Source organism: Lipophrys pholis (genome assembly GCF_963383615.2).
Source record: "Lipophrys pholis genome assembly, chromosome: 8".
NCBI classification, from domain to species: domain Eukaryota; kingdom Metazoa; phylum Chordata; class Actinopteri; order Blenniiformes; family Blenniidae; genus Lipophrys; species Lipophrys pholis.
In genome coordinates, this window is record NC_137630.1 from 27305461 (window position 1) to 27448647 (window position 143187).

The 143187-nt window shown below is 42.5% G+C and overlaps 10 protein-coding genes across 15 annotated transcripts in view; 2 read left to right on the plus strand and 8 right to left on the minus strand.

Annotated features, from left to right (window-relative positions):
• Positions 1-2057: 2057 nt before the first annotated feature.
• On the minus strand, positions 2058-11691 carry mfsd2al2 (major facilitator superfamily domain containing 2a-like 2; the record flags this gene model as incomplete). The annotated part of the gene is made up of 13 exons (XM_080468563.1): positions 2058-2244; positions 3932-4099; positions 4330-4473; positions 5657-5769; positions 5853-5936; positions 6040-6123; positions 6557-6678; positions 7238-7328; positions 8681-8844; positions 9596-9674; positions 10223-10355; positions 10711-10835; positions 11584-11691. The coding sequence occupies 13 exons, from the start codon at positions 11689-11691 to the stop codon at positions 2058-2060; spliced, it is 1602 nt and encodes a 533-aa protein (XP_080324689.1).
• A 1952-nt stretch (positions 11692-13643) lies between these two features.
• Positions 13644-17640, minus strand: LOC308112740 (protein FAM110A-like). 5 transcript variants are annotated; one of them, XM_080468474.1, is made up of 2 exons: positions 17467-17640; positions 13644-16282 (listed from the first exon to the last, which is right to left on the minus strand). In XM_080468474.1, the coding sequence occupies exon 2, from the start codon at positions 16106-16108 to the stop codon at positions 14828-14830; it is 1281 nt and encodes a 426-aa protein (XP_080324600.1). In that variant the 5' UTR covers positions 16109-16282; positions 17467-17640; the 3' UTR covers positions 13644-14827. The 5 variants fall into 5 exon arrangements, with proteins under 5 accessions (XP_080324600.1, XP_080324604.1, XP_080324601.1 ...); XM_080468478.1 differs by having other exon boundaries at positions 14105-16282; positions 17591-17640; XM_080468475.1 differs by having other exon boundaries at positions 14105-16282; positions 17503-17630.
• A 1692-nt stretch (positions 17641-19332) lies between these two features.
• On the minus strand, positions 19333-47809 carry prickle3 (prickle homolog 3). 2 transcript variants are annotated; one of them, XM_080469346.1, is made up of 11 exons: positions 47558-47809; positions 39295-39377; positions 28275-28458; positions 27910-28023; positions 26675-26812; positions 26153-26356; positions 23396-23582; positions 22288-22632; positions 21899-22177; positions 21411-21782; positions 19333-20898 (listed from the first exon to the last, which is right to left on the minus strand). In XM_080469346.1, the coding sequence occupies exons 1-11, from the start codon at positions 47597-47599 to the stop codon at positions 20444-20446; spliced, it is 2403 nt and encodes an 800-aa protein (XP_080325472.1). In that variant the 5' UTR covers positions 47600-47809; the 3' UTR covers positions 19333-20443. The 2 variants fall into 2 exon arrangements, with proteins under 2 accessions (XP_080325472.1, XP_080325473.1); XM_080469347.1 differs by lacking the exons at positions 39295-39377; positions 47558-47809 and adding an exon at positions 33237-33409.
• Positions 47810-49884: 2075 nt separating this feature from the next.
• Positions 49885-58540, minus strand: plp2b (proteolipid protein 2b). Its single transcript, XM_080469895.1, has 5 exons — positions 58062-58540; positions 53001-53156; positions 52558-52656; positions 51095-51191; positions 49885-51006 (listed from the first exon to the last, which is right to left on the minus strand). Exons 1-5 carry the CDS (start codon positions 58158-58160, stop codon positions 50993-50995), a joined length of 465 nt encoding a protein of 154 aa, XP_080326021.1. The 5' UTR covers positions 58161-58540; the 3' UTR covers positions 49885-50992.
• Positions 58541-60842: 2302 nt separating this feature from the next.
• On the minus strand, positions 60843-77250 carry sypb (synaptophysin b). The gene is made up of 7 exons (XM_080470510.1): positions 77202-77250; positions 75675-75740; positions 66761-66885; positions 66377-66575; positions 66058-66249; positions 65668-65980; positions 60843-62687 (listed from the first exon to the last, which is right to left on the minus strand). The coding sequence occupies exons 1-6, from the start codon at positions 77217-77219 to the stop codon at positions 65699-65701; spliced, it is 882 nt and encodes a 293-aa protein (XP_080326636.1). The 5' UTR covers positions 77220-77250; the 3' UTR covers positions 60843-62687; positions 65668-65698.
• A 2212-nt stretch (positions 77251-79462) lies between these two features.
• On the minus strand, positions 79463-100617 carry LOC308113940 (voltage-dependent L-type calcium channel subunit alpha-1D-like). The gene is given in 47 exon segments (XM_080470512.1): positions 79463-80230; positions 81227-81559; positions 81662-81774; positions 81929-82329; positions 82406-82582; positions 82681-83027; positions 83996-84120; positions 84274-84375; positions 84497-84599; positions 84689-84785; positions 84906-85033; positions 86461-86620; positions 87477-87568; positions 87664-87729; positions 87813-87947; positions 88939-88959; positions 89212-89295; positions 89368-89478; positions 89576-89734; positions 89870-90071; positions 90452-90598; positions 90715-90767; positions 91044-91151; positions 91291-91378; positions 91773-91879; positions 91978-92037; positions 92803-92932; positions 93026-93122; positions 93210-93267; positions 93508-93571; positions 93959-94031; positions 94190-94310; positions 94942-95149; positions 95231-95456; positions 95545-95705; positions 96097-96123; positions 96219-96282; positions 96356-96424; positions 96518-96660; positions 96808-96911; positions 96994-97190; positions 97355-97370; positions 97373-97533; positions 97690-97835; positions 97917-98056; positions 100250-100354; positions 100501-100617. Coding segments are annotated over 47 exon segments (6138 nt in total). The 5' UTR covers positions 100603-100617; the 3' UTR covers positions 79463-80023.
• A 4267-nt stretch (positions 100618-104884) lies between these two features.
• On the minus strand, positions 104885-108111 carry LOC308113377 (mitochondrial import inner membrane translocase subunit Tim17-B-like). The gene is made up of 6 exons (XM_080469634.1): positions 108077-108111; positions 106922-107021; positions 106761-106824; positions 106485-106613; positions 106278-106388; positions 104885-105407 (listed from the first exon to the last, which is right to left on the minus strand). The coding sequence occupies exons 1-6, from the start codon at positions 108100-108102 to the stop codon at positions 105325-105327; spliced, it is 513 nt and encodes a 170-aa protein (XP_080325760.1). The 5' UTR covers positions 108103-108111; the 3' UTR covers positions 104885-105324.
• A 35-nt stretch (positions 108112-108146) lies between these two features.
• pqbp1 (polyglutamine binding protein 1) lies at positions 108147-112770 on the plus strand. The gene is made up of 7 exons (XM_080469723.1): positions 108147-108236; positions 110041-110108; positions 110203-110314; positions 110769-110869; positions 111036-111242; positions 111336-111393; positions 112446-112770. The coding sequence occupies exons 2-7, from the start codon at positions 110042-110044 to the stop codon at positions 112594-112596; spliced, it is 696 nt and encodes a 231-aa protein (XP_080325849.1). The 5' UTR covers positions 108147-108236; position 110041; the 3' UTR covers positions 112597-112770.
• Positions 112771-112822: 52 nt separating this feature from the next.
• gpkow (G patch domain and KOW motifs) lies at positions 112823-118086 on the minus strand. The gene is made up of 11 exons (XM_080469722.1): positions 117888-118086; positions 117546-117718; positions 117323-117462; positions 115725-115831; positions 115223-115427; positions 115007-115139; positions 114721-114901; positions 114507-114627; positions 113393-113462; positions 113191-113276; positions 112823-113089 (listed from the first exon to the last, which is right to left on the minus strand). The coding sequence occupies exons 1-11, from the start codon at positions 118079-118081 to the stop codon at positions 112961-112963; spliced, it is 1539 nt and encodes a 512-aa protein (XP_080325848.1). The 5' UTR covers positions 118082-118086; the 3' UTR covers positions 112823-112960.
• A 1687-nt stretch (positions 118087-119773) lies between these two features.
• Positions 119774-143187, plus strand: part of magixb (MAGI family member, X-linked b) — a gene marked incomplete at its 3' end in the record, with an annotated part of 43941 nt that continues 20527 nt past the window's right edge. The window contains exons 1-4 of the mRNA XM_080468564.1: positions 119774-120051; positions 132107-132396; positions 136390-136506; positions 141802-141921. Of these exons, the coding sequence (XP_080324690.1) occupies positions 119969-120051; positions 132107-132396; positions 136390-136506; positions 141802-141921 (610 nt within the window). The 5' untranslated portion in view covers positions 119774-119968. The remainder of the gene's footprint in view (positions 120052-132106; positions 132397-136389; positions 136507-141801; positions 141922-143187) is intronic.

The window sequence follows — 143187 nt, forward strand, 5'->3', positions numbered from 1 at the left end:
AAGGCAGGAAGGAAGAGGCAGGAAAAAGAAGACAGGAAGCAAGAGGGAGGAGGCAGGAAGCAAGGAGACATGAAGTAGGAGTCAAAGAGAAAGGAGGCAAGGAGGGAGGAAGTAAGGAAGCAGGAAGCAAGAAGGCAGGAGGAGGTAAGAAGGCAGGAGAAAGAGACATGAGGCAAGTTGTGTTTTCAGGGTGCTCTAAAAGTACATTTGCCTTGCCTTGCCTTGCAAGAGGAGTCTGGAGGCCGAGCAGGAGGAGACATGAGGCAAGGAGGCAGGATGCAGGATACAGGATGCAGGGGTGGAAGAAAATCCACCAATAGACCTGCACCGCATCGCACATATTATTTTCAGGTAAAAAATATTCACTTCAACACTGAAAATCAAGAAACAAGTAATACATTTTCCACAATTTCCATTTGCGAGGAAAAATAAAAACTTGAAAACAACTAAGAACATTCTGGATCAGAGGCTTGATAGATGACTTGGCCCCTCGTCTATACAAAAGTCCCACATATATGATACATCGATAAATCCATAAATCCATAAATCAGTCTGCAGGTTAGTGACTTGTGATCTAAATCTCTGAGGTTTGAACCGATAAACAATCATAACTTGTTTTCTTAAGAAACCAGGAAGGTTCTGAGTAAAACTGACAAAAGTCATGAAAACATACATCATAGAAGTGAATGTCGTGTAAATGTAATAAAGACTAATTGAAATTTAAACATTCCAAATTACTCTTTTACCAAATCCACAACTACAGTTTCCCCGGGACACAGTAATCCTCCATGTGAATATAATCATAACTGTGTTATGTAACAGGTATTGTGTAAATACGGGGACATGATTTTTACGATCAAATATCTCAGATCCGTGAAATTCAAGATCGCGCCGCTGTATTTTTAATTTTTCTTTAACATATCTTAAACTGAGCGTTACTGAAGTTCAACTTTATAGTCAATAATATACTGAAGGTATCAGTAAAGTAAAATTTGAAGTTCAAAGCTCTGTGAGCAAGTTTTCATAATCTGAAACGCTGCAGTGATTATATTCCGTTTCACTTCCTCCATCAATACATCTAGTCTACATTATTCAAAAACGCCGAATAACATCTTGTTTCTCACCCCGTCTGACTTCTTATTCGTTTTGTTCCCATAGTATCTTATATAATCACAACGTGGCGATATGTGGGTGTTTGCTGAGCTGAAACCTCAAAAATAAAGCTTATGTGAACCTTTTGATGGAAAAAAACAACAAAAAAACACACGAACAAACCAAACCTGCTCACCATCAAAGTCTGAATGGAGCCAGAAACAGCAACATAATAAAAACACTTAACTTATTCATAAACCCACAGAGCTGCAGGCACACAGCAGGCAATATATTCACACATGAATCCAGAGGAATATACTTTGAATATTCAGAATATTTATTACAGCCATAGAAAGCATAATAAAACTTTCATGTAGTCAAAAAAATTCTAGTATAGAATTACATGACTTTTTATCTGCTGCGTATTTCCACTCAATTACAAGTAAAAGTAAAAAAAAACAAAAAACACTCAAGCTCTTTTCTATAAAACTACTGAATGTATTAGTTACTTATGAGCCTCATTTAATTATCAATAGCAGGCAGAGAATCAATATTCAGTTCCCATGAATGAAATATCTACGATTGAAGGTCATTTTCTCATGAAAACAATTAAAAATTACACTAATAAATTTATCAGCTGCAGCAACGCAGATCAAAGTCTGAATAATAATTCAAAGTGTGGGTGTACTCAGTATCAACATATGATTTTAAAAAAAGAGCGGTAGTTTACTTGACTAAAATGACCTACTGGTGAAAAAAGAAATACTCATAAAAGCAGAAGTTCCTTAAAAACAAAAAAAAACAAATGAGAGTTGTTGGTTCTAAATTTTAACCCATCAAAATGAGAAAGTTTGATAATTTTAAGTGTTTTTATGACATGAATATAAAAATACTGTAAAAGCAGATTTCTGTGTTAAACCTGTTTGTGAAATAGTTTATTTTATTCTTCATTTCTGAACTGCTCTTTAAACCCACGACACTTTGGAGTTCAGGTGTGCCCCTCCCGATGAGAGGCCTCCTCCAGCTCCTCCCGGTCGGTGCCGGCGGCCGAGGATTTCCTCGTCGCAGTCGGACCGGCCGCTCGTTCCCACGGAGCTTCTTAATGCCTCAGAGCAAACGAACCCCGAGGAGCACGTCTCATCCTGATCGCACCTCGGAGAGGAATCGGAAACACGTTGGGAAGTGACGCCAGCATGGGGACGCAGCTGGACGGTTGGAAGCTCCACGCTTTCTATTGGGTTTGATGATGATGATGATGATGATGAAGGAGATGTTGCAGTTTCTGAGCTGAAAGAAAATGCAATTAGAATTACAAATTGTCTCCACTTTACTAATGATGAATTATTTTTGTTATCGGGGTTTTTTTATTCTCCAGCTTTTGCACCACCTGTAAATACGATCTCTGTACGAGGCTCTTTTACCATTTTTAATTAATTGAAAAAAAATTAAATAAATCAATGATTAATTCTAAAAGCAGAAATAGCCTACATAGCTAATAGACAAGGGAAATAATTCTATTTATTAAATTTAATGAGGTATAAACCAGAACAAAACAGACGCTTGTCAGGTGCTACTGGTTATGATTGTAGATACAAACAAGTCAAGATAGCCGTTTCCTCGGTTCAGGTCTTTATTCGGAGCTAACCTGAGATAAGTTCCGCTATCTTAGACTGAGTTAAAAATTAGCTCGGGTGGGACAAAATAAAAATGATCAAACAGGCCAGCCAAGATTAGATAAGATATGAAAAGATGGATTTACCTTGACATAAACAGAGGCGGGTTCAAATAAAGCCGGCAATGTCAAAATAAAAGAGGAACATGTAATGTCAAACTGGAATAAGATAAGAGGGGAAATATGTAGACTAAAACTACTAACTATCATGTTTGGTATCACGAGGCTCAAATCAGAAAGTGGCCGTATAACATTCTGCACTGTGGGACTATATTTCAGCTGCTCGGCCTCCACAGAGCGTCCGACGGCACAAAGTCGCTCTGCACTGAATCAGAGACGATCATCCGGCACACAGCTGCTGCCTTCTGCAGAGAGACGGACGAAGACAACCGATAACCACTTCACCTTTACGCGTTCTCGCAGGCAGGATGCGACTTAAACTGGACTTGGTTATTTTGTCCACGAAGACATTTTCAAGCCAACTGACCTTCCAAGACATACAACCAAGACCAGTTGAACCGACTCATCTGCTTTCAGGCTCCATTTTTTACTGGTGGTCGGTGGCAGTTTTCACAATTTTCGGACAAGTTTCTTCGGTTGCAGGACGGTGACACACTTCGAAATAGGTCCACAGCTTTTAAGCAAGTACAACAAAACCAAAATATCAGGATTGCTCATCTATTGTCTGGAAGCCATTATAGGACTTAAAGGATTTACTGATAACATCTTGGTACCAGAAACCACAGCACACCTTCAGAGTTCAAGATTAGGCAAGTGGTCTTAACGTTACCGCTGATCATCGCATGACAAGGATTTAAAATATCCTCACTGTTTTTTGGCGCCAGAATGCAAGGAGCTTTGCTTCGACATGATCTGCGTACAAATGGCACACGGCCTTTATAAAGGACAGTTGTGATGGGAATTGGACTGGAAGCGTTGGCATGTGTTGCCTTCAGGTGGCAGAAACACTGTCAAGGTTAGCGTCACATTTGTTTTGGTTGCTATGATCTCAGCAGGCGTAGAGGAGTGAATATATCACACACCCCACGTCAGAATCTGTGTGTAGGGGTGCACGTTGCTCTGGATGTTTATGAGTTGAAGAAGTTTGGAAACACTCGTGACTGGATCTGTCGAAGAGGACGAGCCACTCAAAATAAAGCTTCTTACTGGAGTCGTTCCCGTAGCTGCAAGCGTTGCCTCTCGTTGATCGGATAGGAGTGAAAAAACACCATCCCTACCAGCAGAAGAGCGATGGGAACTGGCGAGAACAGCACAATCAGAGCCAGGACCGCTCTGTCGTCATGGTTACACGCACCTGCTTTGTAGCCCACGAACCTGCCGACGAGGAGGACGACACAAAATGTGACAGGCCGAGTGATTCACACACACACACACACACACGCACGCACAAACACACACACACACACACGCACGCACGCACGCACAAACACACACACACACACACACACACACACACACACACACACACACACACACACACACACACACACACACACACACACACACACACACACTAACCACAGACTGAACTCAGTGTGACTCACTGTAAGGTCACGGTTGAGAGTCCGGCAGCGAGGCCTCCCGCCAGCTTATTGCAGAAGGCGTAGCAGGAGAAAAACAGAGGCTCCAGGTCTTTACAGGACGGGTGTCGCTCCGCAAAGTCATCCACCACATCCGGGAGCATTGACCTGCACCACACACACACACACACACACACACACACACACACACACACACACACACACACACACACACACACACACACACACACACACACACACACACACACACACACACACACACACACACACACACAGTTCACTCTGACATATCGTACGTCCAAACCGCATGTCAGCTTTAATGAGGACGTCTCATGAGTCAACAAGATGCCGGAATATTCTTCAGCGGCCGCAGTCGGACGGAGGCGATGTGAATGTTTAATGTGCAGCACATTCACTTGTGACACTGATCACATGTGACAGCAGGAAGGCCTCTGAAAGGACTGAGAACGCTGTGTTATGCCAAGTTCTGCATGACCCCCCCACCCCCACCACCACCACCACCACCACCATGGGAGTGTTTGCAGTTAAGGACACTGGGTTTTAATGATGGATGACACAGTTACAGGGAATGCTGGGCTTCAAATGAAAATCTTTAACATCCTCAAAGAAAAATGCAATTTGGAAAAATATTTCTCTAACTTTTTTAAAAATAGACCTGCACTCTCTAAACTAGACTCTGACTCTTTAAAGTTGATTCAATCTGGACACTGGACATGTGACCTGGACTGAAACGTCTACAACTGTACTATAAATCTCTAAAGTACAGCAAGATTCTTTTAAATATCTTTACAAACCATACCTGGCTCTTCACAGACACATTCTTTAAGAAGTCTTTATTCCAGAAAGTAGACCTTTTACACTTTTAAATGACTTTCAGACCTGACCAAACTAGAACAACAGCAGCTGTAAACACGTTTATTAGTCTTTGACTCTTTAATTCAGACTGAGGCTCTTTAAACTAAACACTTTCAATCGCAGGCAAAGTGTAAAAGTGCCAAAAAAATACAAAAAAGGTAGTATTTCCATACAAAAACAATCATTTGAGGTTAGTTGACTTTTTGGATTTTTGTCTGTAGCTGTGAATGTGAGTGAGCTGTGACTGGCTCCAGCCCAATGCAGCCCTGAACCGAACAAAACGGTACAGAAGTTGGATGGCCAGTCTGTTTTCAGGTCTTTCTAAATATATCACTGCACATTTTATTGACCACAAGACCGTGGGAAATCAATACCCGGTATCTTCCACTGCACGAGGCGCTGCAAGGAGGGTGCAATTCTCTGCAGCCACGCAGAGAACCGGGGAGTGACTCACCAGGGCAACAAGAAAATTGTCGCCACGCTGAATCCCATCAGAGTGCACATGCTCATGAAGACTGGCAGGTTACTGGGAAAGCAGGCCACTATAATCACTGCGGGAATGAAGAGCTGAGATGGACACAGACGCAGAGAATTCACTCACACTCTGGAATTGTATTTCGATGAAATAACACGAATCCCTGCTTTCTTACTGAGAGTCCGATGAAAACTGTGGCCTTTTTCCCGATTCTCAGAAGCACTATCTGCCACAGGGGAACGGCTACTGAGGCAGAAAGCTGTGGAAAGGTAATAGTCGCGTCGTTTATAACCGAAAACGAAGCTGCTGAATTGCTGTGAAGATAAGAAAAAAACGTTCAGTTTGCTGGTTGCAGTTTTTACCAGTAAAACCAGCAGGAGCTGTTGAAAGTGTTCTCCAAGCCCGGCTGCATGGCTGCAAAACAGCGCGAAATTACCCAAGGACATCTGAGACAAAGCAGATGGGGAAAGAAAACATCTGTTATTAGATGCGCTCATGACTCTGTAAAGTGTAAAAACCTATTAAGAATAGATGTAAACCGAATGCAGAGATGTTCAGTATGAAAGTGTTTTGCAGTTCCTGCGTGTTGGATTCGGGAGTTGTGGAGCGATCGTGCAGGGCAGAGGGCCCTTCAGTATTATATAATAAATCTCTTTGAGCTTTGCCGAGAATGGCATCTAATTCTGATCCTGAAGAGGCACAGGCACTGCGTTAATCCGTTAACCTGCAGGAAGGTACCTGAATCCAATAGCTGTCATCACACACCTCTGCACGGAGCCTGATGATTAAACGTTATTGCATTTAAAACATGGTGAAGTGAGCCCTGAGCTCTGTGGTTGGACACGGCTGGTGAGAGGACTGAAGAACTGTAACTCTGACCTGAAACGCCAACGCACTGAACACAAAGCCGAGGACCAGCCTCTGATAGGGAACGTGGCGGATCAGCATCTTCAGCGAGGTCAGATAGGATGGTCGATCGGTGTCATCAGGGCAGAGAAGACCTGAAACAGAACCCGCACACTTAACAATAACGAGTAACTACGTTCCTCTTCAGATGAGCCTGAACCACCTGCAGTGCTTGAAGTGAATCTTTGATTCTTTTGGCTGATTTTAAAGCTTCATGGGAGATTTCTGCTGATATGACCTCTGGTCCGGCTGATTAAAACCAGACTAGAAGTTGATTTAGTTTCTACAAATGGACAAACAATGTTGAGGATTTTGGTACCGTTTGGTGCTTTAAAGGTATTTTGTGTTCTGTTGTTGAAAATGACCTTGTTTTTGGAACGTTCTGGATGCAGTTTTTTGGGATTGTAATATATGTATATATATAATCTCATTTTTTAAATGTATTTATTCATTTAGTTTTCTTCTTCTTCTTCTTCTTCTTCTTCTTCTTCTTCTTCTTCTTCTTCTTCTTCTTCTTCTTCTCTACATAAGTCCAGAATCAAACCGAGGCTATCACACGATGATCGAGCGTCCCTTCCAGCAGCTCCAAGCAGCAAAACAACAAACGGCATGTTTTATTTAAAGTTTTTCACTGAGTATCTCTGGATAACTCACCTCGCTGCTCCTTCACCCCGAGGAACAAAACCAGGCTGCAGAGGAAAAACATGGCGCCCACGACCAGACCAGAGGTCAGGAACGCCTTGTGCTGCAGGGGGAAAGACAGGAAACTGTAGCTGATAAATAAAGCATGTACGGCTGTGTATACCCCCCCAAAAAAAGAAGGAAAAAAACTAAAAACTCTCACTTCAGATTTATCTTTTTAAAGTTAAATGTTACAAATTCATAATCAACATTTCTTTTTTAAATTTAAAATTTTTATGTTTGTTTGTTTGTTTTAATGAAGATTTCCAGGAATGTATTTCTGTACCTCATATGTCAGTATATGAAGCTTGATTTGCATGAAAACAAAGAGAGAGAATCATAAAAACAAACACTTGGCTGCTTCAAACAGATAAAAAAAAACATATCGTATTTTAATTAGTGTGCAAAGTGATGCCAGCATTTTCAACAAGCACTTCTCACTATTTAAGCAGAGTAACTCCAGTTCGTCTGTGAAAGATTTTCCTCAAATATAATTAAGCATATTAGGTATTAAATAAGCTTCAATTACATGGTTTTGAATGTACGTTTAAAGGTGAATGAAATTTAATTTATAACTGGCAACGCAGCAGTTTGTCTCTTTATACTCTTTCTATAAATAGTTTGTCCTTCGAATACTTCCAACATGGATCTTACAGTTTTACATATTCATGAGATGTTGACCAATGAAACATCATCTACACGCTACATGTTCATCACACCAAGAACAAACTTGAAAACAGGTTTTCTTGTTCTTATCGGTCCTTTATTAAGAGAACTAAAAAGGGCTGTCAGTGTTTTAAAAACGGTTGGAACTGAACTCACAGTACAGAAAGACTGTATTCAGTGAGAGAAAAATATTGTCTTAATTCACAAAATTTCTCAGCTTTGAGACGTACTCATTAAAAAAGGATTCCCTTGCAATACTTCAGGTTTGTTGTGTTCATTTTTAAGCTCCTTCCAAAGTAACAACAGCTGAATGGATGGATGGTAATTATGCAACAGTAAAAATATAACTGAACACGCATTTCGTCTCGGCCAACAGATCCCTGTAAATCCCACACACTGCACCTTTAGCTGCATTAAATCAATCAACACGGTATTATGTAACCACAACGGAGGCCCGATAACAGACACTTGGTTTCAGTCACTTCAAAGGACTACAGGTCATAATTTCTTCAGCAACCACAAACTCCTGACTGAGTCATTCGATCATCACTAAACTGCATCATGTGGAAACTGAACACCAAAAGGGCAGCCGGGTCCCTCCATAGTGACTGTGTGTGTAAAACAGACTGGTGTCGCCACAACAGGCGTGATGCAGGCCCACTCGTCACCCAGGAAAGCGCACAACAATGCCTCCGTCCAAGAACGGTAAATTACAGGGTAAGAGTATATCCCTGAGACTGTCGTGACTACCGTTCCCTGAAGCCAAGCGGACTGCGGTGGAGACGCGCCGTGAGGTGTCTGGTGGGAAGCGTCCAGCTCCTCGCAGGCCTCCCGCTTCTCCGCGTTGTAAACAGACACAACTTGTCCCTGAATCACCGACGCCAGCAGCATCGCCGCCACCTCCACACTCATTCCTGGACAAAACAGGGAAGCGGGGACAGAAACTGCTCATCATTCAGCTCTGACAGCTCTGCTCTGTGTGTGTGTGTGTGTGTGTGTGTGTGTGTGTGTGTGTGTGTGTGTGTGTGTGTGTGTGTGTGTGTGTGTGTGTGTGTGTGTGTGGAGGTTTGATTCTGGTTTTACACAAAAACTTACAATTAGGAAGTGCATTGTGGGGTGTAGGTTTGTGTGTGTGTGTAGGGGGGTCTCTGGGTACTCTAGGTTAGGGTTCAGTCCCCTCTGACCTTAAATTGGAGTGAGCAGAAGTAGACGGACAGATAAGTGGTTATAATTAAGTTAAAGTTTAGGCTAGAATCAGTTTTAGTGAAATTAGTACAAATGATGGCTGCTACATAACTGCTCTGTTTTCATTTTATAGGTGGGAACTTGATTTTTGTCAGTGCATGCACTTCTTGCTCTTTCTTCAGCTTTATTAATTTGGGTAGCTCTCACAATACGAACGCCACAAAAAAGTTAGCTACTAGTGAAAGAAAAAGCAAAAAGAGGAGTTGGAAATCTGAATATTTATGGACTGAAGTCAAAGTTTAAGTTGTGTGATCCGTTCATTGAGTAGCTATAATTTAAAATTTGCCAACGAGCAAAACATGCAAGGAAAACATCAATCTGTGTGTGTGTGCGTGTGTGTGTGTGTGTGTGTGTGCGTGTGTGTGTGTGTGTGTGTGTGTGTGTGTGTGTGTGTGTGTGTGTGTGTGTGGTTGTTCTCACTGTAGGCGGTTGCAGAGTCTCGGCCTCTCTGATCGCCCCCCAGGAACATGTTCAGCGAGAGGTACGGGACATTATAACACTGTTCACAGGAGGCAGGAGGGAAACATGACGCCGACTGGCAGCGGGCGGTGTGAAAACTCTGTCGCCATGGTGACGCAGCTCAGAGCAAAATGACATGGGAGTAGTATCGGGCTCTGTCACCATGGCGACGCGAGACACATATGAGCGAAAAGGATATAATGAAGCAGATTAAAGCACAAGATGGCTGACGAAGACCAACCTCAAAACTTGGAAAAGCGGAAATATGTTTTAAAATTCCATAAATAAACTTACCTGACTTACTTTTGAAATATCAGAAACAAAACTGATGACTCTGTTTATCATTCCATTGCTTTGAAAGTGTAAGGTTATTTTGTTTAAAACGTCACGTCTTTATGACCGATCTTATTGCCTGGTGCCAGGCAGTATTTCATTTTTCAGGATTTTACACTAAATTGATACACAGGTAGTGTTTCACCTCTGAAATAAACCCAAAGACTAAAGTGAAATAAAATGGTAATATCAAACGAATGATATGCAAATGATATATGGAGGTTTAATATGAGTAAACAGTGTAGATTGGCTTACACTCATGAGGGTTTCAAACATGCAGGCCACTGCCAGGAACCAGAGCACCCTGGTGCCTTCAGCCATGGAGGCTCGAGGTACGAACCACAGCAGCAGGTAGGAAGAGACGGCGAGAGGAGAGGAAACAATCAGCCTGCGAGATAAACAGTGATGGTTCTGCTGAATGGACCAACGATGAAGAGCTGCTGAACTCAAAATAGAGTTAAATAGTGGCACCAACCAACTAACCAACTAACCAACTAACCCAGCAAGCAAGCAAGCAACTAAGCAACAAACCATGCAACCAACCGAGCAACCATTCCACCAAGCAAGTAAGCAAGTAAGCGAGAAAGCAACTAACCAACCATGCAACTAACCAATCCACCAACCAACCCAGCAAGCAAGTAACTAAGCAACCAAACATGCAACCAACCAACTGACCAAGTAATTTACCAAGCAACCAATTCACCAAGCAAGCAACAAAGTAACCAATCAACCAACCAACCGACCATGGAGTGAGTTTTCCAACCGGTGTCCATCGACTGCGGCTCACCAGATACCCGATCAGAGGGTCAGTCACAGCGTCCCAGGCCCGACTCACAAACAGAATCATGGAAACATAGAAGGCCTCCATCTGTGAATAAATGCAAGTTATTCAGGGGAGATTAGGTTCTGTAGTAGATCTTCTAGGTCTGAAGACACAAACACTGTTACAGTCAAAATGTCCACAAGGAGACACGAAGCTGCTGTACAGACAGACACAACATGATGCATTCAAACAACCGCGTGAAGCTCCGGAACAACCACAAGAAGATGAAATACCCACAAAGAGACAAAATAGACCAATGAAATGACTTAACTAGAAATAAGCATAAACTACTACAAGAACGCTCTTAATGACAAAGAAACTAAATTAAAGTGATTATAGAGGCACATCATTTCAAAGACGCACCTACAACAAAAAGGTGCAAAGCCGCCAGCAAGACACAGAATAAGAATAAGAATAATTCAATGAGATCACGAAGAGATTAAAAAAAATCTGAAAAAAATTCCAAAGACACACAAGTGACCACAAAAAGATGCAAAATTACCACGAAAGTGAAAGACACTACTACAAAAATATGAAAGACTTACTAGAAATCAAGGCCTTTGATGGTAAAATTAGGCAAAATCACCACAAAGCAGGACAAAAAGGTCTGAAATCATTCAAAAGATGATGCAGAAAATGACTAAAAAGTTTATTTTCCTGAGGAGTGAAGGGACACAACTGATTCCTGTTTGGTTTCTCCTGCACATAGAAATGCTTCCCAATTGACAGATTCTTCCTATTCTACAGAAAATCTTCATGAAGTCCTGGATCTTCTTCTGTAGTCACTTTTTACCTGCACGACATCCAGGAGGAAAATCTGCAGCGAAATACTGATGGCTGCTGAGGTGATGGCATAGGGCACGCCTCCCACAGCATAGCACAACTTGGTGGTCAGGCGCATCTCCCTGGACGTCTGAGAAAAGCAGAGAGAAAAGATCTGCTGAGTGTCGTCGTCCATAAAACATCGGCTCAGACATCTGGTGTCTAAACAGGTTGGAGGCAACTGTCTTCATGTGAATGTGGGCAGTGGGTGGGTTTCTCTTATTTTAACTCAATTAACGACATTAAAATCTGTTAAATATTCATGGTATTTTATCTATATCTTAGTTTTGGTTCGTCAGAAGATGATCAAAAGTTATTTTTTTTGACTAAATAGATACTTTTTTTCATGTGTGAAAGTGTCATGGTGATGTGAGAGTTAAGAAAAATCCATAACATCAAAAAATATTTCTTTCAGAAAAATATAAAAAACACAATAAAAGACCTAAAAAAAAAAAAAGTCATTTTTCTCCTAAATAAGAGGCATACCTGAACACTTAATGTGACTCACACTGTTGCAAAAACGTTTTACTGTGTATGTTTTCAGACAAACGATGTTCTACTAGAAGTCGTCCCTAAAATTAACAGTGTGGATTCTGTAAATGTATGTAAGATGCATGTTCTCACATACAAATGCAGTCACAGACGTGTGCAAATATTTCTCCTTTTCTTAGATGTTTTGGTGAAACACTTACAGATTGATTAAAGACTGATTTGTTGTACTTCAATATATTGAAGGTGAGTATTTGTTGTCTGGAAGGATCATTTGACAAGCTACTTGCATATATTTTAAGTGAATAAAACATGTCTTACCCTCTGCTGATGACGGCTGAATGACTTCATCAACCAACTTCTTAATATTCGGGGCAGATTTGTGAAGTTTTTAATACGACTCATCCTGCACACGTGCACCGCCGAGAGTTTCAGAGATTCACCGGCTCTCTGTGCTCATGCAGTCCTGTGCTGAAATCACAGCTTGTGTGAAACTGGAATCTGGTTGAGCAACTTCTTTGTGTTCAACACTGAGGGTTTTTTTTTCTTCTATTCAGTTAATGAAGTGGCTCAACAACAGAAAACTTACTTTATTAATAACTGCTCTTCGTTTAAAGTGACATAATCTGATTTAAACAAATCTAAATAAAGTGAAATATTGAAGAACTTTGATTTGTGCCCAACAGAAATAGGAAAATTTTGAATTAAATATCAAAGTGCTTCTAATTTAAGTGCAAACAATTTCAATATCCTAAAAGATTATTAGGGTTTAATTAGATTGTGAATTGAAAATTGCAGATACTTGTGTGAGTCAGTGTCGGTGTGAGAAGCTCTGACCTCTTGTGGATCAACAGAGAAAATGTTTCTGGGTCTAATAATGAGTCTTTTAGTGGATGATTTCTGTTTGTGGACACAAATTTTTACACATTTATAACCACGCATGAAAGTGGGAGGTGGGGGGGGGGGGGGGGGGGGGGTCCTCAATGAGGTGTGATTGGAAGCTGTTGGTAGTAAAAATAAACTTTTGGAAAAAACAAAAGCTCTTTCATACATGTTTATCAGTTATTGTCATTTCAATTTGAATTTGCACGAAGATGAATCACGTGGCTTCACGTTGTCAATCTTAAATAAATGTGTCATTACATCGTGAGAAATCTGAAGTCAGGACAAAATCCGGAAGAAATGCAGACCATATATTTGTACTGCTTGAATCCTTTTTGAAACAGTATTTCTTAATCAGTGATTAATTCAAAATGTTGTTTTTACAATTTGTACAAACTTATTATGGCTCTTTTATTAGAACCCATGAGACAGAGATACAAATTTATCATATCTGTTCATGAGAACCTGGTTAGATGAACTTATTTCAAGTTGAGTTACACACACACACACACACACACACACACACACACACACGCACACACACACACACACTCTGCTCCAGTTACTTGTCAAGATGACAAAAAGGCATTAACTGTGTTGTTTTTTCTATCTGCTGTTACTTTTCAACTGGAGGAGATTAAGCACAATAGACATGAAACTGCAGAAATCGTGACTGTTTATAGATTTGTATACGATCGTCTTCCTGTCCTGGCACTATTAGGATAAAATGTCAAAGGCAGCTGTGTTTAGATAAACTAAAATGAATCAGCAGTTCGAGAAAACTAAAATCATCCTGATTAAAATTCAGCAAACAACCAAAGACAGTTTTTCATTGAACTGAAAACAGCTTCAGAAACAAGTCACAGACACCGATAAGACATATAAACCTCCCTCAGAAAGGATTCTGACCTGAGATTTCTTTAAACACGTTAAACACTGTTAAACTCTTCTCTGTTTCAAACCACTAAACAGAACTTAAAATCTCAAACTGCCCTCACATCCTTCATTATGGACTCATTTTTCATTAAATCCCAGACTTCTAAACGCTCTTTCACATTATATTTGATTGATAATGACAGTAGGAAGTCAGAAAATGAAGAAAGGAAAACACTTGTGCTTCTTATGTCTTTATATTTAGTCTTCATCTTCTGTAACGGATCTGAGTGCGGTTATGCACTGAAGCAAAGTGAATAATGTTTTATGTAATTTCTTCTGATACAACTGATAAAACTTTTTTAAAGTATTATAGCGAGAAAACCAACAGTGGAGACAAAATTATGCAAAACATGTAAGTGACATGAAGTTATGTCGGCAGAAAAATGTCAAAGTAACCTGGATATAAGGTTTTTTTTAACCTGAATCAGGGCACTTAAACTACTATTCTTTATGCGTCTGTACGCACCATGTGCAAAGACGACGTCTAAATAGGGCTAAAAGAAATATGTACTTTGGTCATGGTATTTATGAATGCATTGATTCAGTTACCAAAAGGGTTTTAAAACTCAGTCAGTAGAACAAACCAGATGTTTGTTTATTCTTTAATGCCATCCACTTACAGCAGAATGAGATTCAGTGTCAGACAGCAGCAAAATCAACATCAATGGCCTCAAAGGAAAAAGTTTCAGAATCACAGAAAAGACGACTTTCTTAACAAAAACATCATCAAATGTTCCAATTTTGAAAAAAACAAAGGAAGTAGGAGTCGGCTCAGAAAAAGTCCCCTGGCAAACAAAAAGCAACCGTCTGCCGGTTCGGTAAAGGAAGCCTGTCGTTTCTTCCACAGCCGCGTTGAGAGAAACAAAATAAACTCAACCTTTTATTTCTCAGGCGTTTTTCACACCACCCTACAAATTGGTGCTCTTGGCGGCGTTGTCCTTGGCCTGCCGGAGGCCGTACAGCCACTTGATCACCCGGGCGTTTCTCTCGATGACCGAGACGCCGTAGGGGACGCGAGCCGCGGCTTTCCCGCCATCGTCCTCCTCCTCTTCTTCCTCCTCCCTGTCAGAGCCGGCACACTCGGACCCGGGGGCGCTCACGCTGCGGAAACGGGCCAGCGAGACGATGTCGGAGCCGGCGCCGGGGGTCAGCTCCTGCAGGTCCGACGGGTCAAGGCCGCACAGGTTGAAGAAGCGCTCCAGGTCGGTGCCAGCCCGGGAGTACCGGTCGCTCATGTCCGATTTGGAGCGGGTCAGTGACGGACGCTTCCGGGAGCTGGAGGAGGACAGCCGGGTTATGGCAGGAGAGGGAGGAGGTAAGGCGAGGAGGGCTGTGGGGGGTGCGGCGGGGGCCGGAGATCCAGCGGGAGGAGACGGGGCGGAGGCGTCAGGCTTCGATGGGGCGACGACCGGTTTGAGAGGGGAAGAAGTGGCCAGGGTTCTGGTTTGGAAGAGGCGCAGGTTGGAGATGGCCGGGCGGAGCGGGAACTGAGAGTGTAGAGGAATGGGCTGAAGGGGCTGTCGGATGAACTGAGGCGGCCTGCAGGCCTTCCTCACGGGGCTGGCCTGAGGCATGACGTCCACCCGGCGCACCGTCCCCGCAGCCAGAGACCCGGACGGGCCTGGACCCTCCGCCCTGGCAGGATCCGAAGATTTCAATCTCACTTTGGCTGGACTGGACCAGCCGGCGCGTGGAGGCGGACACGGCCTCTCCTTTATCTGCTGCGTCCCAGCCGGAGTGGAGACGAGTTCAGTGGCGCCGCCTTCAGGAGCGCCGCCGTCCTCCAGCCTCACGGCGGCTCTGGGTGTCGGGCCGTCATGTACGTCACTGATGAGGTTGCTCAGGTGCTTCAGGTCGAGCTGGACGCCCTCCTGCGTGGCCTTGGCCTTGGCGGGGGTCTTTCTGGTGGGCCGCAGGGTGGCGGCGGGGTTCAGCGGAGGCTTACGCACCTCTGCGGGTCTGACCGGCTGCTGCCTGGACAGAGCCACCTGACTCTTGACGTATTTAGACTTGTCGGCCTCCAGTCGCTCCACGGCGCTCTGCTTCGGCCGGGCGGCCGCTGCAGCTGTCAGGCACTGCCGGTACAAGTCCGGACCCACCGGCCCCTTGGGTCGCAGGCGTGGGGGTGAAGCGACCACGGCGGTCCTCGCCGTCTTCCTCTGCAGATGCTGGAGCGTCTCCACGGGCATCTTGTAAACACCAGCTATATCCTCCACGTTCACCAGCTTGGAATGAAAGTCCTTTGGTCCTCAGTGTTACCTGATGTTGGTGCTTTTGTGCAGCTGCCTCATGATCCTCTCCGGGTCATTGTTCAAGAGGTTGAACCTCAACATCTCAGCTGAACTCTAGTTCCTTGACATTTCCTGCGGAAAACAGGCAGCAGATTGAGAAACATGCGGAATAAAGTCACAACACAAACAACCAGCAACAACATTTACCTCAAAAGAACAACAGCCACGTCCTTATCAGACCCTTTACAACGCTGCAACTCCACAAAGACTTTGCACCCAGAAACCCTCCCATTTATTCAAGACGGCAGCCAATCGGTGTGCTCAAGCCCTGGCCGGCGGACGAGCCCATTGGCCGCCAGCCTGGCCGGATTTGAACAATTACTCACAGTCATCCATCTCCAACCGAACAAACACACAATCAAACTGCCACTTCATTTTCAGTCGGTGGAAGTGGCGTGAAAGGCTGGAGTGTGTGAGTGTGTGTGTGTGTGGCTGAAGACAGAGGGAGAGGGGTGATGATGGGGAGGTGCATCAGGACGGCTGTCAACAAGCTATTGTCTGGAGGCGACACACAGCAGATCACACACACCAACAGCTGCTATGGGAACAATGACTCCTCATCTTTAAATAAAGCAGCCAGTCACCAGGGTTCGCTGCTGATTCAAGAAGTTTCTCAGGGTTAAAACGAAGCCAAAAAAAGAGCAGAATCAACTCATCAGACAGCAATAATCCTTGAGACGGTGAAGGTCGGGGAAACTGTTTCTCCACTGAAAGATCCCGTAAGTGTGTGCTTTGAAATAATGCTGCTTGAAGTGTCTGCATCTGCCAGTCAAATTCTCTACATATTTGCCATTCCAGTCTGAGCCTAGGGCCAAGCTCCTGCTGACAGAGCCGCGAAACCCCCGGACAGTCCACTCTTACCTGCCTTGGAACCTTCAAGGATCTCCCCGAGAAGACACCTGCCTTAAAGGCGAACCAGCACCAGAACATGTACCACTGAGATGGCAGGAGGGCAGAGAGCTACAAAACTCACAGAGGAATGTCAGGAGGTGGGCCTGACTGAACACAAAAATAGAGCCACTAATTTCATGTTTCTGACTCAAGTGCTGGCATGTGCAGATGGCAAACATGAAGCGAAACAGAAAGAGCAAACAGCCACATAGCAAGCAGGCCAGGTAAACAACAGAAAGAGACTCATTGTGGACTCAGGGCCTGGTGTGTGGAGCCCTGCCCCGACAGGCTCCAGCCTGTCTGTATGAAGGTGAAGGTTAGTTAAAGCAGCTTCTCTCCTTGACGTTTCCCTTCAATAATCTCACCTCTGCATGTTCCTGTGGAGCTCCTGAGCCTCTCACCTGTTCCCGGCCGACAGTCAGTGTCGTCCCTCTGAGGAGAAATGACTGTGAATGTGGTTAGAAAGCACTTAAACAGCTCAAGACAAACCTGTCTGACAACTCATGTGTCTGCTGCTGCTGCTGAGTCCGCCCTCCTTCAAGCTGATTGGGCCAATAAATCTCCTGCAAGGCAACACACTGCTGACTTCTGCTGACATGTGACGCTGCCATTGTTTTAAAGCCTGCAGACAAACCTTCAGCACCTTTGCTTCCTAGTATCTATCAGGTGGTGGGGGGAGGTTCAGAGCCTTAACTGAAGGTCTGATGATACACTTTAATAATACTCCACTGCAGGTTAAAGTAGGGCACAAATAAAAAGTAACACCTCAGAATTTCTAATTTCATTGAGGTACATCGAGGGCATCACGGACTTAAATCAACTAGAATTATGAGAAAATGGTATAGAAGATGGATTATTGTCTTGTTTCTTGTGGTTTTTAAAGGGACAGTATGAAGGACGTTAATCATGGATCTGCTGTACACTGGGTGGCGATGTTCAGTCTATCCTCAACCCGAGTTTTGGCTCATCAATTCAAGAGTTCAACAGACAATGGGCGCCGCCATACTTCCACGCCATACTGGATCTTTATATGAGAAGAAGTCTTCTTTGTGTTCCGTGTAGCTCTCCAGGAAGTCACGTCATCTCCACTACGTTTGTGTGTTCATTCAGTGTGAAGTATCCGGTGGATGTAAAAACATAATTTTATATAATAACGTAGATGGTTGACTCTTTGAACAATCTAATATAGAATGTAAAACTGAATCTTCGTCGCCGTGTACCACACCTCCATACAGGAAGTTACGTTACCTCCATTACTTCATGTATTTATTCTGCGTGAAGGAGCTGATATATTCAAACATAATTTTATATACTTGCATTGTCAGTTATTTGACATTTTTAATGAGTTTATACGGTACGTAAAACTGAATCTTTATCGTGTGCCGCAGCTCTACACAGGAAGTCACGGCACCTCGACTGCTTCATGCAAGCTGGCGGATTTGAAAACATAATTGTAAATAGTTACATACTCGATTAATTGGGGTTATTGGTAGTCAGAAGTCCGTATTGGATCCACTCGGTAAATGGTGTGAAGCTGCAGTTCGATACTCCCTCGACTCAGTACACCATCTTGTGGTGCAAACTTGTATTGCAGGATCTCAATTAGCTGGAGCAGTCGGACTTTGATTGCACTTCAGTACTTTCTTAGTTCATTTGGTTGAATGTTTCTTAGACTGATTGATATGGAATAAATTATTTCATATTGTGAGGAAATCTGTGTAGAAAATGCTTGAAACTCTTCCCTGAAAGGTCTCGTGTGATGAGGTTATCGCCAGCGACAACTCATATCTAATTCATATTTATAGAAAGAAAAAAAAACTTGAGACTTTAGTTATTGATTTATCAGTCTTATAATTATTAAAGATTTTTTGATTATGGATCAAACGTGACTAACTTCATATTAACACCTTGGCATGTAGCGTTGTCAAAGTGCACTGGTTTGGTTTCCTGGTGTTACAAGCGATTGTGACTCAGGCGGTAGAGCAGGTTGTCTTTGATTCCTAAGGTTGGTGGTTCAATCCCCATTTCAACCTGTTGAGTTGTGCAAGACACCGCTATTGAGAATAAAAAAAGTGCTGTAAAAATCACAACATGCATGTGCAAAAGAAATAATTATCACAATTAAAATGTGGAAAACCTTTCCCATGAGATCGTAGCTCATTTAGAGGCAGCGGTTTGTGTAAACGTGCAGATATTCTTCCCGCTTGGTGTTTGCGTCAGTCACTCGTGAGGCTCTTTGAGTCGCAGTTTATTGTCTGGAAGGTGCTAAATACAAATGAAGACTGATTGATAAAAAAAAGCACACATTTTAGACGTCACAATCAGAGAAACAGAAAGTCTTATAAAATCTCTTCGACCCCACACAAGATAAGAAAAGAGCAGTGACCTTCACCGTGAATATAAAAATAGATGACATTTAAGTCAAGTGCGATTACAGACTCCAAGAATGTACACAGATCGTTTTTCTCTTTAGTGTTTCTATACGACAGCGATACATCAAAATCTGCAAGACGTACTGTTACAACACTGTGGCCACAAACAATTGCACAGTTTAAGAGCACAGGAAAAACAAAATGGTTACAGCAGAGTTAGAAAATACACAAATGAGCCATAACATTAAAACCACCTGCATATTATTGTAAACAGCCCGGCTGCAGGTTAATATGGACTACGCCACTCTGAAGGTGTTTCATGTGTCACCAGACCTGCCATTTAACCGAGATCATCTAAAATCACTGATAACAACTGATTAGGAAACGTTAATCACCACATCTCTTGTCCTCATACGTTTTTAAAAGGCAAATGTTTCCTGGCTGGTGGAAAATATTGTCATTGTTGTATTGTTCGCTGGGTCTTTGTGGTAATTTAATACCTCCAGGAGGGAAGTAAACACCAGAGAGGTTCTCTTTATCTTGGCTCAGAATCCAGACCGAGTCCAGACATGTCAGTCGAGCTGTGTGCGGCGTGGTGCTGGTGGAGAATCGAGTGTGTTTGCATCTGTGTTTGTAGTGGAAACGTGTTTGAAAATGGCTCCTGGGTCAGATGTAGTTGTTTGACATGAACGTGTCCTCAAAACAAACAGTCAGTCTACGTTCTAATTCATGCACCGAGTAGATCTTCTTTATTTTTTTTTTTACGCTGTAGCACCCCGAAGCGGAACAATGTGCAGTCAACACACAAAGTAGTGACTCCTCTGAGGTTTACTGTGCTTCCCTTTAGATGGAACACTACGTCACCATCGTAAACCCGATGGACGCCAGAGGAACGATGGTCACTCGTTCTTCTTGTGCATCGTTCAATGAAATAACAGGCAGCGCGTTTGTGTTGTGGTCTGTTGAGTCGTTACGATATGGCACAGTTTTTATCTTTATCCTTTGCACCCAGACTGTGAGCTCTCCTCCGCCTGAAGCTTCCTCTCAGCCCCCGCTCTCCTCTCTCCCTCTCCTTGGCCTCCTCCTCCTCCTCCTCCTTCCCGTCGCCCAGCTCCGCCTCCTGCTTCCGCAGGTGGGGTGGGAGAGGGATGGGCTGCCCGAGGAAGAAACCTTCCTCCTCCGAGTCCGAGGATGAGGAGCAGGTGGAGCAGGAGTCCTCGTGTTTGCAGTGGCCCGGCTGGAGGGTCAGCGTGGAGCTGTTGGAGGAGCCCAGGCTCTCTCTCCAGTCCAGAGTGTCCAGCTGAGGCCGCTCGGGCCGCGGGCGCCGGGAGCGTCTCTCCGATCCCGGGTGCAGGGCGGGGTCCGACGGGGAGCGGCAGCGACTCCACCCTCGCCTCGGGTGGCGCTGCTGGTATGAAGAACCGTCTGATTGGAAACAAACAAACATCAGTACAGTTTCTCTCAATTGTTTCACATTATTATTTTTGAGTGGAATGTTACAGCGACATCACAGGAACCAAGAACTCGCCTGAACTAATTATTGCCTCAAGTTACTGTGACAGTTAAGAAAGATCTGTTTCACACTGAAAATGTTAAGCTGAGTGTTTTTTTTAACTAACAATTGTTTCTCATGAATCTTCAGTTTGATCATAGCTGTAGTGACTCTTGATCTTGCATCATAATGAGACGTTTCCCGGTTCCAGTCCGGTTGGGCTTCGGGGGCCTTGCTGTGTGGAGTTTGCATGTTCTCCCTGACCACTCTTGCCTCCTCCAACATTTGAAGGCTACATGTTGACTCTGAGCTTCCAGTAAGTGTGAATCTATCTGTCTCTCTTTGTCCTGTGATGAACTGGTGGTTGCTTTAGCTTCAGCTGGGATCACGTTGACGAATGAAGGAAGCGATTTGTAAACATCACACTGTAAAACTTGTTTCTCACCGAGCAGATCCATCTGCGGCGGGATGCCTTTTTGTAGATGCAACCTGCCTCCGAAGCCCCCCTCCCGCTCATCCTCCTCCTCCTGCTCGTTCTCCTCGCCTTGGTTGGGCTCCTCCTCGTTCCCGTCTTCATCCTCGTCCTCCTCCACGGAGTAGCTGCTGCTGATTGGCTCCCTGAAGCTGACTCTGGCCGTGCTGCTGCGAGTCAGCGGCGGCGGGGAGTCCGGGGGTCTGTCGTCCTGCCGGAGGAGGCCCGGCGGGGGCGACTCCGGGGGCATCAGGTCGCGACTCTTTAGTGGGAGAGGAGGTGGGAGGGGAGGCGAGTCGGGTGAAATCATCTGGTTCATATGCGAGTTTGTCTGAGGAGGAAATGCTGGAAAGAAAAAAAACACACGAGACGCTGCAGTGAGTTTGCTGTGAGATGCGATTATTCAAGATTTATTTTTCGTTGGGTTTTTAGAGCGTCTTAAAGTAACTTATTCCCGATACCTTGCATAACTTGATTCGTCTTTTCCACCCAGTTTCTGCAGTCTTTATTAGTGGAGGTTTTTCTTGAACTCGTCAGTCCGTTCAGCTGAAGAGCTCCAGCAGGAGGTTTGACACTTTTATCCCCCGGGAGTAAAGCGTAATGCGGAACGTCGCTGGGCCACGACGGACCTAAACCATTTCCTAAATGAATGTGGGGCAGAGGTGCGTAGGAGCCTCTGGGATGGGAGGGCCCACCAGGCGAAGTGACTCCATTTTGAACGGGAGCGGTGCAGCGGACACCTGAGAGAAGCAAAGCAAATATACATGTTGGAATAAAGAAAAAGAAAAAAACCATCCTCTGTAGATGAATATTTAAACTCAATGGGACATGTATAATGCATCATCTTCACCTCTGGTCTCCACTGCAGTATGGATGCAGTCTTTTGCAGGCGCGGTTATGGGCTTGATGCCCTCTAGTGGCTGCAGTGGGGAACCACACTGCTGCAGCTGGCGGTGCTTCTCGGACGTCCCACCCCGTCTGCTTTGATGGGGCGCTCGACTGTGCAGCGCCGAGTCGCACGAGTCCGAGTTATTGGGGTCCTCGCCCAGCGAGCACGGCCGGGAGCAGTAGATGAGCCCCGCACGGGGGAGGAAAGGACGCCCCAGCAGAGGGAGCCCACAGCGGGCGCAGCAGAAGCAAGACTCCACGGCGTGCCAGTGCTGACCCTCGTACGTCATCTGGCCCTGGTCAATGCCTGAGTGGAAATAATCACACCATTACAAACATTGTTATACATTTTCTTTTCATCAATGTGATGCCAGGTTATTGATCTACGTATAAATGAAATGATCTAAAAATACATAAATAAATAAATGAATAAAAAGGTTGCTTTGCTTCCGCTCTATGGAGGTTTGATCTCATGCTGCTGTGCAAACGATATTCTGAGAACACAAAGTTCACACGAGGGAACTGAATTAAACTGAACCTCTTCAATCCAACATGAAAGCAGTCAAATCTAATTTGTACTTTATTTGGACAGTCACTTTAAAACAATCTGACACATGAAAAGTTTTAAACTTAAACTAATTTTAAGGCTTTTTAATGTCTTGTCAAGTCATTTTGTCACATGAACTCTGCTTCTACTTTCCACTACTTTATATTTAGAAGCAGGCGTGACAAACTGTTTTACAATGAAACAAAAATGAAGAGAAATTCATTTGGAAATAAAGTAGATGATTTTTAAAGAAGTTAGACTTTGGACACGTTTGGTGAACCGCTTAAAACTTAAATTGCAAACACAACAGTTTACAGGGAGTTTTAATCTATTTATTTTTGTTTACACGTGGCAAATAAATACTCGATAGCTGTTGGTTTTGGACAGTATAATATGAATATGTATACTAATAATGATCGTAAAGCCACTTGTGATTTGTGATATTAGACGCTGAAAAAAATCAAAATAAGAAAGAAAATTGCACAAGTTGATAAATGCTATTAGTGTTACAGTAATCCGGTACCTATGTGTTCTCCGCAGGTATCGCAGTACTCTGCGTACATCGACTGGTAGCAGGAGCAGCAGTACGGCCGACTCTCTCTCATGATGTACCGCTGGCCGCCCAGCGCTGCCTCACACTCAAAACAGCAGAAGTGCTTCATGTGCCAGTATCGCCCTTCGGCCTCCGTGCACTCGTCGGCCAGAATGATCTGGGATTGGGCGGAAAACAGAGACACAGAGATGAATTCACTGGTTTCAGGGGAAACCGTGGTAACAGCGCCCCCCCTGCAGCCTCCGCCGCTTGAACAGGTCAGTGGCTCCATTAGGTAACTAGGTAATCTCCTAAATCCCAGTGAGACGGCGGTCAGATCGAGAGCAAACCAGGAGAAACACAAGCAGAGCGCAGCGACTGGGAGAAACCTTAGGGAGTCTTTATCTACAGGTTGTGATTGTTCCTTACCGTCCTACACTTTGACATGTAGGGGGCACGTTGCAGTTAAAGGGGACATATCATGCTAAATCCACTTTTTTAGCCCTTAAATGCATTTTGTTGTATATTTAGAGTGTTTAGAAGTACAGAAAAGTTCAAAGTAGTCTCTTCAGGTGCTCCGTTGATATCTTTATATTCTGTTTTGGTCATATTTTGCGATCGGTTTCGATTTTTCTATTCTCTATTACGTTTTTTGAACAATGACGTCACAGTATTCTCAGCGGAACTGCCAAATTAGGACATCGACATTTCGAGCAATCCGCCATTTTTGTTTCTCGCTGCGATTTTGTAGTCCAACCGAAGTTACGAGAGGATAAGTCGAAATGTTCGGTTGTTGGATGTAGTAACCCACAAGCTTCGTTACACCGTCTCCCAGCATCAGAACCTTTTCGAAGTGCCTGGTTGAGTTTTATTTTTCACAGAAATGTACCCACATCTGTGGGTAAGGTCATTTTTGTGTGCGCGAATCACTTTAAGGACGACTGCTTCAGCAACCTCCGCCAGTATAAAGAAGGATTTGCCGAAAGACTTCGTCTGATTGAGCGGTCAGTTCCTTCTATCTATGGAGACGACGAACAGAGCACTTCGGTAAGCTGTATATAACGCTAAAAAGTGTGATGATAAGACGTCCCTGTCATTGTTTTGTTAGCATTAGCAGTTGCACCGTCTTCATATGTTAGCGCTGTGTGCTCGTTTTAGATTATAATGTAACTTCTGTGTTAAATAGTCGTTGTAATACAGGCAGTATTGTAGTAGTGGGCATGGATGGAGAAGTTAGTGTAAATATAGTAACACACCATTGCGTTACATCCATATGAAGACGTTGTTCTGTAGGTGCATCATCGTCATTTTCATCTCGCTCCGCCGGGTCCGACTCTGGCTCCAACATGTATGGCTGGATGGACAAATCTTCCGTTGTTGACATTTTGTAAATAATGTGTGAATATAAAGTTTCTGCGCCGCTAGATAATTGTATCTGTTCTATCAAACTACAAAGATGGCCGAACAGGGTGACGTTGAACCGAGTGTCACCTCTGCAACCTGGAGAGGAGGAGGGGTATGAAGTGTCTCATTTGCATTTGAAGAGACCGCCCCAAAACGAGTTGCTCTCAGAAGCACATCAGAAAAGGGGTTGAAAAGGGGCCTGTGGAGCTATAATAATGAGGAATTCAGACCCAAGCATTGCAGTTTCGCGTTGTATAGACCACAACTGTATGATTTATATGTAAAAAGGAAGGATTTAAAAGCATGATATGTCTCCTTTAAGAGCAGAAGTGAAGGAGTGGACTGATTTGAAGCGAGTGTGGTTGTAAAGTAAAGCTTAAACACTTGAGGTCTGAATTTCTGATTAAAGTCCAAAAAAAGTCTGATCTGTTCTAAAAATTTTTTTAAAAGAATCTAAAAGCTGTGGGCAGTGGGTAACGTGACTTTTATAACTTCTACAACTTTGCTGTGTGTTGCGCTTCATGCAGTTGAGGGATTATTGGGGGATTTGAACCAGCCGAAGGGTCACTGGGAGTTTATGAAACATATAAAGGAATCAAAAGAGCAAAGGTTTCCTGCAAGGCAGAGGTGGCAGGAAAGAAGTATTAGTACTTTGTGTAGATTGTTTTCATGTATCTGTTGCTTGTTGAAGTAATTATTTTTCAGATTTTTTTCTAAACTCCCAACATTTGAACACAAATACTTTCCTTTCTTTGCATTCTTCAAACTAACTTCTTTCAACTTCTCAGCAGCTGACAGTAACAGTTATCCATACTGAAGCTGCAGAACTTTAATCTTAATTCAGGACCAATAAACTTATATCAACAATGTGTGAATGCCAGGACTTCCTGTTCACATTTCAAAACTTAAATCCTTCCCAGTGAAATGTTCTAAATAGAAGTATTAGAGATTTATGTTCAGTCCAGCCAGTTTACTACTATTTTGGTTTCTAATTCAAAACTCTGATAGAAGCTGAGTGACATTAGTTAAGTGTGTGCATGTGTGAACATGCACGTACATAAGAACCTTCCTTATCACAGTCAAATCATCGTCTATCGAGAAAGTGCAGCATTTTTAAAAGTTTTCTCTTTTTACTTAAGTGAAGAGGCTGAATTAGCATTTTTCTGTTTGTAGAAATTTATGTGAACATGATTTTTTGTTTTCCCACCTCTGCTGTAAGCAGATGAATCTTCTCATCTCTGTGTCGTCATGAGCAACTGAATCTTTTAAAAAACATCCCTGAACTACGGAACAAAGGTCTATTTTCAAAGTTTCAGTCGGGCGTTGCAGTGGAACACGGATCACCTCGTCACAGGCCTGGCAGCGCGGCTTCAGCCTCTCGGCGTGGTGCCGCCCGCAGTAGATCTGTCCGTCCTGGTAGAAGTAGATGAGGTCCACCAGCAGCTCACTGCAGGAGGCACACTGGAAACACTGAGGGTGCCAACTGCTGCTGTGTCCTGCCCGACTGGCGAACACGGCGATATCTCCACCGCAGATCTGTTTGCCGCACTGGAAAAATAGATGTGGGTGAGCGAGGAGGGGGGTGTGGGGGTTGTTGTGGGGGTGGGGGGGGTGGGGGGGGGCACAGGGGGAGTATATCCTCTCCAACAAATGGCGAATGCTCCAGGGTGTAGAGCGATATGCTCATACAGGCCTGTAATCAGTCGAAGTGACCGATGCCTGCACCTACTTGTACCTCCTGTCTACGTGACTCCAGAGTTTGTTTAATTTTAATATATAATGTTAATTAATGTTATAAAAAGACAGACAATCTGCTGCATTTTTTAAAAAAAAATTTTAAACAGGAAATTCAAAACGCCTCTTCACCTGCTGGCAGATGGCTCCGGTCATGGTTACAGGGAAGAGCCTGACGACTCCTCGGCCCAAGTTCTCTCTTTTCCTCTGTTGGCTGAACAGACGCAGCTCCTTCTTCTCTTCATCATCCAGAGAGTTACAGTACTGAGGCTGCAAGAGAGCACAGACAAATCTGTGCTGGCTGCAGACCAACTGGACTAACGTCGTGTGTGCGGCTGCCACATTAGGACTGCAAAAAGATGATCTACTTTATTGACAAATCTGTCGGTTATCTATTTAAAAATGAAAGGAAACAGTGAGAACAACAAAACTACATTTACAAATGACGTCATGTCTTACGTATCATCATAAGTCCTGAAATATCCCATCATAACAATTCAATCTCAGACTTTTGGGTTCGTTTAGCTTCTAAAAATAAACCTGGAGGCAGAGCTTTCTGCTCTTGTGACCAGCTCCAAGTTTTGGTTTGGGACGCTCACACAGATTCTACCTTCATGATCAGACTTTAAACTTTTTCTATTTGACAAAGCTGATCGTTCGGACTGGCTCAGGACAGCCTCGGCACTTTACGTACAGCTGCTATAGATTTATATTGGGTGAAATCCTTTAATGCTTTCTCCATATATTCCCGTTTCAGTGTCACATGTCAATAACTCTGTTGCTCACCCATGGTCTGAGCTTCTCCTCTCTGTGCCTTCCTGCAGGATCTCTCAACTGTGGAAGTTTAGGATTTGTGCCTCCATCACATCTCCAGCATGTAGATTATCTTGTAATCTGATGTGAACTTTGAATTGTTTGTTCTCTTCGTCCTATCCTTTTCTCTCTTACAAATCAACGACAGCCTGGACACATGTTTCTTCACATGAGATTGTTGTTATTATTCTTAGTATTTTTGTGGATGTAAACATACCAAGGGGATAGCTATGATGTGTTTGTAGATATATAAATGAAACTGACTTGTATTGTATTGAATGCACTTTGTATAAGTATACTGAATAGCATGGACATAGATGAACATATTTGGGCATGCTTTTTTTATTTCAACTAGAAATGACATGTTATTTCTATGCAATAAAGTTAAATACACATGGCACAAATGAAAAAGACTTAAACGGTAATTTCGGACACTGTCTCGATCATATTGAAAAATGTGATTCAAACCATTTAATGTTCAAAAATGACATTAATTCACTGGATTTCTCCTCGCAGTTTAGAGTCCGAAACATTCCAAGTGTCGGTGGCGTTACCTCGCTGTCGTGCGCCGGAAGTTGGTGCAGCAGCTGCTTGATTCGGTATCTTTCACCAGGGCTGTTCACATAAGGCACTCTGTCTTCTGGTAAGCAGCTGAAGTACTGATAAACCTGTGTGAGGAGACGCGCCAGGTCACACAAGCGCAGAAATGAGAAAATACAAAACACAATTTATTCAATTACATTCAGGAGCGTCTCTAATAGGCGCCATAAATCAAAACGGAATATTTCCCCCCTGAACCTCCAACTTATCAGTTTCAGCCTGTGCATGAACACGTCCGGGTGAAAATGAGCATCGGGTGCTCGTGTTAAAGTGAAATTTATGTCTCTACTCGGCGTCTGCTCCGTGCTGCGGTTGCTACCTGCTCGGGCTTGAGCCCGGGCGGGACCCAGGCGTACTCCTCGGAGGCGCAGCCCGAGTCGTCGTCGGAGATGGAGTGTCTCTGAAAGTCTGAAACCAGCTTGGTCATCATCTTCTCCAGCTGCCCCGGCACCGAGCGCACGGCATGCTCCTCTCGCACACACTTGCAGTGCACGCAGATCTTCCTGTGGAAGATGGATGAAGAGTCTGGTTTACGGCACCGGCGAATAATGAAAACATGTAAAAAAAATAAACTAAGAAAGAAACTGCAGTGAGTGCGTTATTAATACATTTGGAATATTTTCTCATTGGGAAGTTGTACTTTCAGTCCCTTATTTAGAAATAAACTAACTTAATGTAGTAATAAGAGGAATCAAGAGACTTCTGACGGGGGTTGACCTGGACTCCCAAAAAAAAAAAAAAGCTTTATGAAGTGAAATCCAGATCTGGATCAGCTCTAACTTTTAAAACGTGTTTTCGCTGCTTTCCTAACATCGATCACTGGTGAAAATCTGCCATGTAGTTTTGACATAATCCTTATAAGCCCTATAAAATGAAATCCGGATCCGGATCACCACTAAAATGTTATGGAGTCTTCCATGGCTTAACATCGATCTGTGGTGAAAATATTGACGTAATCTTGCCAACAGACACACAAACAAATAAATATACGCCAATGATTTTATTACGCCCTTGGTAGACGTACAAATGATACAAAACGTGCAAATAACGGTCAAATTACTTTGGGGTTTTGTGGCTGGACCTGGTGAAAGTCAACTGTAGACTTAAAGAAGTTTGACAACATTTGAAAATGGAACCCAAACAAAAACCAACAGTTTTCTACGGGTCACTCAAACAGCAACGCAGAAAAACAAAGGAATCTAATCGAAGTAGAAATATTCTGCCATGAATCCATGAAGACGTCATCTTAAGATGCGTTACTAAAGTTCCTAGAAACAAACAACAGGAATCCCTCAGCGGGAGGTCCTCCTTGCACTGCACTTATCCGGGCACTGCCACAGATCGTAACTCTACTATTTATGAACAGCCTTTGTGTTGAGACGTCACATCACCAACCTGTCCACACACATTCTTGAGGCTGACTCAACAAGGCTCTCGGCACTCAGAAACTACAGCCGTCACAACCCGATAAGGAGCGATAGGTCACAGGGAGACAATCTCCACGTCATGTAAAACAAAGCCCGAGCCGTCAGAGCCCTCATCACACAGGATCTGCATCGGGGACTGGCGCTGCTCTGGTTTTATTGACCAAACAAGCAGGAAATGAGGTCACTGACATAAGCCAAGCTGTCAATCCGAGGCAGTTTAGCCAGAGAGGTGAAGATGGGAGCAATAATCTCCCCCGGCCTCGTATTACGCCCCGCGTTGTCCTCGGACTCTCCGCAACATTCAGTCTTGCGGTGGGTGTGCCTGCGTGTGTGTGTGGGAACAGTGGAGCCAGAATAAAGCACCCCGAGGCGCCCGCGAGGGAGCGGGCGCCTGTCGGCTCGGGTGCAAACTGACAACGCGGCCATACGCGGCGTGTATTGCGTGTGTGCATCTCTGGTGCGGTTGCATAACAGCGTGCCAGCTGGCACTTGTGGCTCAAGTTCACAAGGCACAAAGCTGATTTATTCCAGCACCCAACCCCCCCAACGCAGCCAAAAAGCTCAAACTTCCCTGCTCGTAAACTGCAGCAGCACTCCTCCTCTAATCAATCGTCTCATAAATAATCGCACCGTGAAGATGTGTGACAGCCAATAACGACTGCATGAATTTCTCACTTGAACCAACGGCGGGTAAATTATTCAGACGTTGACAAAACAGACGAAAAAGATTCCGCTCCGGGAATGGCAATGCTTTTTTATAAGATTCACAACAGCATAAGTTGCATTTCAATTTTTTTTTACATTTGCTCATTTCATGACGTTTGCATGTTCTTCCAGTGCCTGTCCGGGTTCACAAAGCTCTGAATTGTCCTTCCATTTAGTCCCGTAACACCGCCCACCATCCAGCCTTTTCATCTGGCTCAAACTTGCTTCCTGTTTCATGCTGAGTCAGCTTTTATTTTCTTCACGCACCAAAACCTTTGAGTTGCTGCCACCAGCCACTAAGGCTGTAAAGTAAGTATGTATGCCGTCACAGCCAGAGACTTGGCATTTTTGGCACCAGATTTGCAGATGCACCGTGTCTCACCGCAGCCGGACCCATGACATCCCCGCCCACACTCATCAGTATCCCCGATCAAAGCCTTTGGAAACGGGCCGTAATCACCTGCAGGTGCCGACCCTCGCATGCAACTTGCAGTGAGCGAGAGACGAGCCAATTTGGAGGAATTTGGGGGCATGAAAGTATGCAGGGACGTCTCGACGTCTCGCCGCTCTTTGTGCAGATTTCTCTGGAGACGATCCTGCCGGCAGGACCGAAAAATCTCCTTACGTCGTTTCTACAAACAATAAAGGCTGACGACTGCAACCCCAATCAGTAACTGCAAGCAGAAACCCCAATAAAGTGCACAGTGTAGTTATTGTGCAGACACGGAGGAGGCCTCTCCAATGCTCTTTATTTCTTTTTTGCATGTGGTTGTTTAATCATGACTTCAATAAACTTCAAAGCATGACATTTTCTAAAAGGCCATTTCGTCCTCGCAGTTTAAAGGATCCTGCTGGGCAGAGCTTTGTCCTACTCATTTATTAATGCTACACCACTAAGCCAGTTTGTCCTCCTTAGACAAGAACCACATTTAGTGCTCATTTATGAAAAAAACTAAACAAAAAAAGCATTTGGAACGCTCCTTACTGAGGGAGATTTAATGATAAACACATTGATTGTAGTGGTGAACGTTGGCAGAATGAATGCATGTAAGAGGCGAAAGACTATTTCTTAAGGATTTAATTCTAACCACTGTCAACCAGTTCACTGACAGTCAGTCCGACTGTTGGAATAATAAAAGACTCACGGACGACTGGATTACAGTGAAGAGTCTAATTCAAGCTTGAGACGACACAAGACATTCACAACTTCTCTTCGGATGTTTATCAGACAAAATACTGGAAAAATACAAGATTGCCTCATGCAGGTATCACATATCTAGAACTGCAGCAACTAAAGTCCATAGAGTTTGTAAACGTAGAATCGGAGGCAGAACTTCCAACGATCAGACTAGACTGCTAGGAAACATACTTCATAGCTCTGAGCTTCTCTGCTTTCTTCATTCATACGTCCATATGTTACCATTACATGTCATGAAGTTTCTCTTCTCTTCTCTGACAGTGGCACTGGAAGTTTGTGATCTCTGCATCTTTCCTTCATCAAATCTGCATCTGTGGCTCACCCTGCCATCTGATGTCATCTTGGTTGTGCGCTTGCTGCTCTTTGTCTCTGTCCTATTCTGTTTTCCTCTCTTCTACCCCCAAACAGTGCAAAGTACAAACCCGCTACCTTCCATTCTGGTTCTGGAGACTTTTCTGCCTCTCCTTTATTGCAATATTGGGGTTTTCTCTGTGAAGGTACAATGAAATATCTGCGTCTTATTAGTGAAATCTGGAGAAAATAGAAAGTTTTAATGCAGACTGTTTATTTTCTGGTTGCTCGAGTCCTTTCAAACAGACCGAGTATCTTTTGGTTTATGCTTGTCAGGCTTTACAAGATGCTTTTTCACATTTTCATTTTTTTGGATTATTGTTTCACTTTGAGAATAGAATAGAATGCCTTTTATTGTAACATGTACAAGTACAGTGAGATTAAAAGAGCAGTGAGTGTACAGTGAGATTGTTGACCAAACAATAATAAATGGTATAGATTTTTTTAGTTTACTCCAAATATTCCCTTGATTGAAAAGTTAATGCTCACTTTTGAAAAGAAAAGAGCAATAGAAATACTACACAACCTGCCCGTGCTGCGTTTACACATTGGCACGATGTGCTACGAAGAACATTCTCCCGTCATTCATAACGTTCTTAATGTGCCTTAACCCATCTGAATAGGGTTTTTAAATGGCCAATGGGAGCAATGGGATCTGTTCAGCAGCTGATGGTAGAACGACTGGGGTTGTGTGCAGAGCCATATACTGTGTTTATCAAATTCTCCCGATTCGCAACTTTAGAGACGGAAGGTGACGATGTGCAGTGGCGTGCAATGGCGCGGAACAATATTGGTGACCATGCGTAATGATTTGTGATGATTCGCCACCGTTTCGTTCTAATAATTGTAACGCATGATAACAGGCCGCGACTGTTGGCGACGGTGCCTGAAGGCTTTTCCCTAACGCAGCATAAATTTACTCGGCCGCACCAAAACAATGCTAATGAGACGGTTGGTACATCTGATGACGTTAGTGTTTTTAGTTTGCTCTTATTTAACATATATCATACATATGGTCATGATGCGAGTCACTAACTTCGAAAAAAACAACAACAAAAAAACAGATAAGGAAGCATAATTTTTTCCAATGGGATCATTAAATAGAACAGTAAATATTTAGATATGAAGAAGTTCAATTTCACACTACATGAATTTTAATTAGCTTAAACAACAAAAAAGCCACAATTGTTTGTCTTTTGGTGCAACGATAGTATTCACTGCATTCTGTAAAGTTTCTATTTTGATTCTATCATTTCTCTAGATACCATAATTGGTCCTAAATTAAACCGGTGACACACGAGCCAGCGCTCTGGTTTGTTTAGTTTTTGTTTTTATCTGAAATGAAACAGACATTCAACATAATATCACAGTTTGTTCTGAGGTTCTGATATACGACAGCATGCAAACTGTATAAACAAGGAGTTTGACAACAACAGCATCTGTACACTTAACAACTCCACATAAATGCTCAGAGCAACATAATCACCATTCAAACGCACAGAAAGCCAGTCAGTGAACCAACATGATCCCACTTTAATGACCGTTTAAGTCTCTTTCCCCTTCAACCCTCTCAAACCGTAAATTATGGTTTCTTCATTACCTGCTATAATCATGACAAATCACTCCAAGCTGTCCTGCTGACGATGCCCCATCCAAACTTCCGTCCTCTGAAACTCACACACGTCTTCCAAGAGTCTCTGGCTGTCTCGCCGGCCGTCAGTCGGAGCGGTTTATTCTATAGCAGCTCTTCCCCATGTGATAACTTCTCTGTGTGAGTGGCTCTTTTCAATGTCCCCGCCACCCCCGACGACTCCCACCCTCCTACGTCCCGACAGTGCGCTCAAACAAAAGGTTTCACAGCGCCGGCGACATCCACACACACACACACACACACACACACACACACACACACACACACACACACACACTACACTACACTACACTACACAAAACACCCGCTCATCCCCCACAAGTACACTTGAGCTCATGTGTTTCTTATGTTTGCTGACTAAGATAAGGTAGAAACAAAATGTTCTTTTTGCTGGTTCTAATTAAGTCTTTGCAGTCTACTCACGCCGCCATCGAAGACACGAAACGTCACAGTCCGAGTAACAATGACGAAGAGTAAACTCGCTGCGGCCGCCCTCCTCTGACTGAACTGCTGCGACTGACTCACAACAGATGGGACGATTGTAGCTCTGATGCAGTTATTAATCATAGAAAGAAGAGGAGCAGATTTATTTTATTTTTTGAGCCCATGAGCAACGCTCTGCTGTGCAGCATTCGTCATGTTATGTGATCAAGATGGCCATGCATGACAACAGAGTGTCTCTGGTGAAATATCCAACAGACAGCAGGGCTTATTGAAGTCACGACACGGCTTCCAACTCAAACCAGCTCATTTAGCCACTCACTGAAAATATGGCTGCTGGCGGACATGCTCGCATTCTTTATCGTCAACAACATCTCACTAATACTTGAAAAACAGGGGAGTGAACCCGAAGCACGACGGTATTAAACAAAAATGGTTTGTTACAACCGCATTTAATGCTACGACGACATTTGGTTTCGGAGCAGAAGAAAAGATTGAGCTGGAGAAGCTGTGAGCAGAGAATCTTCAGGAACAGCCAACTTGATGACTGATGGGTGAAGAAGAGTAAGATAAAGGTGAGTATACACCACACAAACATGAAAGATGGAACAGTCGTGACGACATCTGGGGGACTAAACACTTTTTGTTGTACAGTTGAAGGTACAGTTGACCTCTGCCTGCCGGCGTCCGACTGAATTACTGTAGAAAATGTTCCAACAATCAACTCAATACTGGCTCAGTTTGCTGATGTCCAGGGAGGCAAAACGCAATGATCAATGCTCAAAAAACACGACCTCATCCTTTGGTTTTATGGTCATTTTCACAACTGAATATTTGCGTTTTGTTCATTTCTGCTTCACTCATAATACTCAATGATTAACCGTCAGTCTGCAGTAATTTTGAAGAAGTACAAAAAAATCTGACTTAATCCTACTTTGTTTTGTATTACATCATATACTATGAGTGAGTATTTTAATTTTGAACTGCAAGTGGTACAAACATGTCACCTTCGCCTACTTTACTGCTTCCGTTTTGTTTATAATCTATTGACAAAACAATAAATCAAGAAGTAATTTGTCAGAATAATCAATAATGAAATGAGCTGATCGTAACAGAACACTTTGTATTGATTAGATAACGTTTAACCAGCCAAATCATAGAGGAATCATCTATGTATCACATATAAGTATGCTTATAGTAAGTCTTTACCTACTAGGACTGCTGGTGTGTATAGTGCAGCAGTCATATGATAACACCCTGCTTCATCAATAAATGAGGTTAACTGCATGGGGGACAGTGAAGGCTCTTTAGATCTTCCTCTAAGAAACAGATGGGCCTCGTCTCATAACTCTCTGCCACTAATTTGTAACTGAGTGATTGCCACATGGCGGGCCAGACTAATAATGATGGCGACTGTGAACACTTTTGAAGCATGGTGGGGACCTGTGGGTCAAAAGTAACTTAATTCACTTGCTGCTGGGCAGCGGAAGCACCATCTGCCTCCCGCCGCAGTTTAAGCTCCGTCTGAAAACGCTCAGGATGAAGATGGATCGCTTCCCTCTCAGCGAGCACCAGCAGCTGAGCCTGTGGTCGCTCGCGGGATCTTCTCCATCGGTGAAGGTGTGACCTCAAATTGGTTTTTAAGGAAGATGTAATTAGCACCAGACTCTGGGGTCTTAAAAAGAAATGACCCCGATAAATCTCAATCAATCAATCAATTTCACGTTCCTCATTCTCTTGGGTGATCGAAGAGACTTCAAACGTCTAAACATGACATTTGTCCTTCAACTCAGCTGAGTCAAAGTCATTCCCGATCGGCCAAATGCACAGACAAAAAACTCAAACAATAAACTGCAGCATTATGGTAATACTCCACAGATTAAACGCAGTGTAAACAGATCAATGTGTACAGTGGCTGGAGGTAGAGCGCAGCACACGTGTTTCAGATTACATCCCAACTTCTAAGCTTTTGTCTTGGCCTGAATAGAAGGAAAAGAACTGGAAAAAAAACCCCAAAACAACCAAAAACTCAAAGATACAATTACAGCCTTTTGGTTACAAAAAGCACAATCTTGTTCCTTTTGTTTTAGTCTCTTGGATTTCAGTCATGCAGCACCCATCTGGTATCGAGAAAGAATTCACATTTTCATGGAATAAATACTTTTGTGCTGAATGTGACGGTCAACTGCAGTTATGAAAGCACAAAAACCTTGTGACACGTTTGGAGACGTTGATCGTGGCGTCCCCTCTAACAGGCAAGCCGTTGTTCAGTGTCCAGAACACAAATGACTTCGAGTAATCTCAAGTTGTTTTTCATTTTATACATGGAGACCGGAATGAAACACAAAAAGTCATCCGAGGAGGAAAGCTGCTTTGAAAAACCAAAAGCATGGCGACAGAAGCGGGCGGGGGGGGGTACGAAGTGGTCGAGAGGTTTATCATCACAGCAGTAAGGCCTAATCTTATTAGCGTGATTGACAGGATTAGACTAACCAAGAGACCCAACCAGCTGGATATACACTGCAGGGATAAGGAGGGAAGAGATGAGGGGGCACAGATAAAGGTGTACAAGACAAACTGGCTTAAACAGTGAAAACCAATCAGGAGAAATGACAAATGGAACATAAGACTAAGACATTTGTGAAAGATGTCAAAGTTTAAAAATCAGGACCCACAGTTATAAAACTTTGTGCAAATGATATGAAAGTCCTAAAAAAAGAAGAAGGAAAAGAATCCTTCTGCCGTGACCAGCCCGTCTCATCTCGTCCAGATGACCACTTAGTTGATTTGCACAGATGAAAATTACTTTTCACCTGACGTGAGAGTTTGCCAGCAAACAAACCAGATGAATCCATTCCCAGTATAACATAGGATAGAAAGAACAATTGCAGAGGGAGAGGTCGTAGGTTTAAACCGCTGCAGCTTGGACACTGCACGTGTCACCAGATGACTATTGGTAATCCTGCTTCTCTGCAGCGCTTCTGTTTTCCCATGAAGATAATGGCGACTCAAAGTAAATGCAGCTGTTGTGCACATCTGGACTTAATGGCACTCATTAGTCTTTAGTCCTGAGTCTTTATGGCGAGGGAGTCAGAAAGGCTGATCTGCATGGCGAACATCATATGGTGCCTTGACTGGGTTATGTTTGTTGTCTCTCAATGTGTATCTGCCCCCGCATGGCGTACACAGATCACAGCTAAGCTGATTTCCACTGGGAAGCAATGTTGAAGCATGCATACACTTGATTGTAGAGACACAAGATGTTTAATTTCTCACAAATCCAATAAGGAACTCCTGCTGATTTCCACTAATTACAGCAAAAGCCAAACTTTTTTTTTTTTTCTTAGAGTCAATATATCATGATCTCTGCACCAGATCCACTTCCTATATTCAATCAAGAAGGAAATGCTGAGGGAAAATCAATTCCTATAACTTTGTTATGTCACAAAAATTATACTTTTGGGTCATTCTGCAGCTTATATATACTTGATACTAATAATATGATGATATTGTGCATTAGTGACAGATGGTGACTATTTCTGCACTCAAATCAAATCAAAGGGAAAATCACAAAACCCATGATTCTGATCACGAATTCCAACGAGGTCAAACTCTGGCTGGTGTGTGCATCGAGCCTGCAGAGTAAAGTCTAGAGTCACTGCTTCCCATTCGCCTCCTGAATTCACGACTTAAAATTACATCACCTCCTCAGAAAAAACAAACAAAACGATTGTCGCATTCCAGTTCATCACAACATTTTAAGAGCGTTTTATTACCCCCTTGAGGGGCAAATCTTGTGCAGCCGAAGTTTACTTAAGATAAAGAAAACCATCCAGGCGACGACACGACCCCATATATAACATTGACTCCTACACATCGTTCAAAAACCCGACGGCAGCAGGAACAAGAGAGTGTTTTAGACTTTTGTGGTATTTTATTTATGAGAGTCTGGTCGGATGGAAGCAGGCAACTGACTCACAACATTAAAAGTAGTTATTCTTGCACTGGCTCTTTCTGGGTATTCAGAATATGCTCTAAAATGCTCTAAAAAGCTTCATTCTCATCCTCATTCTCTATGCAACTGAAATGGTTGCATGACCTCTAAGTGCTCTAATGACATGAAAACTAAAATATTTTTCTCAACTGATCATGGCTCAGTTACAAGCTTGCAGGTTTAATTCCCCATATGAGTGTCCTTGAGCAACACAATGAATCCCAAATGAATCCGTTTATTTATCACACTTAAATGAATCAATCATTCGAAGCCTTGTCATGCAGAAGAGAGAATCTGAAACTCATTAACCACGTACAGGGAGAACACGCAAACTCCACAGAGAACTGCCCCGAACCAGAGACAGTTTCAAACACTACATCCCATTTTGTCAGTAATATTCACTCAGTCACACACTGATGGCTGCCATGCTGAGTTCTTAACACCCTTTGAAAGAAAAAAAGAGTCTTTGAGACAGGATGAACAGAGGAAGACGAGGGAACAAATCACCGAACTACCTGCTCTACCCACTGAGTCACAGCAAACCCATTAACCTGGATGCATCTGCATAAATAAAAAGTTTAAACAAAATGCTCTCTGGTCTCTAAGTCACTTTTTGTTAGTTGTTTGGCTGGACTTTTATTAAGAAGCAACTTCTATATCAAATTATAACCGTATGTACCATCTGCGACCACTAGATGTCACTGTATGACAATAGAATGCTGCTAAAGTACCACAGATAAACCTTCATTACTACTGTATTTGACTGACGGTGCAAGAAAAAGGAAAAGGCGACACAGCAAGATAGATTTGACCAAAAATGTATGAAAAGATACGGCAAAAAAACTGAAACGGAGCAAAGGAAAGGAAGTTTGGAGTGTCGTAAAAACTTGTGATGGACACGGGAAAAGCAGCAGAAGTCGTTATCGCGGTGCAAACACAGAAGACGAATCGCATTGACTTCTACACCTTCAGTAGTTTATCCCTGTCAGCTGTACTACCGTTTTGACTGCATCCTTTCACGACCATAAGGGACTGTTACTTTTTAAAGTGACAGGAGGAGTAAAACTCTTTAACCCTCTTATAGTAACCTGACCATTAATCCGTGGCACATATGCGTGACAATGGGTTTGTCCGTGTGGATCATGGATCAGCCGCCGTCCTTCACGCGACTACTTATCAGTCCTTAAAAAAAAACTAAAAAAAAACAAACAACTGCTGCCGCCTGGTTCTTCACAACACTTCCTCCAATTCAATGTTGTGCCGTCTCCGCTTGGATTTTAATCAATGTCTGGATATTCACTGTATAGATACAATAAATAAATAAATCTGAATTATTTTCTTTTCTTTAAACTGACACAAAATAAAACTCTACAATTGTATTTGTATTAAACGTGTTTGTTTAATCAAAAGGTCAAAATCACATGTTTTCAATTTTGCTTTTGAGGTACAACCAGACTGCACAAGATCCATAAGTCAGCAGAACTGCGACTTTACCGAAAGGTAAACAAACAGCATGAGACAAACATTTCCTGCTAAGAGACGGAGACGTTTAAAGAGTCTTGCGGTTCATACCTCCAGCCATGAACACGGAAGCCGGGGCACTGGTCTCCACAGCGCATACAGGGCTGGCCTCTGTCTGGGTCCTCTTCCTCCTGCTGAAAACACAACACAAAGACACCGCAGTTCATCGCCACTTCCTTCTGGAGAACCGCTCATACCTCCCCGCACAAAAGACAGGTTACAATAACAGCATTGGCACGTACAGTGTTTGCCTGGCACAGCAGGAGGAACACCGACATCGTGCTGAGAACGCGTGTCCACCTAAGCCACAAGCACACTGCTCTTCCCCCTCAGTCGCTTCAGCCCTCGCTTCAGCGTTGTGAGTAGCGTGGTCCAGTATGAGCCCGTCTACTCTATAGATTACCGGCCGACGTCACATGTTTATTAAGGATAGACCTCCATTAAAACAAAATCCCACATTATCGCTATACTGGGTGAGTTTCTACAAGCAGAGACAGACTGTGAGTGACTGTGAGTGTAGGTCAGGTAAAATAATGCCAGCAAATATTAAAAAAAAAAAAGTATTCTAATATTGTAATACAAGTGAAATGAATTCCAGCTATCACCATGCAGTTTAGCGGTCTAATGTCAAGACACACTTTGAAGTTGCAGTTAAAAGTTGCACACAGTAATATTGCCGATTTCTGTTTATTTTAAGTCTCTTCGTCGATATTAAGTGTTTCTTCACAGCCTCTGACAGGAATAATTAAAGTCTGTTCTGTGTTCTGGTGTCATGTAGAAAGTGTGAGCTGCACATTTGCTGGAGGAGCCGCAGCGGTAGATCTGAGAGGAGAAACAGGAGGAATTCACCAGCAGCTCTGAGCCCAGGTCAGCCACGTTTTGGGGAAAAGCTTGGAGTATAAGGGCACAATGACCGCTATGTCCTTAAAATAGACCAAAACACGATGCCTAAAATGAAGCACATGCTTTAGTTTTTGGCAAATCGTTCGCCCCCCAAAAAAGAATCCTTAAGAAATTCAGACAAATGGCTAAAACTACTTTGAGTCAGATTATAACATATATTATATTTACCTAAAACATAAAACTGTAGTGATCTAGATCCAGTCTGTCTACTTCTACTTTGCAAAAAGTGATGGCATGCAAAATTAAAGCACTGGACATTATTCTCTGCACACTGTAGTACAGTGTCCTTGCTTGTAAAGGACCATTTTGTCCCTGTACGCACGCACGCACACACACACACACACACACACACACACACACACACACACACACACACACACACACACACACACACACACACACACACACACACACACACACACACACACACACACACACACACACACACACAAAAAAAATCTTGAGTTTTCCTGATTGTTAACCAATGGATTTCAAAACAAGACTTTTTTTTTTTTTTAAACCAGTTCAAAGCAGTTCAGCCACACATTTATAATCAGTGAATTCAAAGAATGCCATGTTGTGACTTTGGAAGAGATACAGAAAGCAGAAAAAAACCAAAACAACCCAATGCTGGGGGTGCAGTGGACTGAGCCAAAGGTAACTCCACAGCTGAGCACTAAAGCAACTCCCCCATATCTCCCGTCGATCCCTGCCGCAGACGCAGGCCTCTTTTTTAGAGATGAGAGGAAGGAAGCAAACACAGGATGAGAGCTGCACCCTTTCCCTTTCTGTGCAGTCACTGTGCCTCCTTTTCTTTTTTCTCTGCACTCCCTCTCCAGCGTGGAAAGGTTTAAATCTCTCACCAGGCCCGTGTGAGATACTGCTGAAACTCTTTGCATTTGCTTTGCAGACAGAAATCCAATGGCTTATCTTTTCTCTAACGCAGCCTGCATGTATAAACTCTTACCTCCCAGCGCGTGAAACAGAGCGAACGCGACGCCGAGTTTGACGAGGCAATAAACTGCAGATATGTGATGCCTGTACATACCTGCTCAGCTGTTTTATTATTTTGTCTGCGACTAACAACTAAACCATCATTGTACACGTTGAGCCTGTTTTTCCATGCACTGGTTTTTTTTTTACGGACGCTTTCAAGGACCGCCACGCGTTGCTTTGATTCGGCCGGCACTGAGTTTGCTTTGCTTATCTCGTGGTTGCTGTGATTGAAAACGCTTCGTTACCGAAATGAGAGGTCACAGACTCATTTGATCATTTTTCATTGGATTTAACTGTTTCAGCAGTTACACAATGGCTTCAAGGTTAAATGTGTTTGGATATTTTCTTGACGTGTATATCCAATTTCACAGGGACCAAAGCAAGAGAATGCTCTTCCAAATGAGAATGATTTGCTGTAGATGTGCTGTAAAGTCCAACACAGGGACATGCTGTGATCTGTCTGGATAATTACCACTTTGATTGTTGATACGAGAGCCAGGTATGAAAGGTGACAAGGCCGCTTAAATGAAGCATGCAGATGACTTCTGGGTGACTGAACCTTTCGCTTATGTTTCTGACGGAGGAGTTAGTGATTTGTCACAGTGACACGGCCGCTGAGCCCAGGGGGCACCTACTACAAAATGTCTTTCTATTCAACACTGGCTTTCACTTCTAAATATTACACTGATTGGGGTTACACGGAATGAACGTGAGAAGCTGCAGGTTGAAAACGCTCCAGGAAACTGTAGCCGGCCTGAGTTGATTACATCCAGGGATACTGCAGGGTGTTACTGCCTCTCCATTCACAGGGTGAAGAAATGAAAGGACACCTTATATCTCCACGCTTTCAGACGCTCTCCGACCTGATATTTTAAGTGAAACAGAACTGAGGCGCAGTGTGTGTCTACCAGTGCTCAACGTTTCTCGGGACAGTGAAAAGGAGTGGGATCAACTTTTTCTTTTTTTTCTTTTTTTTTTAACACAATCGCAAATGAACAAAATGCCCTTTCTCTCTTGTCAATGTAAATCTACTGGTCTAAGTAAAAGAAGGAGTGACTGAGCAGAGAGGGAAACCAATCAACTAGGAACCAGTACTGGAACATAACAAAGGAAAAATGTTTCAACAATGGAAAAGATAAAAGGGCTAAAACGTGTCACATCGAGGCTGGTCAATGTCTACTTTTTCTCCCTTGACAGGGAATAAACCGAAATACAAAGCATAAATCAAATACCTCGTCTTAAGTTTACCCCATCGTTCTTTTGGTAGAACTAAATCAATCAACAGACTTTTCAGGCACACTTTGACCATGATACGTCGCTGTTAGGCAAATGTTTTTTGTTTTTACTTTCTGTCGAGAAGATAAAACCCGCTGGCGTTTGAAGCGAAGGCTGCGGTGGAGTTCAGGGCCGAGAACTGCAGCCGTGTCACAAATTAACTGTGTGACAGCTCAAAGTCTGACGTGAAGAAAAACAACAACATCCTAACAGAGCCTGGAGTCTATCCATTATCTATTCAGCCGCCTTTTATTCTCATTGCACTCAAATTCACACCAATAATCACTTTCGAGTCACTATCTGATGAATGTTAGTTAAATATGTGAGGAAACTGGATTAATTAAAAAGCAACAAAGTCATCCCTGTGTATGTTTAACGGCCAAATTTTAGATAAACATAACTCTCCTGCTGTGGATAGACATGCTGCATGTATTTGTTGGAAGAAAGCACTATACCTTAAAGAACTATATTTGCTGGTGTTATTCATTTTTTCAAAAAGTTATGCAATAATTTAAGGCTGAAAAAGTTTCAGGCTTTGCCATAGATCAGGTCAACATACATTTTTAAGAAGAGAAAACTAAACCCTTCAGAGGTCGTGACCATCGACAATGGCATTGCTCTTTTGTAATACAGAAAATACATAAAACCTTTGAGACATCTTATTAATTTGAGGACCAATAGTAGTCCCGCACAAGTTCAAATGTGACGTAATGAATGATTAGCAATCCCGAGAAAAGTCTTGAATTTACTTGAAACGTTGCGTCGCACCGACAAGCCAACACAAGAGGATCTCATCACTCAGGATAGGTCTGACAAGGCGACGCCACACCGCACAGGCACGTGGAAGAAACATGAACAATCTTGGGGTAATTCACTATATTTCCTCAATCAATCGATAAGCTGTGTGGCCTTCAATAGTTAGAAAATGAGGAAAAAGTGCCGACACGAGACAAAGACGCACTTCGAAATGAGGAAAGAGTTCACGACTAAAAAAATACTGATAAAAATATTCATAAATTCAGAATTTCATCATGAAAACGTCAATCAAAAAAAATGTGTTTCGCTGCAAATAGCCTCATCACTTTCCCATTGTGAGTTATTGATTTTTTTCATGTACGATAGCAGCGTGTTGCTCAAGGCCACTCTGAGATGTGAGAGTTTCGTGTTTTTCTTTCAGTGTTCAACAGAAGATACTGCCTCACGTGTGAGAGCCGACAGCGAGCCTTCCCCTTTGTGCTGCGAGTGACGGATGTGATGGGAGTGGTGCTGGTCGGGTTCTCCTAAACAAAAATGTGGATAAAGTAAATAATACACGTTCAAGTCTCATCGCACGCTTACGCTCCGGCCGGCGTCAAGACTTTTTTTTCTTTTTTTTTTTCTGGTATCAGCTCCTTTGTTTTCACTAAAGTGGGAGTAGAAGGTTCGACTGCCGCGGTTTGCTTTGAGCGCGCTCTCTCGCTACCGAGTGACGGCGTATCCAGGTAATGGACAAACGGAGAGTCCACCCGCTCTGTTATCTGACAACAACATGCCACAGCGCCCGGCTGACTGAGGAACGGCCCAGGAGAGAGCCGCATAGCAGAAAATGACATTCTCCTTGAAGTTATGGTGTTGGACGGATTAAACATTAACAGGAGAGGTCACGGGCTGGGGGCATGCCGGAGTAGATGCGCCTCTCCCTATTGGACGGGATCAAACAAACAGCCCGCAGGGCAACACAGCTCTGCTTGTTGCATCTTATTGATTAGGTAAATTCCAACACTGTTTACCAATCGGATAAGCACACTACATTAACGAGAGCGGTGATTGATTATTTGTATAATAAAGTCATTTGTTGTGCTTTTTTTTCGATGAGCTGATAAACTGTTTGGTCTTTGAAATGTTGATAAATGGTTAAAAAACTGTTCCTCACAGCCTGAGAGTCAGACTAAAGGGTCGCAGGATCGACGTCTCAACCACACTCCTGCTAAAAGAGTGATAATCAAACATCAAACGGTGGAAAACAACTGGAAGCACAGACGGAAATTTGGCTTCTCTGTTTGATCCTGTTTTCATACCGATAAATGGAAATGTTTCTGTGAGGCGTCGGGATGCGTGCGACCCGTTGACTGAAAGATTAACCGTCCATGCCCCCCCGCTAGTCGGCAGCGAAAATACTTTTTGTTTTGCTTTATTCACGTACAAGGCGCCGCTTGACCGTCACTGCCAGACAGCGGTGAGCAGCCACATTCAATTCAGGCATTTGAATAATATCGCGATTGGGAAAATAAGTGGCCGCTATTGCTGCTGGCGGTTCTCGCCACACTGAGAGTCACAGCAAAGCGTTTGATGACCCACGACTCACTTTTCCAGTCCAGATGTAATGAGAGTGTTGCATGAAACTTTGATGACACTCATGAATACTTGAGCGAGGTTATTGTCTGCGGTGGGTGAGAACAGATGTCCCGTGTGCTAATGTGCCACTGAAGCTCTCAGATGAATTACGCATTAAATACCAACAAGTGCGGCGTGTATCCAAACAGTGACGCAATGTTATGAACGTTCGGCTAAAGTTGATTTAATCTGATTTGCAACTTGACTAGTATGTGAAGTTGAACTTGGCGGGAGTGTGGCAACTGAGGATTATTGGATTATTTTCATTGTTGATTGCTTTCATGGCTACGCAATTTGTTGTTTGGTGTTTTAACTTTCAGCCAAAAGGTGAAAAATGTAGAATAATGTTGTTCGACACACAGATAAACGCACAACAATATGGATGTCTGCCAATATGGCGTCTTAGGACCAAAGATTCAAATCCAAAAATGCTGTCAATTATTCAGCTGGATCATGAAAACAGTAAGGGTTCCTTTTAAATTTAAAATTCCTTGTTTAAGCGAGATTAAGAGATTACCGAAACAGAAAACAGTTGGGGATTACTTTTCAGTCAACCAACAGATCAATTAATCAGCAAACAATTAGAGCAATAACAGGTTGAGTAACGTTATTTTAGTGGTATTCACCGGACTTTTTCAATTCTCTGTCCATGATTCCGTCGAGCATCAACTGTTGTTTCCACACAAACTGACGGAACATGAAAATATAAACTATGAAAAACACGTTTTCAGTTCGTGGCTGTTTTTAAACCGAAAGGCTTTACATTTGCCATCACTACTTCCTGCAAAGATTTGCACGCCCCCCCCCCAAAAAATCTAATTGATCTGTTGACTACTTCTTTTTGATTGGAATAGTTATTTGGTCTTTAAAACTGCTAAAGAATTGTGTAAAAAAAACAACAACTGTTAAGTAAATAAATATATTATTGGAGCTTCAACGTATTTACAAATACTGTCCTGGACTCTTGAAAACTTTATGAAAAGATTGTCAGACTAAAAAGTTGGATGCAGAAAGAGTGACCGGAGATTTAAGAAGGATTTAATCAGCTTATGCTTCTTCCAGCATGTTTTCAATTCCATGGCACTCATTATTTATATATTTATTGTGTTGGAATTAAAATAAAACAAACAAAAGAACAAACAACTACTGAAACACAATTTAATGGTCAGACAACCAAATAACTGATTAACTTTTTAAAGCAGTAACAGATGATGTCATAGTAATGGACTTTTCCAGTGGATTCTGATGTTTTATAGATGTTTGCCTGTTTGATCATGAAGCCAGGAAAATGGTCCTACAATCTTTTTCTGTGAAAAATAAAGCAAAGATTGTTCTACTGCAGTATTTACAAGGATTGAATCATTTGATAATGTTGATTCTGAGTAATAAAAAATGAGAAATGACATTTTTTTAAGTTAGTAAAGTTGTAAGTGATCTTTATTTTTAACTCCTCGGCTGGTATTAAACTGTCTTTACACTGTTACTATCAATAGTTCTGGGAAATTATGTAATCAGTTATCAATTGAAAGTAATCAATGACATCTCTTTGGTTGGATTGAAAAATAATGAACTTACTTTGATTTACGCATTAATATATACTTTTATTTAGATTCTGGGCAAGTAAACATTAACAAATATGCTATTAGACAGTCAAACTAACATGCGTTATATATTCATACGCTCCTGCAATCAACATTTACTGTCTGTATTCATTGATCTATCGTTTTCTATTATCAGTTGATTAGTTGTGTGGCGAAGCTGCAAGATGGCACAGCAATAATAATAATGATAATAATAATACAGTTGTTAGCACCTTTCACACAGCCAAGGTCACTTTACATTACGTGTTAAAATTGCAGTGTAAAACAAGTAAGAACAAAACAAAAACATAGGACTGAAATAGATTTAAGAAGAACAAACTTGTCTAAGATAAATGGATGGATGGATAGATGACAAAAAGATGAGAAAATTGCAAAAGAATTTTCAAAAAGTGTTGTTTTAGCCAAGGAGAGTATTAATACATCCACAGGGTCGTTGATTTGACTAAACTGAGATCACTGAGAGGGGTAGTCTTCCTTTAAAAGAAAGTGTAAGAAACATTAGGAGGTTACCAAGACAATAAAGAGTTGGTGATTCATTTTGAGATAGCTGTGGTCGCTGGACTTTTTAAAACAACCAAGATCCAGATGTTCTTTAGGCACACATCTGGCTGATTGGATTGACAGGTTTTGGTTTAAAGTTGGACTTTTTCCTCCATACGTCCATACATCCATGCATCCATGCATCCATACATCCATGCATCCATGCCAGCAGCAGTTGTTTGAATAAAAAAGCCTGACAGGTAATAAAGGTGTTCAGGTTTCACGTCGACCTGCAGGTACAAACCAATGACGTGTTCTCAGTCACCCCCTCCTGACGACACCTGAGGCGGCCGACATGACTCAGGAAACAAAGAATGTAGACACTTTAACATACTCTATGATTACTTTTTTTTTTTTTTTTTTTTTTAGGTGAGTTTCTGTTTCAAACAAGCAGTTCGTGGAGACAAAAGCCAGGTGAAGTTCCGCTCGGGCTGTTTTCACTGGAACTTCAAACTGAACTTCAAGTCTGTAATAAACATTAAACAACCACTCGAAAAACACCCCCCCCCCCCCCCCCCCCCCCCCCCCGCGCGGTTAAAGAGAGACATTTTTTTCTTTGTTAGTTTTTTTCCCCTGACTTGTGAAAGTCATTAAGAGATGAATAAATGTCAGAGGAACAGACTCACCGAGCGGTTGGACCGTCGCTTTTTAGACCCCCGCAGAAACATGACGCCCGCCGCGCGTTAAAAAAAATCCCCCCAAAAAACAAACCAAAACTCAGCGTTCGGGTGAAACAACTGGAGAAAAAGAGGAGATAAAGTCTAAACACTAAAACCAGAGCAGTCCGAGGTAAACTACATTCTGGTTCCTTGAGACCAACCCGGGATCTGTTCGGTCTGTCCCAGGCAACTACCGAGTCCGACTCCAGCATCTGATCTGACAAGCTGACCTCAGCGAGACACAGACTTCCGGGTTTGCTTTCAAAATAAAACGCGCGTTAAGTTTTATGCAACATTTTGTTCACGAATAAAGACATGAAAACGGCCATTTTAATAAGTTGCTTTACACTAAATGTGCATATTATGATTCATTTAGTGAATATTATGCATTGGAAAGCTTTTTTTATTCAAAATATTACCGGTTCTGCGTTTACATTGAAATTATAAAGCACTTCCTTTTAATTTGCTGAACTCGAGCATTACAATAAACTGCCTCAAAGTTTGGCCGCTGTTTCACCTAGGATACAAGGGAGTTCACATGCCTCCACTTATACAATGCTTTATAAAATCCTACTTAAATCGACTGAATGTCATTCCCAATAACACCTTACACAAACCCCCCAAAACCCCTTTGGAGCTCACTTTAAAAGCCTAAATAGTTCATGATCAGGACCTGCTGGGGGGTCAAGGGCCTTACAAAGGAACCCCCAGCAGTAAGCTGTCAGCAGTGGGATTCAACCCTGCAAATCTCTGAACATATGCTCACTTCTTAAACCTGTGGGGAATCTCAGCCACATTTGATTAGTGTTTGGCGAATAATGGCCTCCAGCTTTGAAGAGGAAAAACTTATAATCTCATGGAATATCCATCTATCATCACAGAAACCCACACACACACAAGCAGAACATGCAAACTACACACAGAATGGCTCAGCCGGTATTTGAACGAAATGCTTTCTCTCTGTGAGGCCAGAGGACTATCCACTGCACCACCGTACAGTACAATATTGGAAAATACTGTATTAGGCTATTGATTTTCATATCTGAACTAAAACTGTGATAACTAGAATATAAATACTTTTGTGTTTCCATATAATACATCTAAAATATGTGAAAGTTTGACTCTTTCAATTATGCATTTATGTTTTTCCACAGAACATGAGACGAGGTGAACATGTATAGCCACAAAAACACTAGTTCTATCGATTATGTTATAACACAATTAAATATATATAGGTTGACAGGCAAGTTTATACAATCTAACATCAGAAGTTTCAAAAGTGGCTCATTCTTTTGTGATTACATTTACATATCTTGACATATCTGAATCCAGTTCCCTTCACTGTACTGAAGGTCAAGACTTGATCTGACGTGCCACCTGGTGGGACATTTGTATGAAATTGCATAAACATTGTTTTCTGAACAAGTTTATAAAAGAGTATTTGATCTGTGACACAGACAGGACTCACTTTTTCATTGTCTAAAACGTTTTTCACATTATTTATGGACTCTTATGGGGACAGGAAAAAACGTTATGATCTCCAGGAAAGTTGATAAAATACTGTGAAAACAATCAGAAATACATGAAAATTAGATCGTTTTGGAAAACAAAACCTTAGGAACTCGACAACCACCAGTGTCCTCTGACTTAATATGTTTTAAATGTCAATTTCCTGGAGAATCCTCGTATTTTGATAACTTTTGCTCTTCAATCCTTTTTCTATCAAAAGAGCCCAAATTGAAGTAGAGATGGCAGACACAAGCTGCATCAGGTCATCGGGGGAGATCTCCAGCTATCCGGGCTGTAGTCATGTACAAACAGTCATTTGTAGTCTTTTGTAAACACAGAAGTCAGACGGGAGAGTGCGAACAACACATCTACGACCTCTTTGTTACTGGATCGTTGTTAAAAGTCAACTTTAATCTGAGAATACACAACACACGACTGACAAATTGCTGCCATCTAGCGGTAAAGGGGTGGAAATACAGGTTTACAGAGCAACTAAGAAATACTGGCCAGGTTAAAATCCATTTTGTATACAGCTTTACTCAACTTTATTCTAACAAACCTATGAGAGGATACATTTAATAAAAATCAGTGAACAATGCAAACCACAACAAATCTTTTTTTGTGGTAACAATGGCTTTTATTTCCCAAAGTGAGGCTGCTTTGAATTTAGAATTTACAAGCTGCAGACTCTTGTAAAGCAAGTTAGAAAAATACAAATCAAGGGAGCAATTTGCAGAGACACACCACCAAATGCTTGAGGAAACAATGACAGGTACATATGGATGAACCCATAAGAATCGTAAAGATTTATTTAAAATTTTAGATTTCTTCCAAAAGTAAAGACAACATGGACACATGGAACTGTACTACTTTGTGGTATAAAATATGACAAACACAAAAAACAACAACTGCTGTGCACCTTTAAAAACGTGTTACAAGGAAAAGAAAATATGACCTGAGCAAAAAATCCAAAGTTGGAAGGCAAACTGGAGGATGACACAAGTAGTTTTTTAGTTAAAGGTCACTGATGAGTCCTAATAATACAATCTAAACTTTATTAATGAAATAGTCAAACAGCTGCTGGTCAGTGACAGCAAGGAACTTTAAGATGCTGAAGAAATTCAGTAGAAAAACGGTTAATGTGAAATGAGGCTTAAGGCACTTTGACACGCAGGGGTTGTAATGATTAAAGGACAGAGAAGGAAATGTTTGACCAGCAGAGAAACCACACTGGATTACAGAAACAAAGTCAAGAGCACAGTTAAGATGTTAAACACGTCACAAAGCACCCATCGTTGTGTCAGTCTACAGTCCAAAACCAACAAAACAAAAAACAAACAGGATTCCCACACATTTCGTCCAAATTAATTCTGAGCTTCTGAGTAGGTTAAAAACATTTGAACCATATTTTAATCTAGATTAGGATGATGACTTTCTTTAACAACATCTTAGACTGTGAATAATAAATTCAAATCTTTTCAAAGTTTATCCAATTTTAAAAGTTCTCATGGAACTTTCAGGGCAGTGGGAACCCTGTGAAACAGTAACTATTTACTACAGCAGTCCTTTAACGGTACAAGTGTTTTAAACAAGCTGCTGGACGACATCAACCAAAGTGTGACTTTGCCTTTAACTTCCCTTTTTGATCAGTGGCACGTCGAGGTCTCACGGGGGAGACTCGGCATGTAGTAGGTCGCCATCACTCTGGAGATGATCCCCCCCTCCTCCTGTCAGGCATGGCCCTAAAATAAATCTCATCTGTTCATGCCATACAGTGACCTGCTCATTTTATTGTCCATCTATGATCCCTTCCTCCTCCTCCTCGCTTCACTTCCTGCACATATCTTTTCTTTCTTCTGTGTTCTTGGCAGACGTAAACACATCGTGGAGTGATTAAACTCTGTCGTCTGCAAGTAAAAAAAACACTTCTTATTAGTCGTGTGGGGTACAGCTTTGAGTAGAAATATGCAAAAAGTAAGTTTATGTTAGTCTTACCAGTGGGAGCTGCCGAGTGCTGCCTGGTGCTCTTGATTTGCAGGAAGATGGTGTAGGTGTCGTAGGCGAAAATCAAACCAGCAACCAGACCAAACACCTAAAAGACAACAAATGAGAGTGAGGATTATTGTATTACCGCTGCTCGCGTTGTCAGTATATGCAAAATATGCTTGAAAGGGTTTTTTTGTGCCCTTTTCTTTTTTTTTTTTAAAATACCTCAACAACATTCACATTCAAATTTGGCTCCCTCTAGTGGGGGAAAGCCTTTGTTTCCCTACGTTTAAAATGATCATGACAGTAAAAAAACGTATAATTAAAGCATATAACACACATGAAATTCAGTCTATAGCTGATGTTCAGGTCTGCCATAATGGTGGAGAGCTCAATGTTTTCTCAGGTGGTCAAACTGTGAATGTTTAGAGAAACGCTGGTCTAACACAATCATTCACTCACTCACACCAATGACAGTGTGCGCCGCACTGTGAGCAATTGAGTTCTGCATCTTCCCCAAAGACACTTCTACCTACAGACGGTGTGAAGCAGTTCACTGTGGGAGTATCTTCCTCCTACAAAGAGTAATCTGAACCAGTGGAAAAGCTGTGCGTGTTTGTTATTTTATTCTATATTATTCTTTTATTTGCAGCCATTCCGTCTGTATTCAAGAATTTGTTAAAAAAAAAAACCTTCATTCATGGCCTAATTTAATGTTCAGTCCTCTCATAAGGGTGTCCAGGGAGGAAAGTGTTAACTTTAAGAGAGAGTTGTCGAAATCTCACAGTGGCTCCTTCTGTATCACGGAGTGGAGGAGAGAAGCGGCTTGTTCATTCAACTGAGCCCGTCGGACCAAAACAACCGACCCCTGATTCCACTCCACCACGCCCAGACACTCCTGCTTTGTTTTCAGAACCTTTTAAAATACCGACGGAAGGTTTATTTCACAAGTTCAATCCACTGTCGGGATGAATCAAGTCAAATTAGTCAACATCATGAGTCAGTTTTAACTTAAAGCTACCCAGAAACCCAGCATTCATAATCACTGGCTGCATGTTGCTCTACGATTTCATTTTGTCAATAATTTGCTGCGTTATAATCAAAAGGAACCTTTTTCTTATCATTTTGTTTTGTCGTAGTGTCACGGACAGTTGGTGATGATGTGCTACAGAATGGGTTTTTTGGATTCTTTGGGACATTTTGGTCCTGGATCAAAGAAATCGAACTGAAATAACATAATTAGAGCAACAGTCAAACGGTCTGCAGGAGACTCAAACAGGAAGCTCACATGACACAATATGACAAGTTTGAAGTTTAACATCTGAGACAGAAGTCCCTGTGTTGTAGTTTCTATATCTATGAGCAGATTGGATGTCTATCCTTGAACAAAAGTCCTAGATTATAGTTAATGGTTGTCAACATAGGCCATAAAACTTGCAGAACTATGCCTGCATACAAAAGTCAAAACTGACCCCGCCTGCGATTAGAGCGCCGTCGCCGCTCCCTCTAATGACACAGATCAGGGAGGTGATGAGGTAAAGGATAGCACCGACCGCAGCCCGGAAAAGATCCTGCAACAGAAATGAACGAAAATGAGAGGAGCAAAGGATGAAGTACTGCGTGTAGATGTATACTGTTGTGTTAGTTTTTAGTTCAGGGTTCACGTAGAGTTGAAATTGATCTCTGTAGAAATCACCTTTAATGCAGTTGTTGCATCTTTTTTCCTCAAACTTTTATGCCTTTTGAAATACAAGCTGTATTTTACTCCAGCTCTATGGGGGCGACCTTCGGAATGCACGTTATCACAAACTCACCCCCACGGTGTAGCTTTCTTATTCGTGTCGTTTCAGTTCAAATAAATTACCGTGTGTGTGTGTGTGTGTGTGTGTGTGTGTGTGTGTGTGTGTGTACTCACACTCCAGAGCCAGTTGACCACTTGGAACTGCTTGTCGAGCTCCATCATGAAGACCACAAAGAAAATGATGGCGAAGACCATCTCGACGATGGCCACAGCGGTGTATCCTCCATAATGAGATGAAGCATAGCAGATGAGGACAATTAAACTCAGGATCTGTGAATGAGGGCGAGGGGGAGAGAGAATAGAATATAGTTCAAAATCTCAGAAAGCACCTCAGTTACACCAGGAAACTCACACATGATGTCTACATTCCTCACCACGGTGAGATTTTCAGGTTATTCAAACTGTGTGTTGTACATGAGCTCTAGTTCGCCTGAAGCAGGACTTGCCACCCCAAAGCCACAGACAATAATCTGTGTCTATTGAACAGTCGGACAGTAAATCACACAAACAAAGCCTCCATTGTCAAGTCAAAAACTCACATGACAGCAACAATTCCTGATCAAATATATTATTCTCCACAAAATAAATTCAGAGTGAGATAACGGGCGGGACAGTGATGCACTCTATCACATGGTGTTTTCACTCTAGATTTACCGACTGGGACTTTATGTTGGTTTCTTTATATTTTTCCATAGGAGGGGAAGAAAACTCAGCGTGCATTCTTCTCGGTCGGTTGAAATGCTGCCAGAGGGGAGAAATCATCAACTTGGGCAGCCCACAGCTCGCTATCACTCTCTTTTTTCTTTCTTTCAATGTCGCTATTGTTGCTGCTGTCAAACTGTGTGGGCAGATAGTTACACACAAAAACTGTGTGACGACTGTGAAGCACTGGATACTTCACATTATTCCACAATCAAAGCCTTGAAATTAAATTCAAGCAATGATACAAAATCAGGTTGGTTTTTGTTGTTTTGTGACAATTTATAAAATAAAATAGAATTTCATTGTTCCCACTTCTCGCCTTACACAAATATTCACTGTGACGTACTAGATGTGAGAATTTGATAGAAACTAGGCAGAAGACTGACTTAACTGTGTGCATGAAGTTAAAACATCAAACTCTCCTTTTTGTGTGCCAGCCTTCAAAGAAAACCCCCAACTGATTGAAAACAACCATTTTACTGCAAAGACTCAATAAGTCCCTCATGCATTTGTTTTCATGTGTTGTGCACCAATCAACTGCTCCATTTTCTTGTGAGGAATCACACAATGTATTTTTGCAACGCCGACTAAATAAACTGGACTCTCCCGGTGACGCGAATCTAAAAAAAGCCCAATCCTGCACATAGCAATGTTTTATTCTCAGACACAGACCACTCAGGAGACAGTGTCAAATCACTGCAGTCTATATGATACGTGCATGATTCAACCGACTCGACAGCAGCCCTACATCTGTCACTACGGCCTCCTCTCCCCTCCGCCCGCGGCCCGGCGCCGGACAGCAAGTCAGATGCATCAGTACTTCATGTGTTCTGGAGACTGGCACAGGCTGCCTCTGTAGAGCGGCGAGAAGAGGCCGAGGCCACGGCGCGGCACAAAGGAAGCTCTATTCAAGCCCTGAGCGCTGCTGCTCCGAGAACCCAGGCTACAGAGGAGGTGATCGCACAGAGAACCCCCCCCCCCACACACACAAGAGTCCCTCTGAAGATGTTGACACCTTTATGTTCTCCGCACAGCGGAGGATCTGTTTGCATGGCGGCTGGCTTCAAGAGACCTCAGCCAGGATCCGTTCACATCACTAGAATGAGCCGCTCTCCCGAAATCTACTGGAGGGAAATTGTTGTGAACGGCCAGCTAATTATAGGAAGCAGCAACACGAGAGCCGAGAGCCAAGAGCTCATTCGCGGTGCAGAGACACACCAAACAGCAACAGTTGCTAGGGAAGTCACTCACATTTTGGGGGAAGATTTTATATATTTTTTGTGTGTGTGTGTGCTGGCGCTTAAAAAAAAAAAAAAAATATATATATATATACAGCAAGCATGTTGAGAAAGGAAACTTCCCTTTCATTTCATCACTCCTCTACTTCGGCATCGTGCCGTTTTCCTGAGTTACACAAGTTTTTGTTCCCCCGGCCTGCTGCAGTTCCACTCCTCCTTCCGATTCACAAATACCCAAATCTTCGACAAATAAAACTAAAACTACAATAATTTCCCGTCGTCAGGCAAAGTCTCCACTTCAGAAGATTAACAGCAGCGTTAACATTCAGCTCAGTGCATGACTCATCCTCACTTATCAGCACGACGCTCGACTTCCTACATGACAGAGAGAAGTTTTCACTCACACAGGGTGTGTGAACGTGACCTGAAGGTTGCCCTGCAACTTTGAACATGTTCGAGCTTGGTCATACCACTGAGAGCCGAAGAAAAGACAAAACTACACTCTAAATGTAATTAGGCGGGGCACGCCAATATGTACTGTCATAACATGCTGCCAGAGCATAAAGCTCAAAACGAGTCACACTCTTAACATTTGAACAGCACTGCTGCAACGCTACCGTCAAATATACAATGTCCCATCAAAGTAGAAACAATCACAATACGCCACCACTACATTCGTCTTTCTGATTTTAGCGTGGAACCCCCCCTCCCCCCCTCTCCCCACATCGTAAACCATTTCAGACATCAACCATGACAGATGACTTCCTTTTAAGTTTATCTAGTCAACTTGTGAGGAGCTCAGGAAGCAACAAACTACGGCGGGTGTTCAGTGGAGCGTGAAGCTATCCTGGAATGGCACGCCAGATATACGTGTGTTAAGCGGTTCATGCGCTCCCTGGAATAAACTTCACACCAGCCTGGAATTTCCATTACCTCGGAGAAGAAAGGGAGGGGGAAAAAGGAAAAAAAAAAAGCTTTAGAATGGGTGGACCTCTGACCAACAACTGGCTTTATAATGAGCTGGCTGAGTTATAGGAGCAGAAGCGTTTCACACTGGGCTTCCCCCACTTGAAGGAAAGTTTGCACACTGGAAAAGTAGAGGCAGAGTTTTACTGTTTAAAGATAAGCAGGAATATCACCGTGCGATGAGGTAACATCAGTGAAATGCTCCAGGCAATGTGCTGTGATCCAGCAATCACAAGGCATTTTATTGGTGCTGCTAGTCGGACATGCACTTATGTAATTTGATTACCTACTTAATATGCTGTTTGTTCACTAATATTTGACTATTTTTATGGCCCCATTGTTTGTTTTGGGGTTGAACATGTTGCCATTCATTTTTTTAAGATAATTGACATAATATTGTTCACAGCCGATATATCAGTTAAAATCTTAGAAGTCTGAATATTTCTGTAACCAAGTGTACGATTTCAATGTTTTATGATTAATTCTGTTCAAAATTACATTAAAGTGAGTATATTTTAGTTTTGAACTGTTGTCAGTGAAGCACGAGCGAATACTTTGCTTACATTTTTAGAACTAAACGTCTGATGAAATGATTTGGGAAAAAAAAAAATCAATGTCAGATTATTCTATTCTACACATTTACATAAATGGGTTAGTTAACGTCCGGTAATTGTGCAGTTTGTAATGATGGCTCTAATTCAACAATACATTTTAAATATTGGCAGGAAGTCAATACTAAGTTGGTCCACAGGTTGACTGACAGAAAAGACAAAAGAGAAGGTTATATTATTTCCCCCAGATATAAATAAAGTACTTCTGATTCTGAAAGTCATCTCAAAGTGATAAAAATCTCATCTTTGGGCTCCAAATTAAAGCTATTTGCTGGTTTCTTCAATCTAACGTAGCAAAAACATACGATTTATATTGGTGGTAGAGACACAATACGACATTTCGCCTGCCATCGAAAGCTTTCTGAACCACTAGTCAACACTTTTCACAATTTGTTGACATCACAAGTTCCAGGTTGTTTTATTGGAGATTTGATTCAGATATTTTAAGAACAAAACAACTCATGAATTAATAAAACCAATACAAGATGTATCAACATTGAAAGTGACCAGTTGCAACGAATCGGTATAATCAACAGTGGTAGTGGAGTTGGTCAAGATGGCTAAGTTTAGCTATTATCCAGCAGGCTTACAAGTGTGGCGTGGCAACTTTAAGAGGTCAACACACTTTATGAACACGGGGAATTTAGTGGTAGATCTTCTGTTTGTCGACAACTTCTTTAGCAGTTACCTCCACAATCCCAATACAAAAATGTTCTGATTTCTTTGGTCTTTATCATAATAATCAATCGGACCAAACAATATACTTTAGGACGCATCTGCAGGGATTTAAGAACACTATACAACAGTGTTCACTGTCTCCTGGTAAACTAAAGAAAAAACATAAGGTCAAGTAATTAGAACTGTAGATAAATATCTAATTTTGATCAAAATAGTCCAAATTGTGTGTACAAAGTATGTATTTATATGTATTAAGAAGTAATTTCTTACAATTTCTTACACTGATGTGTGAATGTGTGTGTGTGAATGGGTAAATGTTGAAAAGCACTAGATAAGTGAAATTCAGTTACCACTTTCCAAAGCAGAAGAGATAACCAGTGCTGCAGGGAAATTCCACTTGAGTAAAAGTATTTAGTTACCGGTACTCTAACTGGAAACATATACAAAGCATTTCAGGCCAGAGTGATTTTTGCGTTAAGAGATCATACAGCTGTGAAATGCAAACAGAGGCAATCATGTGGAGAAACGGTGGACCAAGGAGAATAGAAGGAGGTGGGTGTTCTTAACCGGATTACCTTTTTTACTATTAGGACTCATTAGTGTTGTTCTAATGCTTCTATATATTCCCGTTAACTGCAACCACATGTGCAAATATTTGAAGGGCTGGTGGGAATAATCCCTTCATGAGCAGGAATGTGATATGCAGGGCATTTTCCTCCCACCATATTTGGACTATTACCACTCTGCCTACAAATAGTAGCTGTGGTATTAAAGGTACAAAAGGGAGTTAAACCTCGTGACCTTTCATCTGCCATCAACATGTGGCTCTTTGGTGCTAAATGAGAAAACAGTGTGACAGCGAGAGCCTCTGAAAGTGAGGGAAATGTTAAAACTTTAGAAAGTCCTGGACAGTCTCTCTTATGTGGAAACAAAAGATAATTGATTTGACGTGAGAAACGCAAAGCGCTAGTAGGACTCACAATCTCCGCGGAAAGTATGAAGCCCTTCTGCGTCTTCACGTAGCTCTTCAGCTTCTCCATGGCGTTGCCTCCCGAGCTGCTAGTGGTCGTATCGGCCATTCTCGTCGCACAAACTCACCAAACATACACACACAAAATAAAAAATTTAAATAAACGCCGCTTTAGAGCGTTCTTATCGACGAGGCAGAGTAAATAAAAGTCGCCTCGGAGTGTTGAAGTCGAAGTAGCCTCCTGGAGTCTAACCGCCGTTTTCTTTTCTTTTTTTTCTTTTCCTTCTCGTCTCCAGCGGAAGAAATCAACTTCTCCGACTAAAAGTTTCGGTGGAAATCCTTGATTGAACTCAGACGAGCACACGGCAGCTCTGCACAGTCTGGGAGGGAGTGTTAGGGAGGGAGGGAGGGAAGGAGGGCCGGGCGGAGTGGAGGAGCTGACAGTGGGGCGTTGGCTTTCACTTGGCTCTGGTCGAGCTGCGGCGTACCGAGCAGTCTTCATGCCGCGTTCAGGGGCTCCACGGAAACTCAGGACTCTCTGAGACGGTCCAACTTTTACACAAAGATTCAGAACAAAACGTCCCTTTTCACCGTAAAATGCATTTATGTTACCAGTTTTGATTCTTTAAAGTATATTGGAGTAAGTATGACGACCTTATATAAGTCGCAGCTCAAGCAGTCTGTTTAAAATGTGTTGGAGCTCTGATGTCCTGCGAACCTAAAGTTGTCACGACCAGAGATGAAAAGACAGTGCTCAATTCAAACACTATTTTCTTGATTGGATTCAATTACAAATTACAATACAATATTATAGGTCTATATATTATACATATGCCTATAGTATAAATCTATAGGAAGCAGTGGTTAGCACTCTTGCCTCAAATGGAGAAATTGCCCTGAGTTTAAATACTGACTGGGACTTTATGTATGGAGTTTGCATGTTTTTCTTGTGCAAATGAGTCTCATCCCACAGTCCGAAAACATGCATGTGAGGTTTATTGGTGACCCTAAATTACCCATATATGTGTGTCTGTCTGATGGACTGGCGGCCTGTCCAGGTTGTATATACTGCCCTCGCCCATAGTAAACTGGGACTGACTCCAGCGCTGCGTGACCTTTCACAGGATAAAGCGGTATAGAAGATGGCTGGCTGGCTGGATGTGTGACTGCTCATGTGCATAATTACAAATGAAGATAAAGATGATCATCAGGGTGCTTCCTTCCGGGGTCACCACAGTAGATTGTAATCAACTTGTTTGCTTGTCTCGCCACAGATTTCTAGCAGGATGCCTTTCCTGACAACAAGTGGTGCAATTTCCTTGGAGGATGGGTTATCCCCCTTTCTCTCCTTCTGCTGTTTTTATTATAATTTGTTTTTGTTTGTTTTTACCATAGACAGGATACAATGTGTGTCACTCTTACAGTCATTAAAGCTACTTTACCAGAAAACATGTCAAGATCAATGTACAGAACAATGTAAATAAAGGTGATTACTCTTTGACACGTTGAGAGCAACATTCACCCATCAGCTCTAAACTCACACTCGCATTTCCAGTATATCTTTATCTCAACTAAGATAAAGTTAATAATTAAGCGTTTATTTGAATGTTATGGGCCAGCAGAGATCAAACCGGGCTGTATGTGGAGCCTGACCTAAAATGCTTCAATTGGTGCGCACATAAACAGGTTTTAATTAAGAGGGTTGAATAGAAGTTGTTGTTTTTTTTCGCTAAATGAAATGAGAACACAGAAAAACAGTCCCTCCCAAAACCACACAGTGTCAAAGCATATTCGTTATGGCAGGGTCAAACCAGTCGCGCTACAGTCTGCCTGACATCAGATTACATCCTCCATGTTCAAAGAAATATAGATCATTAGTCTATCGTGACAGACATTGCCACATAACCCAAATCTTACCCTCTCTGCTTTGGCTCCTTGTCCGATTTAGAATTGCTTTTAAAATGTCAGTTATTAGGACAGAGCCCCTTTGGCTGTCTCAAAGTGGAGGTTGAAAAACCAAAGGTGATGGTGCCTTTTCTATCAACCTGCTGGGGGAATTTTATTCTGGCAGACTCTGTGCCTGCTTTTAAAAATAAAAAAAAAAGCTCTGTAAAACTCACTTTTCCAGACTTGCTTTTAAGTGATGATATCATTTAAATAACCGGCTTTTAACCCCCCCCCCCCCCCCCCCAAATGTAAAAGCGGAACACATTGAATTTTCTTTCTCATTTCTCTATATTAAATCAATTGGTGCTCTATAAATAAAGTTGTGGGGGAGGAAACCTGCACAGGGCCAAAGAATAATAATCCTAATCCACAAATATCTAAACAAAACCAGTGAAATTGTACTGTATATTAAAAAAAAACAACAACAAAAAACAGGTTACCTGTGAGTGAACAGAACACATTTTAACCTTCAACAGAATAATTTCAAGTTTATTTCATTTTGTTTCACATGAATCCCATATAATAAGAATACAGCAGAATTCTGGAGAGTCTTGGATCTTTTTTTTCTTCTCTGACTTATTATTATCATAAATACTAATATGAATACATCATACACAATAAACACAGCACTATCCAAAGGCGTAGAGAGTATCACAAGACATCATTCACCACTAACAACAGAGTATATTTCATTTCAGCATATTTATAAGAGCTACAGTGAAAGAGAAAGAAAGAGGGAAGAGAAACAGGTGGGAGGACGAAAAGAGGAAGAAAAGCCAGGTGCTTCTACACTGCCTGAATCAAAGAACCCTGATTATTATTTTTTAATTTTTTAATTATTTTTGATGACTGAAACCAAGGCTGTACAATGAAGAGATTATCCTGGAAATGGACAACAACTCATTCTCATGAGGCCTGTGGAAGCAAAACTGCCAATCGATACGCAAACTCTTACCATTTGGCAAATACGATCTTGAATATCCAAACAAGAGGATTGGCAGTCGGAGAGGTGTATTCATATCTGGAAAGGAGTCATTATTGCCGCACTAACTTTGTGCTTTGAGAAGAAAGAGTGTAGCAGAGCTGCTGTTCAGTATGTGCTGTGCGGTAACCACTACGATGGATCGAAGATATCACGACGTTCACTGCGTAGTCTTAACACTTTCCTGCAGCTTCCAGCCTCAGCCTCTTAAATATGTCTATGGAAGCTTTGGGAGTATAAGGAGAACGATGCATGCAGACTTGCGGTCAGAAAGAGATAAAGATTTGAGGATGCAGGAGGAGTTTATAGGGAGACATACTGTTTCAGGCTGCCTCGTAGTAATATGTAGTTTACCATGGCATAACCAAGATCTTTAAAATTTTATATACTTCATCTCATTTGCTGAGAGTTCTTGTCGTTGTGAGTATGCGTGTCGCTGATTACAGTGTGATAGAAACACCAGTTAAAAAACTATATAACTCTGTCTTACAACTTTCTGGACCACATAAAAGGCGATCAAAAACAGGACGGGGGTTCATCGACAAAACTCTGATGTCGTTACATAAATCCAAACAAATAAACAAACACACACGTCGCTAGAAATCATTGTTCACTGCCCCGATTCACAATTTCCATACTGATAGCACTATAGCAGTTTCTGAAACAGCACAGCAAATATGGGATGCTACCATGCTTACTAATTTTCTTATCCCTATGCAGGTTTTGATTTTATACGTCAGGATTTTTAATATTCAGTATATCACAAGAATTCATCCTCTCTTGACAGTGATTTTTGATGGAAAAATATAGATATAAAAACATAAGGTTAAAACAGCCTACTTACAACCAACTGTTACCACTACTATGACTATATATCACTCTTTCTTAGCTCACTTATATATGTATATATATATCTATAGATTAAATCTCTTCTGTTTTCCTTTCTTATACCTGCACCTTCACATTTTCTCTAGCCTCTGCCCTGATTCTTGAAATCCTGCCAATAATGCTGATCAAATTTAAGAAAAATAACTTTATGCGAAATAAAAAGGATGGAATGGGTAAACAAAGTCATGATTATGCTATGAGTGGTGTAAGGGAACTGAAGGGCAAAGGCTAAACTATGTGAGCTCCTAAACAGAACCAAAATAAATCCAATTGAATAACTCTGTGCTCTACATTTGTTGTATAACAACTAATATGGAGTGCACAATTATTCAAGTGTGTACATATAATCATATATATCAGCATGTTGATATTTACACAGCACAGACAAATACATTCTCCCAAGTTAAATATTACTACAACTTTTTTTTTTTCTCCATAAATGTAAGTCTTTTCCATTACAAGATTTCTCTTAAATGTTCGTCAATGAATGTTTTGGTATTTGTATTCAAGTTTTTCTCGTATAACCAAACAGACAATCCTCTGTTGTCTTCTACAGTTAAATACATCACGAGAATAAACATCATGTTACAGCAAAAGACCCATTTTACCCCACATGTTTATCTCTCCCACCCGCCCCCCCCCCCCCCCCCATCAACATCCTGCTCTCCCAGAGGTGACGCCCTCCCCAACCCGCCGGTGTCTGCCCTCCATGCGTCCCTCCCTCCGCCGGTCAACTCACAGATACACAAACAGACAAACAGAGGAGTGTGGAAATGCAGGTGGTGGTCGAGAGCCACACTCCAAAATCACAAGGTCACCCTGGGAAGGAAAAACAGAGAGAAAGAGGGAAGGAATACATTAAGTAAACATTAAATATGAACTTCGTGATGCTTCATGGTGCTTCATTGGTCACCTATTAAGTGAGGAACATGGGGTTCAGTGTCTTACCAAGAGACACTTCGTCACATGATCAAGACAAGACGTAGAGGAAGCTGACCATCTCTACCAAAGGGCTACAGCCGTCACAGATATGGAGTTTTTACATGCTGTGGCGCTTGTTACTGCACACTACAGGTGCATTTGGTCCACAACAAAACTATAAAATGACCCATTAGAGTCAGTTTGGTCTCACAGCAAAATGCCATGCTCCAATTCAAACCACCACACAAACTGGTGGGGCATCGTGTCTCCAGGACAGCTGACCATGAGGACGAGGACAGCGCCGTGGGCTTAATGGCTGCAACTGGAAACAACCCGAAAGACTTGGTGAAAACCCTCAAACTATGTCTTCTTTTGTTTGGCACACATTTTATATTCTACACAAAGTTTTAGGGCTTTTATGCAGTGCTGCTGTAAAACTTCTAAACTAAACTAAACTAAACTACACTTCATAAAATACAAATAAAATTCAGTTTGAGCTGATAAATATTGATAAAAAAAAGTGTGATTCCATTAAAAAAAGGACCTAATTAAAAAGGGATTTTAATGAATGAATCACATGTTAAAATTCTTTCAATGTAAGTGGAATTGAATCAATAAATAGTCAACAAAATCACGTTAATTTCTTCTTTATATTTTTTGTTTTTTTTAAGTGGACAATAGCGTGTTTTCTAATTGTAACTTTAGGTGTAATCTTAACATCAGCTTGGGTGTCCATATTCATGGCAACATGTTTAATCAAATCAAATCAAATCAAATCAAATCAACTAATGAAAGAGCAGTTTCCATACACTCTGGAGCTTTACAGTGCTTTACAGACATTAAAAACAAAACACAAAGATACCCCACCCACCCCAACACACACACACACACACACACACACACACACACACACACACACACACACACACACACACACACACACACACCAACGTGTAGAGGTGAGGTGAAGTGTTGTCTGATGCATCTGATTCATTGATTTGATCAGCGAGACGGGAAGTGAAAGGAGGTTTTTGAGTTGCTTTTATGAAGCATGGTTAAATGAACGCAAATAATGGAAAAGATATTCAAACTGAACTCCATTACGATAAAAACACTGTACCAGTATTAATAAGCACTTTGAACTAAATGGCAGCGGACAATTATGTACAGTTGATCAGAACTTTATAACATGTGATGTTTTCCAGTTAGGTACTGACACCAGGGAGAAGCGCTCACTACAAACACATGACTAAAATAAACAGCTTGGCATTGGATTATTATATGTTGACATAGTATTCCTTTAATCAGACAACAAATGTGAACAATATTATGGACTGTTAAAAAATCATTGAACTTTTAAACTATTGAAGTATAATATGATCAGTTTATTTGAAAACTCTCTTTAGTCATTAAGGACAGAATTTACTAAATGTACTACTAAAAATAGTTTCCACCAAAAGCAATTAACTAGTTTGAGGGTTGTCACTCTTAAAATTGCCAGTTTCATTGCTGATGTCACTTGTTATCTATGAAGAAAATACATATTTCTTTTCCACACAGCAAAGGCTTAGAGATCTTTTTTATTTCAGTCATGGATATCTAAAGGATCAGGCAAAAATATTAACCATGATGCACCTTTTTAATCATCAGTTTGTGTGTAGCATCAGATTTAGTGGTCAGCAATTACCCCCCCCCCCCCCCCCCCCCCAAAAGGTTTTATTTCAGAAAATTGTATTATTTGAATCCCAAACAAAAAATATGTACCACATTTATGAGCAAAGCCAAACTGATAAAAATCCCTAAAAAAAAACCTACACAAATGGGCACAAATGTCCACAAAACATGAGGATCTAACCAAACTGCAGGTAAATCATGTGGATTCAAATCAAAATGTGGATTCAGGAGTGAACTAATGATGCAGAAGGCTCTGGGCCTTTCTAAATCTTTCAGGATGGTGGTACAGTTTTAGCAGGCAGGGAGAGTATTCCACAGCCTCCCAGCACTACATCAAAAAGCTCTTTGACTCTGGGTTTTTCAACTCCTCCAAGGAAGACGACCACAAAAAGCAAAGAGACATGGTGAGTGTGTCGCTGGAAGTGATCAGAGAGCGAACAGGGAGCTGTTCTGCGACATGCTTTGAGTCTGTATTCTGTCCATTCATCTACTTATCAGAAAGTAATTTCTGATGTTGTGAGAAAAGGTACATGCATTACTATTTTTCACTCCTTAATTCACAATTTAATTTGATCACTTGATGTCAAAAAGGTTTGAAAATGTGCAGTAGCGGGTTAGCAGAAGCTCGGATCATGTGTTTCGTGTTTTCAAAAAGACAGATGAGAATCATTTGAACAGTAACTCCTACAGCGACGGTGTGAACATGGAGCTTCACAATGATTATTTTCTTTCTATATCTAAGAGTTGGCGCGCATCATAACTTTTTCAACAGTTACGAAGTTCAGTTTGCATAACACTTGCATGGCAGGAAGTTTTGCAAGATCCACAAGGTGGACATTGATCACAGTTAACAGTTTCTTATCATAAAAAGTAGTTTCTTTATTACTTGCCACCATGAATGAAAAGTGAGTAATTCGTCAGGAAAGTAAACTTTGTCACTTTTAACTGTCCCCTTCAGTTAAGCCTGTGTGTAGCCACTGGTATTACTGTCGTGTTGCAGTGACACTTCAGCTAAGCACTGTTTGCATTTAGAGTTGAGTTACAGGAAGTACTTATTTCATAACTCCTTATTTACAAAGCTGACAGCAGCTAAACCTCTACACATATTTCTTGATGTGCTCAAAGGGCAGCGTGGAAAAAGAAAAGAGTAACCATTATCAAAACTACAATACAGAAAATTCGCTCGGGAATCTATTTCTCTTACCATTCTCCAGCTGTTGTTTGGCTGAGAAGGCTCACATTTGATTGGAGAAGGAGGTGGGCTGCTGCTCATAGCCCTGGCTGTAGCCTCCTTCCTCGTTGTAGCCTCCCTGCTGGCCGTACTCGGGCTGGTAGCCTCCCTGGGAGCCGGCGTAGGGGTCCTGCTGTCCGTAGCCTCCCTGGGCAAAGGAGTCGGGGGCGGGCTGCTTCTCCTGTGACGGGGCGTATGTTCCAGCGAAGGCGGCCATCCAGCCGGTCTCTTTAAAGACGAACCACAGGTTTCCCAACCACAGGATCAGGTTGATGAAGCCAAAAGCCTTGCGGAGCAGAAAGGGGACAGCGGTTATCGTGGTCATGTCAAACGCATTCGAGCAGCGACGCGTCTGGGACCTACCACGGAGGTGTTGAGGCCGGAGACCTTAGGGTCGTACACCTCGCGGCAGCGGTTCTCCGGTTCGTCGCAGGCTGCGATTTCAGGGATGATCTTCTCCGGATCGGTGGCTGTTTTCACGTCCGACAGGCCTTTAGCCCAAGCACACGAGGACACCAGCCACATGAAGGCGAACACCGCCGTCACAACAAAGTCCTGAGGAGCAGCAACACGGGATGAACACACAAATACTGCTTCCCTATTTAAAAAGTGTTGGACATCAAGTAAAACTTACGACTTTACCAGAGGTGTTATTATGACACAGGAAAAGTGACGGACTTACGATTTGAGGGCCCTTGTTGTTTTCGCGGTACTTCTCCAGGATGAAGCAGTATACAGAGAGGGCTGCCATAGAGTAGAGGAAGGAGAAGACACCGATGGTGACGAAGAACTCAGCTGAGGAAGAGTAGTCCCCGACCAGGAAAATGCGCTCCTCCTTTTCTCCCTTACAAGTGGGGGCGTCGAAGTAAACCTGATGGAGCCTGAAAACATCCACAATCCGCGACACAGGGGGTGTTATAAAGTGCAGGAGGAGTTGAGAGAATATATCGCAGGTGTTGCTAAAACTGTATGTGTAAATGTGTGATGGTCACTCATCGGTAAAGCGTTGTGTTTTTTTTCTCTATTTCTTCACTGACCAAAACACCATTGTGACGATGAAACCCACCTGAACGGATAATCAAATTGTACTTCTATGGCTAGGTTGCTTTCCGACCGGTTTTTACACTCCACGCCCAACTTGAACATGCCGCTGTAACTGCCACATGTGGAGAAGGCGAAGATTGCAAAGATCTGCAAGGGAGGCAGAGAAGGAAAAAAAAAAAAAGGTTTAATCCAGTGACCTTTTTGACATGTCTCAGTAATTCGGTGACAAACTGAAGACGCAAAGAGTTGAATTCAGATGGCACTTCTTTTACAAATGATTCGGATCCTCTCAGGACAGATAACGGGGTTCCGCCCCGGCTTTCAACCTGTGGAACATATTAGTGTCAACTAAACCGGTAATTCAGTTCCTGCACAATCTAACGCAGGTTTATCAATCTTTGTATCTGCGCCAAGTACTACCATCAAGCATTAAATCCCTTCCATTGCAAATATCTGATGGGTCATGCTGCACTTTCACAATTCTGCATCAAACAAAAATGAATGGTTGAATTTCCAAGCCCCGCCCAGGGCTTATGTTTCTGACAGAAGTACATCTCAGAAGGGCGTTTCTTCCACAACCACAGCAGAACTGCCTTCACTCGGACTTTTATTTTGGCAACAACAGTATGCATCCGACCACGTCACCTGGTGAACCCAGCTCCTAATAAGCTAATAATGTAAAATAAAAATTTTAAAAAGCAAAAAATAAGGTGTAATTCTATATACATTTGGAAATTGGAACACAAATTACAAAACAAAGAAGAAAAAAAAAAATATATATATATATATATATATATCAACAATTTAATCTAGAAAGCATGGTACCTCACTTATTACAGCACCACTATATGGACAACGTCTAAAGTTTATACACTGGGTTATCTTCATTTTGAAGGTTAAATATGACTCTAGAGTTATACTAGGGGGGTAAAAATGGCTCTTGTGTGCCCCTACTGTGATGATGTGAACAAATTAAACAAAGACGACTGATTTCCACCGACGGCTGCAGACTGCAGCATCACCACCTGCTCGCTGTCAGGCAGACTGATCGTGATCCACCGATCACGACCGACCGCTAACAAATTCACCGAGTGCAAATAAATGCAGCGTTACCGCCAGGTTACACGCCGGACGGCTGCACCCGTTGCCATGGTTACCAGTGCATTTATGTTGATGTTGCTTTTGCAGTGGTTGGTTTTTGCAGCAATGTTTTTGTGTGAAATATTGATGTCACAACAAGCGTCGTGCAGTCGGAGGTTTTCCGCCTGTCTGTTACTTCAGAGACAGTCACGCAAAGAGCAGCAAACGACCGTGCACGACAATGCACTCACTCTCTCTCTCTCTCTCTCTCTCTCTCTCTCTCTCTCTCTCTCTCTCTCTCTCTCTCTCCCTCTCTCCGTGTGTCTCTTACACACACACACACACACACACACACACACACACACACACACTCACACACACACACACACACACACACACACACACACAAACACACTGATACAGCAGATTAGACAAGTCAGACTATTTTTACCACACCCTCCCTACGCTGCAGGCCAGAGCCGATTGGATGGAAAATCCAGCTATTAATCTGACTGAGGTGCTCTGCCATCTGTCACCAAATACTCATCTACAAGCTACTGTAGAGCCAGCCATAACACACACACACACACACACACACACACACACACACACACACACACACACACACACACACACACACACACACACACACACACACACACACACACACACACACACGCGAAGACACCACCCCTCCCGCCCATGAGCTCACACACAACAAGGCTTCCTACTTAACTGTAGTACAGTTTACCTGCCGTAGGCACCAACACACTAAACTATTTACAGTAATCTTTCAGCTGATGTGAGCTTGTTTGTTGGATACATACTCAGCGGCTGCTTGAAGCGAGCCTCACTGTGGTCACTCCACTCCTCCTTCTCTGATGCCGCAGGGCTCTTTGTTATTTTCTGGTGTTCTCTTCCAGAATCTCAAACACCTTCTCTCTCTCCTCTCTCTCGCTCTCTGTTGTTTGCAAAAGACTAATTAACAGGTTTTAATAATCCATGCAAATGACTGTCAATGTGATGAAAGAGGCAGCATTATGTGGGAGAGGAGAAGATGAGAAGGCTGATAAATAACAGTTATTCCAAATTTCAAGCACAGAAGAAAAAAAAACAAAAAAAACAACCCACAGTGGCCATCTGTGGTGAAGCTTCAGACTGTACTCCACAGTTTCGCTTCATTTGGAACAGATAATTCTAACACTTGGAAAAAGAAACATCTCACGTACAAAACACAAATTTAGAAGAATAAGCGTGAAGAAGAGTGTTTTATGTTGTGCGTTGGACCTTAAGCCCACAGAGGGAAAAAATGCTGCAGCAGCTGTCCAGTTAATCAATATCTACTGCATGTGCAGCGACTGCAGTGTAACTACACGCCCTCATGCTGTGCAATATGTTATTCTGAAAACATGTACTGTACCATCCAGCTAATTCTGTTTGGTGTAGCTGCCTCGTGGTGCTGCCCGTGTTTACTATTATGGCTCTTTAAAGGCATCAGTGTCCCTGCTGATCTGGTATTACTCGAGACGTTTCGTGATAGATACAGCGAACAGCAACATTTGGTGTGTCAGCTGCGATTCGGCTTCTCTTCCTGAGACATTCTTGAAGGAAACAAATACGTAGGCCAGATTTTCAGGCTAAGAGATTATCTCTGCAGCAATAAACCTCACGAGAGCTTCGGAGTAACAAGAGGAGAAAATGACAACCCATCATCAGGACCGTCACGTCTGTGCAAACGAAATGACGTCAACTCATCGAATGTTTGGATTCTATTTTGGTGTATTTCATACTTCACATCAATGATTGATGCCACAGCGTCCATATTTGTATTAAACAAAAAATTGTGGCAAAAATTTAAAGTTAACACACAGCAGACATATTTAGTACCAAATGTTATTCGTTGCAGAAATTGCAGTTTTCCAACCCGATGCCTTTTATTTTGGTAAAACAACATCAGTAAAGACTCAAATGTATCCAATTATAAGCCACTACATATTCTAACTGCATGTGAGGGTTTTATCTAGATCCCTTCAGCAATCCGTGCTCGGTGAGGTGAATTGGTTTGTAGTTGTCTGTCTCTGACGCCTTTGGTCAGATGAAATTCGCTCCTATTCACACATCAACGACAACAGAGTTTCCATTTGTGGTGCTCGCCCGGGGACACAACATAACGAGGATCAAATTGCAGAACCTGCGATCGAAGGGACACCCGCGTTACCACCTGAGCCCCTCGCTGAAGCTGAAATACTGGTTAAACCTCCTTGTTCAGGTAACAAGCGATGAAGTACAGGCTCTGGAATAGACTCAGAGTAAAAAATAAGCCTTCTGCAAGCAGCCAGTTCGGGTCTTTGAGCCAACAGCTTTAAAAATCTCTCTTAAATGAAGCCATGTGGAATCTGGTCCACAATCAGAATGATCTGGTTTAGCTTTCAGCCATGTGGCCACGAGTTTTCCCTGTCTCTCTCTCACACATCAGATTCGATATACATTTAGGCATTTCCCCGAAGTCGAGCCTCTCTTTCTTTTGTGTTCTTGGTTGGTTTTTTTTTTCCTCTTTGCAGCTGCCGCACAGGAGACAGACTGATGGATACACAAGGGAATTATCTTTTATGAGTGCTCTCATCCAGTCCATTTAGGTCAAAAATAGTTTTGATGTTGGGAAAGCATGAAGAGATGCAAAAAAGTGATCGTTGGCTCCATCTTCCAAGGCGGCTTTATGTCGTTTTGAGACACAGAAATCTTAGAAAAGCTGCCTGTCCATCACAGACAACCACCTGCACACACCAAATAGCAAGTAATCTAACATTATGCTGTCTTGGATATTCCTAATCCAATGCAAAGAAATGAATGAGTTGAAGTTTTCATACTTCAATAAAGTATATGTATCTCAAAACTACTTAAACACGTAAGCAAAGCATTGGCACCACTTGTGTTTGAGTCTGGGGCCACTAAAGCAGCGCCGTACTGTGATTCTCGGTACCAAAGATCTACAAACTGAATTATAATGCAAGTATTTATTTTGTTTAATATAACACTGAAACAGTGAGATTGGAGTTTCTCTTCATAGATTGAAGTGATGGACAAACTAATATACAAGTTGTCAAATGTTGTCTCAGTTTGTCCTGACTAGTTCGTAGAACGTTTTACAACAATTCATCCACCTAAGACGATAACAGTTCATACTCAACCATTTCAGATGATATCTAGCTTGTGCCTGTTGCTCACTGCCGACTAGTATCCCCTCAATTTGGAGTTTTTCACCAAAATCCCATCCACTTTCACTGCTAAATTTTTCTAAGTTTTTGGTGATTTTTGCAGAAACAGTTTGTCGAATTGTTAACAAAAGTCATAGCACGCTATTCCCACATTTTCTGCTTGTTTTGATGTGATTTTTTTGTGTACGTAGTTCCATTTAAACCAAACTCCTATCCGCTTTGAATGGGAAATTTTCCGCATTTCTTTTGCTCTTGTTTTGGAAACAGTTTGTTGAATCATAAACAAATGTCATAGCATATTATTACCGAATTTTCCGCATGGTTTGATGTGCTTCTTGTGTACGTGCGGAACATTTTTAAAAAACGGGGTCCAAGGATAGTAATCGTTGCACTTTGCCTCTTAAAGACGCAGGCACACAGAATTAAGGAAGCTGCATCTCAGCCCATCTCCACAAAATATCATGAATCTCGATGGTATTCTTGCACTAGAGGACAGATCGAACAATTACCATGCACGATTGGGCACAATTTTGCACACGGCTTTAGAATAATCCTAGTGATAATTCAGTCTGGAGTAACTCGAGATTCTCATTAGCATTACCTTCCCCCAAAACCCCGTTTCAAGCTGAGCTGAAACCCCGGCGGTGGGTCATCCGAATCCAAGCGGGAGGCGCCGCAGCACAATTAAGAGATGCACTTTTACTTTGTTACCGTGATAAATCAGGGGAGGGAGGAGTGATGGAGAGGAAGGAGTGGGATGGCCAGAATGAGAAGAAAAAAAAAAAAAAAGAAGAAAAAAAATGGTGGCATGTTGAGTGTTAGGTGCCATGGCAACACTCCTGGCAGTATCTCACACAGCGAGGAGGCAGAGGCGGGTTTCTACCCCTCCTGGTATGCTGGATGGCTGTCAACTCTTCTGTGCTGTGAAGATACACAATCCTTCACTTTGAAACAGAACCGATCTGTCCGCTACTGCTGTTCTCACACTGTCTGTCCTGTTTTGGTTTTGTCCCTGTGCAGGAATCAGTTCGTGAGTATATGAAAGCCCGATTAATGCCGGGAAGACTATTCATATCAGAGGGTATAATAACAAAGTCCATTCAAGGGTATAACATCTTAAACTAGACACATGGGACATAGTGCTAATTAGATTTCTTTTATACAATAGCCAATAGAGCAGTGTGTAAAAATCTGACCGATTGCATAGAAAAATACACGCCAAAAGCACAGAAGCGCAGAAATAAACACAAGCTGTGTAAGCCTTCGCCAGAGGCCCTGGAGTAATAACCACACGGAGTGTCTGTACAGCAGAAGCCCTCCGAGCGACAACAAAAATCAACAGCCTTTATTACGCATTAGAGACAACGCCAAAGCGACTAAGGCCGTTACTTCATGTTCTCACAAACAGGCTTTTTATGCTTGTTGAGAATGAGTCAGAGCACAAATTTGAATGCAGATTAAATTCAGCATGGCGGTGCCGTGCCGCGGCAGCGAGGCGGCGGAGACGGAGGGCCGCGGCATGAGCTCTCCATCGGCTGTATTTGGGAACTCAATGTCTTCCAACATCCATCAGAGCTCAGCTCTGTCAGCACTATTCCCCAGAGAGAGAGAGAGAGAGAGAGAGAGAGAGAGAGAGAGAGAGAGAGAGAGAGAGAGAGTGAGAGAGAGCGAGAGAGTGAGAGGGAGGGTCGTGTTGGGTTGGAGTAGGGTGGGGTGGTTTTAGGAAGTGGGTATAGCTACATGACTCACACATGCAGGATGCTGTTTTAATCACACACTGGTCACAGAAATGGCGCTTTTGCAAAATCACACACCCTCACCCAAATATTCTACTGGTCCAATTCCTCAAATCTCTTCCATTTAAATAAAACCGCTGTGATTGTCTTTCCTACTACAGTGAAAGGTTGGAGTTTCATCTCCAGATGCACCTTTTCCACTGTTTCCATTGAGTCCCGCTTAAGAATCTGGAAATCTGGGTGGCTCCTCTCCTCCCTCCTAAAACATGAAAAAAAACCAAAAAAAAAAACCACTGTGTTGTTGGTAATGCATGCCCATATTAATCCAGAAAGAGCAGCAGCAGCCCCGGCGGCTCCTCCTCTCGCCTGACGTCGAGGCACGCAGGCCCTGTGACAGATGATTCATGGGCACTGGCCTCCCGAGCGCAGCTGCTGATTGGTGGTTGGCTCGCCGTGACCCGGGGAGGCAGCGATGAGGTGTTGGCACACTCACACTGCTCCAGGGAAGGACTACAGAGTCATGCAGCACAACTCATGCCTCCCGACTGCTCTCCAGTGTATCTGCAGAGCCCATTACAGCGCCGGGACCCTGTCAGCCCTGCGCTTCTCCGCGCATGTTTCCATCTGAGCCGTGTTACGCCCGTGTTGTCAGGCTGAGTAGAAAAAGGGGAGGGCAGCTGAGAATTATGGGACCCATCCACAGGAGGGGCACTCCCTGCTTGAACCCATCTGTTCACACCCTCGCACAAGAGTAAACATAGCACCTTTTCCAAGCAAATATTTAATGATTATCAGAAAGACAAAGATAATTAAAAGCATTACATTTTCTGCAAAGATACATCACTGTTTAACCTAAAGATAAGCAGAATTTTAAAAAAAGCTCACAGGTTCACAGGTATTTGTGTTTAATTCATATTTACAGAAGCCGATAAATCTGTGAGTAAAATGTATTGAAGACTCTAAATATTTTCCATATTTTCTACTGTTTCCATACAGAAAATCTCTAATTTGATTAAATAAATGTACGTTATGTTCTCACACAACTGAAAGTGGCATATTTTCATTGTGTCATTCCAACATCATAAGGCTCAAGTTTACAGTCACACTCTTATATCTGAGGGACCGAAAACGGCATATTTACACACAGATTATCTAATTATCTGGTGATTGTATTTCTCACAATCATTTAGTACCATCTTCTAGTCATGACCGTGTATTATTTGTGTCCCGCATGTTCTTGACCTCCGGATCCTCTCTTTGATTTGACTTGCCAAAACATCACAGTGAAGCCCAATGCTTTTGGACACACCCACCCGTACGCACATACAAACGCAGCAAAGGGCAGTTTTACTAGTCTGTTCTCGATTTTTGAAAGTATCTTATTATGTTTTTTGTTTTTTTTAATGTGTGCAAATTCAATGTGGGAAACCATGGTTCTAGAGTTCTCTCTGCATAACATAACAAAACATACCGTAACATAACATATTAAACAGAAGGCAGTCACATATCGGCAGGGCTGACATTGGTAATTAGTACCTCTACTCCAACCACTGTCAAGCTCAAGCTGGAGAAAAAAAAAAAAAACCTGCAACATAGCGGCAGTGCTGTCGGCCTGCAGCCGTTTCTGCACAAGCATGCTGCTGCCGAGGAAGGCAAGCATCAGGATCATGTGTCTCTGACTGTGATTATAAGTAACAAACCAAAAGACTCCCCCAGAACTATGTCCTGTCACACAATGAGACACAAATGCAGGAGATTATAATTCAATGTGTCCATGATTACCAGATAACACAATAACCATGTGCCTTAGCTCACTTTGCCCATCGTATTTCTTACACTAGGAGTCCTCCCATCCTATCTGTTCCCAAAAATATTTGTAAACAATTGGTTTCTATGTATTTGTTATTTTCTAACCGTTTTATCTTTATTCCATCCATCCATCCATCCATCCATCCATCCATCCATCCATCCATCCATCCATCCATCCATCCATCCATCCATCCATCCATCCATCCATCCATCCACAAATTGCTTCAATCTGAGTTACAACAATGAACAATGCAATTAAAAACCTCAGTTTTCTGTTCATATGCATGCCGACATGGTACAATGAGCTAAATAGGCCACACACCCCCCCCCCCCCCCCCCCAAAAAAAAAAACAAACAAGCGAAAGCAAAAAAGTTTAACCAATAAAATACATAAATTTTACAGTCCTTAGGCCGAATTAATAATTAATTCAATCTATTTATAATCTATGCTTCTCTCCGTGGATGAACTAAGAAATGAAGAGCTTGCTGATACCACCATCTTGTCAGCGAGACTCAACTGAGCTGCACCAGTATGGCAGAGGTCATGTCCTCTATGGAGGATTTAACAAATTGTCATTATATTCCTCAGTGGACTGACACGGTGTTACTACAACACAGTGATGTAATACTTCCTGCTGGTGTCTCCTGCTCGGTGCCGGCCAAAGCTGTATCATCATACCCATCAGGATACTGGAGACTCCTCTGGATCAGTCTCAGCCGTTATGTGAACACATGCAACACAGTGATTAACTGGAGGAACTGTGTTTCCCTCAGTCCAGCAGCAAACCCTCACAGCAGTGCAATCCTTTTTTCTTTTTTTTTCTCAGTGCACATTCACATATATTATTAAAGCACCACAGAGTGTTATGACCTCTGAGTGGAAGAAGGTCACAAATCTGTCAACCAGGGACATGGAGATATGTTTTTTTTTGTTTGTTTGGTTGTTGTTTTTTTTGCAAAGGATCCCACAAGCTGTAGGATTTTCTCCTGAAAAATGCAAAATTGTATCACAGTTTTTATTGAAATGGAAAATATTCACACCCCTTGTGTCATTTAACAGAAGTCACCAATAAATGTGTAAAGCAGAAAGACTTACCCACTGTAGAACTTTTATAAATCCCAGTGGTTGTTTGATTATTGTGAACTGCCCTTGGGCCACCAGCTGTCAACACAAACAAACACACATAAGCAATGGAGATTTCATTCATTTTTCTTTTTAACATTTCAATACGAACTAACAATGCTAGTGAACCGAGCTGATGATGGTGAATATAAACACAGTAACAGCTCAGGCTTCAGGCCTGGTCTACTGCTGGCACCTGCAGGTGTGTGTTGTATAGCAACAACATGAGAGCCTGTCTTTGTGGACTGAAGTGATGCTGAAGCAGTGCTGTAGAGTCATTTCGATATGGCTTTCTAAGACATGTGTGGCCTTCATAGTGTGTGAGTGTGTGTGTGAGGGAGAGAGAGAGAGAGAGAGAGAGAAGGGAGGGAAAGAGCTCCAGCCAGCATTACAATTAGACAAAGCTGATTAACTGGCTCTTTCCCCGCTCTGCTGCTGCACACTTCACGGCAGTCGCTTTATTTATTTATGAGAACAATCCGACAAAAAAATAAAATAAGATTTAAAAAAAATCCTGATCTGGAAGACAAATGGGGAAGATTCTCTTTTTTTTTGTGCGCAGGTGAATGCGACACCGCAAAGAAGGCGGTGTGTCCCTATGTGTGTGTGTGTGTGTGTGTGTGTGTGTGTGTGTGTGTATGTGTGTGTGCATCAATAAATGGCCGCACAGGAATAAGCAGCAGAGAGGGGTTTCTCTTAGTCTGGGGAAGGAGGGAGGAAGAGGAGGAGGAGGAGGAGGAGGGGGGGGTTCACACTTTCATCCTCATTGTTTCTCCATATAACCTCACGTCCATATTAAAGAGATGACGCATGCACTGACAAAATCCCTGATACATCTGCTCGTTTTTGACAAGGGCTGGCTTTTGTCTGTGAAGCATCCAGCTATGTGGGAGAGGAGAGATGCAGGAGCACCGTCCTCCTCCTCTTCCTCTTCCTCCTCTTCTTCCTCCTCCTCCTCCTCCTCCTCCGTGTCGGGCCTACTGCGGCTGTCCGAAAACACCGAGGGCCTTGGAAATTAATCAGATTCTCCCTTTTGTTTTCTTTTAGCGACAGCGCGCTTAATTGAGACAATCGGAATCAATTTGGGATTTTAATCCCTGGAGATTATTTCCTACAACGTCGTCTCCTTCCTGCGCTTTCAAACGTCATCTGCTGCAGCAATCTGGACATCCTACACATTTTCTGGACTGTCACATCGACCGCAGCAGCACCAAATGTCTCAACACATTTCCCTTTTGCAAAGCCACACGATTTTTAAAATTATTATTATTATAATTATTTGTATTTTTTGCAAGAAAACAACTAAAAGCGTTAATTGACATTTCAAGTCCAAGGGCTCGAGAGCGCCGCAATAAATCTTAAGGTCTGCGCATCCCCATGGAGAAAAAAAAATACATAAAAATATCACAATTAAACCGCACGACGATTTAAGATTCTATTAACGTAAAATGTCGCACGAATTGGTCACGAAAATGAAGATTTCCGCGCTGAAAGCCTTACCTGGTTTACCACATCCATCTTGGCCGCTTAGCTACTCGCTGATAAGAGGATCAGAGGGGAGGAGGGAGGGAGGCGTCTCATCCGGAACAGCCCAGGGGAGGATGACGCCCCGGAGGAAGAGCCGGACTGCGTCACGAACATGGGCGAGGAGCGCGTTGATGCGTCGTGACGTCAGAGGCGTCACTGCGGACGTTCGGAGGAGAGGGGAGCCGTCCAATCAGAGCGCGGCTTCTTCTGTTCTCTGAGCGCTCGGGACGTGACGGTGAAGAGGAGGAGCGCGCGGAAGAGTGATGAAGAGGAGGAGGAGAGGGAGAGAGACGGGGGCGGGTGGCAGATAAAGGTCAGGGCAGGTTCATTAACAGAAACACATCAAGAAAACAACTGTTTGTTTCAAACATTTATATTATATTTCCGTTTTTCTGCACTCATGGTGAGTTCAGGGACAGGTGCAGCCTGTCGGAAAAATAATGAACACGTGATTTAGTGATGACGCTAAAGGTTTACTACCAAGAATAATGTAAAATCATGTTTAAATAAACTATTTATAATGAAAACATCTTTCTTCTATGCAGCTTTATCCTATGCAGGGTCAATCCCAGCTAACTTATATTTTCTTATTCCCCTTGGGGAAATTCTTTTACACATTTATATCCTATTTCTATGATGAGGTGGGCAGCCCCATTAAAGCACTTCAGTGGCAGGCGGTGAGGTCAAGGGTCGTGTTCAGGAGCTCCAGTGGTGACTCGTCCGCTTTGGGAATCAAACCTGTAAACTCTTGTGCCCAACTCCATTTCTGTAACTTCTACCACCACTGCCACCAATTATTCGGTTATTTTCCATGTATATGCCTCCTGAATCAACATGACTTTGACTAATGATGTGTTTTGTATTCAATACTGCACTTAAGTACATTTTTAAGGTGCTTGTACTCGTTTATTTTTTCTGACAACTCTGAATGTGTGAAAACTGTAAACAAAAAGAGGCTCTGTGTACTTTCTCCTCCTTATGTGGAGAGATTTGAGAATGATTGGGTTACAGCAACAATGATTTAATACCAAGACTTTCTGTTATGACAATCTTTCAATGTCCCATTGTTTGATTATTGCCATTACGACACACTTGGAGCCTGAATGAACGGACGCAGACGGGAAAGCTGAATTTCCAGTCAGTCTGCTTGCTGTTTAGTTGATGGTTCATTTGGAGGAAGTCTAAGATGAACATCCCAGAGTCTTCCTATAGCGAGTTGTGTGTTCACGAGTCTGGCAGACCCTCTCACTACCTGTGCCTTTCTCTTCCTGTCACCTTGATCTATATATATATATATATATATATATATATATATATATACACACACACACACAACAATGACAGTCTACATGCTCCGGATTGTACTGCAGAAGCTAGTGATGCTATTTGGTTTAAGAAGGTGAGATGTCAGATTTGCTCTGTGCCCTCCATTTTTGGTGTATTTCTGTAGCAGCATTACAGCACCACCCATAGGTCTGGCATATGTACTACATTGTTTTGAGCTGTTTTCATGGCGTAATGTGGATGCAGATATTTCCTGCACCGATGCTGTGGACGGGAAACAGGGAGAAAAAAGAACATTTTGGCTTGTGTGGACCGGGCCTCAGGGCAATCAATTAGATAAATAAAGTTAGAAATTATTTTCTTACTTTTGTTGCTTGAGCCATTTCAGAACCAGTTTTTAGAGTCGAAGCACTGGCAGTGCATTATTATTATTACTATTATTATTATTATTATTATTGAGCCTGTGAACTTGCGCTCAGGGAAGCAAAACCCTGGCTTTACAACTTAGAATCCTGTCATGGCAGAACTGTAGCAAAAGTCACGTGCACAAAATTAACTACTCCTAAATTCTGTTGTATTTAACTTTTTTTTTTTTTAAGGCATTTTTCACAACATAATTCATGTGCAGAAGAATATCTTCACCTGGAATTTTTAAAGGAATGTAAAGTATGCTCACAGCATGGCACAGCAACATCAACAGCACTCTACGACACTCACAGCAGACACACAGAGCTCGCTGTTCTGCAGGCTTCTTTTCTTCGAAGGGGGAAGTGAAACCCAGATGTTGACCATCTGCTGGTCCTTTAATGGGCCTGATTACATAATTCACTGTGTTTCACGGTGATCCTCAGCATCCGCTTGAGAGAAATAACCTTTGATCTGACGTGCATCTGGGAGTGATACCGCGGTTACTGCACATTAATGGCAACTAATAAATACAGCATACATTTGAGCAGACAGGGTGGTTTATTTGTGCACCTCGAATAGACAACCAACCACATTCACGGTAAGTTAAAAACATAATTTTTCTTTTAGAGGTCATTCAGTATGTTCAAATATTTCTCTAAAAGTCTGATGTTGGTCACTCACAAACTGGATTTCAGAATAATCAAATTATGACAAATTATGAATATATTTTTGGAGCTACAAGATTAAATCTTTCATATTTTACAATGTATTTGCCACGATCGCAACTCAACACACACGCATATAAAGTGACATTAGTTATAAAGTACAGTACAAAATCAGATAATGCAAAAAAAATAAAGTAAAATTGATCGCATGTCATAGTGATACTAAGAGCCACAGTTTGCAGTCATTTTCAGCAGAACTCCTCAGTGAAACACTAATGGAAGTATTCATCTGTTCGCAGGAGGAAAACCTGCCGAGTCCTCCCACATGCTGACACCCGCTCCTAAAAATCAATGTGCGTGTGTTTTGGCATTCACATTTTTGTTCTTTACAAAATTAACATCGCAGCTTCACTCTTAATGTGAGCCGTGTCACCGATCTCAGTAAGAAATCACGCAGTTCATTTCGTCGGCCAGCTCGGCCTCGAAGCGAGACATGGACTGACTGGCTCCACGTGTGATCAGGTCTGTCGCCGCGCTCTCCATCTCATCCAGGCTCATGTGACAGGCGTCTGCAATCTCACGCTTGGCAAAGTTCACAAACTTGGGGTCCCTGGCGTACATCCCGAGGCCCTCGGAGATCAAAATCTGGAAGGAAAGAAATTGATTGAGCTTCATTTCTTCTGTTAAATTTTATTACATTTTTTTAAAGTACAGAGATAAGCGATAGACTTAAAGTGCATTTAAAAGAATGAGAAAGTACTGCAGAGAGATTATTCTGATAGTGTCTCTCAGACTGTCAGACTCTATAAGTTGCCACCAGCATTAAAAAAAAAAAAAAATCAATGCATCCAAAGTTTTGCCAATTGTTTCCATTTTCATTGTTTTAGTTGTGATATACTGTCATTTATAATAGCTGCATAGGAACGGGCTCTGAGCAGAGGATCGATCCAGCATCGATTCAAAAGGGAAAACCTCCAGGCTGTGCACGGACGGCCCTGAGACATCAGGATGCAAGGTGCATGAAAACACCAGAACCAAGAGACAAACACATGAGGTTGTGACATCCGGCAGGTTGCACATCTGATGTCTCACTCCACAAAGGCGCACTTCAAGAAACAGCTAAGGGTGCCAACCTCAAGCCACCAGATCTTTCAGGAGAGGAGACAAACTTCAGCAGAATTCTAACTTCCTCGTCCAGGACTGGGCGCCACAGCAGAAATTACCGGGGGCCAGAGGGATGCCTTTTCACAATAAGAGTTTCTCTTTTTAGTCTTTGAGAAAGTATGACTAAAAAATAAATAAATTAATGCAGGGTGAAATGAGCAGTAAAATAAGCTTCAGTGCAGAACCAGTGTAATATCTAATAAGCACAGGAAGAGTAATGCTCATCCTCTTGCACTGGGAAAACTCCCGTTCTGGTAAAAACTAAAGTTGTCACCTGTATGAACCATTGTTTTTTCTTGTAATTGTCATTATTAGTATTCCTATGATTTATACAGGCTATTTAGAATTCATAAAAAAAAAAAAATCAAAGATCATCTTAGTTTTGTTAACTTCTAGAAGTGGGAAAACATTTAAAAAAAAAATTTTTTTTTAAGGTTTTTAATGCACAAAGATCTCATCCTCCATGAATTTACTCACCGATTCGACCAAACCGTCCGCGCTGCCTTTCTCCACGTAGCCCTGGTTGACGGACGGCGGCATCCTCACGCTGGTGAAGGTCCTGGACTGGCCGGGGTACCAGCCGGGGCGCCGTCCCGCCGGGAGGCTGGCAGAGCCGTCGTTCCACAGCGGCTGACTGGTACCGCTGGCTTCGTCCACCAGGATCATGGGAGAGTAGATGAGCTTGCCCCGGCGCCCCGAGGGGCCAATTATCCCTGGAAGAGGAGTGTTGCCAGCTGCTGCCGTGTTTGCCCAGGAGGCGGAGGACATGGAGGACACGCTGCTGGGCCGCGAGTCCAGACTGTGCTGGATCTGACGGAGGAGAGCGAAAAAAGAGACGACCCGTGAAGTGAGAAGAGAAAGAGTCGGCATGACGACGTCAAGATTTCATTTTTCTTAGATCCAGTGCGTCACCTGTAGACGAGATCGCGTTGGCGACGTGTTCCCCTGGTAGGTTCCCGGGACGGGCAGGTCATCTACGCTGCTCTGTGGCCTCAGACACTGGAAGTTAAAGGCCGGCTTATGACCTGAAACGATAAGCAGGTGAGATTCACTGAACAGGTACTTCAAACCTTTCACTGCACATTATCAGATGCAGTTCAACTTCGATTATCCTTAATCTGCATTGGATCAAATAATATCCTACATCATGGGAGAAAATAGAGATAAGGAGTGTCTCGCCTCGTGGTATTGCTGGAAGCAGCCGTCTCCTGACAAACTGCGCTCCGTTGCTCTCACTTCCGTTGTAGCCGTTCCCGTTGTACCCGTTCCCGTTGTACCCGCCGATGCTGCTGCCGTTGTCATTGCAGCCGTTCAGCGTGCCTCCGTTGCCGCCGGCGCTGATGACACTGCCGTTCTCGACGTAGCCGGTGTACCCGTTGTCGTTGTTTCCGTCGGTGGCGTAGGGAGTGGGACTCACCGCGGCGCTCCCTCCATTCATGTTGGCGTCACTGTAACCGCTGCTGGTGAAGCCGACGGCGTTGTCGTAGGGGATTTCTCCGATGCTGCTCGCTCTTTCCAGACTCTGGCTGTTGTAGCCCATTTCAGTTGGAACGGGAGAGACGGCCTCTGGATACGCGTACCTACAAGACCAGAGAGATACTGTGATTGTGATCGGTCCGTCTTTGTTTTCACCCGGCGATGGAGCTTCTCTCTTACCCTTCCACTGACGCGATACTCGCAGCGTCTACGTCAACGCCACAAGTCTGCACAGCCTCTCCTGCCGGCGCCTCGGTGACCGATTCCTGAGGCAGAAACTCGGTGACTGATATCTCTGGAGGAGGAGGAGGAGGAGGCGGAGGAGGAGGAGGAGGCAGCTCGCTCACAGAGTTCGGTCTGATTGTTTAGAACAAGACAGGACAAGAAGGTCAAGAAACGCCTCGTGAATTTGACAGATCGCAGCGTTGAACCTGCCAGCGCAGTTTCCACTGTACCTGACGGGCAGAGGTTCGGCCCTCAGCGGCTGCTCGGTCACGATGCTGACGCCTGCCAGCTCCGACCCTGGCCTCTGGTGCTCCTGCAGCCCCGTCACCTGCCTGGTGACCACGTCGCCGTTGGTGATTTTGGGCTCGGGCTCAATGATCACCGCTGTCTGCTCCACCAGCGTGTCTATTGGCGGCATCGGCGTGCTGGCGGGCGTGTTGGTCGCCGAGGTTCCAGCCTCGCTGTCGAAAATCTCATCGCCGGCCATCTCCCCTTCTGTGGCCTCCTCGTCTTCCAGGTCGCATGCCATCGCCAGGCGCATCTCTGGCGCCAGGTCTTGCAGTGACCGCAGCCCTTGCTGAGGTCACACAAAAACAAAACGACATTCACGTTTACCCTGAGAAATCTTTATTCTCTGTGTCCAGACGACACAACAACCGGTATAGTTCTGGATTATTGGACCTCAGTGTTACTGGGTTATTTTCATGTATGTCCAAAACAGATAAAAGTTAGATCATATGTATTGTTTCATTTAACTGCAGTCAGTTCGTTACTTAGTTTTGGTTTGTAGATGATGGAGCCTTGAGAAATTTCTTTTTTTGAGAAGCTGCCCATAAAATCAAATTGCAATTCGCCGCATAAAAGCGAACTTACACATATGAGACTGCAGATAAAACAGGCCAGCTGCTCCAGCCTAGTGTCACTTTACCTCTGCTGGCACAGTAAATGTTAGTATAATATCTGTGGTTGTAGTAGATTTACATATCTGCAAAGTGACTAAAAACATTCAGTTCTTCATCTTTCATTCAACATTTGAGTTTTTGTTTCTTTGCTTGGTGTCTTATGGTGTAAAATGACGACAGTCGAATGTTGTTAAATATCTGTAAAACCAGTGTGTATGAGATGCTTTTGTCATTGAACGCTCTTTAAGGTAAATACTTTTTAGTTTTGGTGCAACAATTTTAGATGAAAAAAGTTTTAGTTTATTTGGATAAAAGGAAGGGAGCAGGTATGATTTGAAGAGGTTGATACTCGACTGTTTTGTATAAAAATGATATTATATCACCTGTGAGTTGTAGAGTTTGTACCCTGCCTTCACCCAGAGCCAGCTGGGATCGTCTCCAGCCACCCGAGACCATGAATTTGATTAAGCAGTGTTGAATATGGATGGTTTTGCAAACTATTTCTTATTAAAGAAACTGACTTTTGAAATTTGTCAAATCTTGTTTGTTTTGTATCATTTTTCTGGGTTTTCCTTTTGACTGCACATTTGCAGGAATGATCAAGATAACTCAAGTTAGTGAAATGTGTCTTTTGAGGCATTACCTGCAGAGAAGCTGCCTTGTCCTTCTTCTTGGATTTCCTCTCCCTCTCTTTTCTCTTGCGAAACTTCTTGAAGTAGTCCTGAATCAAGAAGCTGGCGTAAAACTTACCGCAGGTCACTTCGTCCCCTGAGAAAGAGAGACGTTGGTGAGGAGACTGACAGCTGATAAAGACGCGGAATAGATGCTCAAAGTTTCAGGAACATGAAGTGTTTTTTTGAAAGCAAGCGATGCAGGTTTGCTTTACTTCCTCCCATCAGGGTTTGCAGTTTTGTGATGTACCTCTAGGGGGAGGAATGACTTCGTCGATGAGTTTAGGCTTCGTGCGTTTCCAGAGCTTCTTGATAATCACTTTCAGCTCCTCGTTCTGCTGGTCGATGGGGCCTGGGCAGAGCACGAAGAACATGTACTTCAAAGAAACCTGCACCCTTACATCTTGAATGAGCCGATCACACGCAAGTAGAAACCAGTTGCATGTTGTTTATGTTTACGTTAAGGGTCTCACCTTCGGTCTTGATCTTCAGAGAAGTCCGAACGAGGGCAAACAGGGTCGCGCTGAAGGTGACAGTGCCATCGGTGTGCAGCGGGACGTTCATGGCAACAAGTCGCTGGGAGGACAAGAAGGGAGTTTTATTAAGGTGTTCTTTGTTACTCACGTGTCTTTCATCAAAGGCTGCAGCTTTAAATCTGCGTTTACTTTGCAAGCAACGCGATGAGGGCAAAGTTTTCCGAAACCGAGAGGCGGCTGAATCCTGCGCAGCATCGTGACGACGTCGATGTGCTTTATTCGACCCCTGTGAGAGGACAGAGAACGGATCAGACTGCTGCACAAAGCCATGGCAACAACAAGTGCTGGAAACACCAGCTGGGGATAAAGAGGATGAAAGAAGGAAAAAAAAAGAAAAGAGTCTTACGTGGCCTCCGGATCGTAGTCAGACCAAACTCTCTTGAACTCATCCAGGTGATGGGTACCCAGCACGGTCCAGTCTCGCGTCAGATACTCAAAGTTGTCCATGATGACGGCGATGAACAAGTTGATAATCTGTAGAAGTTTTAATGTTTAAATTTAAAACATCTGTTGTTATTGCTTCACCGGTAAAACTCAGCAAGAATCAGAAGTCAGACGGTAAGTTTTTATCATTGTGTCGACATTTGCTTCCAAATCCTGTCGAAAACTGACACGAGTCTTTCAGAAATAGCGATTATGCTTCTAAATACGTAGTTACACCATTAGTCGTTCATGAGGATTTGCAATTCTGAGAATATATTAAATTTAGCAGGACACAGGGGTCCTATCCTATTTTAGCTGACCGTTAGGCGGGGGTGGGGAGGGTTGTGGGGGTGGGGTGGGGTGGGGGGTGGGAGGTCTCGGCGGCTCTCAGCTAAAGGTCGAAGACCACACACAGGCTCTAACATGTCGGCCGCCCAAAAGAGGAGAAGCCAAAGAAGGAAGTGAAGACACACATGAAGAGACGCTGTAAATCAATCCTCAAGGAGCAGAGAAGACACAACTGCTCTGACCACAAGAATAAATAGAGTTTTATGTCTACATGCTTCCTGTGTACTTTATAAATGGACTTTCATGGTTGAATATACTCAAATTCTCAACACATATGCCTATAAGTCTTAGTGTGTATTGAGATGCTTTTATGCATTCAGATATTCGTCCATTTAGAGCATACATACACAAATAACACCTATATTTATATATTATATATTTATTTATTTTATTTATTAACATTTATAGCTACACACATAGTAGAATAAAATATAATTTGTTTTATAATGTCAACAGATCTAGTAGTATATTTTTTATATATATTACTTAATTATTTGAGCTGTGTTTCTTTTGTATTGTGTTTAAAACACAGTGATCACCTCACACATGTGCCGCACAGGCGTTTGTAAATTTTATGGGAGGTTGTATTTTTGGCCTCCATGACAATATTCTGAAATAGTCTACTTGAGCGTAGACATTTTGTTAAAGCAGCGTAGGTCATTTCAAACCTGTAATCTGAAGCTGTGGATACTACAGAGTATTTTGTGATATTTTCCACTTTGTATGACTCCACCTGCAGTCCTGAAGCAGCAGCAGCACAGTGTGAAACTCCACCACGTTCTCCAGTGTTATAGCCTTCATTTGACCCATTTAAACCCTTAAAATAGCGCCAAGGACAGAGAATGGCGACCAAAGTATTTGCATCCTTATTAATGTGTTTATTTTGACTTGGGTCTCCCTTGTGGATTAATGAAATCCAGCTCTGTGACTTCAGCTTGGGAATGAGAGAAGATAGTGTAAGCTGCAACATCATCCCTCTCTACTTTCATCCCAGTTTGATTCCACCGGACCTGAGAGCCTTTAAAACACAACTTTGGGTTAATAATAGCTGCATTTGATTTGGAGTCGAGAGGCGGCGTATCTGGAGTGAGTTAGGAAGCAGCCCATAAATCCTCCGTGGCGTCACTCACCAGGTAAGCGCAGAGCATGAAGAAGCTGATGAAGTAAATGTAGGACAGGTTGCTGCCGCAGGTGAACTCTTCACCAGGCTCAATGTCAGCTTCTGGGTCACAGCGTCTGCCAGGAAGAGCTGCCAACATGATCTCCTGCCACTGCTCTCCTGTGGCACACCTACAAGAAGGAATGGACCCGGCAGTATTTTCATTTATCCTCCTCTCATCCCATTAGGGGCTGATGCAACGTGTGCGTCTACGTCCCTGTCGAGCCGGATGCGCTTCTACTTTCCTCACGAGGACGTCAGCGAATTAAAGTGCATTTCAACGGGAGTGAAAAATTATTCTTTTATGAAATTCAACTGAAATATGAAAAGATTGCACTGGAGATTCGAGGTTGACATCAAAGTCCAATAAATATCACTAAAAAAGATTGACGAGAAATTCATGTTTTAGTTGTTGTGGAATGTTTGTAACTGATAACAAAAAGCTTCTTCTGGTGCATCCGGCTCACAACACGAGATTTTCCTCCTGGGAGAAATTCTGACATTAACTGCAATGCATGCATATGACCACCAGGGGCGTGGCGGGCTATAACTCATCTTTCCACTTTAGTTTATATCATGTTGGCCAGTCAGTTCAGGTCACGGAGTAGAAATGATAATTTCTTGAATTTGACACGTTATTCTGATTATAATATAAAGTAGCCTGTTATATTTTTGAGTTCCAGCTTCATGTGGCCAAATGTTTTAATACTTTGATGTGAATAGTTAAATCAAAACCTAAAAATTGTGAACTTTTTTATGCGACATAGTAATACTTTTGCACTCAAACAAAGACATAAATATAGAGTTTTAGTTATTTCTATATTATAATGCTATTATTTACTGGTCTGGCCGACTTGTGATCAAATTGTGCTGTATGTAGTCTGAAGTAAAATGAGGTTGACTCGCCTGCTCTAGTTTAAAGCATCATGAATACAAACATCTTTTTAAAGATGAAATGTGTCTCCGAATGGAAAAAAAAGATCTCACCTAAAAAGTACCAGAACAGCCATGAAGAAAGTCTGGAAGTTGCAGTTTCTGTTGATGTGTGTGTCGTCGTCAACCGCCACCTTCCCAAACGACTAAAAACCAAATCACATGATGGAAAAGAAACATGTTCAGTTTTTATTGTTTTCTGCTTCTTCACTCAAGAGCAACCTTTGTAACAGAGACTCACCTGCATGCCGATCACAGCATAGATGAAGAAGATCATGGCGATGAGGAGGCCGACGTATGGCAAAGCCTGAGAAGATAAAGTACAGTCGTAAAAAAGTTAAAATCACAAATGTGTAAGAAGAAGTTGATTTGATTTGTGGCGGCACTGACCTGCAAAGACTTGACAAAAGTCCAGAGGAGAGTTCGGATGCCTTCTCCCTTGCTGAGCAGTTTAACCAGCCTCAACACTCGGAACAAGCGGAAGAACGTGATGGACACCTTCCCGCTCTCTCCTTTCCCGCCACCCTGGAGAGAACGATGAGTTAATACATAAATAAACACATTTTTAAAACAAACAAATTCCTAATAGAGATCTGAATCAGAGTTAGATGATTTGAAAAATGGAAAATAACACAAAGACAATGCCTATCTCCTATCACGTTCATAAAGTGCACGCTCTTACGTTTATATAAAGTTACGTTCTCACTGCACTCTGGTTCTTTATACCGACAATCGTCCAATAAGTGGTGGAACAGATCTTAAAGGGGAATCCGTTGCTTATCGGCTCTCACACGATGTAAATTCAAGATTCATAATGATGTTAATAACACCTGTGATCAAGCTCCTGCCATCCATGTTCACATGTTTTACTCAAACTACTTTCATTACACACTTATTGGTCAAACGCGTCTGACTGGATCGATGGTGTAGTGGTTATCAATCCCGCCACGGTTTGAGTCCGGATGTGTTTTCTCCTGGTTTCCTCACAAAATCCAAAGACATGCATTTAATTTTGCTGGACCAGATCCTGCCTCCCATTCTTTCTCTCACACCAGACATCAGGCAGATTTAGTGGCTTTCATCGCATGACGAGTTTGACGACTTAATTCTGCCGAGGTGGAAATCACCTCCCGCCCTCTCGACTCGGATTAAAGACACACTTGACTTTACTAAGTTGGAGAAAATCGGGCACACATTAAAAGATTCCCTCTACTAAATTTATTCTAACATGAGGACCTTTCTCAGAGCCTGGTGTTTACTGATATCACAGAATGACTGCACTGGTAAACAGTCTGGTTCATTTACTGCAATGTTTTATAAAAGGTTTAGAGCTCCTTCAGTGTGAAATGTATGACAATTTAATATGAGATAATCAACAACAGCCACTTTTGAAATCTCTTATAAATCTATTTATATTCCTTTGGAACTTCATTAAAAGAATTTAAGAAATGTATAACATTTCTTAAAATATATATTTTATAAGGTGAGTAATGTGACATTGGATAAAACCCCTCACCTCGCCATGGCCGCCTCCTCCCTGATCATCCAGGCAGCGACGTCACATTAAAAAAAAAAGAGAAGAAAACACATCAACCACAAGTCATATTAAAATGAGTTATACTAAACTAGTATAAGATTTATTTGATGTGATAAAAAAAGCAAAGCTCAGATTTTTCTTACAAAACTAGGATACTATACATACAGTTTGTACTATATTTGCTGTTGCTACTATACATACAGTTAGTATTATATTTGCTGTCAGTTGTACCAAAGTTTAGAAGGAACTTACACTGAACTCGGACACGGCAATGTCCAACACGCTCCCCACGACAATCAGGGCGTCGAACGAATTCCAGGGATCGATGAAGTAGTGCTGCACCGATGAAACAAGAGTCAACAGGGGAGTTCAACACTGAAAACTGATACTCGAAGGTGAAACTCTCACATGAGCCCGCAGGGCCAGTAGCTTGATGATCATCTCGATGGTGAAGACCACGGTGAAGATCATGTTGAGGATGTCCATGACGGAGGTGAAGAGTTTGGACTGTTCGTAATGCTGAAAGATGATGAAACACAAACCACAACACCTCATTTTAACTCCATGGAAATTAGACCGAAAGCTGCTTCCCGAGCGGCGAGGCTAAAACCTGTACCTGAATAGCCAGGGTGAGAGTGTTTCCCAGGATCAGCACAAACATGACGTACTCAAACTGGCTGGAGTTGATGATTCTCCAGAACTTGAGCTGCGACGGGTTTTTAGGAATGTAAATCTTTATGGGCTGAGCTTTCAGTGCGTAATACACACACTGACGCTGCGAAGAGAAAAGAACAAGACAAACACGAAGCAACAGCCACGTGATGATCAGACCTTCACATTGTGATTTTTTTGGGTGGGGGTGGGGGGTGGGGGGTGGGGGGGTATGGGGGGGTTCTGTGAAATCACTAACTTGATTTTTGTTGAGTTCACAGTTCTTGAACTCGGCTTCTCCTTGCTCCCGAAACGTGATGATGACAAAACCCACAAAGATGTTCATCATGAAGAACGCAATGATGATGATGTAGATGATGAAGAAGATGGAGATCTCCACTCGGTAGTTGTAGATAGGCCCTCGGTTGATGGCGTTGGCGTCCACGGCTTTGTACAGGAGCCTTTAAATCAACACAGTAAATGAATTAAATATCATTGAGCTCCAACTGGGCTGCTGACTTTCTACGTTATTCTATAAACAAAAGACCGACAAACCAACATTTGACTGAAGATGGAAATGAGCTCAGGCTAATATCTTGTTTCATAATGTACCTTCTTTAAAAATAAAGAGATCTGAAGGCTTTAGAGGGACACGTTTCTGTTGCTCTCAAGTCGAACAGTTCATAATTTTGACTTGATCTAAATCACTCAGCCAAAAGTTTACTCTCCTGCACTTCATATTTAGATTATGTTTAACACATCAGTCAGATGTTCATGCTCATAAGGGCGATTAAATTGCCAGCCTCATCATCTGCACTAACAGTGTAACTTTAATACTCACTGTGGCCAGCCTTCGAACGTTGATACGGTGAATAAAGCCAACATTCCCATCAGCACGTTGTCAAAGTTGAAATCGCTGTTTTCCCAGATCCGCTCTCTAACCATGGGGTGGTTCATGTCCCCGTCTTTGTAGACCACAAAGGTCCCCCTAAAATGAGACACAAACACGACTTTATTTCTATGATGAATACTGAAACGGAATGCACAGTCCCCACTTAAAAAGAATCTGGATTGTTTTATACTGTATAAATAAAGGACACTGACCTGCACTCGACTGGTGTGTGTTTGGCTTCATCAGTGCAGCTGTAGAATCGGCCCTGTTAGGGTGAAGCAGGAGGAGAAATGTCATTGAAAACACTCTGCAGCTGAAAGCAACCCGGGCAAACAAAGAAGCGAGAGCACTTAAATGACAGTGAAAAACAGCGACATTTTACAAACACACACCTGACATTTATGAATGACGCTTTTTAAATGTTCACAAACAGTAAAACACAAGAGATCTGTTGTCGCTGTTTGGATCGTGTGTACACACATATATGTTGCCAACATGGACTGTGAAAGTGAAAATGAAGCTGACTACCGCGAAGGCACACCTTGAAAAGCTGCACTCCGATACAAGCGAACATGAACTGAAGCAGAGTCGTGACGATCAAGATGTTTCCGATGGTGCGAATGGCCACAAACACGCACTGCACCACGTTCTGTCAACACGCAAACGACAAAAGCGACGAGTCTCGACAGGGAAACAAACCAGTACAGTGCTTGCAGCAAACAGATCGTGGCAAACGATGAAGTGAAAGCTGAGGTGGAGGAGGAAGCGGATGCAGGATCGCCGCTCACCTTCAGTCCCTTCGCTCTGTTGATGGCTCGAAGAGGCCTGAGCACCCGCAGGACTCGCAGGATCTTCACCACAGAGATCGCACTCGAGCTGCAGGTGGCAATGCGAAGGGTTCAGAAGGCAAACAGCATAAAATAGACACCAGCAGTTGGATGCTTCTGCAAAGCTGCATCATTGCAACGGACATTAATGACATTCGTGTCTGTGGCTCATTGGAAGTCACGTTGTACTTGTAAAACATCGACTGCGTGATGTTTTGTACAGCCTGACAATGTAATGCCTGAAGCTTGTGCCTCTTTATGCGTTATAAGTATTACAAAAAATAAGGCAGCTCCGACCTCGGAAGGGAGAGCAGGAGTCATAAAAGCTTTAACAGAATTTTAAATCTCTACACGTCACTGCTTTCACAGGACTCTGCAACAGTGACTTGTATTGATTTTCCCGTCGGAGGACACCGGTTTGTGTAACACGGACATCTACTCACTGCAGGAAGAAAGACGTGAGCGACACGCCGACCACCAGCAGGTCGAGGAGGTTGAAGGCGTTTCTGCAGAAGGAGCCGGGGTGCAGGAAAGCTCCATAGACCGTCATCTGAAGTGTGAGCGAGAAGAGTGAAGAACCAACGTGAGAAACCAGTTTTTCACAGGGAGTTTTCTCAATAAACATCTTTGACTTTCATCAGATTTTACCTTCAGTACGATCTCCACGGTGAAAACTGAAGTGAACACGTAATCCGCGTACCCGAGCACCTGAAAGTTTCAGGATGAAAATCAGCTTTAGGTTCACAAAGACACTGCGACGAAGACGAACAATGACGAAAGTATATGTCGACTCTCTGACAGCGGTATTAAATTCTCAGCTCTGCAGGAGCTCCTTGTAGCTCCTTGTCACAGGCCACTGGTACGAAAACTGACATGAAATCCAGCTTGGACTTTCATTGCCAATGATGCTGGTTAACTTCAATGTTTAATGTGTGGATATAAATTAGAAACTAAATAGCTGAAATAGCTAAAACCACACAAACAACTAAATGCCTATTTTGACAAATGACAAATTGGTGACATAATATACAGTAATATGATTTTTGTGGTTCTTTATTGTATTGGAATGATTTTAAGAAATGTAATATAAAGTACACCTTTGGTAAATCTACTAAAATAAGTTTATCTGCAGTTGAACAATTGAACAAAACAAACAAACAAACAAATAAACAAATAAATAAATACAGTAATATAATTTTAGTGGGTCTTTATTGTATCGGAATCATTTTAACAAATGTATCCTAAACTACACTTTTGGGAAATCTGGTAAAATAAGCGTATCTGCTGTGTTATGCTCTCTATGAAGGTTGAATGTTTTGTGGCTCCACACCCTTTTTTGGGGGGGGGGGGGGGGGGGGGGGGGGGGTGAGCACACAAACTGCTCTATAAAGATCACACACTGTTGCTCTATGGAAATGAAGTGAATGTGAAAGCGCGATCACGAGACAAAATGTAGATGAGGATTTGTCTTACGATGTTCCTGAAGGAGTGAGACTTGATGGGATCCTCAGCAGCGAGTGAAATGCTGCTGAGGATGATGAAGATGAGGATGAAGTTGGTGAAGTAGGGGTGATGGATGAGGTTGTGGCAGGCGACTCGCAAGCTGAAAAAGGGGCAAGGAGATCACATGCAGTGCATCTGTCGTTACAGAAAGCCACGTCTCTTATCGTTTTGGGTGAGAATCGACTCAAATCACCAGTTTTTCTTCCCGAGGATGAAGAACGAGCTCCCGTCAGGTATCGGCACGATCTTTTCCTTGGGTCCGGAGAAATCCGGCTTCAATGGAGCAACTCCTACAAACATAGAATATATATTCTTAATCCCTCTAAATGGGCAGAGCTAATAGCTCCCCTGCTGTACGGGATGTTTTGTTTACTCACCCTCCAGACCCTCGATGGCTCTCAGCTCCTCGTTCTCCTGCCAGTCGTCCTCTTCGTTCTGCACTCAAAACAAACAAACAAACAAACAAACAAACAAACAAACAAACAAAAAATCACTATTCATAACTCATGTCGCTATATTTAAATGTGGAATATAATGCAGGTAAACACACACACACACACACACACACACACACACACACACACACACACACACACACACACACACACACACACACACACACACACACACACACACACACACACACACACACACACACACACACAAATCCTTTACCCCTGCATCTTCATCTTCTTTCTCGTCATCTTCATCCCACTCCTCTTCCTCCTCCTTTTTCTCTCTGAATGAACAAACACGAGTACATGACTCTTTGTATTAGAATAAAAGATTATTTGTTAACTTGACAGATCTTCGGAGAAGAAGACAAACAAAGCAGAAGGTGTTTTTCCAGTATCTTTACCACAAATCAACACTTTTTGATTTTTGAGTCATTTTTATTGTGTTCTTGATTCTTTTTGTGTCTCATGTCTCATATTCTGCCATCCTGTAGTGTTAACGCTTGTTTTATCTCCCACATAGCAATTTAATGAAGAATTAGAAATGTCCTTTCAGGCATAAAGCCCCAGTAGCAGATCACTGGTGTGATATTAAAACGTCGAGCATTTACAGAATTAGTAAAAGCGTTTTCAAGCGCTGCTCTGAATCTCCTTTTCTATATCGGACTCACTCGACTTTAGTCTTTCCGCCGCCTCCTGCCAAGTTGTCCACAGCGATAGCCAAGAAGACATTGAGCAGGATGTCTGGTCACAGAATGAAGGAGCCTCATTGTTTTCCTTTTGGAATAAAACACTCAGACTAATAGTAATACGACTAATACTACTATTACCGCTCACACTGTAATGCATTTTAAAATGAAAATACCCGAAGACAGTTCCCACCGTTCGCTGAGAAAGGATACAGTTACCACACACAAAGAGGATGACGAAGTAAAGGCACACCACCATGTTGGGGAAGATGGGTCCTCCGTACGCCATGATGCCGTCGTACATCACGGCGTTCCAGTCCTCCCCCGTCAGGATCTGAAAGAAAACATCATTCAAGAGCAATCAGAGGAGGATTAATCATCCTTACATCTCCACTTCAGCTTTATTGATTCATATTTATCACACTAATGATCTTCTTTTCTTTCATATGTTATTATACCTGTATTCTTGATGTATTATCACTATTACAACTTGCTTCTCCCCAAATGAAAAAGAATCACAAGATGTATGGACCATGCACATTAACGCCCAGATACATGTGTTTTATATGTCATATTTTTTATAACTTGTTTAGGTTGGTTTTTTTGTCAGTTGTTCACTTTGTGTTCATGTCATTTAAAAAAAAAAAATGTCCACAATATTTCTTTTTCATTATCCAACGTTTTATGTAGCTGTGTTCTACAAAAGTCTCATAATTGATAAAGAGTTACACCAAATTCTGACTCACAGTAACTGATCATTTTACAGTTTCTATTATATTAATTATCATGTGCTTATCATTTCCATTTCACCTTTTGTTTAACCGGTTGTGTTGTTTGTCAAATCAGAGAAAGACAAATAGAAAGAGAGTGAGAGATGTATATGAGAAACAAAAGAGAGAGCGGGCGAGTCACACCCCCAAGGTGATTAGGGAAGTAGAGATATATTCAAGTAATCTGATGCTTACCTGGAAACAGGTGAGCAGCGCCTGAGGAAATGAGTCGAATGTGCTTCTCTTCATCTGAGTCTCGTCAAAGTTGAATTTGCCCCCGAACAGCTGCATACCCAGCAGGGCGAAGATGATGAGGAAGAGGAAGAGCAGGAGCAGCAGGGAGCAGATGGCTTTCATGGAGTTCAGCAGTGAGTTGACCAGGTCGGACAGCGCAGCCCAGTGTCTGGAGATGAAGACAAAGCGGGGACACGCGTCACATTTCAATCCTTATCTCTGCTCCCCGTGCGGCGGATCCGCCGGTTACCGAGTCATCTTGAATATCCTGAGCAGTCGGATGCAGCGCAGCACAGCGATGCCGATAGGCGGGATGAATTCCATCTCCACCAGCAAAGTCTCGAGGATGCCACCGCACACCACGAAGCAATCGAAGCGGTTAAACAGCGCCATGAAGTAGATCTGCAGTCCGAAGGCGTACATCTTCATCAGCATCTCCAGAGTGAACAGCATCAGCAGGATCTTATTGGCTCGCTCTGGGGGACAAAAAAACTCCTATTATTGACATTTTCCTTCAACAAACCGCCGGGAAAAGGAGAAGAAGATCTTTGCAGAGTTATTCACCTTGCATCTCCGTTAACCATTTGGGTTGTCCGTAGTGTTCGGAGGCGCTGGCCACCGTGTTGAGGAAGACCAGCAGAAGCACCAACCAGTAGAAATTAGTGGTCTTGACCGCAACACGGCAATTCTTCCTGAAAGTGTGGTTCAGCTGGCACAACTGGTCACTGAAGAGAGAGCAAACAGAGTTACATTATAGTTAAGTATTAAAATCAAATCAAAATATTTATATATTTTTTTAAATGGATTGGATTTGTTTTGGAGTTGTTGAAATTACGTTTAATCACAGGACGTGAAAACTAGGAAGTTAGTGTTGCTTGGCTTAAATACTAGTCCTCTTTAAGTCCACAAGAACATTATAATGTAATAACCGAACCCCCAACCAACACACTGTCACACAACATATAGATTCTTTTATATAATCTTCCATACACATTCTGATTCTTGTTTGGCGTATTCTTGCTGTGCTAAAGCTGCTAAAACATTTCTTTCATTCATTATATTAATTTGTATTCTATTCTAATGCCATTGTTGAGAGCTGGTAACTTTTGTTCTTACCAGAAGCTGTTGGCCATCATCTTTGCCCTGAATGAGAAATAAAAAGAGATAAATTGTCATTGTCACAGTTTCAATATCGAACTCCCTCTGTTTAGTGTCAGATGAACAACGGGGACATTTACATGAGAGAAGCACAGCAGCCGTTGTCATCGTCGAGGTACGCTATGTCATCATCAGAGTCCGACTCTGTGAACGCAGTGGCGGCCGTTAGAAAGCGTCAAGTCAAAAGGAACAACCTGTCATCAGACCGTGATCGTACCTCCTCCGTCCTCGCTGTGTTTGTACCAGCCGAACTTCTTCATCATCTTCTTCTTCGCAATGGCAGCACCTTTGAACGACACACGCAGACAGATTGTGAGTGAATGAAATGGGATGGAATGAAGGGTTCGGAATGTCTGTAGAGGTTTTGCATTTCACCAACGTTTGTTCCCTTCTTCATCCACGTCCTCGGCCTCGATGAGCCAGTCCATGTAGCCGATCATGTCCTCCTCCATCTGTTTGCTCTCCTGGGCCTTCTGAAGCTCGCCACGAGCCACAGCCTTTTCTCTTTCCTTGGAGAACTCTCTGCATGCAGAAATACATGCACAAGTTTAAAAAAAACCTCAGAAAGCGTAACACATGACAGGCTCAGTTTGAAATGTTATTTTTTGTTTTTCTTATCACACAGTGAAAACAAAGACGTTAAGAGTTTGCAGTAAAAGGTCCACCCACCCGCTCAACACACCCAATACAAGATTAATGATGAAAAATGATCCAAAGATGACCAAGGAAACAAAATAAACCCATGGAATCTCAAAACCAATGGCATCGTTCATCTGTGCAGAGACAGAGAGAACAGATACGTGAGTATTGGTGATTGGTAAAAATACACAAAGACTCGGGGAGATGTGGACGTACCCAGTAGAGCACATCGGTCCAACCTTCCATGGTGATGCACTGGAAGACTGTCAACATGGCAAAGAAGATGTTGTCAAAGTTTGTGATCCCGCCGTTGGGACCTTCCCACTTGCCTCTGCACTCGCTCCCATTGACCATGCAGAAGCGCCCGCTCCCCGCGAACGCACACGGCGACGGATCATCCTCCACCATGAGGCCTGGAGCAGGACACACACACGGGAGTTGAATTGACCCATTTTCCTTTAATCCACGAAAACTTTGGAAAACTCACACCGGCACAGGAGGAACATGCAAACTCCACGCAGAGAGGCACTGGCCGGACACTAAGCTGCCGATATCAGGCAAGCCAGCTGACCGCTACCCCGGAAAATCATGAAAAGCAGAGACCTGTGCTCAGAGCGTAGCATGTCTTGTGCATCCTGCCGATAAAAAGCTCCAAGCCGATGATGGCGTAGATGATGATGACGAACATGACCAGCATGCCGATGTGGAGCAGGGGGACCATGGCCTTCATGATGGAGTTCAACACAATCTGTAAACCTGAAAAGACAAACAAACTGCTCAAAAGGATGAATAAAAATAACTGACGACGGACTCTGAGCACTTGACCAGACCATCATCGGGTGAGCACAAACAGGCAGACGATCACACTCTCATACTCAAATAAAAGTAAAATAAAATAAATGTGGCACGAACTTGGCACTCCAGATACGAGTCGAAGTGGTCGTAACACCCTGAAGGCCCTCAGAGCTTTGACATCCAGGCCTCCAGGTTTCCCTGCAGCGTGGTGGGCCTCCCCAGGCTTGTGGTCCGTCATGCCCTCTGCTATCACACTGAACAACCTGCACAGAGGAGAAGTTTCCCTTCAGTTCTTGTAGGAAAATCAAAGATCGAAGTCATGGCTGCATGAAGGATTAAAATACCCGACGATGACGATTACGAAATCCAGCAAGTTCCATCCACTCCGAATGTAGGCGCTGGGGTGCATGACTAAGCCGTAGGCAAGGATTTTAGTGAAGGTCTCAATGGTGAAGATGACAAGAAAGACGTACTCGACTTGTTCCTGGGAACAAAAACAAAACAAAGGTAATGTAGGGATGGTTTAGGCATAATAAAACATTTTTTACTCGGACTATAGAACACCAAAGAAAATGTCAAGAAACTGTTCGGATATAATGTTGACATTTAGAAACAATTATTTCTTGCGTCATTTGTAGAAAAGGACTTTTTCTTGCTTCGGTGATAAAGTGTGGCGGCCATGCCCTCATGAGGAGCGTCTAGCTTTCTAACCTGTTAACCCACTGCCGAACACACACTTAAGACTGTCACCAGATCCCTTTTCTGTAACCTTCAGCTTAATGCTCCTAATCACTATCACTGTCACTTGGACTTTACCTCAGACTGACACGGTGATCCAGAAAAGATGTGGTTTAATGGAAGACGACCGGTGCTCATGAAATCAACATGATTGACCACAACCTTACACCAAATTCAGAGTTTCAATTTATGTTTCGTCTCTGGGAGGAACAATATTTTAAACTGACAGCTTAGCTCCTGTCTGAAATCCAATAAAGAGATCTACTGACATTCATCCTGCTGAAAGACTGTGCCGTCCACTACTGTTTTAGTTCTCGCCTGAACTAACACTCGCTCTAGTTCCACTTTCCACAGACGATTCAACCCCTCAGCAGACAAGTTCAAATGTTTGGTAACTCACACATTCATTCTTCTTATTTTTCAAGTTCATTCATGTGTAACGGCAGTCACACAGAACATGAAGATAGTGGTGGTTCTATAGTTCTATAATCTGTGTGAGCTCAAGGATCTGTGTGAGTTCTAGAATGTGTCAGAGTTCTAGAATGTGAGAGAGTTCTAGAATGTGTAAGAGTTCTAGAATGTGAAAGAGTTCTCAAATGTGAGAGAGTTCTAGAATGTGAGAGAGTTCTCGAATGTGTAAGAGTTCTAGAATGTGAAAGAGTTCCTGAATTTGAGAGAGTTCTAGAATGTGAAAGAGTTCTCAAATGTGTAAGAGTTCTAGAATGTGAAAGAGTTCTCGAATGTGTAAGAGTTCTAGAATGTGTAAGAGTTCTAGAATGTGAAAGAGTTCTCGAATGTGTAAGAGTTCTAGAATGTGAGAGAGTTCTAGAATGTGAGAGAGTTCTATAATACGGCAGAGACCTTGAATGTGTGACATTTCTAGAATGTCTTGAATTATCCTTAAACACCCCGGGGTAGAAATGTTCAATTTCCCAGTTTCTTTTTGAATGAATGTTCTATAAGCTATTCAGGAACTCGTTTTAAAAAGCACTGCAACCTCGTGTCATTGGCGTGTCTGTGATGTTCTCAATGAGCCCTCGTACTACCATGTTGATCTGGATTCAACCTCATGACTTGCTTTAAACATGGCGCCCGATTAGTTTGTGATTTGTTAAGAGAAACATTAGAAAAGCAGCAACAATAAGAAGGAGACAAAGAAGGAGGGAGGCGAGGCAGATGGTGGGTGTTTAAGTCAGTGATGATCTCTGACAGGGTCAACGAGCTTGAGGTCAACTTTTCCCCTCTAATGCCATCATCACCCAGCAGAAAGCCTCCCACCTTCTACCTGCTCCCCCCGATGAAAAAATACCTCCTGACTGTCCGTCCTTCCTACAGCTAATGTTGATTTTCCTCCATGTCACAATGTTGATTTTCTACACTTTAATCAAAAAAAGATGACAGATGACCTGAGACTGAAAATGAACTGACGGAAACGGGCAAGACGTTTTAATTTAGTGTTCATTCTGTTTCATTTTTTTAAAGACGGAGCTCCTCTTTACAGCTCTGACAACAACAGGCATTCTGTTTGAAGTCTGTACGTAACATGGTACTGTCATTCTCCGTTTTGTTTGGGGTTTTTCAAACTATTACCTTTTGTTATATGTCTTTTTTAGGTTAACACTCACCAACCTGTGCTATTTGGATGGATGGATGGATGGATGGATGGATGGATGGATGGATGGATGATGCAGTAGATGTGTTTGCAAATAAACACATGCAGCTTTTTCTTAAGTGTTTCTATTAGTCTATTGTGAAGTACTTTGAATTATAATGAAATATCTTTATCTAAAGTTTGTTTTACTGTGTTCATACGTTTCTAGAGACTCTGTGATTCTGTGAAATGAAGCCGGGCATGCCAAGTAACGTTTTCTAATTCTCAAAAATCACAAAGAAACAAATTGGGTCAATCAACTGAATTGGATGCCGACAGAAAACCCACCAGTTGGTGATTGGTAGCGTTTGAATCGTCGTCTGGGTACGGCTTGGTGACGCCCATGGCCACGCAGTTGGCAAAGATGGCGAGCAGGATGAAAATATCGAAGGGCTTGAACACTTCAGTTAAGGCTGTGACAGATCTCGTGAGTGCGTCTCACCAGTAAAACACACACAACAGCATTGACAGGCACCCGCGTCCAAAACACAGTTTGATTCACACACGTTTCAAAAACTGCCTGAGAGGCTGAAAGGATATTTCCACTCCACCAGGGCCAGGGCTGCCATGCGGATGGGGTTGCTCAGGGTGAGGCAGCAAAGAGCTCGGGGGGCCCTGAGGGCAGACTTGTTGGCCTGCATCGCCTTCTTGGCCCCCCCTCCTCTTTTTCTGGCCGAGCCAGTTGACCCGAGGGTGTCTGATTTGCCCGCATCGCCCCCAGGGGGGGCATCTGTTGGGGGGGGGGGAGAAGAATGATCAAACCAACTGAAATATATACGTCTTAAATCATTTGATCACGTGAGTTCCGAAGTAGAAAGAGTATTGGAGGTGTTCTAACTTGAACAAATTGTACTTTGTTATAAAATAAATACGCTTGAGTAAAAGCTCGCTGCAGCTTGCACTGTGAAGTTTTCACACCTTTCCTGTCACAACCAAGATTTAATTCAACAGTCAGTACGAGGATCCTCAAAAACTGGTAAATTACTTTGGTTACCATCGAACCAGATTTGATTTAATTATGAATCACAAGGATTTCATTCAATTTGCCTGATGTGTTCAAATCACATTTTTCAACTACGTGAGTGAAAAGTACTTTTTTTTGTCCTTCTGAAAATTAGAAAAGATCACACATTGTTTCAGAGGCAGTAATGACAGATTTTTTTGAATATGGCAGCTTGTTTTGTCTTATTTTGCTTCATTGAACTCCCTGTCCTCTTACTAATCCCCCCTCTTCTCTGCTATCTGTTCTTCATTTCAATCTAGTTTTTTCTACTTTTATTATTTTTTTCTACTTTTCTATTATTCATCTAATTATATATATTTATTAGGATACTTTTTTTTTTCTATTTTATTTTAGCTGAATTTTCATTCAATTTTATTAAATAGTTATTTATTCATTTATTCTTTTAATTTTATTTTACATTTTTACTGCCTTAAATTTAGTTTTTCGTCGGTGGGTTACTTGTTTCCTTCAAGATTCAAGTAGTTTCTCAGGTTCCTGCAATAATATGCATTGTGCTTAATGACCTCTGTATTTATGTCTCATTTTAATCTGGTACCTTTCGTTTGCTATAATAAAAAAAAAAATTAAAAAAGTATTTCAAAATTACTTTTTGTTTTTCCTGTTAAAATTGAGGCTGCACTCAGCAGCACTTAAGATTTATATCAGATTCCCTGTTGTTAATTGTTACTGAATTTGAATGAACTTGGCAAAAAATAAATAAAAGATACTCATAAAGGATGATTACATTAATGTGGGTATTGGAATTTGTTTTACTTCCACCTCCCTGAGTGATTCGAGTTGTGTTTTAAATGAGGTAGCAGCCACAGATAGCTCTCTCGTTTAGGCGATTGTCCTCCAGTTCTGTCCTATACCATCTTCTGTATGTGTCCTCATTTTATTATCCAACATATTGGGGGAGGGATTGTCCAGTCTTCAGTAGATCGACAGGTATTCTGTCCTGAAGGCCTCATATTATAAGACCAGATGTGACCTACTTCTTTGTTGGGAGCAGCGTGGCACTTAGCCCTGCACTATCCCCAAGTCGGCCCATGGACACCTGTTGACTGAGAATTAGCCTGTGGGCACATGTATTATATCATCCATAGACAAAGGCTGTAACAGTGTGAGCAGATAAGTATTAAACTTTAGATAATGTCTATGATGTTACATGTGTCCATGAAATTATCGCATATATTTAATAAATAGGATGCCTATATTATTTATAGGATTTCTACTGAACTGACTTTGAATTTAAATTAGTTATACATAATTCCATTTTGAATGTATCCCATGCATATTTTTACATTGTGCATGAAGGAGCTGAGAGACTTTACCTTTCTTTGGCCCGTCCATTCCTGCTGTCTAGCACCGCCAAACCTCTGAAGAAAACATCAACTCCTCTGGTGGATCTGCGACGCGTGACGGATCACAGTTATGAACAAAGCTCCTTAACAGACAGCTCTTCCCAGGAATGTAATTAAAAAAAGAGAGAAATGATATGAAAAAATAAAAAAAGACCCGGAGCCTGTGCAGGCTGTCATGTCACATCCACCTGCAGGACGCCGGAGCGGCTGAGCGGCTGTGGGTCATCTTGCGCTCCCTTTTCCTCCACCTTCCTCCACACAGAAAATCCACTTAAATCCGGTTTCGAGTCATTTCCTCAACGCTTTATTTCTGATTTGCTTATAATTTCTTTACCGGTGCGAGTAGAATGCACCACAAATGCGTGTTCATGTCCGCGGTGGTCAGCCGGCGGGATTAAAGCAGCTGAGCCGTTTAAAAGGATGACAGTGGAAATCTGTCCAGGGTGGAGGTGGAGGAACCAGGCGACGGTGTGGGGGGGTTGTGTCACCATGTTCGAGTTTTTAGAGGAGATGAATGTTCAGAGGGAGTGGTGACAGGATGAATAAGAGAAGTATGAATTTATATATATTTAAAAAAAAGAAGTCTGGTTTCAGAACCTTGGACAGTCGCTGACATGGTGCAGTACCACAGAGGAGGCAGTAGGGGGCGGAAGTCTACTGTAAATACAAACAGCAAAAGCAACGTTTCATGAAAATGTATATATATATATGTATATCAAAATTTTTCAGTTCACAATTTATTTCTCATCTTTCAAATGAGTAATTGTACATAACAACTCACAAAACAACCCGTGATCTGTCTCAGAAAACTGGTGTGTGGTATTTCCTAAAGCTTCCTAAAACCTTGTGCCATGAGAGAAACATCCACGCCACTCAAAGTCTTAGAGAAAACCTCATATCTTTATTGTCTTATTCAACATTTCCATCATAAAGTACAATAAAATAACATCCTCTCTATACAGTTGCACCATTCTTTGTGCTTGTGCTTGAATTTGATGACAATAAAAGTGCGTCGTTGCTAATGTGGACAATAAAGTGACAAAGGGGTGTGCAGTGACTGTCGAGGGGAACAAAAGCCATAACTCCTCAAAACTCATTCATATATTCCAGCCGTGCAGGCAAGACCTAATTTGTTTTGTTTGCCTCTCTTAAAATCTAAGATACTAAATATTCAAAGCTGCCAGGCGAGGAAATAATATTACAACAGGAACTGCAAACAGAGCGGAATGAGGTTTTGCTGAGTCATCTTTACGCACACACACACACACACAATTTAAAAAAACACACACAGATCGTTGCATTGATTGTCACAAGCCGACACGTATATACACACAAACACATAATCTTAAATAAACATGCTTCTTAAACACTGGCGTCACAAAATGAATGTCCGTATGAAACCAGGGAAAACAGGCATTCAGCCAGATCCACAAATATTCCCGGCACATAGCCTCACGCTGGTGTAGTGGCTCGCCTCAGAACAAGACGGTACCAGGTTTGAGTCCAGGTTGGGCTTGTTAGAGCCTGATATGTAACAAGAACCCAAAATGAAAGTTGTTATACAATTTTATGGAATAAAACCTGAAATGTAATAACTGATCGATAATATAACAGAAGTGCTGAGCCCGAATTGTAATAATAAAAAATAGAATAAAACCTGAAATGTAATAACCGATCGATAATGTAACAAGACGCTGATCCCAAAACTTAAAAACCTTTAATATTACATTATGGCACCGGCAAAAATATTTTTCCCTTAATAGTGTAATATTGTTTTTCAATCATAATGGATATGGATTAGACTTTAACTTGACCTGCTTCAATTTGGACTATTTGTTTTTTTTAAATATGTCTATATACACTTTATTGCATTTAGGTATGTCATTTATAGTCTTCTGTTCTCTAGAGTCTGTAATGGATTTCTCCAATCATCAGTACAAAATAATGTCTAAACAAATTAAGATCACATTTAAATTATTGTTAAATATTTTTACATTATTGACCAGTTATTACATTTCAGGTTTTCTTACATTATATTTTAAAACAATTTGGGTCGTTGTTACCTATCGGGCTTTTGGGCATTTGTTTGTGGATTATGTTTGGATTTCCTCCAGTTTTGTTCGACATTCCAAACACAAGCATTTGAGGTAAATTGGTGACTCCAATAGCGGTAAACCAGCGTGTGTGTGTGTATATATATATATATATATATAATCCCCCATTCTCAAGTTTGTTAGATTATCATAATCGGTTAGTGTCCAGTTAAATTGACTTGGCGATTTGGCCTTAAATTTGGATTTGGTCAAAAGTGGAACTTTATTGCTGTGAACAATCCCAAAATAAAAAGTAAACGAGGCTCAGTCATTCAACAAATTCAAGCTTTAACCAGGTTTCAGCAAAAGTGCAACTACGGAAACTTACAAGGAAGAGTAGAACGGAACGTGAAAAATGACAAAAACTGAGTGTGTGTGTGTGTGTGTGTTTGGGGGGGGGGGGGGGGGGGGGGGCACGTATATACACACAAACACATAATCTTAGATAAACATGCTTCTTGAAAATGTGAATTAACTGGTCTAATATGGAAAATACATTAAAACGGAGCAACAAATAATTACCTTTGTGTAATCTGGAATGTTATAAGCCCTGTTCATTTCTGGTTTTAAGATCAGACGCCTGCTGACGGGCTGTACATGTTTAAAGTCGTAAAACTTTGAAGCTCTGCTACATTAACACCGTCGAAATGTTCACATTCTGTGAGTTCACCGGGAGGATCTCTGCTCACATGACACACATCACATTCAGCCAGAAATGACTCAAATTCACAGTAATTACTTGTCCCTGAGGTTTGAGCACAAAGTGCAGCTACTCGACAACACGGTAGGTTCTGATATCTCCTCATCGTCACCTTGAGAGGTTCTGCTGCTGTCTTGGCGTTTCCCTTAAAGCTTGTTTGACTCACTGCGTCCGCAGTGGGCCTCGGTCCTCGACGCTCCCGACTACCAGCCTCTCTGCCCCTGCTGCTGCTGCTGATCTCCGTCCTTTGGAGGTGACTGACCGGGGTCATCCGCAAAGGGAGTCGCTGAAATAAACAAGAAACAATGCAGAGCAAAGTGAACTCACCCTCCTCCTGTTCTAACACGATGCCAAGATGAGATATTAGTCATCCCAGGTATAATTGTTCTCTTATATAATGTCTGCTGCTGTGGTAACCTTCCCTTGTTCGTCTCGCCGACTTCACAATGAGACACATTAATTATACGGCCGGACACTCTCATGTACAGAATCCGATTTGTGGCATGAACTTAAATCATGATATCATATATTTACATGTTTTATGTCATGTTGTATGGTTGTAAGTGCGTTATCCGTGTGTGTTTTTCACTTGCTGAAATACAAATTGCCCGATGGCGACACAGTAAAACTGAACTGAACAGATTCTTTTCCCTAAAAAAAAAACACATCAACCAACTATGAAATTGGATTTTTTTTTCTTTTTATATGGCTTAAATAATAAAAAGAGGAAAAAAAGAAAATAAAAATGTATATATATATATATATATATATCTATATCTATATCTATATATATATATATATATATATATATATATATATATATAGATAGATATATATATAGATATATATATATAGATAGATATATCTATATATATAGATATAGATATAGATATAGATATAGATATAGATATAGATATATAGATATATATAGATATATAAAAATAATATAATTGAAAATGATTTCACTATGTTCACAACTATTCCTACCAGCCTGTTAGGAACTTAACTTTGTCTGTCTGTGATTTGATGCCAGTGCTTCCAGGACGTAACGTACCTTGAGGCAATTTCTGCACTGTGACAGAAGCGAGTCTTCATCAATTAAACTATTTACTTGTATATAACCACGTCGGTACTAAATTCAACAGGCTTCACTCACGATTCTGAAACTGCTGCGCCGTGTATCTTGTCAGGAGGATACCGAAACCCTCGATGACAGCCAGTAAAATTCCTCCCATCATGGCCGAGCCAATCATGGTTAAAGGCCCACCTGAAGAGAAATCCATTATTCAGTGACCCATCGGGCGTGTTCAATGCCGCGGGGAAGGGGGTCGCCGGTTCACTCTGCTGTTCGCTGGCTTCTTACTGCGTGCTGCGAGGATGGCCCCGGTCAGGGCACCGCTCGTTATGGAGTTCCAGGGATCCTCTTTTCCTCTCAGCCGAACTAAACCGCAGTCGATTGTGGAGAAAAGTCCTCCCCACACAGCGAAGCTGCCTGAAAATACAGCACGGTAAGTTATAGCAGGTGGGATTAATCACACCATCCAATTAACCAAATGAAAACATAAATGAAAGAACACACACACACACACACACATGAAGATTCAGTCGATTCATGTTTACCAGAGGAATTCCTCCTCACCTCCAATCTGTGGAGCTCTCACCCTCACTGCCTTTGCACTGCCTTTCAGCCTGTGTCCAACACCCTGAAAGATTAGAGCACAGTTGAAATGTGGCAATAAAAAAAATAAATAAATAAACAACCCGATGAGTCACGGAATAAATAAATATGTTTTAACCCACAGCAGGAGCATTTCGAAAACCCTTCACTGCCTGGAAGAGGCCTCCTCCAATGGCACCCATGGTGAAAGCGCCGCCGCAGTCGTCCACAATCCTCCAGGGACTGCAGGACAAGATACAAGGAGAGAAATGGACACAGCTTTAGGGGGGGGGAAATTTTAAAAAACAAACTCCTTTTAATACCAACACAGCTCTAACTTTATATGGTGCATCCTACTGCCACCCAGAACCCATAGTTTAGTTCTGAAGCACGGGCACCCCGACGAGTCTGTAGCTATACAGCCTAATATGTGACAAACTTATCGCTGTGTATTCTGACACATTTCAGAACCAGCAATAACATTCAACACTGTCTAATCATCACAATTTGGCTCTCGTGAAACTCACTGCAATCCTTAAGCTCGTTCTTCTCCACGCTCCTTACGTATCTGTAGATCTAAAATATACAGATCTAAATGTTCCCATCACTTTATCATAACAAAGTGTCCTACCTTTGTTTGTGAAGTGCAATTTTAAGTTATATTTTAGGTTTTGGAATACTTATCTCTATTTTCTGACAGATAAAAGACCAAGTGCTCGTAGAGTAATGGTCTTGTTTGCTTCTGAGTTTGAAAACAATCAGTAAACCTCTTCCTGGACACATCAGGTGTCTGGATGTTTCATATTCTACTAGTAAATCTGACATGTATTTTGGCTTAAGACAATTCAAAGCTTTATAGACAATGGTCCAAAAAATGCTTCTCCTTTAAGTCCTTTAATATTTTTCAGATGGTAATAAGCTGATTTTGTTATTGTCTTAATGTGCCTGTTGATTTTTTGGTCTGAGTCCATAATTGCACCAGGAGTTCTTTCTTGAATTCATGTCTTGAGTGACACAGAGTCAAGAAAATAGTTTGTTGAAGGCCTATATTATAATTAAGCACCATACATTGTAATAACATGGGGAGTTTCATCCACGTCAGTTTAACATTTGCGACAGCCAAAGGTCAGCTTTATCTCATTATAACACTGACCCGTCACTAAGCTCGGCACAGAACCCGCAGATGAAAACAGTCGCGACAAACGAACAACTCAATAAATACAGTGTGAACTCGAACCATTTTAAAGCGTATTGACTAGAAATTCACATAAATAAAATCCATTAAAAACTAATCTCACCAAGGTTCACGAGCATATTCCTCCATGTTTGTTGTGGTCAGGAAGTGGGGCGTGTGACGTCATCAGAGCACGCCGGTCGTGTGCGACAGTGTGTTTGGGGACGGCGTCGATTTGTATTTCGGTGGTTGTCGCTAAAAGGAGCGAATAAATCAGAAACCGGGTCAGTATTATATCACTTCTACATATTTTTTTAGAACAAAGTCGATTATATATTATTTCACCGTCGTTCTTACGACGCACAAGTGTTTCTTGTTGCTTTAATCGTCCATGGTTGTTGTTCCTGCGTGGAGTGATCCTCCGGGGCAAGCGAGGCAAAGGAGTGAAAAATGATGCAGGATATTCCCGTTTTAACTATAAATTCAAGGCACTGAAATGAGTTCAACGTGGATAATTTTTAAGTGAACACTGCAGAAAGCAAACGGGCGTTTATCGAGTCAAAATCAAGGACTATTTACTTCTCAATTTCCACTTCGGAGATCATTGTCTGGTGTTGACTGGAGAATGGTCGAGGTTTTGGTCTTTACTCGGTTTCGGCCCCTTAAAGTCTTGGTCTTGACTGCAACACTAACAATATATTCCCTTTAACAGCAATATCACTAAATATTTAGATGCCGTTTAATTTTTGTTCTTGCACACCAGTATTATATACAACATAGCATGTAATAATGATTTTAATTTTAGAGTAAATAGTGTTTAGAATGTGTGTGTTTTTCCCCAATGAGAGTAAGAAGAGTGAAAGTATTACAAAGGAGTAAAAAGGCATTTTGGACATGAGATTCTGCCTGAGGTCTTCAGTATTGATGAGTCTGGATTTACTGCTTAATTATTGGAGTTTGCATGTTTCTTCTGAATCCAAAAATATGCTTCTCGGGTTAAGTAGTGATCTTGAATGGTCTGAGTGTGATAGTCCACCTCCCAGGTTCTGTCCTGCTCAGGCCTTTGCCCAAAGTCAGCTGGGCTCAGTCTGCACCTTTGATAAAGCAGGTTAAAAATGAGATGTTCTGAATGTTGAACACTACATTCTTTTCCATTCCATTTGCAGGACAGACACAGCGATAGTGTTGTTGCATCAGATTTGTATTTCTCACTCATGCAGATGTGGCTGGCGTAATGGAGTCGGCTGCACATAGAGTGTTGTGGCAAATTATTTCGGTGTGCGGTTTTAACACAGTAAACATTAGTTTATTTAAACGTGATCATTTGGTGTTTGCCTTTTTTTATTTATTTATTTATTTTGGCACTCTGAGTAATGTGAGAAACAGTAGTGTGAGAATGTAAACAAGTGTAATATCAATGGAAAGGATTCACCTCAATTGATTGTTTGATCCTGAACCAGCCGTCACACTGCATTGATATCAGAGAAATGTGGAGTTCAACACACAAAGTGGTTAGAAACTGCGAGAGCAGTAATTCTTCTTTTTCATTCAGTGCTCAAACACTTCAGTAACTCTTATCCTACTTGTGTTCTGTGCTACGGTAAATCTTGTTGCATGCCGACTTTCCAGTGCACCATTAAGACGAGGAATTAAAAACAGTTTGCTGTACCAAGGTGCCAGTGACAAATTCAAATAACCACATCGGCGTTAACTATAAGTCTATTTAATAGGCTATCCACACACCTCAGACTGTGACTCTCATTATTTATTAATGAATGATTGTTTTGTTGAGGAGCCACACATTCACTGATCTCCAAAGGGCATCCTCTGAGTGCTTGTTTTGCCTCTTGAACATAAAAGACACCTGAGGTGGCACTAAATTTAGCACATGTACGTTTAAATAATTATCAAATATCGACGAGGAACATTTCATTCTTTTGGCCATAACAATGCCTGATGATTTTAGGCTTTAACAATCACTCCTTCGTAAACTCCACTTGCCATGACTATAATAATTGTACTTTTAATATCTTGAGGATTGTGAAACTGTCAGGTGCATCGTGATCTAAAGCTTCACTCCTGTCTCAGGATGCCTCTGCCGCCGGCACTGATGGCCCGCTTGGCCAAGAGAGGGATTGTTAAACCGTCAGAACAAGGTAGTAAAACAGATTCCACATTATCAGACATGTTTTAAGTTTTTGTTTTTTTTAATTGGTGCCCTATGTCAACTTGTTCTACGAATCCTCGCAGAAGCAGACGAGGAGATCATCGCTGAAGATTACGACGACAATAATGTTGATTATGAAGCCACCAGAAAGGAGAATCTGCCTCCAAACTGGTACAAAGTGTTTGACCCTGCTTGGTACGTACATTTAGTCTTTTTGTTGCTGAATTTGATGTACATAGAAGAAAAAGGAAATGAAGTCACACGGCACACATGAGAGTTACAACGTGCTTTATCCAACACAAAATGAAAAATACACATTGTACAAAGCCACTGGACACTAGAAACCTCAGTTGCAGACCGTCTGACCAGGTCAGTCTTCAGCCGTCTTTTAAATGCGTCGGCGGCACAGTGGAGCAGCGGTTTGCTCCGTTGCAGCATGATGAGAGTACATGTAGCTGACCTTCCTCCCCTTGTGCATGTAAAGCCACCACTGCCCCGCTATGCCACCCCGACTCAAACGTAATGATTTATACTAACACACCCTTTTCTACAACAAACAGTTGAAGGAAGGAAAATGTTTTATTTTATACGAGCGCACGAGATGTCTGCCACCGCCTCACAGCGAACGTTAACATTGATCCGTCCACAGTGGTCTTCCTTATTACTGGAATGTGGAGACAGACTTGGTGGCCTGGATTTCCCCCAACGACCCCACTGCTGTGATCACAAAAGCAGCCAAGAAAGCGAGAGGTATGTTGAATGTGGGATGTGATGTTTGGCTGGGGGGGGGGGGGGGGTGTTCTTTCATCCTGACGGTCGTGTCACTAAGGACGTGTCTTCCCGTTAATGATGCTGAAAACTGTCGCAGGTTTGTACATTTGACAAGAACGCCGTTTGTTTTGATTCTCGTTTGCAGCCGAGGGGGGAGACGAGAGGGTGGAGAGGCAGTTCGAGAAGCCCGACAGGGAGCGGGAAAGAGAGCGAGAGCGGGAGAGGGAAAGAGAGCGGGAGAGGGAAAGAGAGAGGGAGCGGGAGCGAGAAAGAGAGAGGGACGATGGAAGAGACAGAGACCGGAGGAAGTCGAGGAGAGAGGACATGGTGCCATACGGCAAAAGCAAAAGAGGTAATATTTACATATTTGTGGCATACAACTTCAGATCTTTTATTTTTTTCTAACAGTCAAAAGTTAAATGTCCATTTTATTTCTTTATTTCAGGCAGAAAAGATGAGGAGATGGACCCCATGGACCCGAGTGCTTATTCTGATGCCCCAAGGTAAAACTACCAATGACTGTGTTCATACAGTAAAATTCAATGTTTTAGACGTTCTGTTGTATCAAGTTCTATAGAAAGAAAAGGGGGGAAAAGCACAGTGGAGCAGCAAGAGTGTGACGGTCTAGTTATGTGGGTATTGAACCGGGCACTCAATGCTGATGGTATATTCACCTAAACAATGAATCACTGGATGATATACAGGTTCCCCTAAAAAAAAAATATATATATAAATATCTTTTACAAGAATCCAATTCAAAACTCAAATTTTCCTATAGTTTAGATTTATTATATAGAAGCTGAATTATTTCAATCCAATTTTCTTAATCATGTCAGCATCGTACAAATGAGACTATTTAATGAGTCGTTTCCTTGCTGCCCAGTGGGTGTAGTGGTAAGCACTCCTACCTCATACCAAGAACCGGTTCAAGTCCTGGTTGGGCTTGTTGTGTAGAATTTGTATGCTTTTTCAATTTATTTATTTTTATCCCACCGAGTCCAGTTTCCTTTTAACGTTACATGAAGTTGTGAATGTCCGTCTCTACACATTTCAACTGCGTAGCGGCAATAGTCGACTCGCTTAATATAATGATCACAGATCGAATGAAATACTTAAACTCAAAAGGTTTTGCCATGTAGGAAGAACTACAAAAAGAATTATATTGAGATTTGAAAAAAGCAACTCAATTCACCCATAATGCATCTTTCTACTCGTGGTTCGACTCGTTTATCTCGAGCAGGAAACCGGGCCGGTGTAATTGACAGCATAAAGAAACTGCAGTCAGTGTAATCTGATTTACCGGGACGATGGAAACGCAAGCATCACATGCTTCTGCCATTAAGACAATTCAGGAAAAAGGTCAACTTAATTTTCACACCACCCCTCAGGAGGGGGGGTGTACAGTTATAAATAAGCAGTCGCCGTGACGTAGCTGAAGTGATCTCACAGTGACGTGGTTTTCACAGGCCAGTGAACCGATTTCACTGGAGCAATCAAATCCCCGGCTCCTCCCGTTTAGAAAGGAAATCTGCAGTAAAGCGTTTCATCCCGACAGGGGTTCGTGGTCGAGCGGCCTGCCCAAACGCAACGAGGCAAAAACCGGCGCCGACACCACGGCGGCGGGGCCCCTGTTCCAGCAGCGGCCGTACCCGAGTCCGGGAGCGGTGCTCCGGGCCAACGCGGCAAACCAGATACCGAAGGAGTGAGCCAGGAGCCCCGGAGGAGAGCAGGAAGTCTCTCGTACAACAGCGCAGCTGGTCCTCCTTCACGTCGAGTCGTCGCTCCTTCAGACTAACATCGGTGTGCAGCAGCTGTATGTAAATATGATTTTATATGACTGTACGATTTTTGTTGCTGACAGAACCACCAGTAAAGGTTGTAATAAACATAAGCTTGTGGCAGATTTTCTTACAGTTGTGATGGGGAAAGTTTGAATACTTAATAGGTTTTTATTTTTAAAAAGTGTGTCGCATTAAAATTCTGAATTCTTCCCACAAAATGACCCAGGATGAGATGAGGCGGAATAAACACAATGAACAGAACAAAAAAAACAAATAAGAGGAGGAGGAATCAGTGATCTGTTGCGCCCACATAGTGACAAATGGAGTCGTAGTCCAGAGTGAACACTTTCTCTTCATATCTGTCGAGCTGAACTATCGCTCGGCACTTGTTCTTGTCTCGCTGAAGAATGCGGCCGACCTGAGAGGACGAACGTGAATAAGTACTGCGGTGAGTAACGGTGTGCAGCATTCAAACACAGTGAAGGAAAGAGGAAAAAACACACACACACACACACACACCTGTCCTCTGTGCTCGCCCAGTACGACCATCACCGCGTCATTTTCCTGTTTTGGAACGATGGTTTCCAGCATGTCCTGCTTCACGTCTGAAAAGACAAAAATAAAGCTGTGTGTCCTCGCTGTAACGTTAAAAAAACATCCTTTATCAAGAAATTCAGCTTGTGACTACCTTGTAAGGCAAAAATAGGTCAACGCGACTCACCTTCGAGCAGCCTCCCCTCCTCAGTTCGGCAGATGCAGGTGGACAGCGAGAGGACGTCCTCCACTCGCATCTGAATAAAATCCACACTGATTTGAAAAGTCTTGACTGAAAGTATTTTGTGTCAGGTGACAAAAGTCCTGCGACTTTCTTAATACAGTTTTTTTTTTTATTTATTATTACTGCTCCCGGTTCTCGATGTCAATATTTCTGAATATTCAGAATTGATGTTCACGAACAGCGAGTTTCAGCTTTGAACAAGCGACTCGATATAAATATACCTGAACTGAAGAGAAGTTTGGAGGACGAGCCTCCTAATTTACTGAGTTTACACCACGTTGCATCTCCAAAGGTTTCACACCGTACAGTGGAAGCTTTGTCAGAGGCTAAGAAGTCAAATAGGTTTAATGTTGGACTCGTTAACGTGGACCGTCAGTTAAAGTTCACAGCCATTTGTCCTACAAGCAGTGCTGGAAAACATGATTTGAACTGAAAGTTCTGTGGCTCTGAAACCAAAGGTTTGAAGCAATTTATCCCACTTTAGTTATATTTTGTACAAGAACAAAACACGAAGACCATGTTTGTGTCCCACTGATTTCATTGAGCTTTTTGCCAATTTGAACCCTCTGTGACTTTTCATTGCAGCCATTCCCAGCGACTTTGTTCTTGACATCTTTGTCACTATCAGACACCGCTGCTTCATATTCACGTGGAAAATATTGCAAACAATCTGGAATCTAACAAGCTGCGCGCAATGTGTCCGAGTGAAACGAAGCGGGGATTCTCATTGGTCGAAATGGTTCATTCTCAGCCAATCACCGATATGCTTACTAATTCATTGTATAAGACGAGATTAATTTCCTGTTGATAGCGAGACAGCAGCGGAACATTTGGTTTCGATACGATGCAACATCAACCTCACCTTATCTTCTAAAATGACCAATTAGAATTTCATATCAGTGGAAATATGCAGATCTGTGGAAAATTTGCCATCCCTGTACAACTTTTCTATGCATATGGAGACAACAAGTAGTAATCCTGTTGATTTATTTATTAGATGCAGTAAGGCGTCTTTACTACTTGCATGCCAGGACTTCTGATAATATGGATTCAGTACCTTTGAGTTGTAGTATCGGCCATCTTTGAAAGCTTTGTCTATGAAGCGAACTTTCAGGTCTCTCTGGAGCCAGGAGGGAGGCGGCGGCGGTCGCCTTGCTTCTTTCACCAGGGGCTTTTCTCTGCAGAGATGAGAGTAAAAAAAAAAAAGATGTCAAAATGAATGCTCAGTAACACGACAGTAAAGGAGAATCAAAGACGGTATGAATGCTCACCTGTCTGGACTTGATTCTCTGTGTTTTCTCTTCCTGTCGTCTCTTCCCCCGTCTCTCTCTGAAGACTTGTGTTTTGCTCTGTCGTCGCTGCGCTTTTCTTTCTCCTCCTGCCTTTGCCGCTCTTTCTCCCTCTCTTTTTCCTTCTCCCGCTCTTTGTTTTTGTGAGCTTTACCGAGCCGACCTAATGAGTGGAAAAATACTGTTAGTTTTTAAATGTGCCTGTATCCAGTTTGTGCAGAACACTGGAAAGACTGTTTCTGTTTGTTTGATCAGTTCAATTACTTACTGAGGTCTTTGCTGTATTTATCGTATTCTTTCCGTCCAACCAGTTTAATGGCGTACTGACTGATAGTCACAGTCTTTCCGCCGATGGCCAGCTTGACCACGACTCGAGCGTTGTCCGCATCGACACCTTCAATCTGTCACGCGCCAATCGAAGTTGTGACGTGTTATTCAGAGAAATAAAACTTGGGTAAAGGTAGGATGTGTCGAGCGGCTGTACCTTGCCATACAGCTCTTTGTGCGCCCCCGATTCCACCAGCACACAACCCCCAGCACCCATCACGAGCTCCTCCTCCTTCTCTCGCTCCTCTCCTGGCTTCGGCGGACGCCGATGCCTTTTGGGCTCGAGGTCTTTGATGGCTGAACGATCCGCTCCCAGACCCAGGCCTTTTGGACGGAGCTCGTGTTCGATTGGCTTCACATCTCTGTGGCGGGCAGACAGCAGCAGCGATAAATCAATAAACGGAGAGAGAGACAAGTTCAGGGCCTGAAATCCACTAGCGGTGATGAGAACTTGAGACTGAAGTTAAACCAGGATTAAATGTAAATAATAAACAACAACATAAAAAGAATAATCCTTCGCTTTAGATAAATATCAAACATCATACGATCAGTTACATACACTTATTTACACATCACGGGGAGCCACTTGGGTTTTAATGTCTTCAGCACACAAACCTCCAACACTGTGATTGACTCCAACACATTGACACACAACTTACTGTTTAAATGTACGTCCAATGCCTTCGCTTTTCTTCCAGCCCATTCCTTTAAGCATAGCAAGTCCGTAAGCCTGAACGGGAATGCTCTCGTAATCCGCCTCTGTGGACTGACAAACACAAGGTATCTCTTTAGAGTGTGATGAATACAAAATTCACTGAAAATCAAACACAGCCTGAATAAAAATGTCAGAGGAACTGAATGAGCATCTTATGTAATCTGAGATTTGAAACACATGAAATTGTTAGTGTCAACTGACAGAGAGGAGCAGTTTGTCATGTCAGGCTTACTCAGCCTTTTGCCTCCAGGCTGTCAGACTCATTCCCGGCTGACTAAAGCCACAGAGCAGAGGCTGCGGCAGGCACCCTCATCAGAGCAAGAGCAGCGGCCCTGCTCAGCTCATTGAAGGCTTTCCTCTGAGGGGAGGCCGGGAACCCTCTCTCACAGAGGAGACTGCATAGAAATGAGCTGTGGGCCGCAGTGAGCAAGTTTTCCCTGACTCTCGTGTGGTGCCACTCACATCTACAGTGACTGAGAGCAGATATGCAATGACAGTGAGGAGACATGTGAGGCAGCTTGTGAAAAACAAAAAAAAACAAAATCTAAATGACAGGGCGAGCACTCATTGGTCGGCTTCATGTCTCTGGGGAGACCGGTGATGCCTGGCTGCCACCAAAACCTTATATTGTAGTGTCATCAAAGTCATCTGAAGCCTCACGCATGCGTTCGACTGTAGATGCACACGAGGGTGTTATTCTATTCAGCTGTCAGCACTTTCACACACTCAGATTTCAATCGGAGTCTACCTGACAACTTGTATTGTCAGAGACTTTTATATGCCGAGCGAAATTCTACTTTTGTCAACTTTACATCAGATACAATTCCAATAAAGTTGGAAATAGATGAGAGTCTTCAAGAACTATTTTCTAACACTAAAAGGATTTCACTTATATATTGCTTTACCACCGCGCAAGCAGTCCATAAAGTGCTTTACATCATTAATCACATTCACATAAAAATGGAGGCAGCCATGCAAGGTGCCTAAACCATCCATTGGGATTGGATCCATTGGGATGGACACGTTGACATGTGGACAGGTGAAAGGGAATCGAACCTGCACTCAATTGGGAGATGCCATCTGAGGCACAGCTGCCCCACTACTACTTAAAGACAACTTTTTAATATTTAATGTTATTTGAACAAAAGTGTATCTGTGGAAATAAAATTACATTTCCCATGTGTATGAAGTCAATATCGAGTTGAGACAGACAGACAGACATCTCTTTCATATTTCTTGTTTCTGCGATATCTAATTTCAAATTTCCAGTTGAAACAAGAATGTCATCCGTGAGTTTCTTCCTCCGCAACTTTCTCTCATGTTTCTTCAATAAAGAAATTCCTCTGATCTCCAGTTAACACAACTAACCAGATATTCTTGTATCTCTAAATCCAGCTAATGTATTGGAAGCAGAAACCAACTGATGCAACTAGTAAAAGAAAAACACAACAGAATTTTGATCTGCGACCGTCAGGAGACAGGGCCTGTCGCTGCCCTGCTACCTCGTCATTCATCCACCACCCAGGAGGAGACTATGCTCACAGATTCAGGCCGCAGGTCCACCTTGACATGGTCTCCATCCTCGAAGCCCTCGGGCGCCTTGTTCTGCATGAGCAGCGGGATGCTGAGGTTGAGGTCCGCCTGGGTTCCGTTCTGGTACTGCTCCAGCTGCCTCCGTGAGTCTGCACACATCATGGATGACAGTCGTTCACTGAGCTCCTTTAGGGACGGCGCTACCCTCATCCTCCCCACGACGGAGACGCACCTTCAATGAGCTCTTTGACAGCCTGGGACTCCACAGAGTCGCAGCCCTGGTTCGTGTCCTGGGCCGTGTCTTCGGGTTTGCCTTCTTTCTGGGCCGCCCGGTCCGGTTTGTGCCAGCGGTTCTTCTGGATCAGGGGGATGATCAGCTCTTTAGGCTTGTCATTCGGTTTAGTGCTGTAGAAGGGAAACATTTTTAAAAAAATAAGCCGCGTTCAAAACATATGTACAACCGGCTGTAGTAAAACACTGTGGAATAGTACATCTACTATAAAAAAAAAAAAACTCACACTGAATCGCAACGGAAACGTAAACCCGAGTGTTAGCATTAGCATGCGTAGCGTACCTTTGTAACTCATTTCTGTCGATTCCAGTCAAGTAATCCTTATCTTCTGGCTTGACCGGAGCGTCGGCAGTCGGGGGTTTAAATTTGGTGACAGTTTTAGTGAATCCAAACGACACCGGGGCTGGTTTTCGCTCTCCATGGTCCTCGGAAACAACGGACATGGAGGCGCCCGCTTCTTCTCCGTGGGACGCCATGATTGTTTGTGGAAAACGTAATCAGCAGAATTGCATTATGGTAGTTGTAGTTTTTGTCGTCGACATTTTAATTAGGGGGCTCATCAAAAATGACTACATCTCCCAGCCTGCAGTAGATTTAAAGGCACAGCTCGGATTTGAGTCGTTTGAACGACTGTCTGATAATCAATAAAAAGGTGCAAACTAATTTGAAAAAATGGCAACAACAAAAAAAAGTCCCATAAAAAGTGGGAGAGGCACCTCATGGAGGAGATTAAAAATTATCAGAGGAGAGCAGCGTCTGTTGCTGAGATCAATGGAGAGGCAGGCACCAGAATTTCCTCTGGAATTTTCTAGTTGTGTTTTATTGCTTCAAAAAATGTTTTACGAGAATAATCAAATGTGTCACGCATTCCATATAATCTGATTAAATAAGATATTTCGCATTGTTTTGAAAAGTGCTTTATTCTAAGCGTTACTTTAAAACAAAATTCTGTTTAAGCTGTGATGGATGGATGGATGGATGGATGGATGGATGGATGGATGGAAATACATGAAAATACCATAAATGAACTAAATTTAACAAATGTTATTTTCAGACTTCACATTCTTCACACTTTGGGTTCCCATTTAAAAAAGAAAAGATTGCAGTGGTGATAGATAGATAGATAGATAGATAGATAGATAGATAGATAGATAGATAGATAGATAGATAGATAGATAGATAGATAGATAGATAGATAGATAGATAGATGATGGATGGATGGATGGATGGATGGATGGATGGATGGATGGATAGATAGATATTTGTAATTTAGTGTAATTACATCACATAATTAAATATATCTGAGGCTGTCTGAATACGGCAGAAAACGTGTTGTTTGAAAGAGGTTCTCACGCCTTTAAATCCAGGTTCTAACTCGTAAGCGAAAAGTGATGCTGAGTGCTGATGCAGGTTTACACCACAGACAGACTATATGGGCGTTACTTTTAACTCTTTTGTTCCCTCCCCCCATTTTCCCCTTTAACTTCTCAAGGTATTCTCTCCGACCTGTCATTAACGCTTCTTTCTTTTCCCTCAAAAGTATATTCAAGGGGCAGGAGCCTGAACAGACAGCATGTGGACTAAGTAATCTAATCTAATCTGGAATCGACGCTCCTCGCGCTGAACGCACCGCGCGTGCAGCTCACACCTCCACATCCGCTCAACTCGATACTAGTGACGTCTGTCTGCTTTCTTTTTCTTAATTGCTGTAATTGCGTCGACTGAAAAAATACCCACGTTTACAGTGAATTTTAGTTCAACTGAACGACCCAGAGAGGAGGGGATTTGACGAAGGGGAGAAAAATTGTTTTTTATAAATAAAAACGACCATGAAGGTAAGAAATTAAAGCAAATTACTATTGTTGACTGGACTTGGCACAAGTTAAAATATCCGATGTTGGCATGTATTCATCGTCTGTACTGTATTCTGCCTCCAGCTGTGCAGCAGCTGCTTAAAAATTATAAGCGGTCAGATTTGACCGATAGTGTGTGTGTGTGTGTGTGTGTGTGTGTGTGTGTGTGTGTGTGTGTGTGTGTTATTTTCCGTCTCTCTCTCTCTCTCTCTCTCTCTCTCTCTCGCGCGCTCTCTCTCTCTCTCGCTCTCTCTCTCGCTCTCTCTCTCGCTCTCTCTCTCCCCTCTTGATCGCCACAGCTCTCAGAGCATCACTAGTGTCCAAATATCCCGTCAGCCGTGCGCATCGCTTCTGACTTTCTCTAGGATACGGTGACAGCATCCTCCTCCTTTCTTTAATTTGTCTTCTAAATATCTCATCCACCGAGGCTGCAGCCTGCTTTCTTTTTTTAAAACCAAGCAACTCCTTTAATTTCAAGTGCTGGCTTATCGTCCAACCTCAGTCGGGTCAATGTATATAGACGCGTTTAAACGGATCCTCTTTGAAAGGCTGAACTGCTTGAAGAGAATGTGTGTGTGTCAGCGGCAAGGAAGGTCAGTGTTTTTCCCCTAAATACCGAGAAACCTGAGAATCTGATCTGTTGTGTGTATATCTGTGTGTGCATGTAAACTGTGTCATAGAGAGTGAATGATGTGGGTTTGATCTCCTCCACATCCGAACTCCACTTTGCTTTGACAGCTCCTGTCTGTTTCTGATTAACCCTGAAAAGTTTGTTGTGACCATTTTGGACTAATATTATAAAAAAAAATTTCCTTAAAAGAATATTTATTCTCATGTTGTAGAAATTAATGACTGCAACCAATGCTCAGTGCACCTGCACTCATTTTTCCATGAGAAAATAGACTGACTTGCAGAATTTGCTCAGTAGTTCAGACGTGAGTGTGTGTGCCTTGCAGCTTTGTGTGTGTGTGTGTGTGTGTGTGTGTGTGTGTGTGCTGTTTGTTTTGGGTGTGTCCCGGTTTGATCCAAGGAGCTTGTTATAAAGTGATGGATCTGTGACCCTGACTCGATAGTGATGCGCTGCTCTGGTTTATTCAGAACACTCAAGGTTACACTGTTAATATGAATCATTAATTCGTTTGGAGGAGAAGTGGGAGGACATGTGGTGTCGGACTGTCCACACATGCTCTCATGCTGCTCAGGTACTCGCACTGTTTGTTTTGCCTCCGTCTCACCAGCGAGCCCAGCACCTGTTCTGCACTAAGAGGGCAGCGCCTTTGGGTTTTAGACTACATTTGCCCCCCCCCCCCCCCTCCAAGTTGTGATCCTCAGTTTTAACCGCCCAGTTAAGTGGAAACGCACGTCACATGCAAACATAACTCCCCTTTTACTGCTAACAAGCTGGAAGGATGAAGTGAGGCACATTTTTCCTCTGTCGTAGTAATGCATGTCAGGTGGGAGTTGTTGATTGTCTAATTATGTACCTCCCGTGTCCTTCGGCGTCATGCATATTCATGTGGCTGTTTTAAGGTGTGGTGAAAACAAAGTGTGCATGTGTGTGTGTGGACTGTGTTTTTTGTGTGTGTGTGGGCTGTGTTTTTTGTGTGTGTGTGTGTGTGTGTGTGTGTGTGTGTGTGTGTGTGTGTGTGTGTGTGTGTGTGTGTGTGTGTGTGTGTGTGTGTGTGCGTGTGTGCGTGTGTGCGTGTGTGCGTGTGTGCGTGTGTGCGCGCAAGGCAGTTTACCCTTGACAGGGCAGGGCTACGCAGGCATATTCTTCCATCTGTGGTCCAAACCTTTGCTCCCAGCCACTGCATTTGAATTCTGCAGTTGTAGCCGGCTCTATTCTTAGTTCTCAACAGTTCATGTGCAGCCTGATATGAAATTTCAACAACAGCGACTCGGCCACGCTGGAAATGCCACCCGTGTCCGCGCACATTGCGATTCAGTTCGGATCAGCTAAGCTGCTGTTAAGTGGTTTACTCTGACTCAGGTTGAAAATCAATAACTAATCAATGATAGTGTGCGGAGTTAGAATTTACACAGTGCTATATTCGAAATGTCAAGAAGGCAATGAATCCATGTATCCTTGAGTCAGATGTGAGTTGGACAACTGGGATCAATATCAGGTGGTGAGACAGGCAGCAGGAGCGGCCGAGGGTCACCTTCACCCATCCCTACTGAATCAGCAGTATCTCTCTTACACTTACACACACACACACACACACACACACACACACACACACACACACTGGAAGGCCTGCTTAGGTTACCAAACTGCGACCTCACAAAAATGCTCATTATAATGAACTGAACCTTCTCTTCATCCCCTCATGAATTATTTCTTCAGTTATTACGATTCCAGCCATTCTTTCATAACGTTGCCACACCCTCTTTTCTCTGTTTATTCCTTTTTCATCCTATTTTATCTTCCACACTTGTCATTTCTCTATGTTCCGTACGTCCACCTTGAATTTTCCCGATTTCTGTGTCTTTCCATCTCGCTGATCCGTCACCGTTGTTTTCGGAGCTGATCTGCCTTGTTTAATTAAACTGCTCCCTCTTCCTGATGGGAGCTCATCTGCGCTCACAGTGAGGGGTATACCGCTTCCTGGCACATTAAGTAACAGAGGACCTGTTGTCACAGTAGTATTCCTCAGAAGAGTGAGTGTACACAACGCACCGTGCCCCACTAAATGTGCCCCCTGCATTGACCTTGATCCCGTGACTCTAAATATACAGTTCCCCCGAGGGGAAGCTTCTCTGAGCTGGCACTATCCTGACAGGTGTGTGTGTGTGTGTGTGTGTGTGTGTGTGTGTGTGTGTGTGTGTGTGTGTGTGTGTGTGTGTGTGTGTGTGTGTGTGTGTGTGTGTGTGTGTGTGTGTGTGTGTGTGTGTGTGTGTGTGTGTGTGTGCGGATGTCACTCACATCCTCAACAATGCCCTAATCTCACAATAAGCTGTTTGTAGTCAACACCCAAGCAGCTTTGATAATCATTAAATAAAATCATGCGGTGGAATAGGTCGCGGATTAATAGATGCCGTGCGAGAATGTCCTTTTCATTTACATGCAGTCTCATCGGATTTTCATGTATTAAGTTTACATTGACCATGGAAGATAGGAAAATGCATGTGTGTTCCACCGTGTATGACAGAAGGAGGTATTTTGTGTGTTTCAAAAGAGGAGCGTTTAATCTTTTATTTTTAAATCTGCCACTGCTGTCTGTGTTGTGTTGAGCAATCCCGTGCCCTAGATTTGAAAGTGAGCGAGCATCAGGGAAGGTTTTAGCACACCCCACGTTGCTCGTTGCACTATTTGGTGTAAATGTCGGAAGGGTCAGGGCGTGGACACGAAACGACTGAGACGATGGAGTCGGAGAGAGGACTCTCCTGTACGCCTCTCCAGTCTATCAGCTCACATGAATTTAAGCTCGCTGGTTATTTAAGATGCTTCACCGGGCTGACCTCAAACACAAACCCCTGGGAGAGGATGCTGTGAGATTAGGAGCAGTGGGCCTCTCTATAGGTTAAAGTGAAAGTCGGCGTATGGGGGAGTTTGTTTTGGTCGCTTGCTTGGCATTTCTCACCCTACATGAGGAGAGGAAACAAACCCAGTCCAAGAAAATCTTCATAAACAAAAAACAAGTCATACATATGTTGTTAATATATGCAGATATTTTAAGTGCAGATTGGGGCCTGTTTTTAATCTCAAGTCAAAAGATGATCAATTATAGTTACTGATGATGTGAAATTGTTAATGAATAAATACTTGACCATACTTCTAAGTTCACTTTTAACGTGTAAATCTAGTGAAAGATAGGAAATGATGAAGTACTTATATGTGCATCTGACTTTTAAAATCATTAATTGCAATTCCCAAATGTGCTTCAAACATGCGATAATTGAGAAAAAGGTTACAGAAAATACAAGCGAAGTGTTTTTATAGAGGAGGCTTCACTTTAAAGCCTGAGTCTGCGACTCATTTTAGAGTTACAAGAAATTCCATCTCCATGATTACTCTTTACTTTTACAGTCCTGTGATGTTCACGAGTGCTTTTTAAAATTAGAAAAGTTCCGAGTCAAATGAAATGGGGAATGGATTCTACTCGCATTCCCGTGCTTCAGCAGTCTCAGTGTGCTTTACATGATCAGTTACATTCACCCATTCACACCCTAATGGTCGCAGCTTCTGTGCACGGTGCTCACACACTGTTGGGAATACCTTGTGGCGCCTTCAGTGTCTCGCACAAGAACGCTTTGACACATGGACAGTGCAAGAAGGGGGATCGAATGGTAAACCTTGGGATTAGAGGTCGACCTGTTCCACCAGCTAAGCCGCAGTTGCCCCAATTAATAGAAATAAAAAAGTAAATTATAAATACCGAATTTTATAGTTGGGGAAAAAAAGGAACTTTCTTCTTGATAATGTTCAAAACTTGAATACCACCAATACTACCAGTCATAAAGTTTCAGACATAATCATCAAATGTATTAATTAGTTTGATAAACCAGCCAAAAAGTCAAGAAGTGAATTTATTAGATGATTGATCAATTTTCATGGAAATCAAAAATAACTATTCATTACGTAGTTAATTACATTTAAAAAAAAAATGTAGGGGCGGGGTTTCAAAACCATTGTTGTGGGCTTTGGAATGGAAATTGAACAAAAACCAGGTTTGGCTTTGACCACGGCAGACAGCATTTAGCGTGCAGGTCAGGTCTTGGCTTTGAGTTTGGGTCTCCCAAACTCAAAGCCAAGACCTACCCTGCATGCTAAATGAATTGTTTCTATTCTATCCAAATGAGCCTCTGACGCTTCTGATTTGAAATTTGTGCAGCAGCAGTGCATTCGGTCAGTAATAACTCCATTATGCAACCATCAGTCATGACGACTTCAGACTGTCCTATGCAGACTTATAAAGTAGCACGAGTCCTTTCGATTGTTTATTCACTGCCGGCGTTTGCAGACGGACCGACGAACCGAGCTCTTTAGGTATGCTGCTCACACTCCAGCTGACAAAATACCCAGTCGGTCCATCAATATCCACCAAAATTCACATTTAGCAGAGACAACTTGAACTTTTAGTGAGCATGCACAAAATACCAAAACAAGCTTACATAAATTCATTGAGTATTCTGGCTGAGCTAATTGAACAGGCTAATTTCATTATCGTAGAGTTCATTTAGAGCGGAAACAGAACATGGGTAATAGAGCAAGCACGGATATGGCAAAGTCGAACCAACGAGGCTTCTATGGGCTTCTAGCACGTCTGCAGCTGGCGTGCTGTGGAAAAACAATCGGGTGACAGAGTTCGATTATAGCCAAAGCTGTTAAAAGTTTGTAGTCTTCCCAGAAGTTTAACAAACTCTGTCTGCCGTGGTCAAAGCCGATTATGTCAGAGGGTGATCCGCAGACTGAGAGACGGCTTTGATGGGGATGAGGACCGGCGTCTAGATAGACATCAGGAACATGTGGAGAATCACGAGAGCTGACAGTCGCTGCCTTCGCCACGAAGCTGCAATCATCGTATCGATACAGGCAGAGCTTAAGAAAAGGTGTTGAGCCGTCATCATGGCTGTTATTCATTGCAAACAGCCGGTGTGGTCAATAAAAGGGATTGTTTCAGATGTGACAGTTTGCAGTTTAGATTTTACCTCGTTGGATCAGCTGCAGAGACGCGCTCCTGTGTTCTTGGCACCGCCCGAGGTCACTTTTCAACCCAGCAATTCAATTATTCACCAGACCTAATAGATGTGTTTTGCTCACACCCTTTCTGTCCTGAAGGTCCTTCCAGACGTCCCTCAGCCCGATGTCGAGCTCTGTTCGCTTTTGTCCTTGCTTCGTTGCTTAAAGTTGACTTTGAATTATTGAGCTTGGTGGCAAAGCTCATCTCTGTAACTTAAATAAATTAACACCCCGGAGATCCAACCTGAAATAACTACTTAGTTAATTTGTCCTGCAATAAAGATATTCCGCTCATGACTGTGAGCTGCCGGGGGTGGAATGGCCCCAGCTTCTTTAGGCTAATCACAAGAAAAATTTTAATTGCCTACGACCTGAAATTTTAGCTTCACCCATTACGCACCATAATGTATTACTAAAGTGCCGCATTAGAAAGGAGGGGATTGTTAAGATGAAGCATATTTAAGTGGGGGGGAAAAAAACATTGTGGTTAATTAAGTAAGAACCCCGAATGTTCCCTGGATAATGAAAGCAAGTGAGTGTTGAGGGTAAAAAGTCACTTTCAGACGGAAAACTCTGTGTGGAGCAGCTGTTTGTTCTTTGCACTCGTTCCTGATAGCCTCCAGCGTATGCCGGATGCGTTTTGAGCAAATATGGCGAGGAAATAAACAAAAGAAGTCCACTAAGAATAGCCTCAGAGTGAAGAGGATGCACGTTCTGCCATTGACACGCTGCGGTGGTTTGATTTTACACGGGAAGGTCCAGCGTTGTGTAAAGATCCTGAGCAGGTCGCTGCAGCAGAGGAAGCCGGTGAAACAGGATCCGTGTTGGTCAGCTCTTCTGTGACCCAAAGGTCAGAAATCTCAATAAAATCAGTCTTTCTATAGGGCTAGATATCCTTGAATCAGTGATACTGTGTCCCCTACACCCATTGAGTAATATGTGGACTCTGTAATTTTTTTTGGGAGCTTTGTACTGTATATGATAAGGCACAGTGGTGTAGTGGTTAACATGCTTGAATGTCCATGTTTTTTACGTGTTACATATTAAGAATACCTTTATTGTCATTTAATTGTTTGAATTAAACTTTGACAGCAGCCAATGGCTGGTGCATGTGAAAGGAAAATATAAACCTGAAGGTAAAAGCAATAAATATGCAAAGATTTCATATTTAAAAGAATAAATTACAGCTTTATTATATAATACAGATGTTTTACAATGTTGTTGGATCCGTTATAGCACAAAGTTCCCGGGTGATATGGACCATTTAAAAAAACAAAACAAAGAAATCTGAGTTTGAGTGGATTTTTGACAGCTGTGTAGTGGTTAGTACTCTAATCTCACAGTGAGATAATCCCCTGGTTCAAGTTCAGACTACTGTGTGTTCACTGTGTTTGCATGTTCTTACTGTGTCTGCATGTGTTGATTGTGTATGATTGTCTGTCTTTTGATGTTTCCCCTGTGTTGGACTGGCGACCTGTCCAGTCTGTCCCCTGTCTTTGCTCATAGCTCAGGATGCCTCCAATCCACTGAGACCTGGACAAGCGAGGTATTAAAGATAGTTGATGGCTGTTTGCTTGAGTGACGGTGGCCTCGTAGCTTCCCAACGTCTGGTTTCACGTCCACACTGCAGCTTTTTCTGTGTGAAATTTGCCTGTTTTCTCTCGATTCCTCCCACAATCTAAATACATGCTTGTCAAGATGGTGATTCTTTCATTCTATCGGTGTGAATGTGTCTGGTTGCGTGTCCTTTTGTGCTCGTGCTGTCTATTTTCACCATCTGTGGGTCAGGCCAGTCAGTGCAGCCCTCATCCCGGTGAAAACAGGTGTGGATGGATGAATGCATTTAAGTGTTGTATTCATCCAGGCTCGCAGCACGAATTGGTATTCTCATTGCCAACACTATCTACTGGGTTGAAATGAAACTACGTACCAGGAGTCATAATCCCTGTTCAACATGATATTAATGCAGTTGTTATTGAAAATATCCATTTTTTGTTAATAGATTAATTGTCATGAAATACATTGACATTCACCGTCTTCCAACTGAACAACTGTGTAACTTTGATCACCTTCTAACTTTTCATTAAGATTGTTCAAAACGAGTTCAAACTATTTGCACCGTACAACATGGAGAGTAACATCTGCATCAAGTTAAACAATTTTAAGAACAGCACTATTTCATATGCCTTATCTCTTGCTTCAACTGCTGAGAGCTTTAAGGAGACGTGATCTATTTTATCACCTTACGTGGAGGCAGGGTTATATCTTTGAGCGGCACTTCTTAATGCATTTTCAGTCCAATACGTTGTTCAATCACACACGCGATGTCCTCTTTCTGAGCTGTCCAAGATTTGGCTTTACGCATGCAGCAAGCCGGCGACTATTTAAGATGACATTACGTTGGAGATTCACTTGCAGAAGAATGTGGTAGTAAAACAATTTGAGGCTATGCATATTCTAATGCGGAGTTATATCAACTGTGAATAATATAGACATTAACTTTGATGACTGCTTGTGGCGCCTTTGTGTGATTGGATTTCTTGAGTGTTGTTTGTATTGTGTTGCTTCAAAAGAGCCGGCCAATTTATATCGTTGGAGGCTGTTTATTCAAGACAGCAAAAAGTAAAAAAAATAAATAAATCAGCAGTCAGTTTGACATCATACCGCCTGAGTCGGTCTACAATCATGTACAAAAGCAAAAAGGGGCGAGACAAAGCATCCGTTAAAAAGTTCCTCACTCAAATTCTTCATGGCAACAAACCTGTTGTTCTATTATGTCGTGCAATTTTTGCCCCTTCAATTCTCTTGTCTGTCGACAAAAACCCTCCAAGACCAGCGCCATCCCCATTTGCCTCATCTTCTTTTCTCACACAGCAATTAGCAGATGTTAACGTTCAAAACTAAGACGGTGAACACGCTGAACGCTATACCTGATGAGGTACAGCAAACAACCGCTGTGCATAAGTACACCCGCATAGGGCTGCACGTATGGCTGCAGATGCTTTGACTCAGCATGTGTGCTAATAAGACGCTGCTATTTTACCTCCCTATAAGCTGAAAGCAAGGCTGCAATTACACTTGTGTTCTTCTATAAGCACTTTGTGTACCTCAGGAATGTCAAACGCATTTTCGTTCGGGTATCACATAAAGCCCAATTTCATCTTTAGTGGGACAGACCGGTAAAATAGTGCCATAATAATAACCTTTAGATTTAAACTTAGAATTTTTTTTTAATAGAGTCTTTGTCATGAAAATGTCACAGAACCAAACAATTACTGGTGAAAATGACTACAATGTCAACATAAAGCCAATTTTAATGATATCTTCCGTTCAAAATACAGTGAAATGTCGACAAATATGTTGTATTATTCATGTTTTTACAAAGTCACCCTGACAGCATGACTTTTGGCATTTATACTGGGATCACAGATGTTTCAGCTCCCGATGTTGGCGTTGTATTGTGTCCTCAGAAATTTCTTTAAAAAAAAAATCCCTGTTTTCTTTTAAATTCTTACCATGTGGGAGTGCCAGTTTGGAGCCTATTGGAACCTTTGATGAGGCCTTACATGTCTTTAAATGTCACAACCATGAGTCTGCAGCCAAAAGCTTAACATTTTATTAATATGAGGACCGAAGAAGCTTTGATCAGCATTTCAGCTTAAAAAACAAACTATGAGCAAAATGTAATAAGATTGAGCTCATTGTCTGTACTTTTTAGTTAAATATTGTCAGTGAGAATTAAAGCAGAATCAGCTCATACGGTGTAACATTAGATTCAATGTCATAATTAATTAAATTGACTGGTTAACTTAATAATCCACTAAATTACAGTAGTGACAGTGTGGCATAATGATATTGCTTCAGCCAGGCGGTGTGTTCCTCCTCACCTTGGTGCTGTGTTTCTAATGGACACAGACGAGTGTGCAAAACGAGTGTGCAGGGCCAGTTTGTGTCACCAACAGCAGGGAGAGGCGGAGCAGGCAAACCGGTGTCGGGGTGTGTGTCTGCGGCGGGACGAGTCCGGGCCGCTCGTGGACCTGACAGGCTGCTGCTCATTAAACCCCGACCAGACGCAGGGGGTCAAGACAACAGCCACGTCTCGGGCGACACGTGCTGCTGCCTGTACGCGTATTATGCAAACACACAATGCCGCTGTTTAGTTTCCAGCGGGATAATACTCCAAACCTATCGGTGGTTTTATTTTTAGCACTTTAATCTTTGTGGCCGAGAACTTCCAATAAATCTTCAGATAAAGCATGGAGAGACCAGTGGCTTATGTAATTATTATTCGGGACTGATGCACATGGGAGAGTGTTGTATGATTCGATGGGTAAAGTTGTCTTTGTTTTCATGCTGGACTCACAGCGCACTTAATGCCTGTTGTGTCACTGTGCTTTGCGAGTGGGCGGGTTGCCGGCTGGCTTTGGGGAAGCAGGTCAACAATGTTGCTGCAGAAGGGTTCACAGTGGGGTAGAAAGAGAGAGAGAAGGACTGGGGCCCACTGCTCGGCAAGAATGAAGTGATAAGCATCATTTCTGGCCGAATTTTGCCGACATAAACAGAGCTACTCGCTTGATTGTGTTTCATTCAAAGGTGTCGGCACAACTGTGATAGCCGCTGCCTTTGAATTAACACTGAAAATGCAAGTTGTGCATGTTTTTTTTGTTGTTGTTTTTCAACCATTTTTCCAGTTTTGACTCACTGAGCTGGAGCAAGGTCAAACAAGTGAGTCCTGTCCTGACCTCGGGCCGTGTGGCGCCTCTCCATCGCTGACCTCTTTCTCGCTCTCCTCTCCTGTTAGTGCGAGACAAAAAAACCCCCACAAACAATACATCTATACTTTATTGTTACACAGTTCTGCTTTTTATATTTCAATCTCACTGCAGTCCGTCTCACTCTTCCACGTTTGTCCATTTCTGCACAAAAAAAAAAAAAGAAAGATCACCTCACCGGGGATTTCACTCCTTCAGCTGAGCAGTAGCGAGAACGGGTGGAAGGGGGGGGGGGGGGGGGGGGGGGGGGGATCTCTGTCAGATCTGCTAGTTGAATGGCCAGTCAAGTGGAAAGGATTAGAGATATCCTGGCCTTCTCCCCCCTCTTTAAAGCAGTCTTATTGGGCCTACAGCACCAGAGGACCCAAGGGGGGCTTCTTTCAGGGCTGAGCATGGCGCTGGAGTGTTATCCCTCCACAGCCAGGGGTCACCACTGTCACACAGTCACTTAAGAGGATTGCCTCTTAGTGAGGTGATGTGTAATTGCTAATCTCTTACAATAGAACTGGGAATCATCCATTTGAGATATTGGATTGTATTCCAGATATTGAATACACCTTTTTGTTTTTTTGCCAACGTCTGTTTTTCGAAATGTTTAGTTCGATTGCTGGTTCCAATGCTGATGTCGACATATATTTGTTTCCTGTCACCATCATATTAACAATCCTATTCTTGTTCTCAACGGATTCAAAATGTCCAACCTAAAACCTAAATGCATTAAAACATTAATGGTTTATATCTGGTTGGCTTTATTGTAGTAAGTTTGCACAAGTGGCGTTGAAAGCAGGAAATGCACTCAAATGAGACAAATTATGCTTTTATATTGTATTTATTACATAAATGATCTGTGTTCATGTTTCAAATGAAACTGCAGGATTGTTAAATCGACATTATAGGCTCATTTTGAACGTGCTTACGTTTGTTTATAGCGGATTTCAAGACACTGCAGCAGTGACTAAGATTGTGATGATGGTGTCAAATTACAAGCTTCAAATATATTTGCATGAAGACATAAAACGAGAAAGAGGTGTAAATAAAAGTTCAATTTGTTTATTCGGCAAAATAAAAAGCAATTTCATCTTATAGAGCTGTCAACCAGGATATAAATTCTACCCTGCCATTAAAGTCCAGGCTACAATGAATATTTGAACACATATTTGACATGAAAACCTTCAGTTGATTAAATATTTGTTGTCTCACAAATGAGGATTAGACGATTGTGTAAGTCGCATTTTCACCCGTGATTATTATTTTTTTCTCTATTCAGATATCCGTCCTTATGTTTTTCTGATCTCGTGAGTATTAAGGTGACAGTGGCGCTGTTATCACCACAGCTGTCACATCACCAACGACTCAAACAAATACTCCTCGTGTCAACCCCGTCCTCGGCCCACACACATCCAACACAGCTGCTCTCCAGGAAGCGGGCCGAAGCAAAACACATTATTTTCAGAACATTCTTGCCTTAAGACTTCTCACCTTAGTTTAAACCAGCTGCTATTAACCCATAATTTAAAAAAAAAGAAAATAAAACACACACACAATCGAGATCCCCACACAATAACACTGTAAACAGAGTCATTATTCTTTGTCTTGGGAAAAAAATCTGTAAAATCCATATTTGTGTGAAAGCATCATGCATCACTGTAAATGGAGAAAATTGCTTCAGAATTTGACTGCAGCTTTGGGGTCTTTGTTTTCCTGTCAGAATTTGTGCGCACTCGATGACTGGTGCTCCTGTCAGACGCAAACTGGATTTTCCCACGTGACCTGGGATGTGCTGGAATGTGCACTAACTCCTTCCTGCTTGTTTACATGTAAACCTTAACATCACTCTGCCGAAGGCAACTGTGGACATGAGGCAAAGTCTCTCCGATTCTCCCGCTTGGACGATCAACGTCGCCGCTGTGCCGTGGTGCGTTTGCACTGAACAAAGAGGCTCGGTGACGAGCTGCTCCTAACTTTCAAACTAACCCGTGAAGAAGAAGTTATTCATACATTTCGAATGTGAAACACCTCACCTCCTCACCCTGTACACGATGACAATAGAAAAAGGTTAAATCGCATGAACTCACTTTGCGTGTTATCAAATTCACACTTTTTCTTTTACCTGCTGCCTCACACCTTCTGCTCACCCAGCAATAATACATATATATATATACATATATAGATTCTTTTTTTCTTTCTCTGCAGCTCGTTTGCCATGTCTAAGACGGCGGTGAGGAAGCTGCACTGGCGCTCCAAGGTGCAGGACAGCTTCGTCCCCTTGCTGGGCTCGACGGGGGAGCTGGGGATCTCGATAGGTGGTGGAGCAGATTATGGAGAGTTTCCCTTTGTCACGTCAGCTCCGGGGGGCGTCCTCACAGTGGGCGACATCATCCTAGAGATCGGGGGAACGCCGGTATTAGGGATGACATTAGGAGATGTCCGCGGCGTACTCAACTCCTGCCCCCATCCCATCCGTATCAAAACTGTGTCACCAGGTATGTCTCGGCACCCAAACACAACTCTCTTCCGGTTCTTGTACAGATAACTGACGGCTCAACGCAAAACGCAAGCCCACACGTTGTCGAGATATTTGGCTTTCCAATAGGAAAAGCTTTTCACATGCAAGTCAAATATGTGCAATGTCTGTCTGACTTTATTCCGCAGAGATTATGTGGAAATACTGTTGGATTTGTAAAGACTTCTTTGCTGAAAAGTTCTAAATTCAAAATTTGCTGGAGATTGTGACTCTGGTTTCATGTCTACACTTCTTGTGGATAATTGTTGTCAAGCAGGAAGCACTTATTTAAAAAAAATGATGGTGATCGCCTCTAGAGACACGCTGATTGAAGTTTTAACCTAAGTTAGACACTCAATATTAATCATTCTACCTTCTACTCTTTCATTAGTTGTTTGCATACAATCTGGAGCCTCAGATTAACTTCCTTTAATCTGTAGTCATGTTCTTTTATTCTGCAGTTAAGCTAAACACTGAAGATGTTTACACAAGGCTTTCTGGCAAATGCTTGACTCATGTTTTTGTATTTGGCAAAGGTCTCATCCTAATACCTTCACCATGCATGTCAAATTTGTGATACTTTCTTTCTTTACGTTGGTTCTCACAGTGAAAACATCTACTTGCAGATGCTGTATTAAAAAAATTCAGCATCAAAACTCAACTTTACTGTCTTTAGATCTTCTTGAGGGGTTACCATGATAATTTCACACATTTAATAGCCGGGTCTGGGTGTCGGGTGTTCTTCCTGCCTCTCTTCTTTTTTTTTTTTTTGCTTTAGAGCAGGTTTAGTACTTAAAAACAAACAAAATACCTGCCAGGTACTTTTTTTTTTTAAACACATGAATGTATGTGTGCTATACTGCTGCTTACCGCTGTTATGCTTTACTAAATCTACTGTACTATCATTACCAGTGAAATATTATTTAGTTTTGTACTTTTTAACCATGCATATAGTTAGTCACACAGCCCATAGTCACCCAGCCACTTTTAAGTGGCTGTCCAAACTGTCATCCACTGCGTCCGACTCCCACGAGCCCAATCTGCAGCGTGCAGTATTCACATGTTGATTTCTACTCGTCAGTTTGTCTCCCTGTGTCTCCGTGCTTGGTCAATATGTGGATATGGGGTCAAATTTGCTGATGACGTATGACGGGAGTGTGGCCGTATAGTTGTCCGTCACCAGCGAGGGGCCTTGGTGTTTAGAGCAGGGGGCTGGGCGAGCGGATATCTTTGTTGGCTCTGAACAGAGCAGTATGTCACCGAGGTGTCACCTGAACGCGGCTCCCGATGGCCTTGCTCGCCAGATTGATAGCTGATTTGGCCGCAAGGGTGTAAATGGGGACCTTTGCTCCTAGCAACCCCCACTCCACCCTCCCTCCCGCCATCGGCAGATCCATTATCATTTCTGAAGTCTGCCTGGTCCTCTCTGGACAGCTTGACTGTGTGTAGTGCGGACAGTGATGGATGAGCTCGTGCTCTGTGCTGCTGTACCACACCTCCTCCGCTCCTCCGACTGCTGCTGCCGCCGCCACAAATACAAGTCCCCCAGTCCCTCCTTCCAAAAGCAGGACACCACGATACATTTCCCAGAGGCAAAGGACACTGTCAAGGTTTTAGCAGGAGAGCTGGACGAGGAGCGATGTTACAAATTCCCACGTTTTATTGAGTGATTTTCTTTTTTTGACAGTGAAACTACAGAAGCTCCTCTTGTCCTTGACATGTGACATATAGTTGCAGAGCATGCGGTGAGCAGTGGCTGCATCATCAGCTGGCACGTCGTATTGGCATTTGTTTTGTTTTTAAATTAAAGTATAAAATAATTCATTTCTGTGGTGCTTTTGTTGTTTTCTAATTCCTATAAACACGGTTTAGTTATAAACTGAAAGACATGCATGGTCAAAAACGACTGAAGGAAGTGCAAACACATGCAGCAGTGGAGTAACAAGACTTTTTGGTTTCCTGTTTCTGTTTGTTGTCAATTTTATTTCCATTTCTAATCTATTTCGAAAGGTTGTTTGTTTGCACTGCTGTCATTCTTATCCATAGACCTTTCAGGTTGAGCTGAATACATTTCTTTTTAAACTTTTAATGTTTTTGGTATGTATTAACTTATACAAATGATTGGAACATTGATCTCGCTGTGATTTGTAGTGTTAACTTCATGTTAACGGTAACAGCTGACAGCATTTAAAACACCTTAGAGGGGAAAGTTCTACATATTTTATGAAAACATTTATTTGTTATCTTTTGTCCTTTTTGCCAGTGAGGTTGTTTGTATTGCCATGCAGGAGTAATAAAAGTGCAGACCAGAGTCAATCCTAACCCAAAAAAACTTTTGTCTCACTTGAGTCTATGGAACTATGCTTTTTTCAGTCATGGCTTTAGTTTATTGATCTTGAGCTTAGTTTGTGAATTCTCTGGTAAAATCTGCTGTAGACTCAAGACATGATCATAACATGATTTCCCATGACATGTCCAAATCCAATTTTGACAACCTCAGTATTGATATTTAAAATGAAATGTATAGCAAAGGCAAACACCCCAAGGTGCACAGTTGAGAAATGTTTCGTAACCTGCCGCAGTTGAAACTGGTGGATTCAGAGGTATTCCCTAAGAGCAGATTTAATGTGTTTTGTTGTAATTTATGTGTCCCCGAGGATAAATTCCGTTTTTGTATTTCACTGCCTCTTGTGTCGTAACCAGAAGAAGTGTCTGCTCCAAAAGATTGGACTGTAAAATGCAGGCTGGTTTTGTTGTCTGGACACTGACACTCTCTAATGAGTGATTGTTTTGGCAACGTGTGTAGAAGCAAATTTGTCATGTTGCCATGTATATTGATTGTTTTGAGATTGTGTCGTTTTGTTGGACTGGGCATTGTGAAGTTGCTTGACACTGAAATGACACGGATCACCCACCGTCACCTCAGAGCAGGCCTGCGACATCCAGGACCCCAGGTTTTCACTGTTCCACAGTAATTCAACTGAATTTCTCTGGAACAGTGAGTCAAAACCTGAGGTCCAGAGTCATTAAACTGAATCAAATTTATGGCATTTGGAAATTTCGCATAAAAATAAGACACCTTGTTCCTTTGCCTGACGGTTTAGTCTGATACGTTTACTCTGAAAATCACCTTCAGAGAGTCAGTGTTCAGGTCTAAATGTTGCTCTTCAACAGACTATAAAATAGCAGCTGTTTTATAATGTGATGAACAAAATCCCATCATTCATCCCAGAAGACCGCCAGGCAGATTCATTTCCACTTTCCACGCAGCGGCCATATGCGACCAGTCTCACGCACACGCAGCCGACTACCTCCTCTAATGAAGTTATGCCGCTGTGACGCTTATTTTTTCTTATTAAAGCACCAAGTTAATTCAACCTGTTAATGGGGGAGAACTACAGTAACAGACGGCGGGGGCGAGAGGTGTCATGGAGGACGGCGGCTCGGTGTCTGCCTGCAGGGGAAGCACCGGCAGACGGGTCGTCCGTCAGACTGACAGGCAGGAGACGCACTCGGCCCATCCATAACAGCAAGTGGTCTGTCATCGGCGGGACGTGAAGCTCTCGAGATAATATTAAGAGATCAGAGAGACACCGGAGAGTCCCGGCCAACCACTCGTCCTCCTCCGGTGACAGGTTCAACTGTTGACTCTGAAGCAATTAACAGCCCGGCTGTTATACATACATGCCTGAGAGCCTTTAGAAAAAAAAAGGAACAAAAAAACCCGCCTTTTTATGGATAGGATATACACGAGGTGATATAAAGTGATCAGTAGGTGTGAGCGTTGAGGTTGTAAAGTAGTTGTGTTAAATCAAGCCTGGCAGGAGTCAGGATTAGCACTTAAGATAAATTTGAACATACATCACTTTGCTCTTTGTGCTTACTGAGCTGATTCCTTCTGTGTCTTCCACCCTCCTCTCTCTTCCCCTTCCTCCTCTCCATGCCACGCTTGTTTTCTTTGCCCTTCCCTCAGGCTCCACATTGTGCAAGGATCTCAGGTTGTATCTGAGTAAGTGCTTCACACCCGGCTCAGTGGACAGCCAGCTTCAGCAGGTCATCAGAGAGAACCTCTACCTCCGTGCTGTACCTTGTAAGTCCTTCCGTGTGCTTCCCCTCCCTCTCGCCTCCAATCTGTCACGTCTCCTGTGTGTCCTGTCTTCTCTGCCACAGTCTCACCACTGGACACTAGTCCTCTTGCCATCACGTACGTTAAGTTTTATGTCTAAGCCCGCTGTTAGCATTCATTGTCACCAGGCTCATGATATTAATGTACGCAGGCACATTTCTTGTTTGTTACTGGCCTCATTAATTCTTTGATAGCACATCTCAGTGATTGCTGCCATGCGAATATCTTGGTGTTAATTGGCATTTAAGTCTGCAGAACTGTTTTCCACACTTCCTCGTGTCAATGTATGCCGACACGAGGGGAATTCTATTCAATGGAAGAATAAATTAAGTTAACTCGACATATGTGGAAGGAGTTTGATTGATGCGGTGACAGAGGCGACCTAATCAAGTTTCGGTGATGGTGGAGGCAGAAGAGATGTGAGCAGGACTGACTTTTCCACGGCAGTGATCCGCATCGGCCTCCCCGATTTGTTTGGGTGGAAGGAAGACGGTGGTAAATTTGCAATTAGTTGGCTTTCAAAAAAAACTAATTTTTCCCCACCCCTTTGCAGTGTTTGTGTGATCTCCTGAAACACACACACACACACACACACACACACACACACACACACACACACACACACACACACACACACACACACACACACACACACACACACACACACACACACACGAGCAGTCTCATTTTGATCCCTCTGAATAAAATCACGCACAATGGCAGCCAAAGGCAGCTAGTTGTGGTGCATCTGTTGCTGTTTTAATCCCCTACAATGTGACGTCACTGGAAACAGCCAGAGGATATAGCAGCTGAGTTTTCAGAGAGAAGATCCGTGTGTTTTTTTTATTCCGATTCTCTCGCTTGCTTTGTCTGACTCTTTTGTTTTGTTTTCTTTCTTGTTCGGGTGGTCCTATATAACGGGACAGACCAGACCACCGAGTTTTGTTTGTATTCTTGACCTTGCTTGTAGCAGAGTAGAGTTGCTGCTAATCTCTTCTTTAGTCGAGGAAGTAGGTCAGGAGGGACAGACTGCCGCTGCGCCACACAATGCTCTCGCTCAGAGAACAGTTCAAAAGTCACGAGAGTGTCAAACAGGCCACGACATGCAAATTTAAATTAAAGTGCAATTTAAAGGCATTTCATCTGCAAGCAGCTGCTCAGGGACTGAATTTTCCCAAATTACCCTCGGTGCTCTCGGCTACTTTGTAATGAGGATGAGACGGATAAGAAAGGATTGTTATATAACAAATCCGATGGAGGGATGGTCAGAGAGGCTTTTTCAACAATCTTCTCGGCAAATCGTAGGAAACAGTTCAGCGGAGTCCAACTTTACCTCACATCTTAGTGCTTTTTCTTTTTTCTTAATTCGCGAGAGTGACAACAAAGCAGGCTGAGCTCCTGGTGTGTAATCCCCTGATCTGCTGAAGATGACACAGTAAGATGCTGTTGTTCTCATGCTGACACCAACACACGCATGCTTGCCTGATCCAAGGACGGCTTGGAAAGCTTCCCTCCTCATTTCAGACCAGTTGTGGCCGTGTAGAGGCTGAATTTCCGTCCTTTTGTTGTTGTTGTTGTGTTTTTTTCTTCTTCTTCTTTTTTTTTTTTTTCCTCTCAAGAAGGCAGCTGTGTTTAACATGAACTTAAAGCTGAGGACTTTTCATCAGTGGCTCATTGTGGCCCCCTTCAGGATCATATGTACGTTTCTCCTGCTCTCTTGGTTGATTCTTTGTTCTTGGTTTATTACGTTGTACACGGCACAGTCGTTAAATCCGACTACAATGTGGTTAATTACCTCAAATTTAAGGTTTTAGGATACAAAGCTAACATGGCAAGGCTTCAAATTTTTGTTGTTTTTTTAAATTTAGATGCTATTTCTTTTTGTGTGAAACAGCTGCTTTGTAGCACTGTGCTATTTAGAGAGCATTTCAACGCTTGAAAAGCTTTTGATGACACACTGTTCTCTGATAGTGACGCCGGCACCGTTGCAAGAAATAACGTTACAAAGGCTCAGTTAGGAGGACAGTGCATAAAAATGGAAATGAATGACAGAATTAAGTAAACGCGGGCTCCTGTATCAATAATCTAGAGGAGGGGAATTAAATTAAAAGCTATCAGTGCCACAGGGGAGGAGGGGATGACGGCAGTCTAATGGACCCATGTGCTCATACTGAAGCTGACAGGATGCTGGAGAGCAGGTATGTGTGTCAACAAACAGTCGGAAGCTGTATCTCCACTTCTGGTTAAATCATTTTATATAAACCGAGTATGTAAATGACCCCTTTGGAACTTTCCCCTAATGCCATTTTCCCCTGTGTGCACAATGTTCAGACCTCACATTATCCTCCTCAACTTTCCCATCCATTTTGGGGTAATCGCACCATTTGTGCATGTGCCCTTGAACGATTCAGAGCCAAAGTCACGGTATCAAGGCAGGCGGAGTCTCCATCTTCTCCATGAAAGACTTTTTCTAATTGTCTGCAGAGTGAGTCAGAGATAAGGAACATCATCATTTAGTTATTCTAATATGCTCGCTCCGGCATGTCAAGCAGGCCGTCTCTGGCCTTTTCAACTGTACGATTCATTGTTGGCTATTTGCGTGCCGCGGTCTTGACAGACAGCTCTCTCTGGGTGTTGATACGAAGTTCTGTGTAATTACCCGCACAATCCCTCCCTCACCCCCTGTCCCGGGGGATCAGTGAGCGGCGCCTACGGGGACTGGCAGGGAAGAAGAAGATGTCAATAATCCATCCTCTCTCCCCGCTGACATGTCATATATATCTCTGAGACGGGTGCATAGATAATGAATGCCGACCTCGCACCATATCAGCTGGAGATCTACTGTGTGTCCTCAGGGGGAGGAAAAGAAATTACAGACGTCAGATGTCGTCAGAAGATTTGCTATCAGATCTTTGATTACACACAAAGCCCTATTAGTTTTTTGTCTTTATTTTTAGAGAGGGTCCAAACAGAAATGCGAGACGTAAACATATAACGTGGGATGTCACCACTTTGTTTTTGCTCCATTTGGAAGCCAGATGTGCATCGGCTGGACGGACACCAGAGCAGGCATCAGCAGATGTGAAGGGTGGGAGCTTTAATAATGGCCACTCACTTCAGCCCCCTTTAAGGAGCAGCAGGCAGTTTCCTAACAAGCTGTGAAGACAGAGTCAAACCCCACTACAGAAAATGTCCATCTTCTGAAGTCACAGAGTGTAAAGCACTACACGTGATTACTCAGCCAAAGCATGTAGGAAACATAGGCGCAATAAAATCCTGACAAGCATTTCTACTGCCGGTTTTACTGCTCGTAGAAAATCAGCGTCATCGTGTGTGGCTGGCTGGACCTCGACTGTACATTACGCACACTTGGTGCTACAGAGAAGAGAGGTCAGGCTCTGGACAGTCCCTCGCCAGCGCTTGGTGTTCGGTCTGTTTGTGTCTCCATTGGCTGCAGTGTGTTTGTGTGTGTGGGTTTTAATCCTGGTCCTTACTTTGTTGTCTGCGTGTGCATGTGTGTGTGTTCTGTGTAGCTCTGCATGTGTCATTGTGGCTGGTGGAGCAGCTCCCAGGACGGCGCTGCATTAATCACAGGTTTTATAGGGTAGCTGGGTGTGACTCCCTCCTGCTGGTCCTGCACTGACATCACACACGTTCTTCCAAGGGATGGACTACGATGTGACCTTATTTTGGTGTCTGAGGGGATTTTATTTTTATTTTATTTTTTTTTTTTTACACAGCTCAAGGGCAGACTGGGCGCCTCATCATGTCTTCTGCAAATGAAAATTACTCCTCCAGTTCTGTAAAAATGGGATGTATTTCACACCACATGCTCAGACTTGTGTTCAAAGGTCTCAAGATAATAACCCTCCGTTGTCCAAGTGACTGTTTTTCGTAACGTCCACATTTTAATCCGACTGTAATGCTAAATTCATGCACTATCAAATCAAATCAAACTAATTACAACGAATGGCCTAAATCACTTTTGGAATTAAAATGATGTTTCTTAATAATGCTGGTCATTACTGGTAAAATAGCCTCCATCCTTAGTAGAACACATCTTGTTCTTTTACCTCCATATTATAACAGTTTATATGCCAAGAGTGTGACTTAAGGCATTAAAAAAAAAAAAGTCATAAAATTACTCAAGCCAAGAGGGGAACAATATACTAAATTAAAGAGATGTGTTACTCATGTCGAGTAATAATAATCTTTTATACGTACAGGCGCTTTTGCAAAACGTCTCTTTTATTCAGAGCACCTGATTGAATCCTCTCACTGAAGAATAAAATATAAAAAGGATCAAGAAGCTGTCGGTACTCTGCACTATTTCACACATTGAACTGGCCGTATGTGTAAGTTAAATAATACTGCCAGTGCAACAATCGAGTCATTGATCAGGTTTTACTTAAATCCAGTGAGAAATCTGAACTATTTGGGTTTTTGAAGCTTTACAAAAAGAAAAATTGACTGATGTTGCTGTTTCCTGAAAAATACAAAAGTTAATAACAAGGTCCTGACGCATCCTTCTCCAACTCCCTCCATATGAAGTTTATATTTCTTTAGTATTTCACTGGTTGTCCATCTAAGGGTGAAAATACAGGAAATGGCACAATGGCTGATTCTAGTAACACTACAGGATACTTTTCTTGCTGTGGTTTGTGCCCGCTGCTCTCTTCCAAGCCAAGGTCAATGTGAATCAATTACTATGACAGTCCATTGATCATCTGAGTGCTCCATCGTCACAATGGTGATGGAGCGACTTTAAGACTTTCTCAGTGCCTCATTAATGTTTAATTCTGTTCCTATCGATCCGTTCGTAATAAAGAGGCCTCGGTGATTGCCCACTGTCACTATAGTGCTCCTCAACACCAAGAATGGAATTTGATTTGTGAGTGCTTTGGTGACTTTGAGCTCAGGATGGAAACGCTGTAATTAAACAAGCCGTTAATATTTATAACCGGTTGATGCTGAAGTCGAGTCCTCTAAAGATTGTTTCTAACTTATAACGTTCACCTTTGAAACACAGCCTGCACAGATCCATTAGTTCCTCAGCTTTTGGACTATTTCGGCATCATTTGTCAAACTAATGTAATCTTTGGCTATTTATAGTTTGCTGAGTTGCAGTTTGCTTAAACGCTGAGCTCAGATTGATGACCCCTGCTGAGAGGAAACGGCTTTGATTAATTGATACATCAACTCCAGTCAGAGATGGCTTGTATATGACTCTGATATATTATATAACGTCTCCTCTTCCAGGTACAACCAGACAGCCCAGGGAGGGGGAAATCTCAGGGGTGGACTACAACTTTGTCTCCATAGAGGAGTTTTTCTCCTTGGAGGAATCGGGAGCGCTGCTTGAGAGCGGAAAGTTCAAAGGTGAGATTGAAGTTTGGGTTTCAACTAATTGGCCCGGTATTTTAGTGCAACGTGATTCCCTCCAAAGACGTCTTGTGATTTATTAACGATTTCCAACAACTGTGGTGATGAGGAAGTTATCTATTCCTTACTTTCTTGTTTGTTTATTCACAAATATATTGAACACTGGGGTACCAGTCCATTACAGGGAAACCACAAAGAGACAGACAGTGAATTGATGTGATATTCTCTCACTGTGAGGCAACCATCCTCACCACTACCACCGTGCAACCACAGGACTCACTCATACTAACTAAAAAGTCATACTCGAAATTGGAATATATTCTAAAGTAAATATATATAAGTGCATAAGGGAAATATTTTCCACACATTTTCTAAATGTATTTTCAGTTCTTTGGTTTCCTCCCAAAGACTCAAAACCTCCTTTTGATTGGTGATTTAAAAATCTGTCACAGATGCGAGTAAGTGTGATAGCCTGGTGACATGTTCAGCGTGAACTCTGCCTTCACTCGTCGTTGGGTTTGATTGGCTTCGGCACCCAGTAAAACCCAGTTAAATGAAGCAAAAAAACTGGAATGGAACTTTGTTCTTTTTCTTTTTTTTTCCTATTACATTGTCAAAGTGTCGCTCTCGGCCACCTAATAATCAACGACTCAAGGTTTTTTGTTTTTTTTGTCCGGATGAAACAAATGAGATGTTGCAAGTTAATTAGGTGCATTGATGGCTGATTAAGGTTCGCTATGTGTTTGTATCTTAATCAGCTAAAAGTAATTAAAACTTCCTGTTGCCCCTGTGCGCACAAAGATTAAAATGCCTCTTGGGTCTCACATCAACGAGATCTGTATCAGTTCTACAACTTAACCTGTTAGACATTCCCATCCTTTTTTCCTTCATGGTGTCAGTTTTTGTTGCGATAAATATACACGCATGCATGCAGCTTAAAAGAAAAGGATGGCCGGCAAGAAAAGTCCCTTCTTGGAGCGTGTGAGGTGTTGCTCAGCTTCCTCTCTAGCAGACTCCTCCCTCAGCAAGGGTCAGAGTGCTGCCTCTGATTAAAGAGCCTCCATACATTAGCATCCATAATTTATGAGAGTTTAATGGGAGCAATAAATGTCATCCTCACCTGCCTTACATGTGACATTGACTGACACTTCGCCACAGCGCAGCAATCGGGGGCATCTGCAGCATTGTGCGTGCGGTCGCCTGCAGAAACCGCAGTGGCTGGGTGATGGCTGGCGACCTTGCCGTGGAGTTCACTAATCTAAT

Coding starts and splice junctions, on each gene's coding strand:
- LOC308112740 (XM_080468474.1), bottom strand. CDS start 16,108: ATGCCCGTGGAGACGCTCCAGCATCTGCAGAGGAAGACGGCGAGGACC.
- prickle3 (XM_080469346.1), bottom strand. CDS start 47,599: ATGTTTCTGCGGGGGTCTAAAAAGCGACGGTCCAACCGCTCG. Junction 22,633..23,395: donor TACCTGCGGAGAACACATAG/GTACCGGATTAC, acceptor ATTTCCACTCAG/GCATTGACCAGGGCCAGATG. Junction 20,899..21,410: donor GCCGCAGATGGATCTGCTCG/GTGAGAAACAAG, acceptor GTTTCCAATCAG/ACGGTTCTTCATACCAGCAG.
- plp2b (XM_080469895.1), bottom strand. CDS start 58,160: ATGGCCGATACGACCACTAGCAGCTCGGGAGGCAACGCCATGGAGAAG. Junction 52,657..53,000: donor TGGTCAACTGGCTCTGGAGT/GTGAGTACACAC, acceptor TTTCTGTTGCAG/GATCTTTTCCGGGCTGCGGT. Junction 51,192..52,557: donor GCGCTCTAATCGCAGGCGGG/GTCAGTTTTGAC, acceptor GTTGTCTTTTAG/GTGTTTGGTCTGGTTGCTGG.
- sypb (XM_080470510.1), bottom strand. Junction 66,576..66,760: donor CAATTTGATTATCCGTTCAG/GTGGGTTTCATC, acceptor GGATGTTTTCAG/GCTCCATCAGGTTTACTTCG. Junction 66,250..66,376: donor ACAACAAGGGCCCTCAAATC/GTAAGTCCGTCA, acceptor GCTGCTCCTCAG/GACTTTGTTGTGACGGCGGT.
- LOC308113377 (XM_080469634.1), bottom strand. CDS start 108,102: ATGGAGGAATATGCTCGTGAACCTTG. Junction 106,825..106,921: donor GTTTTCGAAATGCTCCTGCT/GTGGGTTAAAAC, acceptor CTAATCTTTCAG/GGTGTTGGACACAGGCTGAA. Junction 105,408..106,277: donor GGCGCAGCAGTTTCAGAATC/GTGAGTGAAGCC, acceptor TGTTTATTTCAG/CGACTCCCTTTGCGGATGAC.
- pqbp1 (XM_080469723.1), top strand. CDS start 110,042: ATGCCTCTGCCGCCGGCACTGATGGCCCGCTTGGCCAAGAGAGGGATT. Junction 110,109..110,202: donor TGTTAAACCGTCAGAACAAG/GTAGTAAAACAG, acceptor GAATCCTCGCAG/AAGCAGACGAGGAGATCATC. Junction 111,243..111,335: donor ATACGGCAAAAGCAAAAGAG/GTAATATTTACA, acceptor TCTTTATTTCAG/GCAGAAAAGATGAGGAGATG.
- gpkow (XM_080469722.1), bottom strand. CDS start 118,081: ATGGCGTCCCACGGAGAAGAAGCGGGCGCCTCCATGTCCGTTGTTTCC. Junction 117,719..117,887: donor GACAGAAATGAGTTACAAAG/GTACGCTACGCA, acceptor TCCCTTCTACAG/CACTAAACCGAATGACAAGC. Junction 113,463..114,506: donor GCCGATACTACAACTCAAAG/GTACTGAATCCA, acceptor GATTTTATTCAG/ATGCGAGTGGAGGACGTCCT.